Below are 139,354 nucleotides of genomic sequence, written 5' to 3'. Positions count from 1 at the left end.
GCGCTATGCAATGGGTGAACAGGACATAACAAGTAATATATAACATAATTTGATTTACAGAAACAATAGTTGAGGAGGGCCCTGCTCAAAAGCGCTTACAATCTAGAGGGAGTCAAGGTGAATTACGCAAGAGGTACAAGTGCCACCCACATTATAAGTATTGCAGTAGAGGTACTAAGAAAGATGAGCTATGGAGTATTGAAGGAGGGATGTTAATGTGTAAGTTTGTAGGCGTCCTTAAAGAAGTGAGTCTTGAGGGATTTTTTGAAGGACCGAAGGCAGGGGAAAGGCAGATAAAACAGGGAGGGAATTCAATAGGATTGGGCAGCCCTTGACAAATCTTGTAAGAATGCACGAGAACTAGAAATTAGAGGAGAACACAAGCTGAGATAATTGGATGAGCAAACAGACTGTTTAGGAATTATTTAGAGATGAGCGAGGGGATGTAAGTAGGGGAACTACTATGAAGAGCTTTGAAAGCATGAGCCAGGATTTTGAAATAAATCCTGAAGAGCACAGCCAGCCAGTTAAGAGACTGACAGAGAGTAAGGAAGATAAGTCTGGCAGCCGAGTTCATGGTGGAGTGTAGAAGAGTTAGATGGGTAAGAGGGTTGTTTTCAATAAAAAGAAGGATGACACCCTTCCTCCTCATCACGTTTATGACTGCTCCACAGACTTATTGCTGGGCTTTTTATCACCTCACGGTAGGGTCTACACATTATCCCCAGCTGAGACTGAAGAAAATTTCTAGAAAGGTTTCATTTGCTGTTCCACATCTCCTGCGGGTGCAAAAAAGAAGTCGGTAACCACATTATCATTAAAAATACCTACCCCGTTATATATTCCGTTTGAGTTGTTTGATAGACTCGGGGGGTCACAAAATTGGATCTACGAGGATTTTATAATCTTATACGCATTTGGCAGGGGGGCGAGTGGAAGACAGCTCCTGCTCCAGTCATTATGGGTATACAGTGATGCTTTTTTGGATTTTGTAGTGGACCAGTCATCTTCTAAGAGTTAGTAAACAACTGTTTCAGAGACTACTTCCAACAGTTCATTATCATCTATCTAGACAACATCCTACCTTTGCACTGGGAATATATTAAAAAAGTATTACCTGGTTAAAAGAGAATAGACGCTACGCCAAGCTGAAAAATGCGAGTTTTAGATATCCAAATTGATCTTCCTGCAATATGCCATCAGTGCCACTGGTTTTGAGATGGACCCTCTAAAGCTCTAGGCCATAATACAATGGCCACAACCCCGTGGATTAAAACCATTACCCTGTTTTCTAGGGTTTGCTAATTATTGCAGGCGGGTAATCCGAGATTTCTCCAAGGTCGTTACTCCTCTAACTGCCCTAACCAAGAAAGGAGTTCAATGTTACAACTGGTCGGCTGAAGTCATCCTGGTCTTCGAAAAATTGAAAGGACTGTTTGCTACCACCCCAATCCTAATCCATCCTGAGACCAATCAACTCTTAATTCTTGAGGCAGATGCATCAGAGACGGCAGCGGAAGGGGGAGCCATACTTTTCCAGTGCAAATGGTTTACTACATCTTTGTGGGTTCTTCTGAAAATAAATTCTACTCTCCATCTTTTGGCAGAGCTTGCCCTACAGGCATCCACTCAAACCTCATTGTTCTTTTGCATTTTATGCTTTTCACCCCACATCATTTCCATCTGGAACTTGCGAGTCCAGGATTTCTGAACTCAATGATCAAATCCGTCACCTCGAGTCTATGTCACTTCAATATATCTATATATCACCGAAGGTTAACTCCTTAACTCCTTGAAGCTGGCACCATGATACATTCTATTCACAGACAGTAATTAATCCCATTACTTATGAACTGAACTTACTAGTAACCTTCGGTTTTCTCGTACTTTCCACGTATAACTCCTCAAACAGTTGGCCTATAATTGCTTCTCCCAAGTTCCTGCCTGTCCTGGTCTTGTGACAGTTGATTCCACTAAAGAATATGAGATTCAGACTATAATAGACTCTAGAATTGTTAAGAATTGTCCAGTATCTAGCACACTGAACTGGTTATGGTCCTGATGGGAGGTCCTAGGTATCTAAAGAATCCTTCCTCAGATCCCGTCTGTTTGACTAACTACCGCCCTATCTCTCTGCTTCCTTTTATCTCTAAGCTGCTTGAACGGATTGTGTACAACCGCCTCATTAACTTCCTCTCCTCTAATTCCCTCCTTGACCCTCTACAGTCTGGTTTCAAACCCCTTCACTCTACTGAAACAGCTCTAACAAAAGTCTCCAATGACTTGCTCTCTGCCAAAGCAAAAGGTCACTTCTCTATTCTAATTCTACTGGATCTCTCTGCTGCTTTCGATACTGTTGATCACCACCTTCTTCTACACTCACTTGCTTCTATAGGCATTCGAGATACAGCTCTCTCCTGGATCTCCTCATATCTGTCTAACCGTTCCTTCTCTGTCAACTTCTCTGGCAAGACATCATCACCCCTTCCACTTTCGGTTGGTGTCCCCCAAGGTTCAGTCCTTGGCCCTCTGCTGTTCTCTCTTTATACTTCCTCTCTTGGCAAACTAATCAACTCATTTGGCCTCCAGTATCACCTATATGCAGATGATACCCAAATCTACCTGTCTTCTCCTGATCTCTCTCCATCTCTCCTGTCCCGTATTACCAATTGCTTGTCTGCTATTTCTTCATGGATGTCACAACACTACCTGAAACTTAATCTTTTTAAAACTGAACTCATTATCTTCCCTCCCTCCATCTCCACTCCACTACCTGAATTCTCTATCACCATTAACAACACGACTATCTCTCCTACTAACCAGGCCCGATGCCTTGGGGTCATCCTTGACTCAAACCTCTCCTTCATCCCTCACATTCAGTCCCTCGCCAAATCCTGCAGCTTGCACCTAAAAAACATCTCTCGTATCCATTCCTCACCCAAGAATCCACAAAAACCCTCGTTCATTCCCTTATCATTTCCCGTCTTGCAACACTCTTCTGGTTGGCACTCCACTGTCTCGACTCTCTCCTTTACAGTCTATCCTAAATGCCGCTGCTAGGCTCATCTTCCTTGCACGTCGCTCCTCTTCTGCTTCCCCCCTCTGTGAAACCCTCCACTGGCTCCCAAGTACCTTTAGAATTAAATTTAAGATCCTGGTACTGACATATAAGGCCATCCATAATACTGCTCCTCCGTACATTTCTGACCTCATTAACAAATACTCTCCTACTCGATCCCTACGTTCCTCCCATGGGCTAAGGCTCTCCTCCTCACTCATCACCTCTTCCTTTTCCCGTCTACAAGATTTCACTCGAGCTGCCCCATATCTCTGGAATCTACTCCCAAGGAACCTTCAGCATTCTCCCTCCCTCCCAACTTTCAAGAAACATCTAAAAACCCACTTCTTCAGAGAAGCATACCATCTTAGCTGCTAGAACTTCCTTGTCATCGATACAACCCCCACAATACCTCTCATCCTTTCTCTATGCCTTATGTTTGTCACCCCAGTTCCCTCTAGATTGTAAGCTTGCGAGCAGGGCTCTCTCCACCAAATGTATCGGTTTGTCTTAGTCTGTCAATTCTTGTCTTGTCATATCCCTTGAATTTATGTATTGTATTAAGCGCTGCGTAAACTGTTGGCGCTATATAAATAAAGGATAATAATAATAATAATAATCTGCTTCTGATATTCATGCCCCCCGCTTCATCCAACAGTTCAATTCTCATTGCCCAGATAAACCTGGTGGTTCCCTCTTTTGCCGCTTGGGCAATGCTCAAGGGGGGCTACTATAACGACTTACCTGCCTAAGCATCCCACCATGGTGGCAGGACCTGCTCTAGAGCCGACATTCTCTGTTGACAGACCTTCAGAAGTGACAGGTGCTCACAGCAGGGCCATAACCTTGCAGCTTCTGTAGCCGTACAACAGGCTGTGCCTTCATCTAAGGGGGAGTGTCAGGACTCGGGTAAGCATGTTAGGTAAGGAGCCCAGTTGCAGAGCATACCAGGGGCATAGTGACGACTTGGAAGGCACAGACAGGCAAATAGGAAAACACCAAAGTTCAATATTATTATGATATTTATTTGAATAAGCTGGCAAGACAGGTAGGTATAAAACAGGACTGGTCAACACAACTCAGTAGGGAACAGACACAAAGGCAGATGTACACATCACCCTGGCCCACAAGTTGGGCACACAGGATGCTGAAGCCCAACTAGTAGGAGCCCTCTCTCGCTGAAGCCGGACTAGAAGACCTCGGACAGGGTGCGTGGCTGGAAGCACCCGGACAGGGCACACAACAGGAACATGGCTGGAAGCCCACAGGTAGGGACAGGGAGCCCCCAGGTAGAGCAGGTGTGGTCAGGCAAGCCGGGTCAGAACCAGAAGATCACAGGAACGAGTTGAATCCAACAAAAAACTGCTAGCAGTAGCACAGCCCCAGAACTCAGCAGTAGGCGGTATACACTGCAATTAAAAGATCCTGAATGGTAGAATCCACAGGTGTTTAAGGGGGAGGGTTGAAACCAGGTAAGCAGATGAGGCTCCTCAGGTCATTAACATACAAGGTACTTTGTTCTGACAGGTGGCTTCTAGAGGCTACAACAGACAAAACACTCAAATAAATACAGAGTCCAGGATGGCAGCCTGGATTCCCCTAGAGGGAGCACATGGTCAAATGAGCAGGCCGCACATTTATGACCTCAGATGACCTTGCCTGACCTAAATTGCCTCGTTCTCAGCCCTGGCAGCCTATATTAGCACAAGACCTTCAGTATTCAACCGTCCTTGCTTGGCGTAATATTCTAATATTGTCCTTGTGCTATTTTGGATGATTTTCCTGTTGTGGCCCAGCTTGTCTTGACTCTACTTGCTTCCTGATTTGGCTTGTTGAAAGTGTTCTTCAGCTATGTTTCACCTTGCCTGCCACTTGCCTTATCTCCAGGACCTCATTTATGTGTCCTGGTATATTCTGCTTCGAAGGACTCTCTCTTGCAGTACTGTTACAGATCCTATAATAGGGCCTTGAGCATAAGGGTAGGGGAAGTGTTACTAGAGAAGTAGACCGTGAAGGTGTGACCAGAAAGGTAGGATGTGAACCAGGAGAGAGTGGTGTCATGGATACCAAGATCATGAAGACTATTTAGGAGAAGAGGGTGGTCCACAGTGTCAAAAGCAGCAAAAATATCTAGTAGGATTAGCAGTGAGGAGGTCATTAGTGACTTTAGTGATGGCAGTCTTAGGAGAATGTTGAAAGCATCATATCCCACTTCCAAGGTATAGATTGAACCTCAGTATGGTAACTTAAAATAAAAGAGAGCAAAACTAACCCCCCAAAAATTCTTTAAGTACATAAATTCTAAAAAAACAAAAAATGAAAACATAGGTTCATTAAAAACAGAGAGGGGAGTGTTGGTTAAGGAGGACCAGGTAAAAGCATATATTAAGGAGGAACCTATGGCAATGGATATACATAGGACTACTGAAATAATTTTTCAGTCAAACTGTGATTGGATGGCTCAGGACAAGGTGCTGCAGCAACTAAAGAAAGTTAATATTAACAAAGCTCCGGGGCCTGACAGTATTCACCCTGTAATAAAAATATAGGGCCAACACAAACTTCATATAAATGGAAAACACAAATATATGTATATATGCGCAGGGGCGTAACTAGAAGCCTCAGGGCCCCGATGCGAGAATCTGTTAAGGGCCCCCCCCAAACCCAATATACCCTCCTCTCACACCATCTACCCCCTCTCCCCGCCTTCTCAGGCTATCTACCCTATCCCTACCCCCTTCTATCTACATTTTTTTTTTTGTTTTATTTCCTTTTATTTGCCAACCTGATCCCCCCCCCCGCAGTTATGCACATCTGCCCCAGGCTTGCCACTCTGCCCCCTGATATGCCTTTTAACCCCCTATTTGCCTCTCTGCCTCCAGAAATGCCTTATACCCCTATACGCCACTCTGGTTAAAATGCATATAATGGGACAGAGTGGCATATAAGGGGGTATAAGGCATTTCTGGAGGCAGAGTGGCATATAGGGGGTTAAAAGGCATTTATAGAGACAGAGTGGTATATAGGGGGTTAAAAGGCATTTATAGCAGCAGAGTGGTATATAGGGGTTAAAAGGCATTTCTGGAAACAGAGTGGCATAAAGGGGGTTAAAAGGAATATCATGGGGCACTCTGCCTCCGGAAAAGCCTTATGCCCCCCTATATGCCACTCTGTCTCCCCGATATGCTTTATACCCTCCTATATGCCACTCTGGTGCGAGGAGGCGGAGCTTTCACCCTTCACGCTGCTCCCATCACTATGCGGCCATCAGATTGCTGATGCCGCCGGCCGGAGCTACTTTAACACTTTTTTTTTAATGTAATATGGCAAGCTGGATCGGTTTGCCATATAAAGTAAAAAAAAAAAGTATTAAAGCAGAACCGGCCGGCGGCATCAGCACGCATCGGCCGTTTAGATTACGTTCCCAGCAATCTGATGGCCGCATAGTGATGGGAGCAGCGTGAGGGGTGAGAGGTCCGTGCGAGGGGGCGGAGCTTTCACCCTTCACGCTGCTCCCATCACTAGGCGGCCATCGCACACGGCTGCTGGGTGCTGATACCGCCGGTCGGCGCTGCTTTAATACATTTTTAAAATTTAATATGGCAAGCCGGACCAGCTTGCCATATTAAATTAAAAAAACAAGTATAGTAGCGCCGGCCGGCCGCATCAGCACCCAGCGGCCGCTTAGATTAGATTTCAGGCAGCCTGGGGGTAATTGTCCCCCTGCCCAGCCCGCCCCTGGCGCCGGAGGCGGCTTCAAATCCCGCTCTGCCGGCCGAATCCACGGGCCCACCGGGAAATTTCCCGGTATCCCGGTGGGCCAGTCCGGCCCTGCTTGGGCCCCCTTGAGTGGCAGAACTCCAGGGCCCGGTCGCAGTCGCGACCCCTGCGACCCCGGTAGTTCCGCCACTGTATATGCGTCAAAATAGGCAGAGTCACTTAGATGCAAACAAAGGTAAAACATTTAATACGAACAAAAATAGAAGAAAAATATAAAAAGTAGATAACAAAAATAATACAAAATAAGTCTTACAAAACCTTGGAGAGGAATTTAGTTCATGACATCTGTCCTATGCATTCCTGAGGATGGAAGGAGGGAGTTTTCAGGACGTGAAGAGTGCGTGGATGGCAAGTAAATCTTCCCTCAACCTCTTCTCCCATGCCTCTTCATGTCTTACAAATGCCTAGCTTATATGCGGTTTGGATAATGATTTCAGTCTATTGGTCTTCACCTAATTGGGTGTTCAAACATGCTTACTAAGGTCTTTACACGTCTAAACCCTATTTTAGGTGGTCACTGTAAGCATACTGTAATGCCCTTTTACAGTTACAATTATACTATGCATTAACAAGTTACTATCCTATCTATAGAATGCCTGTTCAGCAAATCCTTCATTCCATATTTAAGGTCAAGGAAACCCTGAAGCCTATTAATATATCTTAATGATCATTTATTTATGACCAATGGTTACATATCTTTGACTATTGCCTATACCAATAATTACATATGGTCCTTTTATATTACTGGGGTTAGAAGAGATGTTAAATGTGTTAGAATCTTTTACACACCCACGAGTACTTAAGGAGCTGAATCAGGAAATAAGTGAACCTCTGTTTCTAATCTTTCGGGATTCTTTTCATTCAGGAATTGTACCAGAGGATTGGAGGAAGGCAGATGTGGTTCCTATATTCAAAAAGGGTTCAAACTCTGTACCCAGAAATTATAGACCTGTGAGCTTAACCCCTTCAATCCCAGGGGTTTTTGGTACCTCAAAGCCCAGAGCAATTTTGCCATTTTTGGGGTATGTCGGTTTAGCAATTATTCTCCTTTCCTGTGAATAGTGTACCCATGTAAACTATATATTGTTTTTTCAAGGAGAGATAGAGCTTTTGTTTGATACCATAGTTGGATGATTAGCTGAAAATTTAGAATGAGAAATTTAGTAAAAACTAGCGAAGATTAGAAAAAAAAACTAATTTTTTTTACATTTTCCCTCTGAATCCTCACAAAATTAGGTAAAGTGATGGAAAATCCCCTCCAAGTTTATCAATTCAGGTGTCCTGATTTCAGAAATACCTAATTTATATAGATTTTCCAGACTTTCCCAGCACCAGGGAGCATACTATAAAGGTGTACAATTTTGTATACTTTTTATGCCTATGGCTTAACGGGTTTGGGGGTTGTGAACGGGGACAGGAGGGTTATACTGGCTAGATGTTATGCTAGGGCAATGGGAAGTAAGTTTTTTAATATTTTTTTTATTATCTTTTTTTATATATTTTGTTTAATTTTTTTTATTTTCATTTTTTTACATTTTTTTTGTATTTTTTATATATTTTTTTAACACAGAAATGGTTAGAGGTCCTCTTAGGGACCTCCTGAACATGCCAGTGATGTCACAATGACATCGCAGCTCACATTATAATTTTTGTTAGTATTGTTTATATTATTATTTTAATGATTTATTTAATATTATTTTTTTAATGAATTAACTTTTTTTTTTTCCAGCTTTTCTCTTTCAGGATGGGACGGGGAGTAAGAGACATGGTTTCTCACTCCCCTCCCCGCGATCCCCCTGCACCGATCACACTGTGATCTCTATGCAGGTCCTCACAGACCTGCATAGAGATCGCAGCGTCTCTGTGCCTCATCGGAGGGCAGGATATCCCCGCAGGGGTATCCTGTCCTCCGATGACCTTCCGGGATACGTCAGCAGTGACGCAACCCGGAAAGGAATGCCCGATCGTGCGTTTGAAACTGCGCGATCAGGCAGTTTACAGTGTAACAGCTTACCGGCTTTCATGCCAGAAGCTGTTACAGGAGATCGGACAGCAGAAAGCCGGCAATGCCGGCTTCTGCTGTCAGTGGGGAGTCCAGGCTGTCAAACAACAGCCTGGTCTCCCGTGCAGCGGCAGGGATGTGTCCCTGACGCTGCACGAAGGGCTGGACGTACCGGGACGTCCATAGGGGTTTCTTAATAGGCGTTTTTTGGACGTCCCGGTACGTCTATAGGGGAATGAAGGGGTTAACTTCTGTGGTTGGGAAAGTATTTGAAGGGCTGTTTAGGGATAATATTCAAGAATTCATTGGGAAGAACAGTATTATTAGCATAAATCAGCATGGTTTTATGAAACATAGGTCCTGTCAAACTAATTTAATTGCATTCTATGAAAAAGTAAGTAGAAGTGTAGATCAGGGTGTTGCAGTGGATTTAATCTACTTGGATTTTGCCAAGGCGTTTAACACGGTTCCACGCAATAGGTTAGTATTCAAACTGAAGGAAATTGGTCTAAATGCAAATTCTTGTTCTTGGGTAGAACATTGGCTTAGAGATAGAGTACAGAGAGTTGTTATAAATGGTAAATGTTCAAGCTGGTCAAAAGTGGTAAGTGATGTCCCTCAGGGTTCTGTTCTGGGACCAATTTTATTCAACATATTTATAAATGATCTTGCAATAGGCATTGAAAGTCATGTTTCTGTGTTTGCAGATGACACTACACTAGGTAAAGTAATACAGGGCGAGCGGGATATTACAGTGCTGCAGAGGGATCTAGATAGACTGGGGGAATGGGCACACAAATGGCAGATGAAATTCAATGTAGATAAATGTAAAGTTCTGCACTTCGGGGTACGGAACGCACAAGCAACCTACACCCTGAATTAGGGGTAATGACAAATGAGAAGGATTTGGGAATTGTTATAGACAACAAACTAGGCAACAATGTGCAATGTTAGTCTGCGGTTGCTAAGGCCAGTAAGGTATTGTCGTGTATAAAAAGGGGCATCAAGTCGCAGGATAAAAATATAATTTTGCCTCTGTATAAATCAATGGTAAGGGCGCACCTTGAATATGCTGTGCAATTTTGGGCACCTATTCTAAAGAAGGATATCATAGCACTAGAAAGGGTGCAGAGGAGGTCTACAAAATGAATAAAAGGAATATAACTATAGTTATGAAGAAAGGTTAACAAATTTAAATCTGTTTAGTTTAGAAAAACGGCACCTCAGAGGGGATATGATAGCATTATATAAATATATTCGGGGCCAATACAAACCATTGTGTGGAAATCTGTTCATAAACAGGACTATGCATAGGACACGTGGTCACGCGTTTAGACTGGAAGAAAGGAGATTTAGTCTAAGGCAGAGGAAAGGGTTTTTCACAGTAAGGACAATAAGGATGTGGAATTCTCTGCCTGCAGAGGTAGTTTTATCAGAGTCTGTACAGACGTTTAAACAGCAACTGGATGGATACTTGGAAAAACATAATATTCGGGGATATAATCTTTAATTATGGGGAAACAGCTTATTGATCGAAAGAGAAATCTGACTGCCATTTTGGGGTCAAGACGGATTTTTTTTCCCTGGTTAGTGCAAAATTGCAAAGAGCGAAACTGGGTTGTTTTTTTGTTTTGCCTTCTTTTGGATCAACAGCAACAAATTAACAGATATAGGAAAGGCTGAACTTGATGGACGCATGTCTTTTTTCAGCCTATATAACCATGTAACTATGTAACTAGGTAAAGTAGCCAGTATAACCTATGAGGTGCAGACAGGATGAGAAGTCGCAAACTTTTTTTAGTTATGGGGATCCACATTGACAAGCCAGGGATTATTAGGAAACAATAAAACAATAAAACTGGTGAGGATTATGTTTTTCTCTTTTCTGACACTTATGTGAAAGGTGATCAGGACTGCATGAGAGAAAGTGAACACTTTACCAGTGTTAGTGGGGGATAACCTGTTGGCAATAGTGAGGAGGTTGGTACTGGCAGAGAGAAGGTGGTTAATTTCTGCTAGGGGGCACCAATATATTCTGGTTGTTATGGACTAACTTGTTACCTGGAAGCAGTACCGCTACATATTATGTCCGCAAAGTCCATAATCATACCTGAGAACCCTCCAGTTTTGCCCTGAGACTCCAGGATTAGTACTGCTTCTTCATATCACCACCAGAAAACTCCAGGACATCAGTGGAAAGACCCACTAACATCAGCAGGATCTACCTGCCCTCATCTCGCAAAAGGGGCTCCAGGTAGCAAGAGCCATAAGGTTCCCAGTTAAGTCCATAACAAAAGAGCTAATGATGTTGTTTAGTAAGGTGGGTATTCTTAATAAAATGCTAACAGATCAAGGAACAACGTTAATGTCCAGAGCTTATTAGGACCTCAGTATAACATGCTCAGATTGATGATTTAGTGGAGCAATTTAATAAAACACTCAAGAGTATGCTACAAAAGGTGATAGACACTGATAGCAAAAACAGGGACTTTTAGTTACTGTAGCTAATGTTCGTCATCAGACAAGTTCAACAAGCCTCCACAGGTTTCTTACCATATTAATTATTATACGGACGACATCCTTGTGGATTGTTAGACATCATTAAATACACATGGTAGCAGGGCCGGCCCGACAATGGAGCCAAGTGGGGCAACCGCTCCAGGCGGCACTTTTGAAGGGGCGGCACTTTGCCGTCCCAAGCCCTTTTTTTAAAAAAAAAAGCGAAAGAGAGAAAGGGGTGGTTGTAGAAAGCACCTTTAAATCCCGGGATATATAACCTTCACCCGTCTGGCTTTCCTTTAACTACTACAGATTCCTCGTCGTATGAAACTCCACTTACACCAGTGGCTTAAAACAATGGGTTTATTAAAATAACAAATACATATATGTGAGTATATAGAGAAGCGTCTGAAATACAAGGCTCTATGACTAACTATACTATGCTAATGACTCTATGTGTGCATGTAAGGATGGGGTGTCCCTGTCACCTTGATGTTATCCTTCCTTCTTTCTTTCTGGTTCTCTCTCTTGTCTTTGTTGCTCACACAACACCTTTATAGCCACTATGCCCAAACAGTCCCAGCCAATCATCTTCTTAGTTTGTGTCCACTCAGCCTTAGGAAGGCACAATCTTGTACCTGCACCAGCTGCCTGTAGAGACCGCTCTTGTCCAGGAAGTTAGATTGCCCCCACAGTGAAGTTGATGGTCCTCAGGGCAAATTCAGGGTGGGTTGATATTGTCTCCCGCAATCCTTTTGTTGTAGGAGAAACACGTGCTTGTCTCCAGCCCAGATACTATCTCCGGCAGTCCTTTTGTTGTAGGAGATTGTAGATTGTATCTCCTGTTTATTGTTCCCACCTGGTAGAGAGATAGCCCTTTGATGTATTGTGAGTTCCTGGACATTTGGGTTTCGCCACTAGTGTAATTCCTTGAAACTGGTTTACTCAAGAGGAATCCCATTGTGTTGGGATCCAGCTGTTGTCCTTGGAGATTAATAGTTGACTTATATTTATTACAGTGGTTTTCGCTTTTTTTTATTTTAAAAAAGCGAAAGAGAGAACGGAGTGATTTTCGCTTACCAAGCTGTCAGTACCCGCTCGGCGCCCCTCTCTCTCTCCTCTGCGGCGAGTCTCCCGATTCGGTCTCGGTGCCGGCTTGTAATGCTGAGTGCCGGAAGATTTCCGGCGCTCAGCATTACAAGCCGGCACCGAGACCGAACAGGGAGAGTCGCCGCAGGACTGCTGAAAGGTAAGTACAAGGGGGGGGGACGGAGGGAGAGGAAGGGTAGATAATGGGGGGGGTGGCAGGGACGGAGGGAGAGGAAGGGTAGATAAGGGGGGGGGCGGCATTTTAAAATTCGCCCCAGGCGGCATTTTGCCTTGGGCCGGCCCTGCATGGTAGTAGGAAACCACACCTCATCCTAGTGTGACTGAGCAGACATCACAAAAGCAGGATCAGATGGCAGCGGTCAAGCCTATAGCCAGACATAATTTGCAGAAAGATCAGGAAGCACAGAAAAACTGCTATAATCATAATGCTAGGATCAGAGAATTCCAACCTCGGGATAGTGATGGTTCCTATAGTGGAGAACAAGTTCAATGCAACTTGACATGGCCCTTACGACATCATTAAAAAGGTGGGTGATGTTAACTATAAAGTAAGCCAACTGAGAAGAAGAAAATCTGAGCAGTTTTATCATATCAACTTGTCAACATAATGAATGGAACAGTCCTATTGTGCTGGTTCCAAAATTTGATTGCTACAGAATCTTCTAGTGCCATTTTCACAAGTGCATTTCAAAATTTGACACGTATCTGATGCCTAATGTTTATGTGTTAATAGACAGACTTAATGAAAGGATACTGGCAGATCCTCCTCACCAAACTGGCAAAGGAAAATAGAGCTTTTAAAAGGGATCAATCATGTGTTTCAGTATACCATATTATCATTTGGGTTAAATGGGGCCCCTGGCATGTTCCAGAGGATGATGGAAGAGACTCTAAAACCCCATGTCTGTATCATTGCAGCATTCATAGATAATGTTATCCATAGTACAGGTTGGGAATCCTGTCACTCTAAAGTCCAAGCAGTACCTAAATTATTTGAAGTATTTGCTTGATTATAAGATGACCCCCTAAAATTTCAATATTAATTTAGGGGGAAAAAAGGAAAAATTCATATAAGACTATCGTATAGGAAAAAAGGATTACTAGTAAATAATTCACATGTAAACTATTTTTTCATATTAAAAAAAAAAATGCATTTCTTGTTTTTATTTCCTTTTATTTGCCAACCTGCCCCCCCCCAGTTATGCACATCTGCCCCCAGGGTTGCCCCCCCCCAGACTTACAAATGCATCCCCAGACTTGCCCCCCCCCATGCTCCAGACTCCCTGGTGTTGCGTGGGGGCAGCCGGTGGACGCCTGCATGATGCCCATAGACAGAGCCGGCCTTAGGCGTTGTGGCGCCCTGTGCGGACTACTCCTCTGGCGCCCCCCCCCTCTGCCCCTTCAAACTACTCCCCCTCTCTACCCCTTCAAACTACCTCTGCCCCTTCAAACTACACCCCCCCTGTCCCTTCAAACTACACCCCCCCTCTGTCCCTTCAAACTACACCCCCCCGCCACTTCAAACTACACCCCCCCTTCAAACTACTCCCCCCCCCCTTTCCCCCTTCAAACTACCCCCCCCCACTTACCTTGTTGCCGGAGTCCTGCGGTGAGAGCGGGAGGCATCCGTCTTCTCGCTCTGCCGGCATTTCATGTTGAGCGCCGGCACAGTGACGGAGTCACGGAGAGTAAGGGGCGCCGAGCGGTTGCTGAGAACTTCACGAGCAACCGCTCGGAGCCCCTGACCAGGACTTGGATTAAAGCATCGTTTTTTTCTTTAAAACTTTATTTAACATGAATGATGTTAAATAAAGTTTAAAAAAAAAAAAACGATGCTTTAATCTAAGTCCCGGTCAGGCGCCCCTGCAACCATGGCGCCCTGTGCGGTCGCACAGGTCGCACACCCCTAAGGCCGGCCCTGCCCATAGACAACCTCTGTTGCTTGCCGGGGCTTCTATGACGGAGCAGCAAAAGGTCATGTAATGCTGGCACTCCCTCATAAAAGCCCCGGTGGAAGTGCCAGGCAGCAGCGGAGGTTGTCTGTGTCTAGGGCTGAAACAACTAATCGATAAAATCGATAATAATAGATAATGAAAATCGTTGTCAACGATTTTCATTATCTATTAATCAAATCGATTTTTATCGATTATAAAAAGAGTTTTTTTTCAGAGCAAATGCTCTGAAAAACTCCTCTCCTTTATATAATCCGACCTCAAACAGAGATCGGATTATAACACTAGAGTCCAGATCCCCCGCAACGCTGCAGGGGACCTGGATTCCCCTCACTGTCGGCCGGTCTCTCACTTCCGTCTCTCCCCCCCCATACACCCCTCTGACTCCTCCCCCCTCCCATACATCACTCTGCCTCTCTCCCGACTCCGTTACTGACAAGCACTTTCACTGCAGCTTCATAGAAGCCTCAGCGTAAGTGAAGGGCAGTAACGGAGGCTGTCTGTGCGCATCGTGCAGACCCCCACCGGCTGACAGAGAATCATCCTCTCTGTCAGCCGGTGGGGGTCTGCATCGCACAGACAGCCTCCGTTACTGCCCTTCACTTACGCTGAGGCTTCTATGAAGCTGCAGTGAAAGTGCCTGTCAGCAACGGACCCGGGTAGAGAGGCAGACCGGTTTATGGGAGGGGGGGGAGTCAGAGGGGTTTATGGGAGCCACCCTCCCATACACCACTCTGGCTCCTCCCCCTCCCATACGCCACTCTGCCTCTCTACCCGGCTCCCTGGTGTCTTGTGAACCTCCGTTGCTGACAGGAGGCAGAGTGGAGTATGGGAGGTGGGAGGAGGCAGAGTGGAGTATGGGAGGTGGGAGGAGGCAAAGTGGTGTATGGGAGGGGGAGGAGGCAAAGTGATGTAAGGGAGGGGTGTATGGGTGAGTTATAGAGGTGTATGGGGGGTATTATGAATTTCAGGGCATATAGGGGGTATAAGGCATATCGATAGTAGGCATATCAGGGGGGCATAAAACATATCTGGGGTAAAAGGTATATCAGGGGGCTCAGTTGCATATCACTGGCATATAAGGAGTATAAGGCATATCAGGGGGCACAGTGGCATATCAGGGGGCACAGTGGAATCTGGCATATAAGAGGTAGAAGGCAGATATGGGGGCAGAGTGGCAAGCTGGGGGCCAGATGTGCATAACCGGGGGCAGTTTGGTAAATAAAAGAAAATTTTAACAAACTGAGAAAAAAGCCTTATTAAATATGAAAAATAGTTAACATATGAATTAATATTTACTAATAACTTTGTATTAAGACCTAGTTTGAGAAACACTGTGTTTGGGTTCTTGAATAGAGAGAGGCCATTGCAATAAAGAGATGAAAGTGTAAATTGTACGTTTTTTATTACATTATTTTAAATTGAAAAAGAAATTGCATTTTTTTATCCGATTAATCGAAAAAATAATCGGCCAACTAATCGATTATTAAAATAATCGTTAGTTGCAGCCCTATCTGTGTCCATCACGCAGACGTCCACCGGATGCCAGAGAAGAGGATCATGGTCCCGTGCAGCGCTGCGGGGGATCTGGATCTTAGTCTTATAGTCAGACCTCGAATGTAAGATGAGGGGTATTTTTCAAAGCATTTGCTCTGAAGAAAACTTGTCTTATACTCTAGCAAATACGGTAATTGTATTCATTCTGCTGGTTTAACCGCCAATAGCGCCTAGTCTATTCGATTGGGAAAGGGTTGGTTCAACTGCAGTTAGCAACAGTGGAAGCTGTAAAAAAAAAAAAAAAAAAAAAAACTGGCCAGGACCATTCACAAAGAAACAAGTGAGGGCAATTCTAGGATTAACTGGGTAGTATAGAAAATGTACTCCCAATTTTGCAACAAGTTATGACCTTTTAACCCCTTGTGGGCAACCTTTTTGTTTTATCTTTTTATCATTTGTGACTGAGGCGGTTTTAACATTTTTATGGTCTTTGTGTTTAGTAATTTTCTTCTTTCTCATTTAGTGCACCCACACATGATAAATTAATTTCTTTTCAGGACAAGGGATTTCTTTTGACACCATTATTTCATCATTCCATCTAATTTACTGTCAGGCCCCTGGGGTCCCCTTACTCCTACTGCTCTATCCAGTCAGTTGCAGGTAGGCCGCACCCCGGCCTCACATAGAAGTCACACAAAGGCTGGGGTAGGCCGCATCCTCAACCTAGATTACCTTAAATCCAGGTTGCGTAAATGTGCTGCAGCTGCAGGGGTTGTGCAATCAGCCCAATGAGCATTCCCATTAGTGAATAGTCTAAGAAAGACATACCAGGCTAAAGGAATCAAGTCAAAGGTGTATGTTTTATGCAATGAAATGCATGTTTGGATTATGATAGTTCATCTATCTAAAGCAATTGTTCTCTATCAGTATTTTAATATTTATAGCAATGTGCTTGAGGTTTGTAAGGCATAGTTTGTACATCTTTAGTTGGGAAAACAAGGTGATGTGGATTAGCTGCACAGCAGATTTTGCTCTAGTGCCATCATATCTTACTAGCACTGCAACTGGCACAGAGGCAGATACAGAGACGCTCAAGTATACACAAGTCTTTGTATAGGTAGTGATTTATTTTAGACTTTCTTAGCTTGTAGATAAATGTTTTACAATTTAATACTATGAGATGGCAGTATTGTAGGAATGGTAAAAAAAAACCCCCAAAAAACACAACAGGTTGGATAGGATTGTTCAAGCTGGGTCCAGCCTTAAATTTATTTTTTGGAATCGAAACTTTTTACTGTAGCTTTTACAGATTAAGTGCATGTCATTTGTAACTGGGTATAAACAGAAATCTGTCTAATAATTACACCATAAATGCAACATGGCATTAAAGCGTAAAATAGGAACATTTTATATTGGAAAAGCACAATGTATTCATGGTAAAGGCACCAAAAACAGTAGGTTCTAGCAGTTTTAAACAAACTGAAAACGAAGAGAGGGAAGGCCTAGCATCATATATAATTCATGTCCAATGTCAATGTACTCGTTCAAAAACAGTATAAATGCTTAACAACGTACAACTGAATGGTATATTCAGTGTAAGCTATTGAATATGTATAGTAGCGACAAGGGGGGCTTTTGGCAATATCTGGTGTTTTACACCACACTTGTTACAACCAGACTTTATGCAAATTGCAAAAAGAAAAATACTTACTGATAATTCCGTTTAATCAATGGTGGCACAAATACTATATTTCTGTACAGATGTAATGTCCGTTACAACTTTAAAATGGATATAGGATAAGCTAATTATCATAGTTATACAGTTGTGTCATTGGCAGTCAGGAAGAAATGGTGTTTGCAACGATGCAGTTGTGAGTGAAGATTAGCATCTGGGGCTTAATAATTTAAGCATTCCACATCAAGACTACATGGACGACCAGTAGATAACACATTCCAATAGTAGTGGAGACTATCATCATCGGGAACCCCAACCTAGCATCAAAACATAAAAGAGAAACACATTGATAAGCATTCCAATTATTCATATAACATCAACAGTGATAAAATAACACAAACCAAGTGGTCTCTGATTCATCTGATGTCGTTATGGAATCAGAATATATCAGTAAGAAACGCCTATTGCTCAGATGAATATATGCTGGCTTCGACCAATATAAAGGGTCACACCTCACGCAGGGATGCGGGAGACACAAGTAGCATTGCTTTCAGGTTGACATATATCATCTTCCTCAATTATACGGTTGACCTAGATGATGCTAAAATGATCTGCTATGCACCTGGCTGCCAAACAAATCTATATAACGGTTGCTTGCTCTCAGCCCCATTATGTATAAATTTACACAACTTTCTGCCTATTTCCGCATAGTTTCAAGATTAACCAATAAATGCAATCTACGTAATTTTTTTTATTTCAAGTATTTCTTTTATTAAGATTTTTTAAACAGGGTAAGGGGTAAAAGAAGAAAAATAAGGGAGGGGGGCATGCCATAATTCATTGATCCACATTTTTCAGCAGCCATACAAATACCTATTATTAAACAAGCAGTTGTGTCTAATATTTTAGCATGAGAAAGGAAAAAAAAAAAAAAAAAAGAAAGATGAAGCCGGGGGAGTTATAATTACTATAGGTATGCTTAGACATTATTTAGTTTTGAGATCCAGTCCTCATAAATTACTACTCTTCTGTAGTGGGTCTGACTAACCCATCCTAGCCCTTTTTCCATTTGTAGTTGGTATAGTAGTTGTTTCTTCAATTGCGACCATTGAAAAAAATGGTTGTGTTTCCAAAACCTGGCAATCAAAATTTTGGCTGCCGATAAAGAGTGTATTGAGAATTTTATTATCAATAGAAAGGGTAGATGAAGAAGGGCAATATCAGGAGACTTATTTATCTTACATACTGCCAATTTTATGAAAAGATCAAATACCATGTCCCATAGCTGGCTAACCACGCTACATGACCACCATATATGTATGTAATCACCTTTTTCCCTGTTGCATCTTCAACATATCTCTGATGCTCCAGGGAAAATTAAGCATAACTTAGTCGGAATCCAATACCAGTAATTTAGAACTTTAAAATAGGTTTCTCTAAATGAAATGGAATGTATATTATTGTGGGTTAAAGATATTGCATTTTGCCAATTTTTTTTGTAATCTGTGTTCGTGTCACTTTAGACCATTTAGAGATGGTGTTAGAGTAGTCTGCTCCATCTATCTTTTCTATTATCTCATGTATCTTTGTAAAAATTTTCTTGGATTCTTTTCGATTAAGAATGTGGCCTAATTTTGAATGAATGTTTGCATCAGCGCTATAAAGTGCATAATTTTTTTATCCTTAAATAGGAAAAAACTTCTGTAGATGGTAGAGGGAATTGGTCGGCTAATTGATCATATGGTTTTATAGAATTATTGATCAAAATATCCTTAAGGTTTTCAATGCCCGACCTTTTCCATTTCAACAGAGATATATCTAATAAATTGAGTTCTATAATATCAAGCTGCACTGTATCTAGAATTTTATCTTTAAGCCCCAATTTTTTCTTGATTTTAAACCATTCTTTTATGGTGTCTTTAATTATAATGTTATTTATTGTGTGGGTCTTTATCTTAAACTTTGATTGAAATTCCCACACACAGAATGATAGATTCCTAATACCAGAGAGATGTTGTTCAATCTTAAACCATGGTTGGCTCGTATTAGATTCTAATTGTAAGTTGTATATATGAATTATCATACATGCCTCGTATGCGCACACAATCCTAGGATAACTCAAACCCCCTTTATTCATTTTTTGTGATAGAAGTTTAATTCCCAGTCTTGATTTTGTACCGTTGTTAATAAATCCATTAAAAGAGGTTTGTATCATACTCAGCCATCGAGCTGGCATTTTTAAGGGAAGATGTCTAAAGATATACGTCCATTTGGGTAAAATATAAGAAATACATTTATTCTACCAACCCATGATAATATATTATTTTACCAATTTTTCAACAAATAGTTGGTCTCTTGAAGACAGGAAAGAAAATTTCTTTCCATCATATCCTGTGCTTTCGCTGTTATTTTGAGACCAAGATAAGTAAACTCTTGTACTACGCCTTTGAGTTTAAATTCATGTAGTATTGTTTGCTTAGTTTGAGCAAGAGTGTTTAGGAAAAGAATTTCTGATTTTCCTATATTAAGTTTATAATTGGAAATTTCTGCATATTTATTCATATTTATCATTAGTTCTCTAACCCCTTAAGGACCGGGCTCATTTTTCGTTTTGTACCCTGTGGGACCGAGGCTGTTTTGACACTTTTGTGGTGCTTGTGTTCAGCTGTAATTTTCTCCTCACCCATTTAGTGTACCCACATAAGTTATATATTGTTTTTTTCAGGACAAGATGGGCTTTCTTCAGGTACCATTATTTTGATCGTATCATCTTATTTACTATAAAAAAAATAAAATTTATTTGAAAAATCTTTTACTCACCTAAAAAAGCAAGTAAAACAACTAGCTAAATAGATTCTACTACTTGTCCTGAGTTTAGAAATACCCAATGTTTTTATGTTTTTTGTAAGTTATAGGGCAATAAGTACAAGCAGCGTTTTATGATTTCCAAATATTTTTTAACAAATCTGGTCAGTCTGCCTCCATCTCCTCTTTGGAATACCTTTGAAGCCGGTTAACTCAATTTAACCCCGTCAAACCATATATTTTTGAAAACTAGACACCCCAGGGTATTCCAAATGCTGTTATTTTAACCCTTTCCATGCACCAATTATAGAACTACACTTTGTCAAACTTTGTAATAGTAATTTTTTTTATTTTTTTCACACAAATTGTACTTTAGTTATAGATATACAGGTTCTGGTATATGTCACTGTCAAACAACACCCCAATTTGTGTTCAGGAACATCTCCTGAGTGCAGTGATACCCGACATGCATGGGTTTGTCGGGTTGTTTGAGATTTAAAATGCCACATTTGGGAAGTGCGCTTTTTTTCTCCATTTTGGTCAGTCTGTACCTATGCCCTATCTTTGAGCTCGGCCACTCCAATTTACCCCATCAGCCATTTTTTTTTATATATTAGACACCCCTTGGGTATTTGAAGTGCTTTTATTTTAACTCTTTGTTGAGATTTTTGAGAAATTTTAGCACTTGCTCAAAATAAACTATTTTTTTATTTTATTAAATTTTTTTTTTTTTACACATTTTGCTGGTACTGGATGGTTCATCAAGTGACATCACTGCATAATTATTTTTAAATGTTAGCACATTTTTTTTCCATTTTTTTTTTGAATATTTTACTAATCACATAGTGATTAGAAAGCTGGGCTCCATTGACTTGTATGGTTGAATGCAGTACCTGTATTCAACCTGCAAGTGGAGCCAGAGTTCTCTAGAGGGTCAGGAGACCGTCTACCGAACTCTTTCTTCTTTATTGTTTTTTTTTTCCCGGGCCGCCGCCATCTTGCTGATGGCGAAGATCACCGGCAGCTGCGGCTGTGACCGCTCTCCGGAGCGGTCACAGCCCATCCAAAGGTAAGTGTTTGGTGTCGCTGGATGCCTCCTGATCGAGGCATTCCAGCGACACCATTTAAGTTTAGGAGGCGATCGTTGACATCGAGGCATTACAGTAACGCCGTTTAAGCGAAGAAAGTGATCGTTGATCACTTTCTAAGCTTATTTAATTTGACGGTTCAGGACCGTCAAAGGTCATTTAGTGACCTTCTTGTCATGACGGTCCTGAACCGGCAAAGGTCGCGAAGGGGTTAATAGACTTTAGTGGATTTTCCATTCTAAGGAGATCATCTGCATATAAACAGATTTTTAATTCTTCTTGTCCTAACGTAGTGCCTTTAATTTTTTCATTCATCCTTATTATAATTGCCAGAATCTCCATGGTTAGTATATACAACATTGGGGAGAGTGGACACCCCTGTCGTGTTCCATTATTAATATGGAACCATTCGGATTTGATATCATGTGCTACAATCCTAGCCGTAGGTTTTGAGTATAAAGCCTTTATTGATGATAGGAAATTGCCCCCCATTCCATATGACTGCAGGGTCTGGAACATAATGTTCCAATTAATACGGTCAAACTTTTTCTGCGTCTAGCACTAATAAACAATATTTTCTCAACATTGGCGAGATCTATAATATCGATTATGTGTCTAACATTGTTAAAGGCGAGTCTATTAGGAACAAATCCTATGTAATCAGGATGTATTAATGAAGCAATCACTTGCTTCAGTCTCTCTGCTAGAATTCCTGCGAATAATTTCATATCTTTATTGATAAGCGATATCGGCCTGTAATTAATTATCTCTTCTGGTGTTTTATTTTGTTTTAGTATGGGTATGATATTGGCTCTTAACAATTCTTCTGGGGCTTGGCCTTTATCCATTAAATAAAGCAGTTAAATATGTAACAATTTCACAGTTGAATTTTTTATAGAAAAGGCCACTAAATCCATCCGGACCTGGACTTTTGCCGTTTTTAATCTTATATATGATCTTTAACACTTCTGATTCTTCTATAGGTTTGTTTAATTGAGACGATTGGACCTTATTCAGTTTAGGTATGGGCAAAGTTTTTAAATATTTTATAATTTCCTCTAGTTGGGTTTTATTATTTATATTATATAAGGAAGCATAATATCGATTGAATGCCAATCCTATACTTTCTGGAGAAGTGCATATTCTGTTTTCAATGATTTTATAAATACGATTTTTAGCTTGTTTTTTCTTGAGCCTATTGGTTAGCGATTTATCCACTTTATTATTCTTAAAGTACCACTGTTTTAACTTTTCTAGATTTTTACTAATCTTATTAAATTCCAAATCTCTTATTTTTCTTTTTAATTGCTGAATCTTAGTGGATCTAAATTTGGTTGGAGATATTTTATTCAGTTTAATGAGGTCACATAGATTTATATATAGAGTACACACCATAGTCTCTTTTCGAGAATTTCTCCCCTTTTTAGGATTTTATCCATATTAGCATCAGGAATTAGATTGAAATCTCTCGCCATAACTAAGGTTCCACAGATATATCTTTCTGCTTTTTTGAAAAGGTTTTCTATAAATCTCATTGAGCCAGTATTGGGGGCATATAAATTAATTAAAAGTATATAATTGGTCCTCTATTTTACATACAATTATCACATATCTAGCTTCTACATCAATATCCTGAAATAGAATTTCACATTTTATGTCAGTAGAGATAATTACAGCAACACCTCTCTTTTTTTTATCTTGTAAGGAGGAAACAATTATATGTGATATATTTTTGCTTTTTAAGGGAACATTACGAGAATTAGACTAATGCATTTCTTGTAGGAAACATACATCGATTTTTTTCTTTTTTTATTAATTTCAGTAATGGTCTTTTTTGAGGACTGTTCAGCCCTTGAGCATTTAACGAGATAAAACGTACCATATTTTTCGTTTTAAGGATTTAAACCCCCGGCTAAAGGGAAGTGGGCAGTAAAGAAAAAAAGAAAAAGGAGAATAAACAAAAAGTAATAAAAAGGGAAGAGGACAGGATATGTCCTATTTCCCAGGCCAACCCCTATAGGAATTTGGTTGGCATTATACGATCCTTCCCCTCTACCTGGATCGAAATGACTGTACCTCATATTGTGTGCTACCACTGTATGAGGTTAACATTGTGCGAGGCCCCCATTGAGGAGTTTGTGGGCTTTATTTATAATTATTATGACCAAGGGGGGGGGGGGAACAAAACAAAAAAAAAAAAGTGTGTTTAATACGCATAATGAATGCTAATTTACAATCAATCATTAGATAAATGATTAGATAAAGCATTTAGACAAGGGATATTAAGGTGCATAGAATAAGATACCTCTAAAAGATTTTCAAGTGCTTCTTATTATAAAAGTACATAAAGTGCATAAAGTATAATTCATTTGTTCAATCATCTAGATTATGTGCACTACCTATTAAGAATCTTAATAAATTTCAATAAATTCATTTAATTATTTAAAAGGTAGAAATAAATTAATAAATAAGTAGCAGCTTTCAGCAGGGGTCTAAAAATGAAAAGGAAGAGAAAAAAAAAAGGGAAAAAAAGTGCTTTTGCGTGCGTGTTGCTTTAATCCAATTTATTAATCTTGATCATTAATTATTAAAGTGCAAATTCAAAATATTTAAAGTGCATAAAGTGTTCTTAAATACTTTAAGTGCTATTTTTATTAGTGCATTAATTCAGCTTATTCTTTTCCAAAAATTATTAGAGTGCACTGTATTGTCTCAATCATTAACTGTAATAAAAATACCTAAAGTGCATATAGTGTAATTTCATTATTGCCAATGCTAAAGAAAAAAAAACAAAAAAAAAAAAAAAACCTTAAGTACATGTTACATTGGCTCTCCATAATTGTTAAGGTGAAATATATGATCTCATTCATTAACTATGGTTAACATACCTAAAGTGCATACAATGTAATTACATTTTTACCAATAATTATTAAATCAATTCTTAAAACAATATTAGCAAAAACGAGAAAAAATTAAAAAAAATAAAAAAATCTTTAAGTGCATATTACATTGGCACGTCATAATTAGTAAAGTGCATTTTATGATCTCAATCGTTAACTGTGATAAGAATGCTAAGGTGCATGCAGTATAATTTCATTTTTACCAATAATTATTAAATCAATTCTTTAAAAAACAAAACAAAACATTTTTGGTCAGTTATTTCTATTTGTAGTTTCCCACCAGTTTTGATCTTTTTTTATCGAGTCCAAAGGAATTACTTGGTTATCATAATATACTAATAAATTTGAAGCCAGATCCCATTTGTATTTAATTTGTTTTTCACGTAAGAATTTAGTAAAATCTTTATAATGCGAACGTGTCTGACGTGTTTTCCTGGATAAATCTTGCAGAAAGATTAGATGTTTAAATCTAGCATCTTCTGAAGTATATGATCTTGATGCCTGATATACTTGTCGTGTTTGAAACGTGGAGAATCGAAGCATTACATCTTTAGGAGTTTCTGAAGAGATTTGAGGAGGTTTCATGATTCTGTATGCTCTTTTTATAAGTGTCTCTTCTTGGGGTTTGTCAATACCCATGTCTTGCAGAAGGGACGTGAGTAGTGGGATAAGATCTGATGGCTTAGATTGTTCTGGAAGCCCCCTGATTCTGATGTTTTTACGGCGAATAGAGTCTTCCATATAAGTAATTTGTTCATCCAACTTTGCTATTTTTTCCTCTGCCATTATTACATTTATCTGTTGTCACTTTTAGGTCAAATTCTATTTTATCCACTTAGGTTTCTACCAGACACACACGTTCACCAATGGAAGCAATCTTTTTAGATATTTCTTCATAATAATTTTGTAATTCTTGTTTTATCATCAGTAATTGATGATCTGCGCATGATTGGATGCGCTGTTGCATTTTCGATTGTGAGAATGAGTCGTCCAGTTTTTAGAGGTTTTGGGGAACCTTTCTTGTGAAATGGTTTCAGCATAATCTTCTGAATCTTCTAGTATAGAGGTGATCGTAGCCGAAATCGAGTCGTCAGCATTTGCATGTGAGTGTTGTTTATTATGTATAGTTGGTGAAAATATTGATGCAGTTTTTCTTTCTTTTTTTGCTTCAATGTTCTTTTCTTTCCTTTTTTCATCAGTATTCCTTCTTTGAGCATGTTTAACTCCCTTCTCTTTCAGGATTCTTTCCTTTTATTGCTGGGAGGTTTTTTTTTTTTTTTGTTTGTTTGTTTTTTCTTTCCTTTTCCCTTTTCTTTCTTCCCTTCTCTCCTTTTTCCTTTCTTTCCTTCTTCCCCCTTTCCTTCTCTCTTCCTCTCTTTTCTGCAGATTTGTTAATTTCTTAATAAATCTGTCGAATCTTTACCAGTTTCTTTGTTGTTTAGATCTCTCACTCCACAAGCACCCCCTTCCTCTTTATGTTCCTCTATTGTGTTTATAAATCATAGAAATAAATTGATTTAATTAGATCTACGTAATTTAACGCCCCTTTTTCCGGTACTATATAACCTATAGTATAAACATAATAAAGCAGAGTGATTTTGGACCTGACCCAGAGCGTGTCGCGTGCCTTATTTCTCTCTCTGTGCACGTACATTTGTATTCTAATAATTTGGAGCAGTTCAACAATTGAAGAAAGGCTTTATTGGAAAGCATCCAAAACAGTTGGCGCCCAACGTGGGGCTCGAGGAAGCCGTACCCGCCGGAGGTCCGTCCCGGGGAGAGTTCACGCCATGAGCTGACAATTGGACCCTGGGACTGCAGCCCAGTTACAAGGTAAGATCGTTTATTATCTACCTTGTGTGTCGCTTGTTACTCACGTGTTTATTCGGAGGAGGGAACCCAGGTGGTTGACGCACTCTCAAAAGGCAATAAAAGAACCCCATGTAAACATACTGAAGTAATCACTTGTTGAACTGTGGTGCCTCCCTTTTCTGGCAAGCACACTGTAGTGGGAAGGAATCGGTAAAGTGTTGCAAGTCTACACCGGATCAACCCAGTTGCTCTGATCCCCAGACGGTGCCGTAAGACTAACACTAATTTGGACAGCCCAGTCGCCTGTCCCCAGTACACAATATTACTGCAGTGTGTGTGTGTACCTAGTATCAGAAGGTTTCGGACGGTTGCGGACAAGGTCAAGAAAAAGTTACGAAATGGGGAACGATAATAGCGTTCCGAGCGGGTGTTGTACGCCCTCCCAACTTGTTGCCGACAGACGAGGGAAAAAGTACATTAAACAGTTACCCAAGTTAGAAAAACGATACGAAATACCAAAAGGAGGAACTTTATCAATTTGTATTTGGCAAAACCTCCTAAACGACAAGGCAGGAAAATTAGAAGATGACGAATTGAAAACTACTGTTAAAATCTGGCTAGATTGTAGCAAAGAATTCAAATTCAGGCCAGTTAGTCTAACATCTGTAGTGGGGAAATTAATGGAAACAATGTTAAAGGAAAGGATTGTGGAACATTTGAAGTCACATGGGTTTCAAGATCAAAAACAACATGGGTTTTCCTCAGGAAGATCACGCCAAACAAATCTTATTGATTTCTTTTATTGGGTGACTAAAGTAATTGATCGCGGTGGTGCAGTAGACATTGCGTATTTGGATTTCAGTAAGGCCTTTGACACTGTCCCACATAGAAGACTTATAAATAAACTGCAATCTCTGGGTTTAGATCCCAATGTTGTTGAATGGATTAAGGAGTGGCTGAGTGACAGACAACAGAGGGTTGTAGTCAATGGCGTATATTCAGAACAAGGTCTTGTTACCAGTGGGATACCTCAGGGATCTGTACTTGGACCCATTCTCTTTAATATTTTTATTAGTGATACTGCAGATGGTCTTGTTGGAAAGGTATGTTTATTTGCCGACGATACAAAAATTTGCAACAGGGTTGATGTTCCTGGAGGAAGAAGCCAAATGGCAAACGATCTAGGTAAACTGGAAAAATGGTCAGAGCTGTGGCAATTGGCATTTAATGTAGATAAATGCAAAGTAATGCACCTGGGGCATAAAAACCCAAGGGCAGAGTATAGAATATTTGATACTGTCCTAACCTCAACATGTGAGGAAAGGGATTTAGGGGTAATTATTTCTGAGGATTTAAAAGGTAGGCAGACAATGCAGTAGAGCAGCAGAATGCTTGGTTGTATAGCAAGAGGTATTAGCAGTAGAAAGAGGGAAGTGCTCATGCCGTTGTACAGATCACTGGTGAGACCTCACTTGGAGTATTGTGTACAGTACTGGAGACCGTATCTCCAGAAGGATATAGAAATGTTGGAGAAAGTGCAGAGAAGGGCTACTAAAATGGTTTATGGATTACAAGATAAACCTTACCAGGACAGGTTAAAGGATCTTAACCTATATAGCCTGGAAAAAAGACGTGACAGGGGGGATATGATAGAAACATTTAAATACTTAAAGGGAATCAACAAGGTAAAGGAAGATAGTTTATTTAAAAGGAGAAATACTACCACAACAAGAGGACACAACCATAAACTAGAGGGGCAAAGGTTTAATGGTAACATCAGAAAATATTACTTTACGGAAAGGGTAGTGTCACACCAACTTGGGTAGTGCATACATGGACTTGCTACTTGGTAGAGATGGTATGGCCAATTTCAGTATGAGAGGGGTTAATTTGATTGTACAGTCATGTGGTGCCAAAAGGTCTTGTGAGATAAATGTGTCCTTTGAAGCTCGGACTCCAACCGGGGCCTTCTACAGGGTGTTAGGTCCTGCAGTGGAGCTGCCGTTTTGTCTAGGTTCAAATGTAGACGACCATATGCCTGTTTCCCCCTCATAATACTGGATTCTTTGATATGCTAAGTGACCACTAGCAGTCAGGAAAACCATCTCATATCCAGGTCATATCCAACACATATCAATAATAACTCATATATTCATTATCATACCTCCTTGTGTGCATACCTAGAACGGGGAAAGCGCAGCCTACAAAAAGAGTACAAACATGACAGCGCAACGTAAACGGTTTGGAAGGAATTGTGAAGTCTATGATGGTCAGTCATATGTAGCAAGTGTGACATATCTATGGACTTCACAATTTACAAGAAATTCATAAGCGCATAGATTATTACTGTGGCGAGCACAGGAGGGACGATAAAATGAAAATAAGTTATTTGGACTGATATGTTTCCACCACACAAGGGGGAGGTCACTTATGGTACCCCTTCCCCTCCGCTTATACCACCTCTGGGCCGGCTTGGAAACTCGAGATGAACTGGGAAAGAGTATAAAGTTAGTGAAAGAAGATTGGTCAGTGTGCTTACTAGGGGCCAAGATCTAATTTTGAGTAAGTCGCCATCTTTCCTTGCCGGAGCCCTACGGACAGAAAAACTGTTACTTGACCATTCAGTGAGTAGTTAGGTTTTCTGTAATTTTCTCCTTTTTATTTTTATCTGTTCGTGTAAATCTGTTTATCATCTTTTTTGTATGCACTGTGATTTTTTTATTCATAATAAATATTCCTTTATTAAGTTCTGCCTTTGTCTGGTAAAGACTTGCGTTACCTGAAGAGACTGTTTTATTGGTAATTTTAAATCACATAATTTTTGGGTTAAAATATACTGTGTGGGTTTTTATAGTCTGATTCACTTGGGGTACCAAGACACCCCAATTCTAAATTGTCTTGGTGGTGGCAGCGTTATTTTGATATTTGTTATATCATTCTAGTTAATTGCGGGTGGTATTAAGGGTGGATATTTGTATTTTTATCACTATTTCCGGTCTAGTGCAGACAGATAGTGAATTTTAACCCTTTTACCACCAGAACCAAGTCACGCGCATGCTTGGAGTAGAGTGCGTTCGTGACAGGTAGTGGACGCATGGAATAGCCTTCCAGCAGAAGTGGTAGATGTTAATACAGTAAGGTCATTTAAACAAGCATGGGATAGGCATAAGGCCAAGCTAGATATAGGATAAGGGCAAGTACTAAAGGAAAGTACTCGGAGGTTGGGCAGACTGGATTGGCCTACTGGTTCTTATCTGCCGTCACTTTCTATGTTTCCAAATCATTAGGTGGTGAAGAAATGTATGATGAAAAACACTCAAGATATCTGTGTAAAATTCCTACCTCTCCGAGTTGTTGGACAAGGGGTGGAGCTGCACAGCCTGTAACGCATTGACGCCAGGAAGTCGTCCTTGTTTTTACTGTGACGCCCCTCGCCCACTGCCTAATCCACCTACCACATTATGTCTGGTACAGGCACCGGCACCATCTTGTGACGTGCCTCACCAACCGCCTACCACGCTATATCCGGTACAGAGGCCGGCGCCATCTTTATTAACTGACAACGCCCTAGATCCAGGCCTACCTTACCTCTTCCTCCGTATACCTGTGTCATTGTACCCAGTAGTTAATCTGGACGGTACATTTGTGTTACCTGCCCCAACTGCTGCACCCAAACATACGGTTCCAACTATGATGATGGGAGATAGTGGCGAAACGGGAGAACAGGACGCAGCTACTAGCTCCGACATGGCCCTGACCCAATACCATGCTGACAAAGGTATCCTACTCCGGGGAGGAAAAACACTGGAAAGCCCTAAAACTGCTATTCCCACCCACTCCTCCGGTTAAAGCTACTTCCAAGACCCATAACACCAAAACCCATAAAACTAGACGCAGGAATCCCCCAGTCCTTACCACAGTGGAGGTGGACAAGTGTAGTAATCACTCAGGCGACACGAATTCCGATGAGGAGGACTCCGAGAGCGTATACCCGTCTGAGTCCGGTCAGCCCGCTTCCTCTCCAGACCCTCATTATTCAAGGCAATCTAGCCCCGAACAACCTTCAAGTACGTCTGCCTCTCAACCGCACCTATCCATGGGAAGTACTAATCCCAATAACCCTTTTTCTCCACAATTTGCTGAAATTATGTCTGCAGCTATAGTACAGGCCACCTGGCTAGCCGCCACTGAAAATTCTTCACCCCGAGATGGCCTTTCCTCTACGGAGCCACGCTCCAAATACGTAGCATTCAACCCGCCACAATTATACACTATTGTTAAAAATCTCCCTGAGCCCGATACATACTCAATGCCATTCTATAGGAAAATCTCACAAGCCTGGACAACCTATGGATGTACTTGGTCTGATCTTGTTAGTATTGTCCAAGCCAAAACCGGAGATTATTCAGGCCTTATTCTAGATCATATACGGGACCCATCTTTTCCACCCTGTGATTCCCGATCTACTGAGTCTGGTCAGCTGTTTATCAAACAACTAGAGATTTGGGCCAAAGACAGACTATCCGAGCAAACAGTATCCTTACAAGATATAACACAAGAGAACGGGGAGTCAGTGGAAAAATTTGCCCACAGAGTCAAGCAACATTTTCGTGATCTAGGCTTCTCTTTCCAAGAAATAGCACACATTCGTATGTTAGGTCGTGCCTTTGTAGACGGCCTATGCCCTGATCTTAAAGTACTCACCACCTGTCAACCCGAATGGAAATTGATGGACCTTGAAGTTCTTATACAGGTTGCCAAAGGACTAGAATTGGGAAATCGTAAACAAAAGTCCGCCATTGTGGCAGTGATGACCGGGGCTGATGTCACTAACGACTCCGCTGACGGACAGCGGCAGCCTCGTAAATGTTATGGATGTGGAAAAGTCGGACACATAAAAAGGGTGTGTCGTAGTCGCCATCAGTGGGCCGCTAACCAAGCACAGAACAAGAACCAAAGCACCCCTCCTCCTCCACCTCCTCAGCAATAGGAAATAGGCAAGCAAGTCGAGGAGGGGGACTCCATTTGCATGGCCGTCTCCACCCCTCCTTCCGGCCCTTCCCCTAAGATCACTCTCGATGTAGCCGGAAAACCTTGCTTATTTCTTGTTGACACTGGCGCTGCCCGTAGCGTACTTTGTGAGACGGATGCACAACCATCTTGGCTATCTGATATACAACTCCCCTGCAGCGGGTTGGAAGGCGTAGTTCAACACAATCCACTTACCCGCCCACTGCCTGTCACTAGCTCTTCTATACATTTGCCTTCGTCTACTCTGGCTCAATTTGTCGTCAGCCCTACTTGCCCGTTCAATCTCCTAGGAGCGGATTTTCTCAGCAAAATCCAAGCTAATATTACCTTCACAGACAATGGAACGGTCACGCTCAATACTGCCCTTGCTCCTGAAGAAACCTGTATGCTTATGGCAGTAATACATGACCCACCTCAAGATGATCCTCCCGACTCTCTGAACAGATTGCTTGACAATCTTCCATCTACCTTGTGGGCCACCGGACCTATGGACATTGGATGACTCGACGTCCAACCAGTACAAGTTGTGCTTAAGGATCCTAACGTCCTCCCTTACAAGGCCCAATATCCTTTATCCGTGGCCCAACAAGATGCGATATCTACTCAAGTAGCAGCATTACTGGAATCAGGTGCAATTGTACCAACCACTTCTCCTTGCAACACTCCGCTGTATCCAGTAAAAAAGAAACAGATTAAAGGCCAACCTCCAGTGTACAGGATGGTACAAGATCTACGCGCCATCAACGAAGCTACGGTTCTTGACACCCCTATTGTACCAAATCCACACACCCTTCTGTCCAGTATTCCGCCCACGGCCTCCTGATTCACTGTGATTGACCTGGCAAATGCCTTTTCCATCCCACTGCATCCTTTGTGTCAATATCTTTTTGCATTCACACACGCTGGTCGACAATATACCTGGACTGTAATGCCTCAAGGAGCTCAAAAACAGCCTATCCAGTTTCAGCAAAGCTATGTCCTCCGTGCTTTCCTCATGGCAAGACGCTCACCCGGAAGTTGAACTCCTGCAGTACGTGGACGATCTGCTCCTCTGTACTCCAGACCCATCCACGTGTCAAGAAACCACCCTTGATTTTCTCTATTTCTTAGCCTCTGCTGGCTGTAAAGTCTCCAAAGCCAAACTACAGTTAAAAGGCTATCCAAGAATTGACCCCACCGGAAACTCCACATCAGTCGCAAACTTTTCTGGGTCTTATCTCATACTGTCGCCCATGGATTCCTGATGCTTCGGTTCTAATGCAACCTCTATATGACTGTATTCCTCGAGAACTTCCAGCTATTTTTTGTCTCACTAAGGAAGCACTAGACTCCTATACCTTCCAACAAACGATTGCCTTATCTCCAGCTTTGGGAATACCGAACTATTCCCTTCCTTTCTGTCTTTATGTTATGGAACGGCAGGGACATGCCACAGGAGTCCTCACCCAGATGCATGGCGGCCGACATCGTCCTCTATGATTCTACTCTAAACGTCTAGATCCTGTTGCTCGTGCTGCACCCTCTTGTGTAAGAGCTATTCATGCTGCCAGTTGTCTTCTAGACGTCACTTCGGATATTGTTCTTGGACACCCCTTGACGATTCTAGCTCCACATGATATCTCAGCTATTTTGCAACAGACCCAACCTAGACATCTTACTGCTCAACGTCATCTTCGACTTCAAGGGAGCCTTCTTCTGCCTGACAATGTCACCATTCAACGATGCAATGTCCTTAATCCTGCTGCCCTCCTTCGGTTTCCAAGGGGGGGAGTATACTGATATTCCACCTACGGATTTTATTGATCTATCCAGAGAAGAGGATCTTCAAGAACAACTGTTGTGGCACACACAGTCATCAAATATCGATTTTCCAGAAGTGTCAGCAGAAGACGACCCGCATGATTGTCTGGCCATGATGCAAGCGGAAGTCGGTTCGCCTCCGAATACACAAGATACCCCACTCTCGAATCCTGAATGGACCCTATTTGTGGACGGCTCCAGATATGCTGATGACAAGGGTCGCTTTCACAAGGGAATGGCGGTCACGACTGACACCACGATATTATGTGCTAAAGCTTTACGACCGGATCAGTCGGCGCAGGAGGCTGAATTGGCTGCCCTCACTGAGGCCTGAATTATGGCTAAAGACTCGACCGCAAATATTTACACGGATTCCAGATACGCTTTCGGAGTTGTACATGATTTTGGAGTCATCTGGAAAGCGCAAGACTATATCACCGCTGCAGGAACTCCAATCAAGAATGGAAAAGCAGTTGAAGCTCTGATGACTGCGGCCCTACTCCCGAAATAAGTTGCAGTGATCAAAATCAAGGCACATTTAAGGGCTGATACTATGGAAGCCAGAGGAAATGTCCTAGCAGACTGTGCAGCCAAGCAAGCAGTCCTTAACGAAGATCTGGTCCCTCTAATGACGGTGACCAAGGAAGCACTGATGGAATTAAACTAGGATATCCTAATTCAGTTACAACAACAAGCTTCGGCCAAAGAACATGACCAAGGGATACAAGAAGGAGCATCTAAAGATGAACGGGGAGCCTGGGACAGAGGCCAATATTTTTGTCTACCCCGGACACTATATCCTTTAGTCACATCGTTAGCTCACGGACCTACACACCAGTCTAAAAATATTATGAAAGAAATCGACAAAATCTGGATCGCACCAGGAATCACTTCGATACTGGCACGAACCACCGGATCCTGTTTAATCTGTGCCCAGTGCAATACCGGAAGGGCGGAACCAACTCCGTCTAAATGTTTACCGAAAGCTCAATATCCTTCCCAACGGATTCAAATTGACCATATTCAAATGCCAATGATTCAGACGTTTCAATATGTACTAGTAGTGGTAGACGTGTTTTCTGGATGGCCAGAAGCCTACCCAATACGAAATCAAACTGCACCCACTACCGCAAAGAAACTTATCCAAGAACTAATTTGCCGCTTCGGGGTCCCTGAGGTCATAGAAAGTGACCAAGGACCTGCATTTACTGCAAATATCACTCAAGAAGTATGGAAGGCTATAGGTTCACATCTCGCCTTCCACACTCCCTACAGACCCCAGAGTAGTGGGAAAGTGGAGAGACTAAACGGCGTACTCAAATCAAAAATGCTGAAAATGACTCGAGAGACTGGTCTAAATTGGGTACAATGTCTACCCATCGTGCTTTGCTATTAGACACACGCCAAAAGCGTCACATAAGCTCACTCCACATGAAATACTTTTCGGAAGTAGTCCCAGGGGCTGGGACAGTACTTCCCACAACAGTTGCAAATGAACTATGAAACAATGGCAAAATATGTTATTGCTTTGGCTACTCAGTTGTCCAATATACATGCCCAAGTTTTCTCTTCTATTCCAGATCCCAACACCCTCGAAGGTACTTATTCCCTATTGCCTGGGGAGTGGGTGGTCGTGAAGAAACATGTCTGATCCACCTTGGAACCGCGATTCGAGGGCCCCTATCAAGTGCTGCTAACAACTCCTACCTCAGTAAAAGTTGAAGGAAAGCCCACGTGGATACACGCGTCGCACTGCAAGAGAGTCAAAGGATACGATCCTCCAACAATTGACTCCTAAAATGCATATCCTTTGCAAGGGGGTGGGCATCCCATTGCTATTGATTACATTGCAGTACAAGTGGGGAAAAATGATTATAGAAAAAGGGCACACTGGTTCTAAAGCTCAAGCTAACAGTCACAAGGGGGGGCGAGTAGCCATTACAAGAGACACTCGACAAGCTGGTCCCCCTACCTGGTATAATTCCAGTAGCACTTTAGTAGCCACATTCTCGTTTCAACATTGCCATATTATAGGCTGTGTGTCTAAACGTTACACCAGATATTTACTGGAAAAGAAACCCAGGATGGGGTCAGTACCTATAATTACGACCCCGGGTACTGTAACCCTGAATATGGAGACCACAAATGTATTGGGTGTATATGCTATGTCGGAGGGCAATGGGGGAACGACTGCGGATATTGGGGCTCAGTTATAACCAACTCAGGTACTGAATGGGGATATAAACCCCCGGAGGCCTTAGCCCTTCAGGATCAGTATGGTAAATCCCTACTTACACGAATGTCCCTTTTGTCCACCGGAACAGGTAGCAATCAACAGTATACTCTTACTATAGAAAATCCACGGCCAACCGATGCCTGAAAATATATTTTCGGAGTTTATAAAACGGGCCAGCAGACCAACAAAGCCAGGGCCCCATTCTATCTTAAAGATATGTATAACAATTCAGAATGGAAAGAGCCTCAAAACCAGTGGTTCCACCAAATCCTCTGGCCCATCCATCCGACGCATGGTAGCTATTGCAAACCCCACTTATGATGATACCGTGGCCATAGAAACTGGATATAACGATCATAATCTATGGCTTGAATGGATGAGGTATTCTGCCATCAAGCACAATAAATCCAATTGCTACTTGTGCGGCAGGGCCCGTCCACATCATACAATTACCATATCAGTCGCTGTTATGTCTATTGAGTCTTTACACCAATACCAGTAGCAAATTTACCGAATGTGAAAAATGGAAATTTAAATATCCCCTATTAATAAAGACTCCTAAGTTTAGTGAAGGGATCACTATATATCCCGTTAATTACACTTGTATCTCAAACACCAGGGGAACCGGTAAATTTTTTGGTAATTTCTCGGACGGCAGCTGTACCGAATACAGTAATCTGACCGGCTCCCACACGCAAAATCAAGTATATTCCCAGGGAGATATCTATTGGCTATGTGGGGATATAAAATTGCGTACCAGGTTAGAAGGTAGTTGGACTGGCGAAGCTTCGACCCCCATGTATATATAGATGCGATAGGAGTCCCTAGGGGGGTCCCGGATGAGTACAAAGCCCGAAATCAAGTGGCCGCCGGTTTCGAATCTATTTGGCCAATTATTACTGTAAATAAAAATGTTAACTGGATTAACTATATCTATTATAATCAGCAGAGATTTGTAAACTATACCAGAGATGCGCTCCAAGGACTTTCGGATCAATTAGAAGCCGCAACGCAGATGACTTTTCAGAATCGTATGTCCTTAGATATGATTCTAGCAGAAAAAGGCGGAGTCTGCCAAATAATTGGAGAAACTTGTTGAACTTTTATTCCAGATAATACCGGCCCCGACGGAAGTGACCATGGCTATTAAAAAGTTACATTCTCTAGGAGACTAATTAAAGCGCAACTCTGGAATCGATCATCCATGGGCCGAATGGTTTGGATGGCTCAAACGATGGAAACAAGCCCTGGTCCAACTGGGAATAATTTTACTGATTATTGTTGCTTTTATGTGTAGTTCCTTGCCTTTGACGTCTATGCGACAAAATGGTTGCTGTAGGCGAGACTACCCCATTAATGCTTATGTACGATGATGGTGCACCAAGCCTTGTACCTTCTTATGAAACGCCGTTCAATTCGATAGTTCCCCCTAACAATAATTCCCGCCTTGTTTAGGGACATATAGATCCGAGGGACATATCCAAGACCTGAAACCAGGATTTTATCCAATAGGGATAATTTGTCGCCACTGCAGGTGAAGAGGATGCGGGACCATGTCCGGTAGGATCTGTCAGGATTAGGGATAGTCAAACCATCATATATTCAAGGGGGCACTGTTATGGAATCAGAATATATCAGCAAGAAACGCTAATTGCTCAGATGAATATATGCTGGCTTCGACCAATATAAAGGGTCACACCTCACACAGGGATGCGGGAGACACAAGTAGCATTGCTTTCAGATTGACATATATCAACTTCCTCAATTATTATACGGTTGACCTAGATGATGCTAAAATGATCTGCTATGCACCTGGCTGCCAAACAAATCTATATAACAGTTGCTTACTCTCAGCCCCATTATGTATAAATTTACACAACTTTCTGCCTATTTCCGCATAGTTTCAAGATTAACCAATTAATGCAATCTACGTAATTTAACGCCACTTTTTTCGGTACTATATAACCTATAGTATAAACATAATAAAGCAGATCCATGCACGTACATTTGTATTCTAATAATTTGGAGCAGTTCAACAATTGAAGAAAGGCTTTATTGGAAAGCATCCAAAACAATGTGAGATAACCAATGAGTTAGCCTTATACAATCCTGAAATATATTTGTAAACTGTAATTAAGAGACACCAAATCACAAAAAAATAATTTGCAATAATCATATTTATAAACCTATAAAATAAGCGTCATTCTCCAAAATAGAATTTTTATATTCAATACATACATCAAGGTCATCAATAAGTAGGTGGCAGAGAACGTTTTAACTACAGTGATTTAGTGCAGCACCGCACAATAGGTTAATTTCATATACATACCTGGGAACTTCTGGGCTCTGGCTACCCGGAGCCCGGACTGCCCGCTGACGTCGGAAATGGGAGGGGAGCGGGGCATGTCAAGAACCTGGATCGAACCCGGAGAGTTCCCAGGTATGTTCATATTATTCTAATCAGTTTCCTTGTGATATTTAGGGAAACATTTTGTACACATCACCACTGTGATGCAGCTCCTGAAAGATTTGCACAAAAAGCAGGCAGGTCTGACAGCTCTACAAAATTACACACACACACACATTAATTACAAAAGAATAGTGAAGGCCTTCTAAAGGTTGGCACAATCAGAAAGGCAACCATTTTTAACCTACATTATAATATCTATGACATTGGTGGGATTCAATACCTACTGCTCACTGTGTTTGCTCCACTTCCATTGCATTCCCATCACAATTTCTCTCCAATTACCATGTTCAGAATCCTCTTGTTCCTCCTTTCTCTTTGCTCTATTGTTTGTAAAACCATCATCTCTCTCCAGCCACCAGCAACTCCACACTATGTCTGTATTGCACCATCATTACTCTCTTCTCCCCTTCTTTCATCCCAAGCACTTATCAACTTCACCTCCTCCCTTTCCCCCACCTCCCCTCACCCCCAGAAATCTCTCCACTCACACAAGTCCTATTCCCACCTCCTCTCACGCTCTCTTCTACTTCTTCTAGCTGCTGGGGATACCTCCCCAAACCCTGGGCCTGCTTTGGTGCTCTCTTCCTCATCCTCTCCCAGTCAACATTCCAGAAACCTCAATAATCTTGTCCACATACCCTGCTGCTCTTCCTACCCCCCCATTTACCTTTGCACTCTGGAATGCACGTTCTGTCTGTAACAAGCTAACAGCCCTACATGACCACTTTGTCTCTAGTTCCTTATACCTTCTCGCTCTAACAAAAGAGGTTAGCCAGGTTTCAAACACTGCTTCTCCTGCTGCTCTCTCCTATGGTGGCCTACACCTCACTCACACTCCCAGACCTGATGACAAGAAGGGTGGAGGGGTAGGCTTCCTACTCTCCCCTACTTGTACTTTTCAACCTATTCCCTCTGCCCCATCACTCTTTCTCCTCATTTGAAGTCCATGCTATCAGACTATTTCATCCCATCTCCATACGCATAGCTGTTATATACTGCCCCCCCCCCGGCCCGGCTAACCTCTTTTTTGATCACTTCTCCTCATGGTTTCCTCTACTCTGAAGTTCCTTCTGTTGTCCTTGTGGATTTCAACACCCCACTGAGTCCCACGGCTTCAAAATTGCTTTCTATTACCACCTCTTTTGATCTCCAACAACATATTAACTCCACTACTCATGATGATGGTAACAACCTGGACCTTATTTTTTCTAGCATGTGCTCGCTCACTAACCTTTCTAATTCCCCCCTTCCCCCTCTCTGACCACCACTTCCTTTCCTGCTCTCTAATCTTGCCTCATCGTTGCTCCCTTGCACCCCAACCCCGCCTAACCAGAGACCTTAGCTCTATTAACCTTCAGAACTTCTCAATCAATTTACTCCCTCTACTCTCTCCAATCTCAAACATGTCCCTGTCCTAACAACCCTAGCTCTGTCTATAGCTCCACTCTCACATCTGCGCTTGAGCATGTACCACCAGTTCCTACTCGCTCCTCACGACGTTCACGTTTCCAACCCTGGCACACGACTGCAACCCGACACCTACGACGATGTTCCAGCACTGCTGAACGCAGTTGGCGAAAGAGTCATATTATGTCTGACTTTCTGCACTATAAATTAATGCTACGTTCCTACTACTCTGCTCTCAACCTTGCTAAAGAAACCTACTTCACCTCCCTCATCTCCTCCCTGTCTTACAACCCTAAACGACTAATACTTTCAATCCCCTGCTTAGACCTATCCCTACTGCCCCTTCCACTAACCTTAATGCATCTGACTTTGCCACATTCTTCAATAATACAATTTAAACTATGAGAGATGACATATCTGCACAGTAACCTCCCTGCCCTCTCCCTCCTTGACTATGCGCCCCCCTACCCACTGACCTCTTCTCCCCTCACTATATTAACTAATTTCTCTGCTGTCACTGAAGAGGACGTACATGCTCTTCTTCTTTCCTCTTGTCCAACCACATGCCCCCTTGACCCCATCCCTTCCCATCTCACCCAGTCTCTTTCATCTACCCTTGTCCTTGCTCTAACTCATATCTTCAACCTCTCCCTCACTACTGGATCTGTCCCATTGTCCTTCAAGCATGCTACCATTACTCCTATCTTGAAAAAGCCCTCCCTCGACCCGACTGATCTCTCCAATTACCGTCCCATCTCTCTGCTTCCTTTCACATCCAAGCTTCTTGAAATAATTGTTTATATACAATTAAGTTTCTAGACTCCAACTTCCTGCTTGACCCTCTTCAATCTGGTTTTCGCCCTCCACACTCTACTGATACCTCCCTTACCAAAGTTACTAATGCCTTACTCACTGCTAAATCCAAGGGCCACTACTCCATGCTAATCCTACTGGACCTTTCTGCTGCTTTTGACACCCTCTTCTCCTTCAAATGCTTCATGATCTTGGCCTCCGTGATACTGCTCTCTCATGGCTCACTTCCTACCTCTCTGATCGTACCTTCAGCGTCTCTGTCTCTGTAACACTTCCCCTCCCTCTCTGTTGGGTACCCCAAGGCTCAGTTTTAGGACCCCTTCTGTTCTCTCTTTACACTTCCTCCCTTGACAAACTGATGCTGCTGCCAGACTTATCTTCCTCTCACATCGCTTTACGAACATCTCTCACCTCTGTCAGTCTCTTCACTGGCTGCCTGTGCGCTTCAGGATTCATTTCAAAATCTTCACTCCCACTTTCAAAGCCCTTCACAGCGGTTCACCTCCCTACAGCTCCTCACTCATCTCTAAATACACTCCTAACCGGTCTCTCCACTCATCCAATGATCTCATTCTATCCTCTCCTCTGATTTCTAGCTCTCATGCCCACTTACAAGATTTCTCAAGGGCTGCCCCTATCCTCTGGAATGCTCTCCCGCAGCCTATCCGTCTTTCTCCGTGCCTTTATTCCTTAAAAAAATCCCTCAAGACCCACTTCTTTAAGGATGCTTACAACATAGCACATTAATACCCTCCCACATACACTCACCGGCCACTTTATTAGGTACACCTGTTCAATTGCTTAACACAAATAGCTAATCAGCCAATCACATTGCAGCAACTCAATGCATTTAGGCATGTAGACGTGGTCAAGACAACTTGCTGAAGTTAAAACCGAGCATCAGAATGGGGAAGAAAAAGGATTTAAGTGACTTTGAACGTGGCATGGTTATTGGTGCCAAACGGGCTGGTCTGAGTATTTCAGAAACTGCTGATCTACTGGAATTTTCATGCACAACTATCTCTAGGGTTTACAGAGAACGGTCCAAAAAATAGAAAATATCCAGTAAGCGGCAGTTGTGTGGACGAAAAAATGCCTTGTAGGTCAGAGGAGAATGGGCAGACTGGTTTGAGATGACAGAAAGGCAACAGTGACTCAAATAACCACTTGTTACAACCAAGGTATGCAGAACACCATCTCTGAACGCACAACACGTCAAACCTTAAAGCAGATGTGCTAACGCAGTAGAAGACCAAACCTGGTGCCACTCCTGTCAAGAACAGGAAACTGAGGCTACAATTCACACAGGCTCATCGAAATTGTACAATGGAAGACAGGAAGAACGTTGCCTGGTCTAATGAGTCTACATACACACATATGCATATACACATACATACACACACACTGGAAATAAAAAGTCTACACACTGTTAAAACGCGAGGTTCTTGTGATGTTAAAGAATGAGACAGATAAACCATGTCAGATATACAGCTCCTGGTATATGTTACTGTCAAACACCCCTGCATGTGTTCAGTAACATCTCCTGAGTGCAGAGATACCACCCATACATAGGTTTGTCTGGTTGGTTAGGGTCTTAAAGGCCACATTTGGAAGTGGTGGATTTTTTGGGGAGGAATTTTGACATCTGGTCAGCGTGTGCCCATGTCCATATCTGTGACATCTCCTGATACCACCCATGCATAGGTTTGCTGTGTTTATTTGGGGGAGAAAAGGCCACATTTGGAACATGAGTAATTCAGTTTTTCAAATTGGAATTTTGACATCCTGTCATACTGCCCCATGCCCTATTTGGACATCTTTACCATTGCCCAATTAAATCTCATAAAACCATATATTTTTGAAAACCCAATGGGTATTGCTAATGCTGGTATTTTAACTCTTTCCATGTTATTTTTAGTAATAATACAGCACCAATTTTGGGACTTGTAAAAAAATAGTTTTATATATAGCATGTTTTGGACAACACGATTACGCTTAGAAAGCAATTGCTGATCATTTCCTAAGCTCTGTTTTATCCAACTGCCGCCGCCATTTTCATTATTCAGTTCAGTTGAAGTCATTTTTTTTTTTACTCCTTCGCCGTCAGGAGATAAAAGGTCCATACGAGCGACTCTATTGGTCACTCGTACAGATCTTTAGCTACTGTAGCAGGTGGTCTCCCCAGGTGGAGTTTCGCTGTCAGGAGTTACATGTCTATACGAGCAACTCTATTGGTCGCCGGCAGGGAACTCCTCGCGGACTACCAGTAAAGTCGCTCGCATGGACCTTTATCTCCTGGAACCTCCCCAGGCCGAGTTTCGGTGCCAGGATTTTAAAAGTCTGTACGAGCGACTCTATTGGTCACCGGCAGGGGGCTTGTCTGACCTCAACCAATGAAGAGCAGCTGCAACTTCTCTAGCGTACTTAGATATATTTATATACCTAAAAGGATTTAACAAAGGAGGGTAAATGTTAGGTGGTAGATAAATAGAACAACCTCCTAGTAAGGTGGTAGAGGTTAATACAATAAGGAAATTTAAACATGCATGGTATAGGCATATCTAACAAATTACCAGGGGCCAATTAATGTGAGACAGGAGGAAAAATAGCCATGGGTAAGTTCTTATTGTCCATTAAAGTCTAGGTGTCTATTCTTTCTGCCTTTTATGTATCTGTAAGACAGTTTGCCTTTTTTGTTTATATATGGAATTTAAATTATTCAATGCAGAAACAGAACACCCTTTAATCAACCACAAATCTATATATTAAGTTTTAACTCCAGAATAAAGGCAGGGACATGAAACTCAGTTTTACTTTGGCAGCGTACATTAAAAAAGGAATGAATACAGCTGAACTAAGTGGAGCAATTCAGATAGATGCTCTGCTTACTGAACACCAAGGGAGACGTTATACTGGCAAAAGGCAACAGAGTATAACCTGTCTGTTCAATCATTACATTGCAGCTTGCATTGTTACAAATTCTTGAGAACCTTGCTCACGATTTCTTATCAAAAAAGCACACAGCTGAAACCATGCAAATTCATAGCTTGTGTTGAGTGATACCATATCCTACTTATGGGTTAGTGCACAAAACGATCACAGTGTACACCTTAGCAAACACAGCTGAGAGCAAATAATTTACTTCCCAACTTTGCTTGCCACATTCAAAATGAAAATATAAAATGGTCTTAACCTTTTTATTTCATGCGGTAGTGGGAAGTAGTTCCCCACACACATACGTGACTTAGAAGGCAGAGGTTACGGTTGCTGTTGTGTTGCATTCCTATTTCCTCAATTACAATGCATCCCTTACATTTCTACATGTAGTTCAATTTAGAAATGTAATTCTTAATGTATATCATTAAGATGATACTCTTCCTACAGCATGTTTACTTACAGTAATGTTATATTTGTCCATTAAATTCCAGAGTACATCCACTTGTGGTTTCTCTTGTTTTAGCCCTTTGGTATAATTAAACACATTTGTACTCCCACTTCCGATGTTGCCCTTTACAAGCAAATGTGTTGGCACAGCACCATATTATCTTGAACTGCAAACTCAAACTAATGCGTTCACTGCTGCCATTTTAGATTACACAAGTTCTGTACTTTTTCCAGTTAATAAATGTTCAGAGAAAATGAAATTAACCAGTATGAAGTTTGCAGAAGTTACATAGTTAAGCCCTTTAAAGTTGAAATTTGACTTCGTTAAACTTTTTATTTTAAAGCCACACAACAATTTTTAGGACTACAAAAAGAAACATGTTAATGTACTAGTCCTGGTTTAGAACTACCTAGTACCCGATATGTCTACGATCATTGGCACTTTTTTAGGTAGGCAACAGGAAGTGCACTACACTACTTGTAAACTGTCATTTCAAATGCAGTGAGGTTATAGTGTTAATAGCACTCACATTTCTTAAATGCGGATAACGTAGGCTATTTTACAAGGGTCCTCCTGACACTTCATGCAGCAACTAGCTTCTTCTAAATGCATTTCGCAAAAAAAAAAATAAAAGATATCCTTTGGAATTTTGCTTAGGATTTTTATCAGGATATATGCTGCTTTTTTTTCTATATTTTTGGTTTGACGGGCAGTTTTACTATTTTACTGAGATGGGTATCTGGAGCTTTTTTGCAGAATGGCAGTTGGATCAAGAAGCCATTTCCCCATACTTAAAACTTATAATCCTGAATATTATGTTTTTGCAAGTATTCATCCAGTTGCTGATTAAACGTCTGTACAGACTCTGATAAAACTACCTCTGCAGGCAGAGAATTCCACATGCTTATTGTCCTTACTGTAAAAAACCCTGTCATTTGCTTTAGACCAAATCTCCTTTCCTCCAGTCTAAATGCGTGACCACGTGTCCTATGCATAGTCCGGTTTACAAATAGATTTCCAGACAATGGTTTGCAGGGGAGGGCTGGCAGCCTAAGGCCTGGGGGGCAAGTCTAGTCAAGTGGCTGCGAGCGACAACTGAAAGCGACTGTCATGCGGCAGTCACTCCGGCGCCTAATGAAATTAAAGCGGCCGGCGTGCACGCACCGCGCCGCCCAATGGCCGTGCCTCAGCTCTTCATCCCACCCCTTTTAAGACGTGAACGAAGAGCTGAGGCACAGCCATTGGGCCTCACTGCCGCACGGGCGTACCTAGAGTATTTGGCACCTGTGGCAGATCCTGTATGTGGCACACCCCACACACACACACACACACACACACACACACACACACACACTTTAAAACTACATAGTTTCTATGGTTAGGCAAACATTGACAGGGGTACAGCATAATTGTTATTATATAGTGAGGCACAGCATAACTGTTATCATTATATACTTAGAGATTACGCTGTACCACCGTCAATGTGTGCCTATACATTGAGCCAGACACTGACAATACTGCAGTACAACCCCTATCACTATATACTAAGCCAAACATTGATGTGGTGTAGGCCTACCACTTCAGTGACTCGCTTAGTATATACCGTATTTGCACCGGCAACTCTGATCCCCGACAGCCGGGGAATGTCTGCGCGATGCACGCAGACAACCCCCGCTGCTAGCCACGCCTCCTTCCGGCTGCAGCGTGAGTCTACACGCTGCCCCAGCTACATGACAGGAGACTCAGAAGTACCGGTAAGTGGGGCGGGGGGAGTGTTAAATGGGGGGCATAAGGCATTTCTGGAGGCAGGGTGCTCTGAAATGCCTTTTAACCCCTTCGAGACAAAGGCTGATTTTACTTTTTGTACCCTTTGTGACAATGGCCTTTTTAACATTTCTGCGCTGCTTGTGTTTAGCTGTAATTTTCTTCTTTCCCGTTTACTGAACCCACACACATTAGATATTGTTTTTTTTCAGGACAAGAAGGGCTTTCTTTAGATGACATTGTTTTGATTGTATCATATTATTTACTATTAAAAAAATTATAAAATATGGTGAAAAATTTAGAAAAAAATGACTGTTTCTAACTTTTAGTTGAAAAATCTTTTACTCATCTATAAAAGGTAATGAAAAAACCTGCTAAATAGATTCTACTATTTGTCCTGAGTTTAGAAATACCCAATGTTTTTATGTTTTTTTGCTTTTTTCTACCCATTATGGGGCAATAAGTACAGGTAGCGTTTTGCTATTTCAAAGCCATTTTTTCCAAATCTGGTAATTCTTCCCCCCATGTGCCATTTCGGGTATCTTTGAACCCGGCCAATGCAATTTACCCCATCAAGTCATATATTTTTGAAAACTAGACAGCCCAGGGTATTCCAAATGCTAGTATTTTAACTCTTTCCATGCACCATATCTACCACCAGTCTTTGTCAAACTTTATGGTAGTCATTTTTTTGCATTTGTTTTGTCATACACATTTTACTTCAGGTATGAATTAAAATGTTCTAGTTTATGTCACTATCACAAAACACCCCAATATGTGTTCAGCAACATCTCCTGAGCGCAGCGATACCCCACATGAATGATTTTGCCTGGCTGTTTGGGGGCAAAAGGGCCACATTTGGGGCATGCGCATTTTTCAATGTTGAACTTTGGCATTTGGGGATCCACTGCCCATGCCCTATTTGGTACATCTTTGAGCCGAGCCATTTCAGTGTGCCCAATAAACCCATATATTTTTGAAAACTAGACACCACAGGGTATTTTAAATGCTGGTATTTTAACTCTTTGCATGCACACATTTTACCACCAGCATTTTTTCAAAGTTTGCAGTAATATTTTTGTGTGTGTATTTTTCCCACACACACCTACTTTATGTATGAATTTACAGCTCCTGGTATATGCCGCTGTCACACGACACCCCATAATGTGTTCAGCAACATCTCCTGAGTGCAGTGATACCCCACATGCATGGGTGTGTCATTTTTTGGGGGAACTAAAAGGCCACATTTGGTACGTGTGCATTTTTCTAATTGGAAATTAGATGTGTGGCCATCCTTCCCCCCGTGTTAATTGGGACGTTGTTGAACCTGGCCCATTCAATTTACCCCATCAAATCATACATTTTTTAAAAGTAGACACCCCACGGGCATTTAATATGCCAGTATTTTAACTCTTTCCATGCGAGAATTGTTTTAAGCTAATATGCTAATTTTAGGACTTGCTCACAAAAATATATTTTTTATATATATATATTTTTTTTTTATAATTTTTTTTTAAAAAAAATTTAACATTTTTTTTCAACTTGGAGGTTCCCCTGATAGTGACATCAGTGGGAAATGATTTTTACATTTTACTGTTTTTTACTATTTTTTTCTAATTATTATTAATTTTTTTATTTTTTAATTTATTTTTACTAATCACACTGTGATTAGAAAGCTGGGCTCCATTGACTTGCATGGTGAATGCAGTACCTGTATTCAACCTGCAAGTGGAGCCAAAGTTCTCTAGATGGTCTGGACCATCTAGCGAACTTTTAAAATTTGTGGTTCCTGTTACAGGACGGCGGCCATCTTCCTTGATGGCGAAGATTGCCGGCAGCTGCGGCTGTGACCGCTCTCCGGAGCGGTCACAGCCCATCAAAAGGTTAGTGTTTGGTGTCGCTGGATGCCTCCTGATCGAGGCATTCCAGCGACACCATTTAAGTTTAGGAGGCGATCGTCGATCGCCTCCTAAACGCTTTTAAAATGGGCGTCCGCCGCCATACAAAGTATGGCGGATGTTGACGCCCCGTGGAGGGGCCAGAGATGGCCCCTTCGTGCCGATCGCGGCGTTGCTGAATGCCTTGAGGTCGAGGCATTCAGCAACGCTTTTTGGGTGCAGAAAGCGATAGTAGATCGCTTTCTGCACCCGTTTAAAGACGTGCCGGTCCTGGCACGTCAATTGTCGTAAAGCACATGTTTTTCCGTGCCGTGCCAGGACCGGCAATTGTCATTAAGGGGTTAACCCACTTAATGCCACTCTGCCTCCTGAAATGCCTTAAACCTCCCTATATGCCATTCTTCCCCATAATATGCCTTTTAACCCTCTAAGTGCCAGAGTGGCATATAGGATTAAAAGGCATATCATGGGGCACAGTGGCATATAGGGTTAAAAGGCATATCATGGGGCACAGTGGCATATAGGGGGTATAAGGCATTTCAGGGGCAGATGTGCATAACTGGGGGGCAGGTTGGAAAATAGAAGGAAATAAAACCAAAATATTTTTCTCAATCATAGCTTTTATTAAAAAAATAGTTTAAATGAATTAACATTTACTGGTAAAACTTTTTTCCTATAGGGTCGTCTTATATTCAGGCTTTTTCTTTTTTTCCTAAATTACTATTAAGATTTGGGGGGTCGTCTTATAATCAGGGTCGTCTTATAATCGAGCAAATACGGTAGTAGGGAAGCACCAAAATGAAAATTTTGGACCGAAACTGAAAATTCAGCATTCACTTGGCCAAAACTGAAAAGAAAAAAAACCAAAAAACTTTAAAATACTTTATTAAAAGCAACACACCAAATTAGACAAATATATATATATATATATATATATATTATATCTATATATATATATCTCTATCTATATCTATCTAACAGCAATCACAATTCTATCATGTCCAGGTTCTAGCATGTGCTGGCTGACTTAGCATGATAGGAGTGTGATTGCCATTTGCAGTTATAATTATTTTATTAATACTGTTATTTTTCTGTCCAATTTTGGTGTGTAAATTTACTTTAAATTGCCCCCGTCCCCCGTCCCAGCCTGCCCCTGACGACGGCCGCATTCAATCCCGCTCGCAGCCGCTTAGTTTTGAATTTATATAAAATCCCGTCTGAGGCGCCGTTGTTGTAAACTAAACAGATTTAAATGTGTTACGTTTTTTTGTGTTTTTCTTTTAGAACTAGTGTTCCATTCCTTTTATGAATTGTGTAGCCCACATCTGCACTTTTTCTAGTGCTATAATATCCTTCTTTAGAATATGTGCCCAAAATTGCACAGCATATTCAAGGTGTGATCTTACCATTGATTTATAAAGAGGCAAAATTACTGTATTTGCTTGGTTATAAGATGACACCCTAAAATCTGAATATTAATTTAGGGGGGGAAAAAAAAGCCTGAATATAAGGACTACCTTATAGGAAAACAAGTTTTACTAGTAAATATAATATAGCAAACAAAAACAACGTTCTACCAAACAGGGACGAAAACTTGACAAAGGCCCTGTTTGGCCGAAACGTTGCTTTTGTTTGCTTTCTCTTAATAAAGTATCCTAAAGATTGGAAGCTGTTTGGAGTGCTGGGATTCCTTTTCTTTGTTTGTGCCCCCAGTTATGCACATCTGCCCCCAGGCTTGCCACTCTGCCTCCAGAAATGCCTTATACCCCTATATGCCACTCTGGCGTATAGGAGGTTAAAAGGCATATCACAGGACAGAGTGGCATATAGGGTGTTAAAAAGGCATTTCTGGAGGCAGAGTGTCACCGGTGCTCTGTCATAGAAGCCCCGACAGAAGCGCCAGAAGAAGCGGGGGTTGTCTGCGTCCATCAAGCGGACGTTCGCCGGCTGCCAGAGAAGAGAATTCCCCGCAGCGCTCAAACCAAAACACTCAAAATACAAGGCTGCACTACGCTTGGTACACATATAAATGAGTATGGTTTGACGTAGCCATCAGTCACTAAATCCCTGTTTATCTTATAGAAAAGTAATGACAGGTTTCTTAAGGTTATATATAAGATACTGTCTTGAATGTTATTTTCCTACATAGGGGTTAGGTGTATGATGTTTTTCTAAAAATATTATTCTGTGTTCTAAATTTGCTACTATTACAAAGCAATTTCTTTGCTCTCACTAATGGAATGCCATTCAAAAATCAGTTAAAAGGTTGAATGATTCTCATGATTAATATATTACACTCATTTCATATATGGAATAAGCTGAATTGTTCGAGAGCAAGCAAAAAAAAAGACCCAGTAGGAGATCACATTAATCCTTCCCACAAGCAGGATTGACAAGACCTACTAAAAGCATTGCTTCGTATGCATTATTGGTCTCTGTTTACAAAAGGAAAAAAATTGAACATCCTACTGTGAACAATTTTGTTAAAAGTATGTTCCACAAAAATCCAAGGACGGAAACAAATCCGTGTTCTAAGGTAACTGAATAGCTATGTTTTAAAAGGCATACATTAAAACAACCTGGTTTAGGCATAAATCATGCTGATGGCATTCAAATTATAACCTGGAACATTTTTGTGAACTTTGATTGATACAGAAGGAAACCTAAACATGATGGGATATTCTATGACAAAAGACACCCTAAGAAATCAACTACCATAAAAAAGGGATAATAAGAAATATCACTTAAGAGATGAATAATTATGCAGATCCAAAGTACACACACACTGCTTTATTTTACACCATTACACAGGCTTGTTGTACAGAAGTACAAAATGTATTTTTTTTTCTCTTTTTTGTAAGAAAAGCCCCACCTTTAAAGATAGTGTGATTAGGATTTCAATACTAGATAGCGATATGCACAGCAAGTATCTGAAAATATATTTTACCTGAAAAATTCCATAAAGGAAAATCCATATCCATGTTGTTCTGCAATCCCAGCACATACAACATTAGCTGATGCCCCAATCAAAGTTCCATTTCCTGTGAAAGAATAATTTATATATCATTAATAGATAAATTGACAATTTTTGTATAAGTGCCATTGGAGTTTCATTTAAGATTTCCATCCAATCCAATTTTTTATAATCCAATAATCACAGTTTCTGTGTCCTACTTCTAGGGGTCATATCTTTGTATATCTGGTATGGTTTGTTCTTTGTAGTCGTAAACAGAACATGTTTGATATAAACATCACTTTTGCTATTTACCCTATTTCTCTTCGGTGGGACTGAAACATCAAGTTTTCTAGGATCATGCGTTAATATAACACAGTTTGGAAAAACAGTTTCCACTTTTATTTTTTAATATATAAAGATTTGGAGGAATGTGCCCACTGGGCTAGAGAGTCCTACACTACACATAGGTCCTCAAACATTGGCAACAAAGGAAAAGTTCAGTGATCTCAATCAATAATGGTTACATTTTACAGATATTAACACACATCAAGTGTAACAGCCTATTTCGGAAAGCTGTAAAAAACAAAATAATTATGTGTGTGTGTGTGTATATGTATATATATATATATATATATATATATATATATATATATATATATATATATATACACACATACACACACACACTTCAGAGTATTCCCTTTACACACAAAATATCTTTCTTTCAGACAAAACTTGCAAAACTTGGCAGCTGCTTATCTGTATGAAATTGAAATGTGCTATACTATTTTAGACAAGAGGCATTATTATTCTTGATAAGGATGAGGAATAAGTTACTAAGTATCAGTTGTTTCAGGAGGAGGAGGGACCAGAAAGATGGAGGAAAGTAGTTTTTCTATGCAAACATCTCAATCGCAAATCACAAGACTATAGAACAAGATTTTTGGATTAGCAAATAAAATGGACACCAATAGCCAGAGTTCAGATTTCTTGTTCCTTTCAAATCATGCAAACTGAAAAACAGATGTAAACCTCATCTGCCGTATTTAATATGGTCACCCAGAATATGACAGGTCCTGAATGTTGGAGCAGTAAGTTGGTGTTTACGTTAAAAGCGTAAATGGCAAAGAAAACTTCAGCGCTCGGTGTAAGATGATTAAAGTCTTTATCCAAGCAGATGTTTTATTATATGTGTACATATATTTTATAAATGGTTTGCAGCCTAATATACTCTTCATGGTATTCAGTGCTGACTTGAAAGATTTTCCAAGTAATACATTACAATCTATCTGCAATGTCAAACCAGAAGAATTGTTTTACTTTCCATACATTATACATGAAAATGCAATCAGCTTTATAAACAATGCATGTCGTTATACAAGAAAAACTGAAAATCTTAGGAAAGCAAAATATGCCCATTTGAACTTGATTACAATCATTCCTCTGAATTCATAAATATCTTGACATTTACTTCATTGAATCAAAATTGTTTTGCATTGTTTTAGCAGTGATTAGCAGTATTAAAAAGGTTAATCTTGACATCAAACCTACAAAATCAGTTTCTTCTCCCAAAACTATCTTAAAAACAAAAGTTACACTGAAAGCAAAGACACTCATTAAATAGCTACATGGGATATGTAGTTCAGAATCTGGACTTATGCCTCATTTTACGAATTTCTTAGTTTAGGTATCTCCATAACATTACAGGTTGATCAACTCATTTCCTATATCCATTCCGGATAATAAAAGCTTAATCCGTGTGCACCACAGTACAGAACTGATTTTTGGCATAGCCAAAATATATTAAACAAAAAGACATAAAAACTAAAGGGATAATATATTTGTTTACATTAGTGTGTCAGTCACATTATAATTACAGTATTCAAAGAGTAATCCCTTCTACTGAGGCATATTTCCTGCAGAATTTTTTTTTAATATGTTTTGTTGTTAGAATTATGACTCTGTCTCCAAGAATGAATATGACAGCTGATGATGGGATGTTATGACAGAAGCCAATGCAAAATTTTACTTAAAAATAGTACAAATAACCCATTTTGAGTAATTTGGTATAACAAATTTGAATACATGTATTAATTCTATATTAAACACAAATATGCCATTTTGTACCTGTACACTATGCGATGGAATAAAAAAAACACTTGCATCTCTACATGATTTAAATATTCCAGAACACTTAATCTCATGTCCAGAGCAAAATTTACATTGCAGTTATCACACTAAGACCACTGGTTCTTCTATGTTTAAAATAAAAAAGAAAATGGAGAATGAGGAGAAAATAGGTGGGAACATTTAGCTCCTAAGTGTTGTGCTATTGAGTACCTGCAGAATTAACGTGGTTTTATTTGTACATTTTTTGGTGGTCCATGGTGATCCCAGAGTAATTTTCATGTGACGCCATGCGTAATGATCACACTCCAGATAAACTGTATGCATTACATCATTTTATTTTATATAGTTTTATCCATTAACAATAGCAATGAACTGATATACAATGAACTGATATACACACAAATATATTTTATATCTTACCTCCAAAACAAGCTCCAATTGCCAGAGCAAAGATAAGCGGCTTCACTGGAAGATCAACACCAGCATCTTGACTTAAGTTTATTAGTACTGGAATCTAAAATAAAAAAATAATTTGATTAATATTACTGAAATGAAGGGAAGCAAAAAATTAGGATGTTGGACACAGAAAAGCACATTGACACAGGAAAACGGATTTTAGCACACACATTGAAAAAATATCTTATTTTTAGTATAGGAGAGAGAGAGAGAAAGTGTTTTTAAGCGGACTGGCAGATATAACTGCACAAAAAAAAAAAGAAAACTAATGTATTTGTATGCAACACTTGATGGTGCCCCATAACATACATTTTAGAATGAAAAATAAATATTTAATATTTTTCGTTCCAAAAAAACAGAAATTAATGGAAAAAACTGTGCAAATGTTAAATAATTTCTAGTACAATATATTTTAAATTTTTATTGACATATGTATAGCTTTCAAAAATGCCGACATGTCTAATTAGCCCAACTTTTTATCAGTTAAAAAAACAACAGTCCTTGTCTAGGTACCCCAAAGAATAAATGTATTCAAAGTAATGTTTTGATGAAATGTATAAATATATATAAAATATTATATATTAAGAGTAAAATAAATATACTTTGAGATCCTTGCAATTAACTTTCAAACTGATGACTAAATAAAAAAAATGGTAAACTTAAAATACAACACGAACAACCTTTATCCATTTAGAAAATAAGCCAGATTGTGTTGGGCAGTTTGATACCCCCTGGCTAAATATTTCCAGCATCTAATTTAAGTTGCCAGTTTTATTTTTTTTTTTCCTGTCCTGCCTATTTCTGTAGTGTGGATGGGAGTTTTGATAAGTAAAACATTGGTCTACAGAAAAAATGCCAAGGACAGAAGATAATGAACTGTATATTTACGATGATTCATTATCCAAGCTTCAACAACATTGCACAGATATTTATATTTTATTTTACCCAAATAAGAAATACAGTAAGTTGAAATGTTACAGGCAAGCCATTTTTACAACCCAGTTGACTTCATCTCAACTATTCAGAACACAAAAGTATATGCAAGGACACAATTTAAGCTAAGTACACTACACATTTCGTTATCAGTAATATCTACAAATCAGTAAGTTCATATTTTCCTGCACATAGTATATATGATTGTAGTTCAAAACTGCATTGTCGTAAATACAGCTTTGCAGTACATACGGAGGATGGGCTAATTAAGGATAAACTATTAACACAGGTGCTTAGGAGTGTTGTGTAATTCACAATTAAAAAAAAAAAAACTTTTCTGCCTCATTAATCTCCTCTCCAGCTGTCCCTGCTAAAACTAGGAATCATTTGGCAGTAGACTTGCAAGTATTAGTAGCAATTCCATTCTAGTAAATTGGTGCTAAAATCAGTGGAAATACCAACCACATATAGGTAGCCTAACAGTGACTAGCTGCTGCTACTCCCACTGTTTTTAAATGCAAGCTTAGCGCCCTTGACTAGAAATGGTGGGCTACTGAGCATGTGCAAGATACCGTCCTCACTACGGCCTCTAACTTAAAAGCAATCTATAACACAGAACAGTAATGTGTCAAGAGACCATCGAGGACAAGTTGACACCCCTTTGGTAAGCCACATATACATTTCATAGAGCCAAAGCCAGACACTTGTGTTAAGAGTGCGTCTAGGAGGACAGGGGAGTCAAAGATACCGGGTAAAACCTATTTGACTTTGTGGTTATGTAGGCAGCAAAAGCATTTAGAAGAAGAAAAAAGAAGAAAAAAAAAAAAAAAAAAAAGACTAGATCGCCGCTTCCTATGCTTCACTATGAAGGACTAAAAATGTACACATTTATAGTTGGTAAAAAACTAATGATGGTTTCCAGTAAAAGCTTTTAAATAGGTTTTCCTAACTTCTAAATATGGGTTGGACCTATACAAACCCATCTGCATACCATATCAAGTAAATCATACTGTAAGGGCACCCAATCAAAAATTCTTATGATTACAGGGCCAGAGTGGTGGGCAGTTCCACAAAGTGACCATTATTGGTTTGTGTTCAAATTATTATTTGTTTTATAGCACCATCATATTCTGCAGCACTGTACAATGGGTAAAACAGGACATTAGTAGTAAATAACATAATTCAACTTACAGAACATACATACAATATATATATATATATATATATATATATATATATATATATATATATATATATATATATATATATATATATATATATATATATATACACACACACACATACATACATACACACACACACACAAACATAGATACACCAAATATCAGTGAATTATTTCTCCCATGTTGCTGCCCCTGTAAACAAACTGCTTACAAGCAAATAAATGTGCTATAGTAACGGATTTTTTATGTGATTCGAGTGCAGAGGCCATATTCACTAATGAGGCAAAAATTTCACACATCATAACATGGCAGCGTTTTTACTGCCATCAATGAGCCTGACTGTTATGAGCACTTTGTTGTTGAAAAAGCACAACATGAAAGCTAGGAAGTGTCATCTTGAACCCTCCTTAGAAACATTTCAGGAAAAAGTGACCATTATTATTTAATGCACTCCTTAAATGGTTTATTTTGCTTAGATACTTTATTTGACCATTGTGGAGTATAAAATGTATAGTAAAAAATGTAGATTTACCGATCCCCCAAAATCTGATTAATTTAGGAAAAAAGAAAGCCTGAATATAAGACTACCCTATTGAATTTTTTACTGGTAAATATTAATTCACATGTAAACTTTAATCAAAACTATGAAAAATGGACTTCTCATTCTTTTATTTGCCAACCTGCCCCCCAGTTATGCACATCTGCCCCCAGATATGCCTTATACCCCCCCCAGATATGCCACTCTGCCCCCTGATATGCCTTACACTCCCCTACATGCCACTCTGCCCCCCAGATATGCCCTAGTTAATCCTTTTTCTTTGTTGCACTGCCCACAGATGGCAAGGCAAAGGGAAGGTTCACCGAATAGCCATTTAAAGGGCTTTCCAACTAAAGTCCACATCTGTAGATAATAGAGAGTCAAGGTGGCAGGGCCTTGTGAAGATAAGCAAGTGTCACGAACCGAGGACACAGGTTGTTAAGGAGCCCAGGTGAAGGGGATACGAGGGGCTCTGTCTGTACCCCACGATGCATGATGGCTTGGGGTCGGTACAGACAGGCGTCGGAAATAAACCACAGACAGGAGATGCGGATTAAGAGTTGTATTGTAGATGAACAACAATATATATGCAATGAAAGTCTCTTGGCTGAAAGCCCGCTGTATGGGGCACACTCGGCAGGAAGCCCACGGGATGGGGCACACACGGCAGGAAGCCCACGGGATGGGGCACACACGGCACTACTAGAAGCCCTCTTGCCGGGCACACGGCAGGTTGCCCACTTGCCGGGCACACGGCAGGTTGCCCACTTACAGGGTACTCGACTTGGGAGTCCACTTAGTGGGGCGCTGGCCGCAACTCAGGAACATGGCAGGTTGCCCACTTGCAGGGCACACGGCAGGTTGCCCACTTGCAGGATACTCGACTTGGGAGTCCACTTAGTGGGACGCTGGCCGCAACTCAGGAACACGGCACAGGTGCAGGCACAGGCTCGGGTGCAGGTGCAGGCACAGGCTCGGGTGCAGGCTCAGGTGCGGGCCCACTGGCAGGTAAGCCCACAGGCAGGTTCAGGCACAGGTACAGGCTGGTAGCTCGGGTACAGGAACTCAGGAACACGGCAGGTTGCCCACTTGCAGGGCACACTGCAGGTTGCCCACTTACAGGGTACTCTACTTGGGAGTGCACTTAGTGGGGCGCTGGCCGCAACTCTGGAACACGGCAGGTACTGGAACACGGCAGGTACTGGAACACGGCAGGTACTGGAACATGGCAGGTACTGGAACCAAAGCAGGAACCAAAGCAGGAACCAAAGCAGGAACCAAACAGGTAATCCTCGAACTTCAATGTCAAGGCCCAGACTGCAGGGCTGGGCAGGTTTATAAAGGCTGTCTTGATCATGAGATCAACTGCAGCTGGACCTGATAATTGGTCTGAGTGGTTCTGAATGGCAAGGGCGGCCACTAGTGGCTGGAAACGTAAAATGAATGGCACAAAGTTTAACCAAGTCCATACAACGAAGGGTGAACGTTACAGCAAGCTACTCCAGAGCTCATTTATATGGATGTGACCTGGAGTCTGCCAAGGTTATTACAAATGATGTAGTAACAAGTGCCCAAAGGCTCTTTCCCAGCAACGTAGATACATTTGGACCCTTGGAGGTTCCAGTGGATTTCTTATGTAAATCATTTGTTCTGTCCATAAATAGGACATCCTGTCCAAAATTTGGTGGTGGCCTTTGGAACAAACTCTAGAGACAGAATAAAGGAGAGCTTAAGCTAGCCTAATGCTCCACGGGCCAATAAGTATCCTCTGTGCCTCTTTTTAGGAGAGACTCCAACTCAAGTCCAATAAGTTATTTTCCACAAATGCCATGACACACATTCTGATATTTATTGTCAGCTGTCCGGGTTCTCCTCCATAAAGCCCTTTGAACTATTACTGCTAAACTTAGGTACATGCCATCATACTGAGCATCTCAACATTATAGCTCGGCAGTGGACTTCCTAAAACGATGCTAACATCTGACATTCTTGAGTACATCCATTGAAAAAAAATGGCCCAGAGCTAGAAGTCATCACTTCAGCATCAATATCTTTAAAAGTAAAACGAGCTTCTTGGCCCTCTTGCAGGGTGCACTTCACCCGACTGGACAAGAGCAGCACTCCGTCAATCAAGGAGGCGGCAGAATGATTCCATGCACCTAGAGTGTCCTTACAGCCTATTTCACTCCTAGAACAGATTGAGCAATTCATAGACATTAATGCACAACTATACTGAAACTCTGGGATCCCCGGCCAAACAAAGCACGGTCTCTTTTCTGTCCATCCATGGGCATAATGGCACACAGGAACATGGACACAGGCATTTGGGGACAGGAAAGGTATTCTATAGTATTTCTGCCCTTCCACAGTCAGGAAGAGGGGGGCTATCACATTTTTTTTTCTTTCTCTCTTTACTACAGGAGATGACTAGGAGAGTTTAAATACCTTTAAGATACATTTGCCCTCCTAAGCTAAAGTGAACCCATCCAGAAAAAAAGGTGCAAAGAGAGCAAAAAACTGCATTGATTACAGTAATTTACTGTGGTCAAAGCAGATTGGATTATATTTTAAATTTTCTTATTACTTAATCTTACTTCTAAAATAGGGCTGCCTCCCACAGCTGTGAATTAGCAAACCACAGCAATGACATGTGAAAAACACTGATCACTGTGGAACTCTTCCACTTGGATTTTTTTTTTTACATACATAATTATTACAGAGCTGGAAAAATAAATGATAAAATGACTTAAATATAGTGCACTAATTAAGTGAATTATGAATGTGCCACTATTTTGATAATGTGCTTCATTTAAACTTGAAGGAAAAAATTAAAATGAGTTATATTTGATTTGCAAAATGGTAAACTAATGAGAAAAAGGAAATGCACTGTAAAAACAGAAAAGATCAAAGTGATTTTAAATATTGCATAAAATGCTCTACAAACAAGGTAAATATGCCTTAGGAGTAATAATAAAAGGAACATTTCCAACCTAGTTGAATCATGTTCTATATCACGGAGAGAGAAAAAAAAAAACCAGAGGCATGGGATGTGATGACACATAAGCTCTTGTGACAATCAGTAACTTGTGATTCTATTGAAATATATCCAGATGTATTTACAGAATGCCTTATACAGAATGCGCAGGTCCTTACTGATTTAGAATGCTGGAGTCTATAATCGGCACACAACCACTTCAAAGAAACACGTTCTGAGTTTCTGTAAAAACCCACAGACTTACCATTGTAGCAGTGAATGGAATATTGTCAATTAAAGATGATGCCAAGGCTGATACCCATACCACTAATATAATGGCAACGGCAAGACGTTCATCAGCTGGAACTGCCTGTTATTAAAAGATTAAGGTGTAGAATTGTTTTTTAGTTCAATCATAGGTCAAGTATATATTTTCACAGCACAAGAGAAGTTAATATAATAGCAATTTAGTATATATAGATGCTATAAAAACCCAACACCAAAACTATTGCCCTGTTAAGAATTGAAATTTGAATGATAAAATAATGACTATTAAAAACTAACATAATAGCTCACCTAGAATGTTAATGGCTACAGCCATTTAAGGGGAGGGGGGACGGCAGGTTCACAGAAAAGGTGGCAAGTTATGATAAAGCCATTTGAAACCCCGAGACACGTTACAAGAAAAAATGTGGCAAAATGACATCGGCAGTGTTTAATTTTCACATCGAGACCAACTAAAGGGGTTTAATCCCACATTTTACTTACTGAAACGACCATGTATGACCATTACTGTGCTAAATGTGGTAGTATATAATTGTGAGCATGGGGCAGAAATCCTTCCAGTGGCCAAACCACAACAACAAGGAGGCAATACAATGTCTGAGTCTGCCTTTAAGTAGCTTGAGATCATAGATGCATAATTTAAGTGTGAAATGCTGCATGTTGAGTTGATGTAAAACAAGCCTGTCCACTTTATACTGAGCAAACAATGTATACTTAGACCATCTGCTACATAATTTATATTAAACATCTTTCTATCAAAGCAAAATTGCTGTAACAAAGAAATGGACCACGTTAGACTGTTTACTATTCTATTAATTGGAGGTTTGAACATGCACAGCAACAGTAACCACTGTCTTCCACTATAAACCATAATACCTAAAATAATTTAATAGAAACTGCATACATGAAATGTTTTTGGCATGAAGCTGGATAGTCCGACCGACTACCTCCACTGACTTGTGTTCCCTTAGCCTGGGACAACACACGCTTTTCCCGATTTCCCAGTCACTAGCGGAGACTCAGTTTAGGGTATAAACAAAATTGTGTTATTTTTCACATACATGGCTGATATAGCCAGTACAGCACACATTACCATAAATCAAGATATTGGGATACAAACCGCCCCCTCTATCTGCCTCCCAGAGACAATCGGGTCAGTAAAGGGATTAACAGTACAATGGGGTCACAACCTCCCCTATCTATTACTGGCCATAATCAGTTTAAACCGGGGTAAATGTCTATAGTGGAGGAACAGGGGGGGCTGACTTATACAACATATGAGTGCATCATGGGGGGGGCTGATTTATACAACAGTAGTGCAGCATGGGGTGGCGGAGAAGAGTGACATTAAACTGAAACAATGGCCGTCGCTCCCTGGTCTTTACAAAGCCAGGGCCCATAGTTTGTAGGGAGGAGGCTGGCTCTCAGGCCTCTCCAGTGGTCCCAGTGATGGCGGGTTCTGTCACAGTTTTATATACAAGCAGACATTTTAAATGCTCAAGGTAATCAAAGCCTTTGATGAATGTTTAAATTTGCCTGTTCAGCATCTTAATATACAAGAAAATATGCCCACTTTTTCAAGGCCATCACCAATTATAGAGGGTCCTCTACTACTGCATTCTACTATAAATCATCAAAACGGGCACATGCACACAGAAAAGCCCAGGGGGGACAGTTATATTAGTAGTAGCCAACACAAGATGTGATGGTTGCTTATGAAGTTAGACAAAATACATGAGTTAATTTTAACCAACATTAACAGGATTTATATTAATTTCCTACTCAATTCTTGCAACTTTAGCCATTTTTTCAATAACCAAAAATCGGGTTCCATTTACAAATATTTGTACTCATGGCTTATGCGTAGGCCAGCGCACATATTCACTTGCCATGCTCTGTATAAACTACACATTTGATAAAGTCCTCCCACCATTGATCCAAGTTTTCAAAAACTATCCCTATATAGGTACAACATATAACTAGGATCCCCTATGCAGAGGTAGCATGCAGACTATGTCAGACACCTTAGGGAGCATTATAACATTTATATAAAAAATATATATTAGTCATTATATGTGTAAAAGGAGTTAAAGTGATCTGACCTAACTAAACATTTGGCCAGTTGAATTCACATGCTCACAGAAAGGACAGGCAGAGACTTTTATTTAAATACAAATATAGCCTGCCGGAAGCCCACATCAAAGGGCAACTGTACAACTGTGAGTAGTGTATTGCATTGTCATTGAAAGCAGTAGGGCCTGTTCGTAAATAATGTGTGATAACATCTGTAAAAGAAAACTGAAGCTTTTGTTTAGTGTGAGGCTTTTGATCTTATGTTGTAAACATGATGTCATTGTCCCTATAAGAACTGTGTGTCTCCCCCAATACCTTGTTACAATCTTTACATTCTTGTTGCAGTTACTTACATCTCTGTTACATCCTTGTTACCATACATCTTCATTACCAATGTAACCATGTGTGTGTTAGCCTTTCATAGGCTTCATCACAGTATAAAACCCTCAGTTTCCTTATCAAAGAAGCATTTTCTCGTGATTATTTAAGCTACGTGGCTTTACCACTAGACAAAGGTGTGTCGGCACCTGGAATCCCTTTTCCCAAATATATCCCATTTCCGACACCATACATATCAGTAGGATTGCCAGGAATTTCATTGGTAGGCGTATAGTGACCCTATCATGTTGTGCTATTGTGTAGTTAGCAACAAAATATCTGAAAGACATACCACATAATAAAATACTTAATATTTCAGATATCCAATTTTACCTTTATAAGAAGTGCCGTCTTATCCCCAATGTACTCTATTAAGTGCAGATGTGCCAGAGCCTAAGAGAAATAAACATTACAATTAGGTTTTTTAGAAAATATATATTGCATTTAATTGAAAGAAATGTGCAATTGGATATAGCTGCAGCATCATGAGGAAAGGTTTAGTGTAATACAACAGAAACAAGAATTGTATCCCCTCCCCCTCATGTCAAGGCATAAGTCCCTAAATAAAAATTGTCTACTCTTTATAAGTATTTTATTGTGCTCTTTAATCCAGGTAGTGTGAAGTCTCTAACACAAATTACAACAAAATTGGATGTCTGGCAAATAGGGTATTACCGGTAATTTGATTTGCATACAATTTTGAGATACATCAGATAAGAAATGCTTTTGGGTTGCATCACTGTAGTATTTTGAAGTAAAAGGCGGCACAAACCTAATATTCGAGACAAAATCTAATATCTAGGGCAAAATTTCAAGTCAGTAAAACAACGAACGATATGGATTAATATTAAACGTATTGTTACAAATCTACCAAGTATAGGTGGCCGTAGAGATGCTCAAACATAAATGCAGCTATTTAAATTTTAACATATTTCTATATTTCTTAGTAGCTCAAAAAAGTATCCTATGTTTTTATTTTTAATCGATGCTGAAATGGACAAACTGTATGTAGTTTCACTATTTCCTTACTCCCTCACTTAAAATCTAAATAAATCTACAATTAAAAAAAAGGTATGAAGAGTATAATTGCACTCAGGAGCAAATTGGAACCTCTTAAAAGGCAAGGTCAGATGAATCATTCAGACCACTTCATGACTCAATACACATTTTGTTTACATGTTCTTATTCCTGCATTACGTATTCCTGTTCTCAGCTCATACAAATCAGTTTGTATGTGGGCAGATCAGTTGATGTTTTTTAAGGATACATACAAGGACAGCGATCCGTGCTAAACAACCATGTTCCCTATGTGGCTTCACAAGACATTGTTATGGATTCTCACCAATGCTATAAGATAACTAAGTTATTTCTTTTCATGCTTCAGGTTTAACTTATGAAGCTACACTTTTCAGATTCTTTCATCAGATCCTTAGATCTACAAGTTATTTTAATTAAGGTTTGTGTTTTGCATATCTGATTTTAATTATAAAACAAGTGGGATAAAATCCTAGAAACAAAACAAGCCTCTGTATTCTTCATATGTTAGCCTCAAGAAAATAATTAAAAAGTAAAATCAATTACCGGGCAACATTTCCTTTCACCGATGATTTATTGCAGCCCGGTGCAGGTTTCATAACGTTGTTTTCTGTCTCTTTTCCTATGCACACCATGTCCAACTGATTAACACAGGTCTATTGTCCTAATCTGTTATTAAGCAGAAGCTTACTGTACCCTGCCTAAGATGATCCTTAATTAAACATTCTAAGTATAAATAATATCCAGAGCAGAACTGGTGGTTAAAATTGGCCCTGATAATTTAAGGCCAGTGGCCTAAAACAAAAAAAAAAATGGGTGGCATCAAGTTAGCCAGTCTGGTGATTACTCTCTAATGTAGTGGCTCATTATTGTATTATTATGTGTAGAACATGCACCTAATCTTTCAACTTTAAGTACATGTATTTAATATGCAGTAGTGCAAGAGAAAAGCTAAAAACACAATCATTAAGGTTTCTCTCATTGCGTATGATCCATGCTTGCACAGTTTTAATGTATTGCCAGGTAAAAGGTGTTAATAAGTATACCCTCCATCCCATCCTGAGATGACCTAGATCCCCATAAATCAACTTAATTGTGAATATCAAACTACTGCCATGCCATGCTCTGTACGGTACATTTAAACACAAGAACATGATATGGAAACACAATCTATAAATATATACATGAATAATAAATACATTATGCGGCTCACAATTGCATAACTAAGTCCTGCTGGTGGAGGCTTCAGCCAGTTCAGCTCTCTGCTGCTGCAGGTGGAACACAAACCAACTCCTGCTTGTAAGGTAATACTCATGGTTGAAAAATTTGCCCTTTGATAAACACGGTTTTGACTGGCCATCTATCCAATGTGTTGCAAGAGTTTGACCAAGTGGTGTATTTAGCTTTGACTGAAAACTTCTGCAGGTCTTATTTGGCACTCTAGGATATGGTTTCAAACCAGATTTATAATGGAAACCACATCTAGCAGGCAAACAATGGAAACTTTTTGTCAAGGTTATAGGGTTGGTTTCTTTCTTTGCCATGGGTTCTAGTTTAAAGTGTGCCTGCTTAATCCTCATCTATGAAAAACAGTTTCATAAACCACTGACAAAATTGAATGAAAATGAAAGCTCAGCATGAAAAATAGAACATCTTTAACTCTGAGACCATACCTCCATTAGCACAAAAAGTGCTGCAAAAAAGAGCAAAGTTGCCCATTCCACTCTGTGCAGGATGATTTCAAAATCATGGATATCTGCCAAAACCAGTAGCCATAAAGAGCCCAAAATCGCAATCCAACCTGTGATGCATTAAGGAAAGAAAACAAGTATGATTAAACAGTTACCCTACCCTGTACTGATAACAAGGGTTACAGTGAAATCATTTATTTTGTCAACAACAGGGTGTTCCTGCTAGTATGCCACTACATTAATTTCTGTACATGCAGAAATTATTTGATATGCTATCATAATGTCACAATGCATATGGGGGATCTTTCCATGCATTAGCAAAATGGGCAACACAAAAATAGAGACTATGAAGCTATCATACTCATTAAAGTGAATATGATAGCTGGAGTATTCTGTTAACCAATGTTTGCAAATAGATGGGAGTGATCAGAACACCCTTGTATTTAACAGTTTTATTCGATCAAACGCCTCACAATGCTTACTAATGGACACATGAAGTATTCTCAGTACCAGCACCATAACTAACCTAATTAAACACACAAGCCCTGGTGCATTTTACAAACCGACCGTACATTATTTTTTGCAGAAAGTACATAATGCATATAAGTATGCTAATATGCATTATTTGTTGGTGGAGCGATATAGGACATTATATTGTCCCTACAATGAAAAACTACTAAATCCTGGGCCTTTGACAGATGAAAACAGAATAGAGCAGTTAAACAATAAAATAAAATCCATACATCTCTAATGGGAATAAAAGATTAAGCATTAGCCCAAGGGACCTTAAATGATATATGACATTGTATAGACAGGGATAGTATTTCCCAGGCATCCATGGGAAAATAAACTCGCTCAGCCTACATCCTACCGTTTTCAGTTTTATTTTTGTCCTACTTTACAGCTTTAAATCTTTAATATAAATCTAATTTAAATATTTATGGTTTTCATACCCTTCTCCCTCATTGAGGGAGCTTAGATTCTTAATAGCAGCCTTAAAAAAAAAAAAAAAAAAAAAAAAAAATAATTGCTATTAGCACAAGACCCACTAGATAACCAGAGACATAAGTATGTTATTACTCAGCAAAAAGATTAAAAAGGTCCATGAGAACAAGACCTAATTAAAAAGAATTGTAACAATTTTGATTATCTTCAAGACCTGGCAGGCCTCAACGAACTGTTTTTATTATGGTGCGATTACTTTGATTACAGTCAGACAATGACCCTTTTCAATATTTACACCACAGAGATTAGCCTGTGTGCCACCTCTGGCATTCGTTCATGTGTCTCTGATCATTGTTTTTCTGTCATGCTTTTTCCTGTTGCAGTGTGATTTAACACAAGTAGGGCAAATGAAATTATTATACATTGTACATATATAAGTATGGAATTTGGATAATTTTGTAACAGAGGTAAAGTTCAGATAGTTTGCCGTGTTAAAGGGCACTAGACTAAAATACATCAGTTCACTAATTCAAATTACTTGGGGTACCTATTTAAATGTGGCAGGGCTGTACAAAAATATAAAAGAGTAAGAGTTAACTATTCATAATGTATTCTTTTAGTAAGAATATAATTTTAAAATTGGCTTAAAGGTGTGTCCAATCATATTTAAATTGCAAAAGCACATTCCAGCAAATCCAAATTTCTAAAAGAAAAAGCCAGCATAAAACATCTGCATATCCACTATGATTTAACTTTTGGGAAAATACAACAAAGGGATTAGAGGGAAAAAGGAATAGAGGAGACAGGAGTAAAGGGGGGGGGGGGCACATCTAAAGCTGTAGCTTAACCCAGGCCACCTCAGCATGTTGGACTGGAAGAGAATTACTTTCAGTCATCTGAAGGTAAAAATCAAGTATTCTTATGGTGAAAAGTTGACCAAGTAGTGGAGAGCACCCTGTCCTGTTGATCGGATAGAAGATAGAGAATGCAGTGTAGTTGCCAAGAGGTCAAGGAAGGCTATCAAGAAAAAGTGGTTGGATTTCAAGAGAGTGGTGAAGATCTTGCAAGTCAGAGAACCACTATTGGAGGACCAACAAGCTCCACCAACTAAATGGCTAGGAGTAAATGCTGAGGAGGCAGCAGAGCTCACAAAGTCACCATTGATACCAAAATCTGCCACAGGTATAGTACACTGCCATCATCCACACCATGCAACGATATTCATAGGCAACAGCACATTGACTAATCACACAATACATACCTTGACCTCTCCACCCACTTCAACTCCAGCCACTTATGCCAAGATCACCACCAGCAGTCTTGGCGAAATTTGCTTATGTCTCACAACCTCCATCTGCCAGTCGTGCCACTGCTTCCCACCAACTCTTGACACATCCACCCCAGGAATTAGATTTATTATTTTTCCCACCCTCGATGCCCCCCCCACATCAATTATTCTCTTACAGCACCTTTGTCAGATGTTTCAGAGGGGTTTATTAAATAAATGACAGACCTCAGTGAGCTTGATTTGCCCAGTGTAATGTATAGTTCAATCAATAAGATTGAGTCGCCTTCCCTTTAAATTAAGCATTAAAGAGGGTAATCTCAGCCCTTTTAAGATTACATTAATATGACAGGCTTACCTAGGTCCAGGTGGATGGCTGGGACAAATGAATTGAGAAAGAACATAAAAATGACAAATCCCAAAACAGTCAAGCATTTGATAAGCAGAATCTTGTCTGTTATTCCATGCTGCAAAAAGACAAATGTTTCAGTGATGATCACAATATCATTGAGGTTTTTTTACTAGAACTACAGAACTGTAAACTTTAGATCTGTCATGCATATGTTGGATTGTGAAAACAAATATTTAAGAAGTCAGCAAAACATCAGTGTTCCCATTTTTGGATGAAAACCCAAAGTCCATGTAAGTCCATGTAATCTTCACCCTTATGTCTGAACAAAGGAGCCCTCATGAATGTCCCCTTAAATATTAGTTTTCAAGAATATTTCTTTCAGTGATACAGGAATTTATTGCATTCAAATAACCATTCTTAATGATTTTTTTATTAGTCTCGTATATATTCATGACAAACCCTTTTCTGAAGTTCCTGAATGTTGGTTTCCCAGTTTTTATCTTCTTGTGATATTTGCCTAAGTGAAAAGATACATTTAAGAAACCATGTGACAGTGAACTGAAAAAGTAAACACATAATATAACCTATATGTTTCAGACATTTTTACACATACACTGCAATGGCATGCAGATTTTACCTTGTGGATTAGATTGAATATTATACATTCTAGGGAAAACAAATTTCAAAAGCACCTGTTCATATACAGCATATTAATCCAGGGGAAACATTTAGGCTCTTTGTGACCTGGGTAAACCATTGTCAACTCATACCTATAAAAAAAATATTTTTGTCATGGCTGGCCTCAACAATGCCCCTCCCCAGGTTACGGTCTAAGGCAATGAGAGTATCTTAAAACTGAACTTCTAAGGAGGTAAGTTAGCGAGAGACAAGCCCTTTTACATTGACTGTGAAATAATAGCTCCAAAGAGCTCCTCTTGGAAGGGATGCGTTTACTATACTAATAGAACAGTCACTTATTTTAGTATGCATTATATGGGGTCTACAAGGTTCTTCCCACAGGATGTTACTGGTATTGTGACATCATCATGCATGGTTAAGTTGGTCGGCTGAAAACGTTTTAAGTCTAAATTCTTCAAATAATGAATTAACCAGACGCTGCTGGTAATCATTCCACACGATGTCTCCCTACCCACGCACTTTTTTTTGTAAATCCAACTGTTGTTGCAGAATCTGTGGTGCTTAAAATTTCATCCAATGCTTACACAATACTACACAAAATTAAACCTCCCATCATCATGATATCTACGTGATGACATAGCATTCAAAGATGTTAACAATACCTACTAAGTAAAATTTTTTTTAACCTTTGTTATTACTCAATACCTCTGAAATGTCCTAAGCTTCTTTCTCAGTAAGCTCTCCAGTGTCAAAACCTTTTGCATTAAGAGACATTTAACTGCAGTCTCTTCACGGCTTGCAGGATTAATCCTTTGCGCAGTCAACCTCCAAACATGAATTTCATGTTTCATTTCTATAATTGTAGAGAAAATGCATTAATAAAACTACTTTGATAGGTACATAGATAAAACAGCTTACAGTATAAAAAAGTGGGTGTAAAGTTATTAAATCTAGATGGTTAAAAAAATAATATAGGGTACTTTATTTGGCAAGACAAATGGAGATTTTTACTTTTAAAATATGCTGCTATTTTAACCAACTGCCATTTTGTTTTCTAGGGTGTGATCCAAATGTAAGCTTAAGGGGGGGCTTAAAGTGATACATAAACTTGTTCCGCATTGTTCATGTGGAATTTGAACATTATGAAAGTATATTGAAATCTCTGAATGAAACATTGAGAGGTACCTATTCAATGGTTCATACATTAGTTTACTTTAAAAAAAACACCAACCCTATCACAGAGACAGATGAAGAGCCAGGGCCTCAAAAAATTTGGCTATGTATATGCCAACTATTTAGGGGACTACCAATAACCAAAGTCAATTGGGTTTAATAATAGCACCACCTAGTTCCACTTTTGTGGAATACTGTAAATATGTTTATCGTTAACATTCAAATATACACTAATCTTGTTATATCTTTCTTAATGTAATAGGTGCATCTTTGAGTTCAAAGACCATAATTATTCAGCTTCAAATAAAAAGTCATGTCTCCATGTGCCTGCATATAAATGTACAAGTCTACATTACACAAGCATAAAATAGGATAATTCAAACTTTTTAAAAATTTCCAATTTTAGCATTTTAGTACTAAACATTTTAAATCTGACTGGTTATAAATAGAAGAGGTTAAGTTTCTGAATGTAAAAAAGAAAAATAATCCAGAAAATCAGCAACGAAATGTTACAGATGCAATTTGCTTTTTTCTTATTACTGATACAGCAGAGGTTTTGATTGCTAATCAGAACTCTAGTTGCAAATGTTTTTGTTGATTGAAGCTGATTGTAGTTGCTTTCAAACAATTTGTACCAATGATCTACACCTGTACTCCTTTGATCCCACTGTTTCAAGTTTATTGAAAAATTTAGCACCTTAGTAGAAAGTTTTAAGCATGTTTCAAGAAGTCTTTGTAAAGTTTATTTCGGTCTATGAGGGATATGATTCCTAATGCAAGGTATGCATAGAAATCAGTGGAATGGGTTCACTTAATGGACCATTCAACCATTCAAAACAATTTTCCAAATTTTACATTACAATTAGTTTTTATATAAAAAACTAAATGGCAGTAACCATCGGAAATGGTGTACCTGGGGAGCTTAGTCTACAAATATCCAGACTACTATTTGTGATCTTCAATAATTCTTTATGATGCCCAAAAGTTTTAGCCATACCAAAAGGCATTAAGATCTCAGCCAGATAACAGACCTTTGACATCTTTGTTATATTTAGGAAAACATTTTAACAATATATTTAGCAGGTATCTGCATGGCTTTTAGGAAGAACTGATCATGTCAGACTAACTAACCTCCAAAATGATCAGGGTGTAGATAAGACATTTAATATGGTTCTACATTAGTTGCTTAGCAGATAACGTCATGGCTTAACACCTTCAGTACTAAAGGTTTTTAGCATCCTAAATACCATATTTTTTGCTGTTTTTACCATATGTTGGCTTAATCAATATTACCCTTTTCTGTGTTTGTAGCACCCAAACATTTGTTTCAGAAAAGTGCTTTTTTTTTTTTAGAAACATTATACTGAGGATCTCTTCTACACAGTAGGTGCCACTGCTAAACAGTATTCCAATGCTCTCCAAAATTCCCCAATTACAGTAATATCACACATACATAGTTTCCTATTTTCTAGAAGTCCACATCATATTACCACATAGTGGCTTAAAAGGGTTGGGGGTAATGAAGGATATTTTTTATTTGTAGTGGTAGGGTCTTTTTTTGCACGTTCTCTGTGCAAAATGGATAGACATATCACAATGACATATCAGTGATACCACAATGACATCACTGTACAGTAATTTATTTTTTATGTTTATTATTTCTTGGAAGAGGGAAAACTTTGTTCCTACCTCTGATCTCCCCTGTATTGCTGGATTTCCAGCAGGGTATCTCCTTCAAATACCTTCTGCTCGGGTCAACATTTACACTTACTGGAAGGTAATGCCCAATAACGCATTTGGCCATTTCTGTTATAACTGTGTACCAGTGGTCATGCGGTCACATGACCACTTTTTTATATTTTGTCCAAAATGCATAACTCTGGTATGTATTGAATATCATCTGCCATTTTGCAAAGTACTGGTACTTTGCATTGTCTGCCTTGACAATGTATACTTAATTTTCTGACACTGATAGTTCTGATGGATTAACATATAATCAAAACTTACCAACAATTTCACTGGGCTCTTTGTTATAGAGTTTTTTGTTCCAATACAGAATCCTGAGAAAAGGAAAGGATACCAGCAGAACCAGACATATTCCAAAGAACATATGCCCTGTAAAACCTGCAAAGTCCAGTCCCTGGGCAAAAAACAAAAGTTATTACTCGTATAATATATATATTTTTTTTTATACACACACACACACACACAGGTCTAGTTTGAGATGACTATATGCCTGCCATCTACATGAACTAAGTAGGTTTCCTTTTAGCTGCAAACACCTAGAACTATATATCTGAAGCATCAAAATTACATGCCTAAAAAGGGGAGCCCTAAGTAGTCTTGAAAGCTTGCAATCTAATGTAATTTAGATTTGCCAATAAACTTATCTTTACCAGTTTTGCAATTATATTTGTCATCCATGTGAACTAGAACTAAATACTTTTTTTATATAGCTGCAAACACTTAAAACTGCATTAAAACGTAGTGTTGGACAAAATTGAATGCATGCTAAATATCATACCATTATCGTAGATTGTCAATTTAGTTAAAACTACTTTTTGCTCATTTTGCTAATTAGGCCAGTTTATAAGCATCATTAGTGTTGATGTGACTTGAATTACGCTATGAACTTTATTTGATTACGTCAAACACATTTTGCCAAATAATTCAAGCTAATCCCTTTATTCATGTCATTCTTATAAAAGCACTCTATTTTTGTGGCTTTTAGGTACATTTATTATAATTTTCCTGCACTACAATATTTGAATAATTTCCCACAAATAGCAAGTTCACTAATAGCAATGCACAAACATTCCTTAACTCTTTACATATATTCCACTATACTGCAATGGAAACACAGCAAATCACACTAGTGACAGGCGTCCTAGAGAAGTGTACTATGTGTAGCTATTATAGGAGCGGACTATATATTTGGAATTTGTTAAAAGTACAGAGAATGCAATAACTATAGGACCAGAAGTAAATTCATCCCCTATAGTGTGAGTAATCATCTTACATCACATAAGATACACACTGCCAGTGAGCAGTAGCTCACATTAGCTTTCACGTGGTGTAAGGAGACCCCCGCCCCTACACACAGGTCTGCATAGAAAATGGTCAAGCCAAAACTCAAGAAGGGGCAATCTGCTGTAGTGTGTTATCAAGGTACATTTCTTCTTTTTTTGTGTTCTATTAAATAACTCCCCCTCATTAACAAAGCTACCAACTGTGCTCATTAAGACCTCAAAAACATACATACCACTTTTCTCAGCTCCTGATTGGAGACAATGATCACATTGGGTGGATCCCCAACAGCTGTAGCAGCCCCTCCGATGTTGGTGAATATTACCTCAGCAATCAGTACATGCCTTGGATCAAGATTCAGCACTTCACATAATCTACATTTAGAAAGCCGGGAAAAATAACAAAGAGACTAGTGAGAAAGAAGGAAAACAGATTTACCGGTATATTGCAATAATGGAAACTGGCTTTAATTTGTATGCACCGATATGCCTTATAAATGTGGTTGCCAAGGATTCAAGAGTAATCTGCCTGATTTCGGGCTTATTAAACCCATTTTTCTTAACCGTACTGTATGTTAAAACTGTTATAGTAAGGAAAAATTTACTTCATGAGAGTAATTACAAATCCCTACGGCACCTTTTTTTAACTACCAAAACATTGGGTAAAAGATCATCAAATCCCACAGTTAAGAAAAACAGTCTAGATAGCTCTCATTTTTGTTGATTAGCACGCAAGTTCGGTTTTGCCATTTAAGGTTATTATTGACTATTATGGACTTTCACATTAACAAATCTTAGGCTAACAAAACAATTATGGAGGAAAGCAAAACGTTGCATGAGCTGAATATTTACGTTGCTGCCAAGTATTGATCCTTACGGCAATTATAATGTATACATTGTAACTATTCCAATGCTCCACAGACTTATTTACACACAGAAATACAGAAGAAATAATCAGTTCTAATGATAGCTAAATGGAAGTAAATAAAAACGGGTTTCTTGGAAAACAAAGAAGTTTTTCTTACTTTCTTCTCTATTTAAGCATACAATACGACTTTAGTAATTTCACAGTACCATAGTTGATACATAGAAATTAGATGCATTAGGAAATTTACTGACCAAGGCAGGGTCTTCAATATCATGTGTTTAGGGGTTTACAGGGAGCCCCACCTATTCCTGTATATTTTTTCCTTATCCCACATCTGAAGATTAAGCCTCACCAACTTAGATCACTAGGGGTTCCAGTGGTTGTCATTCTTGTTTAGATGATCGGATAGAGAGCCAGGCAACAATGTCAAAAACAACCCAAAGGAAGGTGAAGTTAAAAAAGTAAATATCTACATGTCCCCAAATTACATATTTAGCACACGTACAGTAAAACATGCATAATTATACAAAACATGAATTAGTGGTCCAAATGAGTTTGACTTGAGACGATATCAAGGAGGCTGCTTGTTATGATGCAGGAAGGCTACAGTTAGGGGGGTGCCACAACAGCACACATGGGCATGCTGCACCTGGGCCAGTTTAAAATTGTTCAGAAAGGGCCAATCCAATCCATCAATTTTGGTGAGGCAGGAACATAGCAGGTTAAATACAAGGCTGCAAAAAGCCAGAGGCAAAGTTACAGTTGAGGTAAGGGGCTGAGTGAGGGAGTGAGTGTATATGCACACAAATGTGCACATAATGGAACCAGTCTTTGGTCCTGCCACCCTATTCAAATGGATTAGATTTGGCAAGCAATTTTATGTACAGTTACAATCAACTTATTGGCATTTAAGCAAAACTACCATGCTCCCACTGTTAAACAGCAATTCATTTTAACTCGATCATAGGAGTTTTAGTACAAAGAGCCGAGGGTAGCCAAATTCAAGCATGAAATGCTCAAAATAAAAAAAACTCTTTAGCCAGACAGTGTGCCTGTGTATAAAGTCAATACATAGCATTAAAGTAGAAAGAACTGTATGAATCTTGACATTCTGCAACAGAGAAAACAAATTGCCTTGGGTCTGCGAGCAGAGGCTGCTTTCATATAATAAATGGTCTGATTCAGTTACGTAGGAGGCTGAGATATTACCCTGTTAAGCACAGTCTGATATAAAAAAGGCAGACCAGCAGCACCAGTACCCTCGTACAAAACAGGTATTGAACATTGAGGGGGTTAATGTTGTAGTTTCGCTCTCATGGAGCAATCGGGCAGTAGGGAAAGTTGTGGCAGGTCTCCATACTTGTGTGGGAACCCAAGCAACAAACAGCCCCCTTCCCCAAAGCTGCCTATGGGAGTGTTGAGCCTGTAGAATCACTTGTGTAGGAGCGGTCAAAGGCTCGGGGGGGCATTATTTTTTGATTACGTCACAGAACCAATGCGCTCACTTGGGCATGATGAACCTGGTACGTCACTGGACATGAAGGGGTTACTAAACCTTGGTACAAAGAGACAAATAGAAAATAAACACTGGGTAATAATAAAAACACAGATATCAATAAGCAACATAGACCTCTATAGCCTACATATGGGTTCTCCTCTTTCCATAAACAAGCCAATAAGGAGAGGATTTTGAAGGTCAATAGGAGACAGGGCATACCAGAAATTAAAGGGGCTGCCCCAAGAGAACTTCCAAGAGCAATCGCATACCAGGAGCCTCTGGCTTACAATCCAATCATAGAAACACAGGACTTCACAGTAGATAAGAACCAGTCTACTCCATCTTGTCTGCCCATATTTTCCTGCTGTAAAACCCTCAAACCTTACTGTCCTTGGTCTTATCTTACATTTACATATAACCTTTTGAAGCATGTTAAAATTCCCCTATCGTATTAAACTCCACTAATTCTGCTATAAAGCAGTTTCACATAGCTCCTACTTCATAAACAAAGTATCTAGAAGATGATTATACCGATTGCACAAAAAAGGCACAAAATAACAGAAATGTAATAAAGTAATAATGCTGTAAACAGTACCTTATCGTGACTGGAGTGAAAAGTAACATTGTTGTGACATTATCCAAGAACGCAGAAAGAATGGCAGCTATGAGACATAGAATTATTATCATGGGCCACACTCTTCCCCTAGACAGTTGATAGGCCTAATTAAAAATAAAATTGGATACATTTTATTTACTGTGCCTTACATTTAACCACGTTCTCAAAACTTCTTGTATTGAATAAGTGTACATACATTTTATATTGCAGCATTTAACAACAGTTATTTTACCAATGATGACGAAAATAAATGGGACCTATTTACTAAGGCAGAGTTGAAAGGGGTCTATTCCTTGACTTCACTATACATAATAAAGCTTCTGCTGCAGGAAGAGCTTGGTTGTCCATGTATAATATATATAGTTAAATCAAAGTCTCTTCACACATTGAATAATGCATTATACAGGGCTAGTTCAGCCCTTCTTGCTGAAAAACATTGGTAGTGTTGGCCCGAATAGTTAAATGAGCGCTGAAAACACAACTCCCTTGTGTCCAACTCCAATTATCAATGGCAAAAAAAAAAAAACTTGCATATACTCGCATGCCTCAGATTTAAAGGTATGCAAATGTGTTCAAGTTGGAAAAAAAACAAAAAACAGATCACTTGCAAATTCACAAAAAACAGGGGTTCACAGGACCCATTACTAGCCAAGAGGGGGCTGATGGTTGTCTCCTCTCTTAAGTCACCCTGTGCATGGTAGGGTGGGGATTATTAAATAACCCTAGTGGGGTATATGTCCTTTCTACACCACTTTTCCTCTTTCCCTTGCTAATGGGGGTCTAATAATGTTAAAAGAAAACAGCCCTATGGGATGCACAGACCTGACTGACCACTCTTCTTCTGTAACTAGATCCAAAAAGCTATGGACTCCTAGATGCTTTTGGCAATGTGAACTTAACCAGCATTACAGAGATAATGAAATTCAAAAACATAGTAGAGGGTATATATACATATTTTGGGAAATATTCTCAAACTGCATTTCTTAATCCCTTAAGGACAATGGGTGGTCCCTAAACCCATTGAAAACAATGCATTTTGAGCCCGTACATGTACGGGCTTTGTCATTAAGGGGTTAAAACAATTTAAACCCACCTGTTTAGAATAGGTTCAAGAAAACAAAACAGAAATTGATTTTTAGCCAAGAAAATATCTTACCTTTACTGCACAGTAATCAAAGAACCCAGTTTCTGAAAACACTGCAACCAAAATCATCTGAAACATGAAAACATAATATTATAAAAAGACATTTTGTTAAGTTAAGCATTGTGGGAAGTACACTCCAAATGTTCTGCTGAAATAATTCCAACAATCCCTAGCCACAAGGAACTTTTCCCATACCAGAGATTCAGGTTGCTTTACAGAGCAGCAAAACGCCAAAAAAATCCCTTGTAACTGTATACATTATCACACATAGCTGGAAATTAAATTTGCAAACATGATTACTGCAACATCATATACCTAGTGAAGGAAAAAAATCAAGCATAAGAAAGTCTCTGTTTGCCCCGGGGGTTTAGCTTCAGCAATAATAAATGTTATCTAAAATATTTAATTAGGAAATGCATTGACTGGGTCAGGAGTCATCATTTACTTGGAATAACCTAAACCCAGAGATGATGGAATTTAAAGATACATAAGCAGATTTTCTTGTACGTCCTACACCCTAAAATGTATTGTCTTAACTATCATGGCCACCATATTTTGTAATTTGCTATTAATAAGCCAGATTTAATTCAAAAGAGGAAATTCTAGTTTGTCTCTTTCCACCTGTATCTAGCAGCTTTATAAAAAGGTATTTACCCCCAAACCTCACTCTACTACATTAACAGAGACCAGTCTTGTTCCTATTTTACATAACTGATATTTTATATATACACAAGCCTGTCATTTTACAGCCCTGCAGAATATAAAAAATAAACACCAACCCAGACATTACACTACACCGGCGGAATCAGATTCCATAAAGACCATCAATCAACATTACAGGGCTTATCAAAACTGTTTTATTCCTATAGTCTATCATACACAAAATTAAGTTTAGCTACACCATTAATCATAATTAATTCCCATCCACCAGTATCATAAAATATCACACTATATGGACATATTAAAATGGTACATTTGCAGTTTAATATGCAAGGATTATGTTTTTTTCAATATAATATTACTCTGTCATGTTTAAGAAATGGTCAGACATCCATTGCCCAGGTTTTAAAAGTTTTCTATGTTTTAAACTAGGTACTTGGTGCTTGAATGCAGTAAATAGTGCATTAATCATGCAACACACATTCTCAGTTCCATACTAATGCAATCAGAATTAAAAGAAAAGCATTCCTCATGCTGTTCTATTATGAATTTGTTAATTGTGTATTACAAGCTGTTTTTCCCCAAGCAAAATTAGCAGTTCACAGGTATTGGCAAAGTGTGTCACAATTAAATGCATTATTTAATTAAACATCTAATCCACATGGTAAAGATTAGTTGTAAGAGAATTTGAAAATTTAAAAATATTTCCAAAGAATATACCCTTCATTTTAAGATGACATGGCACTTTTATAGGATACCACCTTTGGTACAAGTTGGTTCATGAAATTGCTCCCCTGCTAGATCTGCCCCAGTCCACTGTAAGTGCTATTACTGTGAAATAGAAGCATCTAAGAGTAGCAGCTCTGACACAAAGCAGTAGACGCATGGAATCTACATTAAATGGGTTTTCATGATCAAGCATCTGCACACAAGCCAAGCAATGTTAAGATTTGGCTGGAGCGGTGTGATGCATACTGCCATTGGACTTTAGAGCGATGAATCACACTTCACTGTGTGGAAGTATGATGGACTAAATTGGGTTTGGCAGATATCCGGAGAACACTACCTACCGGATTGCATACTGCTTACTGTAAAGTTTGGATGAGAAGGGATAATGGTCTGAGCTGTTTTTCAGGTTGGCTACAGTATACAAAGACATTCTAGACAATTGTAAGCTTCCAACTTCATGGCACCACTTTGGGGAAGACCCTTTCTTGTTTTAGCATGATTCTGCCCCTGTGCATTATGCAAGGTCCATAAGGACATGGTTTGACAGATTTGGTGTGGAGATAAGGCAAGTAGTTCTCCAATTGGTTGCCATCCCCCAGGAGAGGCAATCTTATCATAAGCCACCTTATCTCCACCCCAAGGGTGTGCAATAATCTATCCTGAAAGAAAATGTTTTTTTTATCTTGTCATTGTTCTACTATGTATAAAAGGCCCAGTTTTGCCCCCAATAAAGGGCTGTAAAATGCTTGATAAGCTACTTTAAGTACTAGTATTTGTCCACTTTGTTGGGTGAAAAGCAGATACGTCCCTGCAAAGGACCTATATTGCTTTCTACTCCTGAAGATTGAGTTCTGCTGTTTGGGAGCTCTGTAGGACCATTCATGAAGGGCCAGAGAAGGATCTAAACATGAAAGACAGGGATCCCAGCTAAAGATCACTGGTTCCTATGACATTACAATTGGTAAATTATAGGTATAAGAATAAAAACTTCAATGCTTACCATTCCAAACAAAAGTGCCAGTGTTTCGTAATCAATCCACTCCACCACTTTCACTAAGCTTGGTCTCTGCAAACAGAATAGTATGTTGAGCCAGTTAGTTAACCCATATACACAATTAGCCATACAAAACACACTCATTTGCTAATCAGCTATTAAAATGTGCCATTAATGATTTTAATTAGAAATTGTAATTTGTTTATGGAGATCAAGCTTTTATTTTGATAATTGCATATTAAGCGTCTCATTCATACAACTGAACAACTCAGTTTCCCAGTTCATATTCATCTTCTCCTATCTTGAACATCACCATGCATTTAAAGAATTCAGTTGATATGCGATTACAAAATTTGAGTGATATAAATCACAAGCTTTCCATTAAAAAAAAAAAATAAGATTCAAGGTATTTCACTGTGGTTGAATCCTAAGTTACAGCTTAAATGACCATTTTACCATCAGTAAAGGCTCTACTTAACATGTGTTATGTGGACAAATGACAAACTCAATCTATCTGCATGTAGTGTTGAACCATAAGCTTAAAAGCAAAGCCATTTTATTTTTTGTTATGTAAATAAATACATTTTGAAGAAACGCAAATCAATTTATATGAATGCCGCTCATCCACATTAGTATATTGAATGGTGGTACATAACCAACCTTATATGAAATGAGCAGAACATTCCCATCTTATCTTCTAGGTTATTTCTACAGATGACTTCTAGAAAACTATGTTTACTCCAGAACCATTTGCAATGCAATAATCATATACAGGCACTAAATAACTAAACTACATTACAACAAAATGTAATTTAATTAAAAAATCTCTAGTGTTTATAAAATCCTATTTGCAGTTTAATATAGAAAGTTTAATGGAAAATCAGAACCTAACAACTGCAATTGTCTTAGTTTGTAGGAAAGTTTCTACATGTCAGTATAAAAAAAACAGATTTTGTAACCATAGCTTGCAAGATTTTTAAAATACATAGATTTTAAGGTCATTTCTCTAACAGCTCTCTGTTTAAGGCCAATTCTGTAAGATGTTTCTGTTTAACACAGACAGCTATACATTATACAGAAATATGTAATTGAATACCATGTTTCTTTTAGTACACCTAAAGCATTAACACACAGGTTTGCTTTAATATATCTTACATCACCAACTACAGCCAGAGCGGCTAGTGCTGCCAAGGATCCCAACATGGCTGCCAGGGTTCTGTGGACAATCTAAGCAAGGAAGGGAAAAATAGGTATTGAAAACATACAATAATCTTACCACTTGAGTCTATAGTATTACACAGTTTCACAGTTAATACAACGACTAAGGAAAAAATATTCACATAAGGTTAAGTAACCAAAAAAATGTGTTACCAGAATTCCTATAATTTCATGGCTGGTGTCTATCTTTGCAATTTTACGCAACTTCCTTGTCCCAGCTATAATTGAACTCTGCACTGAAAGCCATCACTTATGAGATCTTTATTTTTATTAAAATACTCTGATATAAGCCAGGGCATTTTATGCAATCTATCTTGTATTTTCTATGATCCCTCAATGAATATTTCATTGGAATCCTTCAGCCCAAAGTAGAAAATATAAAATTTCCTCTTGTGTTTTAGCAAACTGTGCATAATCCAATGCTACAAAAAAATATATTACCATTGTGAAAGATCATCTATACGGCAAATACCAAAAATGTTGTTGGGCACTAAGGTAGATAGCAGAATTTTTTTTGTTTGCTCTTTTTCTGTTTTTTTAATTAGACATTAATCAGATAAACTACAATGTGACCTTTGTGGTAATAAAACATTTTCTTCGCATTTAGTATAGGTGATGCACCCCTCCCAGCTTTTCAAGTATATACCGTATTTGCGCGATTATAAGACAAGGTTTTTTCAAAGCAAATGCTCTGAAAAATAACCATTGTCTTATATTAGAGGTCGTCTTCTAATTATACCTCCGCTGAAGACGGCTAAAGACAACCTACGCTGCTGGCGGCACCTCTGCCGAGGCTTCTATGATGTTGCAATGCTAAGTGGGAGAGGACAATGGAGGTCTTACCTCCATCAATTTTAAAGCTAAAATCTACAATATATCCCAATATCACACCATATATTCCGTATTGGTAGATAATCCTTAAAGTAACTGGTCGGAGAGGAAAATACCTTTAAGTGCCAACAAAACAAAAACACTCTTGGTGACAAATTTAAGTAAGAAGCTCCACCGAGAATACTACAGTAAATTGTACAATTACAATACTTCCCCTTAAAGCACAGACTGAAATGAAATAGAACATCACACAGTAGTAGACTTTTCATGGAATGAAAGTATAGAATCTACAGCTGTAATAAGCAATGAACAGTCTGATATATTTTGTACTCTAAAAGCCAGACAGTGTTATTTCTAAGTTCTAATTGTTTAGTTCTATCCCTGTACACATTGTGCTCACAGGAGTAAGCAATTAAGAATTGACGCCACAGGGCAATTTAGCACTAAATATGAAACACGATTATCTACATTATACTAAGCATCTCCACTGGGAAGAAGAAAAAAAAAGTGAGCAATAGCAATTTCCCTTTTGTCAGGATGTTACACCATATTTTACTTATGGAGATGGAGCTTATACTTTATTTCTGTTAAATGGATTGTGACACAAGATTAAAATTGCAAGAGTAAGAGTCTTTAATTTGCTACATTAAAGTAGAAGAAAATCTTTGGAAGTATATACTAACTACTTCCAAAATAAAGCAACACCAGAACACTTAAGAAAATTTAGTAACGCATAATATAAACCCAGAAGTGCTATCCAGCTGAAGTAGTAGAGCGACATAATTTGGGCACATGTGAGATCGCTACGAACAAAAGAGACTACCGTTTCTTTGACTCCTATAGTCTCCCTATTCTTCTACTTGCAACAAACAAAGATATAGTCACACTTTTTTTCACCATGAACCTGTATTGCTTCAAGTTGCCATAATTTCCATCATCTGATGTATTCGATATCATGTCCTTTCTTAAAGACAAACCATCATGGAAAAAAAAACAAAAAACATTTTGAATATTAAACTCGGTGCTCAGTAATGTAGTTCAGTATGAAATAAAAAGTAGGTTTTATTTCATTTGTTCCTTTATATGCAGACCTTGAGGCAGCCAATGTGACATTTTGGCAGATATTCCTTGTTCAGACACCATGAAATGCGAATGAAATTCTGCTTCCATAATGAAGTCAATACAGATACAAAACTGTCTTGTATTATGTGAACATTTATTTAAAAAAAATAAAAAATTTGAAGATTTGTTTTCACAACTATGACAAAATCTAAATAAAAACAAATAATAAACAGAACTGATAAAAAGATGCTTGGAAAATAATGTATAAAGTTCTAATTGATTACCTCAAATATGATTAGAACATATACTCCGGCTAGGATGACTGCAGCAATGGTTACTTGCGTTTCGATACTTGCGCTCAGGTACTGGTGTGCTAAAGTCAGTGGAACTAGCTGTGTGTCTTGCAGAAATGCTTGAATATTTACTGTAATAGTATCACTAGAAGAGGAAAATACAAAGCAGAATTTACCAATCATAATGAAAAAAACATGACTTGTCAAAATACTCATTAGAATGTTGATTGCAAATTAACTTTTTTAAAAAAAATATTTTTCTTTAAAGTGAAAACCTAAGAAATTAAATTTAAATTCCCATGTCACAACCAGGTTTGTTTCCATGATTACTTTACAATTAGAGATACTTGTCATTACACTTATGATGTACAGCTGCTGCCCACACAACAGCAGTACAAAAGTTTACATATAACCCAATACAGTTTTTATTTGTAGAAAAGCCATTAGAGGGTGGCGTCTAGCTGTAGGGGTAGACTCTAATCCAACACAAAGTATTGTTTTATAGAATACAGCCTACTTTATAGAAAGCCTACTTTTAAACCAAATAGTCTAATAATGTAAAATCATGCCAATTACATTAACCCTTTTGTTTTTGTGAACCACGTATGTAAAGTGGGGGCGAGTGTGGCTTGTAGTTTCAAGGCAGCAAATGGGCTTTCGGTTCTCCATCGTCCCCTTGAAAGATGCCATATTCACCGACAGGTAACAGAGTTGTCAAATAATAATGCACTATTTATAGTGTCTCATAACATGCGAATAAGACCCTTAAGCCACTAAACTCTCATGGGAACGAGAAAACATTTTGCTGATATAAATTATTTCAATCATGTGTAATAAACTTGTTAGATTGGAAGCGCCACAAAAAACCCCTCTTAAAATTATGTTTTAGAATTTCCTGGTTTGTGCCCTTGAGCACTACACTCTCCCCAAAGTGAAATATTTGTCATCATGCATGTGACTGGCAGAACATTTCCCATATGTTTAGTTTTAGAATTATTCATAATTTGTGCCAAACACAGAAATGATTGCCTTCCATGTTCTTAAAGCTTACCATTGGGAAAAAAAAGTATTAATAAACAAATTCTAGGTTTGAAGAACTACCTTAAGGCTAGGTTTCCACTTGGGTTTTTGTCCTGCGTTTTTTTTCTTGATGAAAAACGCCAAGAAAACTGCCACTGCATTTTTCTGCGTTTTGGCGTTTTTTTCTGGCGTTTTAGCCTTTCTGTGGAAATTGCTTTTTTTGACCTTAGGCAGTTTTTCCAGCCTTTACAAGTTAGAAGTTTCACCCAGCTAAAAGGGATTCGGATAAATGGCAAGTATCTGCCCCCTGATGTCATTTACTTGGTAGAGTTCTACTTAAACGCCCCGGCGGACCCTTTTGTCACTTTTCTGTGGTTTGTAAGGCATGCTTTATTCCGAATGTCTGCTCCTCTAGGAAGATTGGCCCCAAATGATGGTGCAAATTGTTTGCTGTTGCTTTTGGCACGGAGGGTCCAGTCGGTTTGTTTGTTCCAAATGGTGTAGAATTCAATATGAACTTTGTTTTGTGTGAAACTGTTTGTTTCCAGCCTATTTCTCGTAGGACACACAGATACTGGGTCCATCCTCTGCATTGTAACTGTGGAAAAAACGCCATAAAAAACGCCAAGGCAATAAACCCACATGGCTTTTTCATGGCGTTTTTTCTCTCCCATAGACTTCTATTGGAGAAAAACGCCAAGATTTCCTTGCAAAAAACGCCAGAGTATCAACATGCTGCGATTTTGAAAAACTGCCACAGAGCCCAAAAAAGCAGAAAAACGCCAAAGAGGACTGAAAAAACGCCAAACAAAAAAACGCCAAGTGGATATGGCATTCTGCGATTTCCTATTGAAGAACAGCTAACATCTGGCTGCTGCGTTTTTTCACTAAAAAAACGCCAGGTGGCGCTATTGGCGTTTTTATGGGCGTTTTTAGCTAAAAAAAACCAAGTGGAAACCTAGCCTAACCCTGTGATTTATGAAGATAAGCCCACATACTAGATTCCCTGGGGAGTTCAATAGATGCATAATATTATTAACCTGTTCAGTATTTCAAATGTCCTTTGCCTTGCAACATGTTCTATTCTTTTTGAACTCAACGCAATAGTCCAGTTGTATATAACCTAGAAGAAACAGGAGGACACAAATTAAGTTCTATTGTGAGGCACACCTTCTGTAAGATTTTGGCACAATGACTTAATATAGCAAGTTCTTCCATGTTTTTGTTCAGATGTTTGAATAATTGTTGTTCACCCATTTACTGTTAGCAAAAAACCTTTTCCTGGTATGTTTTATAGAACCGGTTAGAGAGAACCAGAAAGCGTTATATATGGTCTGGAAAAATCTGTGAAACCACTTTAGACTTGACATTTGCAAAACACTTTCCCATTTCCTGGCATGCTATGCAGCCATAAAATAGTGGCATTTAAAGCAACTATTGATAGGCTGTCATCGAAGCTTTAAAAAGATCATCAGAGGTTTGTCAAGACTGATGCTTGGTAGATTTTATAACATAGCTGCCCTTCTATTGGCTGGGACTGTAAAAGAAAACACTTTATTTTTATTTATTTTTTTAAAACAGATATTTTTAAATGTGCCGTCTTTCTGTAAATTTTTAACATACCATATGTAGTTTATCTGCATTGTTTTAGCAGCTTTAAAACAGAGTTAGACATATCAATATGCGAGAAAATATTTAACCGTTATATAGGTTAGCTAAACTTAAGGTTTGGAGGCTCACAAATTGTGATCCTGCTCAATGACAACCACAAAAGGGAAATAGTTTGGTACACTTGCTTAGGCAATTAGATATAAACATTTTCCATAAACATCCAAAGTCACTAAGCAAGGATTATTAACCACTAGGCCAAAGAAATGCTCTTCTACAATCCCTGCCTTCAAAATTAGGTCTATTTAACTAAAGGGAGCATTGTCAGATGAGTTAACATTCAATCTCTTTCACTTCTCATGAAGGTCAAACCCCAGTGAGTTCCTGCTGTAGGAACAGTTTGGTTGGCAGTATACAATACATAGCTAAACTAGTGTCATTAAGTCTCCATGCTTAATGGACTACGTATTATGCAGGGCCAGCGCAGGTCTAACATTTTATATTGTTTACAAAAATCTAGTTTAAAAATAGACCTTGAACACTCAAACTACCATGGTTTGGTAGTAACAAACTTAACTGCAAATTAGATACCTCTTTGTGTAGCATTTAGGGGGTTTGGGTACCTGAGAAGGGCGTCTCCTCCTAGAAACTGGATCTTCAGTTTGAGAAATCTGTATGAGGACATATTCCTCATTTCTTCGATCAATTAGATCACCTGCAAATGGTCCATCAACTTCCAGCTTTAAGAGGGCAGAGTTGTGAAAGTCTGTAAGATTTACAGCTTTAAGAAATGTATTAAGGACATAATAAAAGATTTAGTCGGCCCTTTATTCAATTTTAGAAGTGGTAATACCCACACAAAAAAAAAAATTTCAGACAGATTTAGGTTGATATTTTGAGTTTGTTTCTCTTTAAATCTTCTTTCATACTCGCTTGATTTTCAGGTATTCAAAGAAACTGTTATACAACAGAGATTCTCTGCCAGGAAACCATTCATCTCCCTTGTACAGATATCCTACAGCTCTATTGACTCCAATTTGTACTAAAAACTAGATTATACCTGCTTGTTTCTTATTCAGAGCCTTACTTGAAAATAGTCAATAAATGCATTCTGAATATAAAAAACAGAAGAGAAAGACTTTATGAATTATATATTATTAGAACAATCATCTCACCTAGAGATATGCTATTAACATTTTCATTCTGCAATCTTTCACCAGGATTACTGTAGTTTTTCAAAACGTTTCTTTTGAATGTTGAAAGGGCAAAATTATATGGACCTAAAATGAACTATAAAACCCAGTAACAAGACTGATTAAAATTTAACTATATGTTCATGAACCCAATAATGACTACAGATGAAATTGGTAGAGTAAGAGTGCAGATCGCAGATGTGTTTAGGGTTTTTTTTTGGGGGGGGGGTTAAGGTTTGACATTCTTTTTTACACAGATTAGTTATGAATACACAGGCTGTATAACCCCTTGTAGTTAACATCAGGAGCAGGGTTTTTTGCCCCCTGATCCCTCACCAGCATTGCAATTGTGTTGGCAACAAACAGTACAAAGCAGGCAGTGTATGTGATCATATTACTTCACTAAGTACTATACCGAACATAAATGACTTCCTCATATCGCACAAACCATCAAAAGACCAATTAGACGTTTATACATTAGCCCACCCAATACACTTAAGCCTATCCCACCTTACTCAAATTCACAAATAACCATGAGTAGGTAATGAAATCATATACAAAGCATCAGGAATGCCCCAATCACTAGAAGCACTTTCAAATACAAGTGCCCTTAATTTGCCTTTTGAAATGTTGGGTAACTCTGAAGTGAATTTTAGCATGTATGCATAAAAGATAAAAATGAAATAATTTATATTATAAATCTATAGATCTCTAAAGATTGATGTAAGCTGCTAGCAAAGTGGCTACTGCCAAGGTAGGTAGTCAAATTAAGTGAATGTCCAGGAGTCCTTAAAAACCACAGTATAGGCCAACAATTAATTTTACCACAAGACAGGAGGCTTCGTATTTTGCATTATCCTTCTTTACTGAAACCTCCAGCAGCAAAGGAGTTAACAACAATAATAACAACAACCAATCAGAAAGAACAGGACCCTATAACAGTCCAGGCGTCCATCAACTCCTCCTCTTTCTTTGCTGCTTGACCTCCAGGTGAGCACCTTCCAATTATAAATCATAACCTTTACTATTATGTATCTGGTCTATTTTCATTCTATTGATTTGGTTTTGTAGTTTTCTCTGATTTTATACCATTGGTGTTTGTTTCATTCACCCCTACTCGTCACTGTCTTTTTTTTTTTTTTCAGCTCTCCCTTTGGCCTTTGGCCTTGTTAGGCCTTAGGCCTTGTTAGGCCTGTGGCCTTTGGCCTTGTTAGGCCTGTATTTTTCTCCATTATCTCTTACCTTATTGTTGTTTTTGCTCCACGCGGGTCCCTTCTGGCGCTGTCTGGCTGCCCTTTTTCCTTTTTCTCCTGCTCGCACCCGCCCCCCCCCCGCGTCACTGCGTGCCGCGGGTCCGGCGGCTATCCTTTCCCTTCCACGGCGCCACGCGTCTGCTCGCCTCTGAGGCTGACCGCGTGTGCGCCTGTTTTCGCGGGGTGGGTCAGCGGCGGTTCGCCGCGCGTCTCGTTTGTCTCGCGTCCGCGGCGGTTTTCTTTGACAACCGGCCGCGTACGCGTCTCCTTATCTCGGCGTGGTGCAGTTCACCGGCCGGGGAGTACCTTGGATGTGTGTGTGGCGCGTGGGGAATTCTTCCCCTCTGCACCACGTGTCTCTGGCCGGTCTTATCGTTTTGCTGGCTCCTCTGTGGTACATTGCAGCAGGTTATATTAATAAATAATTAAATCTATATGTGAAAAAAAAATAAAAATTAAAATTAAAAAGACAGGTGCATTTTATGGGGGTGAACCCCTCCTTATTGATATGCCAACTGCCTTTCTGGGTTCTGTATACACCATGCATAGGTGTTTATGTTCTGCACTGGCCCCACTCTGAACCCTGGGTGAACCCCTTACTTATATTGAGGGCATTCCCCTCTACTTTGAGATTGAGGGTACCCCCCTCTACCCTGATTGTGCCCTTTCTAGGGCCCCTTGGTTGGTGGTTACTGAGGGTGTTCCCTCTCCACCTTTATTGTATCGTACCTGTCTGGGTCTCGGGGGCGAAACCCCCTGCGGATTTTGTGTTCTGTTGGGCCTGGGTGAACCCCTCTCTTTTCAATAAACATCCGCTCATTTCTATCCATTTGTGTTTTTCAGAAACACAGTACTGGCAGTATGGCTGACGAATGTGAAACACCTCTTCCTGCGGCCCTACAGGCCTGGCTCCGTTCGGCTATCGCAGCTGCTATTCCTACTGCTTTGGCAGAGACCCAACAAGCCCGCCCGACACTGACCGTGTCGTCTCTACCTGGGGCTGAGGATTCGGAGGCTGGTAGCTCTCCTCCCCTGACTGAGCGGGAGAACCCTCGCAAGCGCCCCTGGGGCGATGCCCCCTCGACATCGGGCAAAGGCAAAGCCCCTCTCAAGAGACACTGTGTCGCCCTTCCCCCTGCGGGGTCTGATCCCGACGCTTCTCCATCCAGGGAGCTGGTCGAAGAATACGAGGTTTTGGATGAGTATCGTGCTGGTTCTTCTGGCTCGCCACCTCCCACCGACTTCAGGCGAGATGTGACACCCGATTTCCCCAAGCCTACATCCTCGGGGCCCGACCAGCCCTTTGAGGTCATGGATGCCCTCGGCTTCCCACTTTTTGATCCTCGGGCTCTCCGCCACCCACGATCAGCGGAGTGGACACCGTCCGCCCACATCGCGGAATTCATGAAATTTTGGCTGCGACACCCCCTGGACAAGGAGGTTCGTCAGCGGTTGCGGTCTGAGTGCCCTAGACCTACCCTGCCTGCCAAGGTTTCGAATATGCCAGAATTCGATCAATCATTTGTTACCTTCCTTTCTGGCACAGGAAGAGACCCCCGGAAGGGTATTGAATTGGGGCTGCGAGCAGCGCAGGATAAACTTCTGGACGCTACCGGGCCGCTAGCTCAGGTGTTCCAGATGGCCGACGAGGCCCTAACTGAAGGCTCTCCTTTGGACGCCCACCTGGTTCGGGAATGGATCCAGAGGGCGTTTTGTCTCCTGGGCAATGCCAACTGCGCCATCTCGGCGGAACGGCGCAAGGCCGCCCTCTTCAAATTAGACGCGAAGCTGGCCGATCTCGCCCCAAAGGAACTGGGCCCTGATGCCAATGGCCTCCTCTTCGGAGAGAAGTTCATAAAGAGCTTAAGCCAGCATGTCAACGTCTTCACTTCCCTTAACAAAGCGCAAACATCCATGAAACGTGTCTTTCGCTCCGGGGAGCGTTTTTCCTCCAGGGCTGGCCGGCAGAGGGGTCGTGCCGCCAGCAGAGTCGCCTTCGGCTCCAGACCCCGTTTTCCCCACGCCTCGACGACCTACAGGGCCCAAGACCGCGCCCCGTTCGGCCGTGGCTACGCTAGGGGCAGAGGCTCCTCCACCTTCCGAGGGAAGACGCCTGCGGGTAAGAGTTTGTCCTCTCCTTCCCCTTATTCCGGTTGCGGGTCGGTTGGCTCATTTCACCCTTGCCTGGTCCACCCTCACCTCCGACCCCTGGGTCCTCGAGACCGTGTCGGGTTTTCGTCTAGAGTTTGTTTCCCCTCCGTGTCAGGTTTCCCCTCCCTTTTCCCCCCACCTAGCGCGCAGCTCCCGGGCCCTGGTAGATTCCGAGTTGTCCTCTCTCCTCGTGAAGGGCGCCATCGAGCGGGCCCCCGGCCCTCCCTGTTTCCTAAGCAACATCTTCCTCGTGCGCAAGAAATCGGGAGATTTCCGCCCTGTGATCAACCTCCGCTCCCTGAACGCGCTAGTGGTTTATCGCCACTTCAAAATGGAAGGTATCCACCTTCTGAGGGATCTCCTCCGCGAGAACGACTGGTTCACGCGGCTGGATTTGAAGGACGCCTATTTGACGGTTCCAGTCCGTCCGGGGGATCGGAGATATCTCCAATTTCGTTGGCAAGGGGGTCTGTGGCAGTTCACGTGCCTCCCGTTCGGTCTCAGCTCCGCGCCCTGGTGCTTCACGAAGCTGCTGAAGCCAGTGTTAGAGTATCTTCGCGCTCGCGGCGTGCGGTGCATCGTCTATTTGGACGATGTGCTCCTCATGGCCTCCGACAGGGACTCCCTGATCCGGGACACGGTCTTAGCGGTCCGCTTGTTCCAGGACCTCGGCTTTATCATCAACGAGGCAAAGTCGGTCCTAGTCCCTACCCAGTCGATTCAGTTCCTGGGTTTCACCGTGGACTCGGTGTCGGCGGTACTCCGGTTACCTCGGGACAAGGTTTTGGCCATCAAGAAGGAGATTCGGAGACTGCTCCGATCTTCGATGGTTTCCCTCAGGGCTCTCGCTCGCGTTATAGGTCTTCTCTCGGCCTCTATTCAGGCCATTTTTCCCGGACCCCTCCACTATCGGGCTCTCCAGCGTTTGAAGACTCGTCATCTTCGCGCGGCGGGCTCTTACGACCATTTCGTCCCTTTGTCCGACGAAGCGCGTTTGGAACTTCGTTGGTGGCTCTCGCACATGGACGCCTGGAACGGTCGGGCCATCTTCGGCTCGGTTCCGGATTTCGTCCTGGAGTCGGACGCCAGCCTACTTGGCTGGGGCGCAGCGTGCGGGGAGACGGCGACGGGGGGTCTCTGGTCCGACGAGGAGCGTGGACTCCACATTAACTGTTTGGAACTAATTGCGGGTTCCTTCGCCGTCCGCAGTTTTACCAAACATGTTACCCACTGCTCCCTTGTCCTGCGCATGGACAACGTGTCCGCGGTACGGTATATCAACCGGTTAGGGGGTGCGAGGTCGAAGCTCCTTACGGAGCTCACCAAGGACCTCTACCAGTACTGTCTGGACAATCACCTGTCCATTCGGGCGGAGTATCTGCCCGGAAAGGAGAATCTGGTGGCGGATTGGTTCTCGCGCCACTGGAGGGACGCCAGCGACTGGCGCCTTCTTCGGGAGGTGTTTCTGGCTCTGGATCGGTCGCGGGGTCCTTTTCATCTGGACCTCTTCGCGTCCAGGCTGAATCGCCAGACCGATGCCTTTTTCAGCTGGTTGCCGGATCCGCTCTCTCAGGCGGCGGATGCCTTTCTGCAGGTCTGGCCCCGTCGGGGCGCCTACGCGTTCCCGCCGTTTTCTATGATCCTGCGCACTCTCCACTGCCTCGGCAGACAGGGGGCTACGGTTCTGGTGGTCACTCCCTTGTGGAGGACGCAACCGTGGTTCCCGCTGCTGTTGGAGTTGTCTTGCGCCGATCCCCTTCTCCTTCCCGCCTCTCCGGATCTGCTTCTGGACCCGGAGGGGAACTCCCATCCTCTCATTCTCCAGGATCACCTGTCGTTGGTGGCCTGGCTGGTTTCCGGGGATCCTGGGATGTGTCGGGACTATCGTCGGGGGCTAGAGACCTTCTCTGGGGTTCTTGGGCCCCGGGAACGCGTAAGTCCTATCTGCAGGCCTGGAATGTATGGTGTCGCTGGTGTGTGGAACACGATTGCGATCCCACTACGGCCCCTATTGTTGCCGTGTTGAATTTCTTCGCGCACCTTTATTCCCTGGGTAAGTCATATCGGACTATTAATTTGTTCCGATCGGCTATCTCCGCCGCCCATGTCCCTGTGGCGGGCCTGGGTGTCGGCAAGGACCCGTCGGTGTGCCGTCTCCTCCGCGGGATTCGGCTTGCGCGTCCCCCTGTGGCTCGGTACTCTTCTTTCTGGGACGTCTCGCGGGTCCTAGATTTCATCGAGGCTTGGCCGGATAATGTCCGCCTTTCCTTTCGTCAGCTTTCTGCCAAGACTGCTTTGTTGTTGTGTTTGGTGTCATTTCGGCGGGTGGCTGACGTTCTGGCGTTCGATGTTGACTCCTTTTCCTTTTCTCCTGTTGGGGTGTCGGTCTCAGTCTCTCGGAGGACTAAATCTCAGTCGGTTTCTGTTTCCTACCCTTATTTCCCGAATAGGCCCAGACTCTGCGTAGCGCAGTGTGTTCAAGCTTACCTTGCGGCCTCTCGTCAGTTTCGTGTTTCTTCTTCGGGTCCCCTCTTCATTTCTTATGTGCGTCCGTTTCGGCCGGTCTCCTCCCCCACGTTGGCCAGATGGATCCGTTGGATCCTTGGCCTGGCTGGCATTGAGGCTTCGTTTGGGGCTCACTCGGTGCGGGGCGCCGCCGCGTCGGCGGCCTTGTCCCTTGGGAGCTCCCTCTCTGATGTCTTGTCCGCAGCTGACTGGTCGCGCGAGTCTACGTTTCGCACTTTTTATTTTCGTCCTCTGCCGCATGCCTCCTGTGCGCTGTTGCGGCGTTAAAATTGCAAAATACGAAGCCTCCTGTCTTGTGGTAAAATTAGGGATTAATCTAGCCTTGGTGCTGTATTAATCTAAATTTTATGAAAGACAGGAGGCGAGTATTTTCCCTCCCTTTCGTTTCCCTCCCTGTGTCTTGGGGGGTCCTGGTGGGTGCCGATTTGCTGTACCTTTTTTCATGCTGTTTCTTCCAGGTGACTATTTCGTTCGCCCGGTATTGTCATGTTATCTCTGTTTTTTCAGGTCGCTCTGTTGCCCTGTGAGTGGTTCCGATTTCCATTTCCTGGTTGCCTATGGATTTTCTGCCTGTTCTGAGGCTGCTGTTCCTGCCTTCGGTTCGTGTCGTTTGGTACACCTGTTCGGCGCCACTGCAAAGAAAGAGGAGGAGTTGATGGACGCCTGGACTGTTATAGGGTCCTGTTCTTTCTGATTGGTTGTTGTTATTATTGTTGTTAACTCCTTTGCTGCTGGAGGTTTCAGTAAAGAAGGATAATGCAAAATACTCGCCTCCTGTCTTTCATAAAATTTAGATTAATACAGCACCAAGGCTAGATTAATCCCTAATTATGGACTAATTTAGTCTCAAACATCTAAAGTAACTGAATCAATTATAAAATGTTAGTGATGCCAATAAAAATAATAATATAACAAAAAGCACATATAAATAGACTTCAAGGATTAACCAAGGAAATTGCGCTGCATGGCGTCAAAAAAACGAAACCTAATTAGCCCTAGCTACATACAGGGATTTAGCAAGAAGAAAGGCTGTTAACAGTGTCACAAAAAACATGCATCGGTATTAATGAATAGAAATTAAAAACAAAACACTTTGTTAAAGTAGGCCTCAAGCATATAATATTTATTATGAACAAAATATATATTTTCAGGAAGTACCGGTAATGTATTTCATATAACTTTTTCACTGCACATATTTAACCTATTAAGGACTAGGTTGTTTTTTGTATTCTGTACCATTCGTGACAGAGGCTGTTTTAATGCTTTTGTGGTATGGCGTTTGTAATTTTCTTCTTGGTCGGCTTCAAGATCTCCCAAATAGGATGTGGAAGCAAGATGACCAGATGTCAAAATTCCTAGTTGAAAAACTGACTAGCACATGTCTCAAATGTGACCTTTCTGCCCCCAACCAACCCGACAAACCTATGCATGGGTATTATGACTGTACTCAGGAGATGTTGATGAACACATACTGTAGCATTTTGTGGCAGTGGCATATACTATAAGCTGTAAATTCATATCTGAAATACAGTGTGTGTGAGAATAAAAAATACCAAACTTTGATAAACACTGTACTTCAGCTCCTGGTATATGTCACTTCCAAACATCTCAATATGTGTTCAGAAATAGTGATACCACTAACCCACTGATTGCATTTTTACATCTGGTCATCCTGACCCTATGTCGTTTGTTAAATTTTCCACCATCAAATTATATATTTTTTTTTTTATTATGATTATTTTTATTTATTTATTTTTTAAACTGGACACCCCAGGATATTTCAAGTGGTGGTATTAACACTTTCCATGATAGATTTTTTGGGAAGATACAGCACGAACTTTTAGTTTCTTGCAACTGGATGGTTCCCCTTATAGTACCATAGGCAGGATGCTTCTTACTATGGCATATGTGATCACTCTCAGGAGCGATCAAGTGGGGCCCCTAATTTGTATGTGTTGCTGAATGCCTCAATATCGACAATGCTGACTTCGTTTAGGATGGCTTCCTAAGCTCTTTTTAAGCAGTTGGCCACCACCACATTGAATAAGGCAAATTTGACCACCCCCGAGAGAGATAGCTACTTTTTTGGTGTTGCCGAATGCCTCTGTGTAGACAATGTTGGAGCGAAGAAAGCAATTATTGATCGCTTTTTACACTTATTTAACCCCATCGCATGCAAGGCACATCATTGGTCCTTAAGGGGTTAAATATATTACTCACAGTAGTACCAAACCTAGGATTTATATAAAAATGTTTGAAAATTGTAAATCCAGTGAAGGGATAAACTGGTGTAAAATTTGGTTTCTGCAACACATTACCATTGACTAGTTAAAAGCAAAGTCTTAGATGTTTAATATAGAAAAATGTCTGGACTATATATAACTAGGATGGAGATTAAACCTGGAAAAGTTAAATCCGATACTGTAATTCTGTAATACTTCCAAAGTCTCGAATATTTTCCAAGTTCTTTGAGGATGTAAATTATAAACAGACTTTTTGGTATAAACCGTAGAGATTTATCATATGCATAGATTTTATTTATAGAGTACCTGCAGATTCAGTAGTAGTATAACAGAGAGAGAGTAAATACCATTAACATGACAACTATTGTCATAAAATAGTGTTGCACAGGATTTTTTACAGTAACACTGTGAGCTAAGCAGCCAGCTGCCTGGCAATACATCTAAATTAGGGGTTATTAAGTATGTAAAAGTGCTAAAACTGTATCTGTCAATTTTCCCAAATCCTATGTTTTACACTCCATTCAATGAAAGCATCGTAATGGCAGTTCCTGGTCGTCCTACGGCAGCACAGTATGGGTTAAATTCCGTTCCCAGGAACAAGGCAGAAGAGTCAAATTCGCATAATTAATGAGCAATTTAAGGCCCCAAGAACAGACATACACAGAGTTCTATTTTCTTCTCAAGGTCTACCTGGAAAGAACAACAGTGTTATCTATTGACTGATTAACCCTCTACAGGTGTGTAGTTTTTCCCACCTATTTGGGTTATCTACGTTGCCCCATATGCTCCCTTTTGCGTGCAGTTCTACCGCCGGGAGTGATATTTAGGGGCGTTTATATTCCGTTTTGCTTATCCAGCCGCTGCTGGCAGACTCTATCCGGGTGTGCAGTTCTACCACCCAGAGTCCTAGCCATCAGGATAGCTCTCACCCAGCTTCCTGCACTCTAGAGGGGAGCAGTGCAACATACAGTTTATAGCAGGTGTTGGACATCTTCCTACTCAGCAATCTGCTCCCTGCAGCATGACGCGGCTTGGTTCTGGAGGCGGGAGGTTTTTTTTTTTAAAAAGCTCCTACCTCTGCATTCAGCGTCCCAGCACATCGCCAGGCAGTGAGTAATCCCTGCTTGGATAATCAGAGCATCTTTTCCTGCAGGAATGTAATTCAACACAGACTGGCTGCATATGTGTTTCTATTACAGGCTATGATACTTTGTGTGTATATCTTGCTTCCCTGCAGGGGGATCTACGGCAGTATCTGTCTCTGCAGTTTGCTCAGCATTTGTTTTCCTTACATATGCATGTCTATGGATATCTTGCCTTTCTTTGCAGATTTATGGGCAATAATATATGATATTTGATGGTGTCTTTCCTTCTTGATAGATGTCTCATCTTCATCACGACTAGGAAGACTGGGCATAGACTTTGTTTGTCTTGTAATCAACCTCTACCAGAGAATTATGAGGAGGACGTCTGTGAATCATGTGCCACACCTGCACAAACAGACGGCTTTCAATCAGAAGCCACAAATTATTTTCAAGAGAAAATGTCTCAAATCATAGGCGATATGCTACCACCCGCTAAGAAGAAAAGAATTACAAATAATTCTCTTTCTTCCTCCGACATAGCCGCCAGTTTGGATTCTTCAGATGGGTCTGATTCAGATATTCCTGAAGATTATTTTCTGCTTCGGTTAAGGGTAAATCGCCCAAGGAAGGCTTGTACTATTTTCCAGTCTCAGATAAGTTTTTTCCTTCTCATCCATTGGTCGATGTGGTTTAAAGCTGACTGGGACAAGCCAGATAAAAGGCTCGATGTGGGCCATCGGTTTAAATCTTTATATAAACTAGATCCGGAGACGACAGAAGCCTGGTACGCTCCTCCAAAGATTGACCTATCTATGGCTAAACTGGCTAATAAGTCAGTTTTTCCTTCAGAAGAATCTTCTATGCTGTCCAATCCCATGGACAAAAAAGCAGATGCTCTGGTGAAAAAAAATCATGCTCGGCAGCTACTGCAGTAGCTAAAACTGCAATGGCAACATTACCTGTGGCAAGATCATTGAGAATCTGGTTAAGCCAGCTGTCTAAGGATTTGCAAGATAATATACCCAGAGAGGAAATTCTTCAAAAAATTCCCATCATGAAGACTGCAGCTGAATTCATGTGTGATGCCCCTCTAGATATGTTACACTTTTCTTCTAAGAACATGGCCGTTATCAACTCCATAAGAAGAACCTTATGGATAAAAAATTGGACCGGAGATATTTCTTCAAAAAATAATTTCTGTTCGTTGCCATTTTCTCCTGAGTCGCTTTTTGGGCCAAAGCTTAAAGAAATGTTGAAAGAGCTGAACGAAGATAAGGGAGCACATTTTCCTCGTCCTCCTAGGAAGGACAACTACAAATTCAAACAAAGGTTCCGAGGTTCTCCTAAGATCAGAAGTAACCCTCAGAAAGCAAAGTGGTTCAAGAACTTCAGACAAAAGACATATAATCCTCAAGCTTCCGCTTCAAAAAGGAAACCACCACAAAAGAAATCTGATTTATGACGCCAGATTATTACCTGTCCAGGTTGGGGGTCGATTAAAATTTTTTTACAGGAATGGCACAGAACCACTCAAGACAGGTGGGTTCGCTCAATAATTCGGAACGGCTACTCCATCGAGTTGAAGGAAATGCCAAAAGACAAGTTCATCCTGGACTATACGAACGATCCCCAATTACTTCCATTAGTACAGGAATTCCTTCACAAGGGCGCCTTGGAGTGGGTCCCCCAGGATCAAAACACACACGGGGGTTTTCTCAAGAATATTTACAGTCCCAAAATCAAATCAACGATGGAGATTGGTGATCAATCTTACATATCTGAACAAATGCATAGATGTGAAGCACTTCAAGATGGAGAATATAAGGTCTGTGTTTCCCATGCTCAGTCTAGGAGATTGGATGGCTACGTTAGATCTTACAGATGCACAGTTGCCAAATCCGACAGGAAGTATTTGAGAGTAGCCATTCTGGTCGATCAACGAATCTGGTTTCTCCAGTTCACGTGTCTTCCATTTGGGATTTCAACGGCACCCAGAGTGTTCACGAAAATCATTATTGTACTGTCAGCAGCACTCCGATTGCAGGGGATATACATCGTTCCCTATTTAGACGATTGGTGGATCAAAGCAGAATCAGAAGCTCTGTTAACAGCATGTACAGACAACCATCCAATTCCTTCAAAGACACGGTTTTCTCATAAATTAAAAAAAACCAAAAAAAAACACAACTCACCCCTACACAGTCGATTCAATTCCTCGGGTTCATGATAAATTCCTGAAAGATGAATATTTCTCTCTCCTCTGACAGAATCACGAAACTCAAGAAAGAGATCAACAACCTAATTCAATCTCCAAATGTGTCCTTGCGTCAAGCCATGAGAACCCTGGGTTGCCTGTCCTCAACTATAGATGCAGTGCCCTGGGCGAAAGTCCATTTGAGACCTCTTCAAAATTGCATTCTGAACAAGTGGAACAGGGATCCTCAGTCATTGGATCATTTCCTCCATATACCGACACAAGTCTGTCAAGATCTAAAGTGGTGGCTAGAACCAGGACATCTAGCAACAGGAAGATCACTACTACACGTAAAAAAAGTGGTAGTAACAACCGATGCTTCACAAACAGGTTGGGGTCCCCACGTCTATCAAAAATGGCTACAAGGTTCCTGGTCCTCAACAGAAAGATGGTTATCGTCAAACGTAAGAGAACTAAGAGCTGTCGGACTAGCTCTTTTCTCAATTGAAATCTTTTCTGATTGGGAAAGAAGTGAGCTCAGACAACCTCCCTACGGTATTTTATCTCAACAAGCAAGGAGGGACAAAGTCTCCAATGTAGAGGAAAGAATGCAAGTTGATTTTCAACTGGGCGGAAGCCAATCTCCAGAGTCTCTCGGCTGTTCATATCAAAGGCACCTTAAACATAAAAGCAGACACCCTCAGCCGTCATGTCATACACCCAGCAGAGTGATCACTGAACACCAAGATTTTTCAAACAGATAATAATGAAGTTCGGTCACCCAGAAATAGAAATTTTTGCTTCCAGAGACAACAGGAAGCTGAACCTATTCTGTTCCCTCAATAAGGATCATTGTCCATTTCACCTCGATGGTCTGGCCATAAGTTGGGATAAGAAATTTGTTTACGCATTTCCTCCACCAGCACTGATCCAAAGGACCTTGGAGAAGGTGAAAAGGGAGAAACCGAAAGCCATCTTAATTCTCCCTTATTGGCCAAACGGGCATGGTTCACTTTGGCAACACAGCTAGCCAACAACAATGTCTGGATTCTTCCCAAAATTCCAGACCTCCTCAAACAGAGGAATGCTGCATCAAAATCTTCAGGCCCTAAACTTAGCGGCATGGAAAGTGTCCTAGAATCGCTAAGACAAGAAGGTCTTCCAGATAATGTGCTACTCACTCTGGATAATGCAAATAGACCAAATACAAAAAATCATTTAACAGAATCTGGGAGATGTTTCGAGCTTCATATCCAGATAAGGAAGTCAATCTTCAGATGATTCTTCGTTTCCTGCAAGCCGGCCTTGAAAAAGGGTTAAAAGCTTCTACTTTATGTGTTCAGTTTGCTGCAATTAACCATTTTCTGATGGGGAAATTCACAGGTCACCCGGTAATAAAGAAATTCCTCAAAGGTGTGAAGAATATTACACCTGCAGTATCTAGACCCATACCATCATGGGATTTTCCTACAGTCCTCAAACATATTTCCCTACCACCGTTTGAACCAATCCAGGATATTGACATAAAATTCTTATCGTGGAAAACGGCCTTTTTGGTCGCCATTGCCTCCACCAGACGGATCAGTGAGATACAATCTCTCTCCAGTAAAGAACCATATCTGAGGGATGTGGGAACCGCTCTATGCTTGAGAACCCTACCTGATTTCATTCCCAAAATAAACAAACAGATAATCTCAACCAAGAAATCATTCTTCCATCTCTTCCATTATCAGATAATTCTGAAGAACCCTCTCCGTTGGACATTAGAGTAGTCTTACGTTATCTAGACAGGTCTCAAGCTTTTACAAAATCTAAGAATCTCTTCCTTCAATTTGTTGGAAGAAACATGGGTCAAAAGGCCGCAAAAGCAACCATATCCAATTGGATTAAAAATGCTATAATAGTCTCATTATCACAGGAAGGCATGGAGCCCCCGCAGGATTTGAAAGCACACTCCACGAGAGCTACATCCGCTTCATGGGCCGAAGCAGGCCAAGTGCCTTTGCAGGAGATCTGTAGAGCTGGAACATGGAAATCTCCATCTACTTTTGCTAAACACTACCGTTTGGATTTGTCTCAGAGCTCAGCCTTAGGCAAAAAAGTGTTTAAAAAGGCGAGAGATTACCAATGACCCTCCCTTTAAGTTCTGCTACTTAGATCCCATACTGTGGTGACGTAGGACGACCAGGAATGTACGAAATTTTCCTTGCTTACCTCGGAAATTTCAGTTCCTGTAGTCCATAGGCAGCACAGGGATCCCACCCAATAAATTTTTCTTTGCTGCATACAAACTCAGTGTATGTCTGTTCTTAGGGCCTTAAATAGATTGCTCATTAATTATGCTAATTTGACTCTTCTGCCTTGTTCCTGGGAACGGAACTTAAACCATACTGTGCTGCCTATGGACTACAGGAACTGAAATTGAGGGTCAGCTGCATGTATGGCTGTGGCTAGCCCTATTGGTTTTTAAAGCGATGATGTGGACAAAGTAGGTGGACCCTGGAAGGGGAGGGGCTCTGACAAGTCATTCCCCTGCCTGGTGATTGAAGATCGTAACTGGAGTCCATGGGAACCAATGCTTCACTGCAGATTCCTGGTGAAACCCAGCTATGGCAATTCAATAAAAGATTAACTATTTAACATGTTGGTCCAATAAAACATGCAACAAAACACAGAGTTCATGCAAAATAAATTTCAATAATCATTTTACATAGATGTAAGGCTGGGGTGTTTCTTTAAGTGGAAGGAGAGGCTAGGCTGTCCATTCATAAGCACACACCAATAGATTGTGTGTAGGGACTTTTAGGCTATTTACATTTTTAACATGGCATAAAAGTATAGATTGAGTAGCTGCTGTGGTACAGACACCATCCATCACAGTACACATTCCGTTATTGTTGTATATGTACTATGGTGTGGACAGTCATCCCAGGTAAAGAGCTTAAAGCGCTGTCAGGTATGGTCATATGATCTATGAAATCCATCGCCAATCACAAGAGTAGATTTTAATGGAAAGTTACATATCTGCTCACTGTGCATGAGCATACTCCATGAACAGAGTATACTTTTTAATTTGGAAAATATACAAGTTAACATTACCTTAAAGACTACAATAGAATTTTAATTATCACATAATGATTGAATTGCAATTTCCTACATTGTGCTATGTTGCAATAAAATTTAATATTCGGTTATAGATTTCCATTTAACAATTTACCAGGCAGCTTGTATGTTTAACACTTTTTCATTTTGTAAATAAAAAAGGCATCTGAGAAAGCAAGATTGCATAGACCACAATGAGAGCAATATAATTTCGATGAGATCCTAGAGGAACAGCTTTTGTGAACCAAGTAATTTTCTACTATAAAATTAATTCAGCAATAGGGAAATCAGACAGTTCGGAAATGAATCTCACTATGTCACACTCCTTGTAGTGCTGAAACCATTATGTATCATCTTAAATTAAACTTCATTGCACTCCATAATGATTGGATAGAACAGAAAAAAGGATACAGTAGCTTTCCAGAGACGACAGTGCCAACATCTGCCAAGGATTGTTTTTATCAGAGTAGGTGCTAAATAAAACCTGAAGCAATATAAACATAATTAGCAAATGTATGCAGAGAAGATTAATTTTCTAAAGTATTCTTCGTCTTGTAACCCAGTTGCTTCCCACACGCTGTCAAAAATTGAGCAAACTCAACAGATTCTAAGTATGGATGGTAGGAATTCACCGCTTTATTCATTTCCTCTAAAGTATGCATACTTTGTCAAATTTTAAACGGCTTTCAGAACAGAAGTAATATCTCTGTACTGGAAGATTCCCATAACATGCTCTAGGGTTCAGACAATGACAAAACGCGGGCACAACATTAAAAGAGTTCCACCATTAGCTGCCAAAAGACTCAATTACTTAGTAAAACCAATCATTGATCCTCATCTTTGTTAAAGTATATAAAACACTAAAGAGCCATTATATTAAATAACTGCCCCATTTCTAGTTATTTCATGTGTCAAGGGTTGATTAGGAAGATTTGTTAATCATTATATTACCAAGTCAGGGAAAAAGGGTGTTAAGATCATTATTTTCAGCAGAGCAGAAAATTTGATTAAGCATATCATTTTCAAAAATTAGTTTGTGTACAAGTTATGAAAGAATACCACACAATTATGTAGCCATCTCTTATAGTATAGAAATCAATGTCTCCCTGTGTTACTTACTACCCCCTCAAACTAATAGATTGTAAGCTCACAAGATCAGGGCTTCCTTCTAGTTATTTAGTTATTTTAAATTGTTAAATGTTGTTACTGTTCTCTACTGTAACTGTGCTATGTAATCTGCTGGTGCTATATAAGTGTAATGTAATATATTACACCTATACATACCATTAAAAAATATGTCAGTAGGGGCCTGTTGCATCTGCCCCTTGTTTTAGAGTCCAAGATTTGGGGCACTGTTGGAAATCTTTTAAACTATTTTTTTAATAGCTACTCGAACCATCCTCTTAACAGTGCATTGAGACAATATAGACATACATCCTCTTCCAGTTTAATTCATTTAATAACATTTCCAGTTGACTGGTAATTCATAATTATCGCCCTGATGGTGGAAATGGGCATTTGCAATGCTTTTGCCATTTTATTATAGCCACTTCCCATTTTGTGAAGCTCAACAACACACTGTGCTGAATGAAGGAATGTGTCCTATGCGTTGCCTAGTATTTATACCCCTGTGATACAGGTAGTCATGGTTGAATAAGTTCCTGTACTTAGTCACTCAGGTTTAATAAATAAAAAAAAAAAAAAAAAAAAAAATGTAAAAAAGATCAATTGGAATATATTTCAAGTAAATATAAATGCATAGGGGTGCCAATAATATATTTCACAATTTATTTATATACATATATACACACACACATAATCTGAGTGTGTTTCCCGACCATGATGTACACTATTTTTACAGACAATTTCTCATTGATCATTAAAAAGAAAGCATTCAATAAGGCTTCATAAAAATGACTACCATGCATTTAAGAGGTAAGTCAGTCAAAAGGCTGCAATCTGGCCAGTGAAAACACCAGCCACAATGTAAACTAGTTTTGCTTACGCAAACATAAGAATTAAGGCCCTTCATTACAGTGATTAACATGTGAGTCACAGCTCCTAACAGGTCATCTCAATAAGCCTTATTAAATGGGCCTGTTGCCATAAGTAAGCCCGACCAGCTTTCTAAATAAGTGCAGAATAGGCTTTCATAAAAAATGCTCAGCATCCAAGCAACATGTTGAAATGCAGCAAGATTAAATAAAAATCAGCGAACAAATTAAATGTCAGCAGGAATTTTAAACCCTAAGTTTAACCAAACCACCTGTATCGCATAGTCAACATAGCCAAACATTATACTCACTGAGCAGGCAACTACAATAATAAAGAGCCCTGCAATTTTCATGTTCTTTAAGCAGCATCTAGAAAACAGAAATCTCAATATTATTAAACATGGTAAATCAGTGGAACCACACATGCGTAGGTTTGGAGGGTACATAAGATTTACTGGTGAAGAGGTGCGATGTACTTATGGGGAGGCCTACCATGCTAAAGTGGTCCTCCACAGGGAGACTTCATCTTGCAAAGCGGGCATGGTTATATAGGTCTGCACAGACCTTTACTGTATAAATGGGCCAGATTCAATGGAGATCACTGATCTTTACAATTGGCTCACTTGTAAGAGAAAAATGCTGCCCTCTAACATTTCAGAACAGCCCGGAGGTAGAGGAATGGACCTAGGGGTAGCATGACTGAGGGAACACCAAGCAGCCCTCCCTACGTTTTGGGGATGTACTTCGTAGCAAGAAATACACCTACAATGTCTGGTGTAGATGAGCTGCTACAGGCCTTGGCTGGAGGTTCCAGGGACAGCTCGCCGAGTGAGAAGATTGCTAGCATTCTGGCGGAGGCCCCTGAGACTACTGACCCAGTGTTTGGGGCTGGTGGAGAGAAGTCTGGGAGAAAGAGTAGCTCAGACCAGAGATGGCTAGCAGCAGGCAGACTTGGCAATCTGAGGAGGAGGCCTGGGCCTTCCGGAAGCCTAGAAAGAGGAGGAATCTGCAGGATCTGGTCTAGCGACCAGGTCATGGCAGTCAGAGTTAGAGCAGGTCCATCAGTCATGGAGATCCGGTACGGGTGAAACCTTCTGAGATAGGCAGACGAGGCAGTTCTCCCAGGTTCGTTTTGTGGCCAAGGTCCACGTCCGCAAGGTTGGAGGAAGGAGGCTTGTAGACTGCAGTGACATGGCATGTGGGAAGAAAATTTCAAGAGCATGTGCACTGATGCTATGGAGGTAGAGTTTGGATGCATCACCCCCTTCCTGAGGCAAGGTGAGCATCCCTCCCCCTTATTTACTCCTTTTTAACAGGCTTTGGGAAATTATAAAGGCATTAGGTTGGAGGGTTTCCCCAGGTGTGGGACAATAAAGGGCAACTGAGGCACCCCAAACTGTGCCACCTGCAGTGAAAGGGGCAGATCCTGGTGTAGGGTAGGTGAGCTCAGTGGCAGTTCAGGTGGGGCAAGATACTTTGGGTCAGCCATGGCGCAGGGCATGGGATCCTGGGAGCTGAGGGCACCACAGGTAAGCAAGCTGGAAGTAACAGTCTGGCTCACAAATACCACCCAAATAAAGCTTTATGTTTCTCTAATGGACTCTCGAATACAGTTAGAGATGAGCTTGTAGCCTGGGACCTCCCCAGAGATTTGAAGGAACTTGACATTCCTAATGACCCCCGAATTCCTGAGACCATCCTTCAGAGAGCGCCTGCAGAGCCTCCCTCACCTCCTGGTCTCGATACCTCGGGTAATCTGGAGCTCACACAGCTTGATTTGACCGGTCTTTCGGTTGAAGAGAGCCTTTAGGAGTATGGAGCAGGGCACCGGCTGGGAACTTGCTCCACACATCAGGAAAACACCTGCACCTATGGTCCCATGGGGGACAGGCCTTAGGTAGCGTGTCGGGGACCCCGGCTTTCCATAAGAATAAACCTCTAGCCTCGTGGGCTTCTTTTGAGGCAAGATTTCCATCATCATTACTGAGGCACTCTGACTCTGGGGCAGTGGGCCTCTTTATCGACAGTACCTTCGCCGACAAGCACTTTATTCCATTGCAGCTTCTTATCGCTCCACTTGCCATTGAGGCGATTGATGGCAGGCTCTCATCACAAAATCATACAACTCCAGGTGATCCACTCTCCTCATTATCCTTTAGTCCTGGATTATCTACGTTTGCTCAAACACAATCCCACATTTGAATGGCCGAGGTCATGGCATTGTCACCCAACTGTTCCAAGACATGCCTAAAGAAATTGGTGAAGATGCTAACCACTTCTTCAAAGAGTACCAAGAACTTTGAGATGTATTCGATAAGGGCCGGGCTGGTGAGCTCCCACCTCACCGCCCTTACTATTGCACAATTGAGCAGCAGCCAGGTGCCATACCTCCTCAAGGTCGAGTCTATCATCTATCTATTGCAGAGGAGGAGTATATTGCAGATGCGCTGGCCCAGGGGTTCATCCTTAAGTCCTCCTCCCCTGCCAAGGCCAAATTCTTCTTCGTGAAGAAAAAGAGTGGAAAACAGACCCTGTTGATTACAGGAGGCTCAACCGTATAAGTTAAAAACTATTTGATTGCATGAAAGAGTCCAAGGTGTTTACCGAGCTTGATTTGCAAGGGCATATCATTTGGTAAGGATAAAGGAAGGCCACAAATGGAAAACTGTTTTTAAACACCAGGAGTGGGCATAACGAATATCTCGTTATGGCAGTCTGTCTCTGCAATGCTCCCTCTGTTTTCCAGGAATTCATAAATGATGTCCTCCGGCACATGGTCCTACAATGCATGGCGGTATACCTAGACAACATTTTGATACATTCCATTTCCTTAGAAAGCCATCACGCAGATGTTGCCCTAGTCCTGCAAAGGTTACAAGAAAATGATCTTTTTTATCGCAAACAGGTCACCCGCTTGAGGTACACGATTTCAGAGGTCGGTTTCACTATGGACCCTGAAAGACTCTCTGCAGTTCTCGAGTGGCCACGACCTGTAGGTCTCCGCTCCCTTCAACACTTCCTCAGGTTTGCCAACTACTACAGGAAATTCATATGCAATTTTTCCTCTATTGTAAAACCCCTTACTGACACAACCAAAAAGGACGGTAATGCCTCTCAGTGACTTGAGTCATTAAAAGGCTGCTTTTGCTGCAGCTCCTATTTTGGCTTACTCGAAACCCAAGCTTCCATTCATGCTTGAGGTCAATAAGGCTCACTCTCAAAGAATGGCGGCAGTTGCTCAAAGGAACTTCTGTGCCAATCCTCATCCGCACGTAACACAAAAACCTCACTTACCTGTCAGTGGCCCCGATCCTGCTTTAATTATGTGGTCTCGTATCTGCCGGGGACCAAAAACATCCAGGCTGATGCTTGAAGGCTGAGGAGAGCCCTCCTAGTCTGATTGTTCCCCCAGACCGAGTACTGTCCTATACATACCAGCATAACTTCTTTCTACCTATAATAAGTCAGCAGGGCATCCCAGGAAGAACCAACTTCTCTGTTCTGTTTCCCATCTATTATGAGGCAAGGACTTTGTCCATCTGCGCACAGACTAACCCCCCCCCCAATCACCTTCCAGTGGACCTTCTCCAGCTTATACCAAATGGTGAGAGGCCATGGTCACACCTTGCCATGGACTTCATAGTCTATCTTCCACAGTCCAACAGTTCTCTAAGATGATCCACTGCATAACATAAAAAAACAAAAAAAAAACAAAAACGTCCATCCGCTAAAGAGTTGGCTACAGTCTTTATAAAAGCAGGTCTATTGGCTACATAGGATTCCTAAAATCAATTTCCGACGACCAGGGTAGCCAGTTTGTCTCGAGATTCTAGAAGGCCTTCTGTGCGCAACTTTGTATCCAACTCTCCTTCTCCTTTGCCTACCACCAGCCATTGAATGGGGCTGCAGAAAATATGAATCAGGCCTTGGAGAAATTCCTGCGGTGCTACATCTCAGATCATCAAAACAACTAGTCAGATCTGCTACCATGGGCGGAATTTGTTCATAAAAGTGCAGTCTGTCTCCACCCAGCTCTTCCCTTTTATGATTCCTGATACTTTCACTTCCCAGGGGATTCTGGTGCTGAAGGATCATCTCCAGCAGATCCATTCCACATGAATGCAGGTCCAAGAGGCACTGCAATGCTCACAACGTCCTGAGGAGTTCCGGGCCAATCATAAACGCCTACCTGCACCCTCCTACCAGGTCTGGGAGAGGGTCTGGTCGTCCTCCAGAAATCTCCCACTCTGGGTGCCCTCCCAAAAACCGGCTCCCTGTTGTGTGAGGCCTTCCCGTATCCTCCAACAGGTGAACCCTGTGGCCTATGCTCTGGACCTTCCTCCCAATACGAGCATCCATAATGTATTCCATGTCTCGCTGTTGAAACCCCTGGTTTGTAATAGTTTCACTACTGCCGCTCGTCAACCCCATCTGGTGTCTTGACAACCATGATGACTGAGATCCGCTCCATAGTTGACTGGTTCTGTGGGTAGTTTCAATATTTGGCCCATTGTAGGGGGTACGGAGAAATTTTGGGTACCTCCCTCAGATGTCCATGCTCCCGCCCTCCACATTTCTCCCTGCAAAACCAGCCCAGCAAGGGGGGGGTTGTTAATAAGAGAGTAATGTCATGATTTCACTGCCACACTTGAGATTTCTCTGGTATTGTGAGCTTTCTGCCTTTCACTTGCTCTGGCCTATATAAGCCTGCAGGATTCCTTTGTGGGGTCCCCATGGGGTTATTCCTGCATGGTTTACATTTCAGATGTAGGGCTGGATATCTGGTTACCTAATGTCCAGACTGTATTGTAGAGAGCAGTTGAGGTGTTGGGGGCCAGTGAGATGCAAGGCGGTTGCATTCTCTGGCCAAAGCGGTTGGCTATCCTGGCATGGTGCAAGTATTAGCTACCTATAGGTGACTTGTGGGTTATGTGCAGGACACTCCTTGGGCTGGTGCCCTCGTGACTCTGGCTGGTTGGTATGGGCTGCCATGCACGTGACAGCAGGGATACAATTTGAACGTCTATGCCACCCTTGTTGATTTAGTGATGATTAAAGTGGTTATGTTTCAGTTTGGTGGATTCAGTTTGTAAGATGGTTGGCTTGATGGCCAGTTTATGGTAAATATATGGGAAATTTGTTATTTAATATACAACTTATGGTAACAAAACAAAAAAAAATAAGTGACATTGATTGCCAAAATCCAAGTCCTGTATGGATGACCTACCATTAATTAAAAGAACATTTAGCATAAGACTTTTACGGCAAGCACCCCAATTTTACCAAAATACAATTTTTCATTAATGGGAATTCAAGATATACATAACTTAATAGTAAGGTCCACAATGTACCCTGGCTTCCTTCATTAAAAAAAAAAAAAAAAAAAAAAAAGTTAATCCAGCTGTCACATAGCTGAGAATCACGTTTAAATTAACACTTTGTTCTGTGTGTGTGCGCAAATGCATAGATTTATCAATCACAATTCACTCAATGCATTTGTTCTTTCTGCCCCCCAACTCCTATGCAGAAGTACACCTACACAGGAATGGATTGCAAGCCAGCTGTAATCGTGGGTCGCACAAGAGCTCCAGTGGGTCTAACAAGACAAAAACTTCCATGCACAAAATGCAATCTGTGAAGGTGTAACATCTTCACCAGCAAGAAACCAGAAAGTCTACAGGTGTTGCTTTAACTTAAGTCCAAGGTTTCAATCAGGGAGTAGGTTCCCAGTCTGCCCAAGTGTACTTGGTATAAGCTATAATCAAAATGTGATGAATGTTTTAGTAACAGGACACCAAGAAACACCAGCATTCACGTATGTGTTCGTGTGCTGCATATTTGAAGACAAAGATGGATTTTTGTACTACACACATAAATCTAGCTTTACGTTTGCATTGCTGGGCAAAAAAGATTTTGATTAAAATCTTTAGCGGGTAGTTTGTTTTTTTTGTCACAGATGCATATTAGACTACTTGACAAATACTTTAATGTCCCATACAGAGCCAAGGATGATTACATTAGACAGCCCTTTAGTTAGTTTTCCCTTAACAATTTATACCTTAATCTCAAAACACTAAATGATACCACCTCAGTCTGGAAGAGTTAAATTTCTCTTGGAGATTGTCCAGGAGTTCATTCTTCTCAGATGAGGCAGACCTGGATAGGCTTCCAACTTCACTACCAAGTCTACATCTTTGTTCAAATTCAGAAGAGCTGTTCTCCCAAGAATCTTCTCCAATTATGAAATCTGGTCTATCAAAGGTCATGCATTGTGGCCTACAGGAAGAGAAAAAAAAAAAAAAATATGAAAAGACTTCCACGACCGAAAAACAGAATTTGATTGCAGACAAGAACCTTTCGTCCCACCTATTCAGACTGTAATAACTCAAGCCTTAATCAGACCTTTGTTTTGCTTTATGCATATCCCAGACATGTTTAAATTCCCCCACTCTACAACTTCTGTTGGGAGGCTGTTCCATTTATCTATCACCCTTACAGTAAAGAAAAGTAGACATTTTCAAAGTCCACCCCTTCCTGTTCCCCTTAACGCATAGGGTGGCCATGTGTTTCAGTGTCTGGGACAGTCCTGGGAGCTTAGGCACTGACATGACCCATGGAATTCTGGGCTAAACCAAGAACACTGATACCAGAACAGGTAAGGGGGGGGTTCATAAAAGAACCATGATAATAGGTCCTGGTCTTACTAGGACTAGTCATACTACTTATTATGCACACATACATGAAGGAGGGCATTCACAATGTCATTCTTTTGGAAAATGCAAGCACAGCACAGTGGGTGGTTGCATTAATATTATAGGCATATATACATGTTAGTTATTTTAGAGGCATCAGTGTAATAGACCCTTCTTTGCCCTATGTATTCTGAGCCTCGGGTGGAAGAAAAAAAAAAAAAAAAAAAAAAAAAAAAAAAAAGTGTCGCCATTGATTCTGCAAAACTAGATTTTAACTAAAATCTGGGCACATCTCCCTGCATTATAATGTAACACCACAAATACACAAATCTTACCTTGTGTTTTTGGAGGAGAATGTTAGCAAAGGAGTCTTCTCTGTAAAAGTGTAGTCTTTCATTGGGTTGAACAGCTGCTTAGCCACGCTAAGGGGATATCTATAACACACAGAAGAAGCCATAAATACACTATGCACTTTTAAAAAAATTATATTTTGAAAATTTGAAGCAAAGATTCAGATAACAAAAGGTACATTTCGCAAAGCACACAACTTAAGTGTCTCTGAATGATTGTATTATTGGTCATTCAAAATTAAAGATAAGCCTGGCAAAATGTAGTTATTGATGTGGTTGTTTATTTCAAGATTTAAAGTTAAAAAAAATTGTTAATGTTTAAACTGTTTAATATACTGTACCAATATTGCAGAAACAATCCTAAAACACTGAAGACAGAAGCCTCGCGCCCCCACCCCAGGACGTCTGAAGGTAAGTGAACTACAAAAGGGGAGGTAGATAGTGAGAAAAACAGAATTTGATTGCAGACAAGAACCTTTCGTCCCACCTATTCTGTCCATTTTTCAGACTGTAATAACTCAAGCCTTAATCAGACCTTTGTTTTGCTTTATGCATATCCCAGACATGTTTAAATTCCCCCACTCTACAACTTCTGTTGGGAGGCTGTTCCATTTATCTATCACCCTTACAGTAAAGAAAAGTAGACATTTTCAAAGTCCACCCCTTCCTGTTCCCCTTAACGCATAGGGTGGCCATGTGTTTCAGTGTCTGGGACAGTCCTGGGAGCTTAGGCACTGACATGACCCATGGAATTCTGGGCTAAACCAATGTTTAAACTGTTTAATATACTGCACCAATATTGCAGAAACAATCCTAAAACACTGAAGACAGAAGCCTCGCGCCCCCACCCCAGGACGTCTGAAGGTAAGTGAACTACAAAAGGGGAGGTAGATAGTGAGAAAAGGGGGTAGATAGTGAGAAAAGAGGTTAAATAAGAATATTGAAATAAAGTCAGTCAAAATGAGAGAGAATCAACAAATTAATTTGTGTATGAATTGTGTAAATGAGTTACAGCATGGAAGAATTGTGTGAATGAGTTTGTGAGAATGCATTAATAAATGTGTAACTACATTGTTTGAAAGAGTGAGAGAATTAATGATTGTGTGAATTAGTGAGTGACTGTGAAAGTGTCTGTATTATAGATGTAATAGATTTTTGGAAAGGCAAAGATAGCACAGGCAGGGTGTTTATGAGATAAAAAGGTGTCACAGGTAGCATATTTATGGGACAAAGATGGCACAGGGTGTGCTGTATGGGGACAAAGATTGCAAATCCTATGTGTGTTATCTGCATGCTGGTCAGGTTCTATGTGGGCAGTGTGGATGCCAGGGCTGGCTTTAGGGTGTGCAATCTGTGATCTATGCATGTAATTTAGGGAGTTTTATCTATGCCTTTAATGCAGAGATTTTGTGTGAATTCCCATTGATCTATACCTGCAAAGCTGGTCTTTTTGTGTTATTTTGTTGATCTATATCTGCTATGCAATGTTCCCATACATTATGTATACCTGCAAATACAGGACTTGTTTGTCTTAGTTTATGTTTTCTGGGTTTTTTTTGAGGGGGTAGGTAGGAGGTTAGTTCCAGTGTAAACCAAAAAAACAAAGCCATTCGCTCCTCTTTGAAATTATTGCCCGCACACCAAGGGGCTTGAAGGTTTTACTTTGGCACATCACTACCAAAAGGTTGCCTAACCCCTGGTATACAGTAATGCAGGCAGGCCTGGAGGCTGCAATTGCCTTTTCAGTTAGTCAAAAAAAAAAAAGTTGGTAACTTTCCCTGCCCAATGGCAATCCCAATGTGCAGCTTGTCTACCAAAGCATTTCTTCTGGCTGGTTGATTAAGACTGAACAGTTTTATTTATTAACGCAGGAATAACATAAGATGTGTTTGTCTAGTAGGCTTAGCTATGATAAATGTAACTGTATACGTGAACTTCTTGCATTCTTGAACTTGTTTTCAACAAACATTTGGTGGTCATTCATCTTACTAACTTCCAAATTAATATACAGAATGAAAATAAAAGTATAAGAAAGAAAAGAAAAACGCTAAACACTTTCAAAAATCGTATTTCTGAGGTGCAGAGGAATACTACATAATTTGCATAGGTTAAAACTATAAAATAACCACCAGACATCCATAGTACAGACAAGGATGGGGGGTGGACACAAGTCATAAATCATTGTTAGGTGCCAGGGAACTCAGTTGTGTACTGGTGATTGCATGAGAAATGCCAGCAAAGAAATAGTTTGAAGCGCTATAAAATGCAAGAAAATATTTAGCGAATTTGACAGAAACCCTAGCATTGCATCATGATCAGTGAATCTGTAGCAGAATGACAATTCCCTTTTCAATCTGCTACACCCATTTCAATTGTGGTTGCCTTGGCAAATCCCTTTTCTCATTAAGATAGGAAATTGTTTGACAGACTGAAATATCTGGGGGGAGGGGGCAGTATTGCTTTTAAAAATATGAAAGATCCCTATGAATATTTAACATTTCCAGAACTACCTGAATAGAAATATGCATCTGATCAGGGTAGACCCAATAGATTCCAGGTCAATCTTTGGGCCTTTAACTCAGACTATACCCAGTGTTCCTCATGCAAATTGAGCCTAAAAAAGGTATTAATACTCAGGGGAGGGTTGGCAGCTTCTGGTATCAGCCCCTTGCCTCCCTCCCAGTAATTCACATACATACTAGCCAACATTTACACATGCTCAAGCTTACACATATACATTTGGGCTAACACACACACATTCATGTATCCATAACCCCCCCCCCCCTTTTAACTCACCCACAGCTTTTTTTTAGAATTTTAAATTTAAAAGGGGGGGCTTTCGAGGTGACCTGTCAGCATTTCTCAAGTTTAAGCAGGGTTAACACAAGGGCTAGGATCGTTCAGCCAGAGATTTAATAAAATGCAGTTACAGAAGTCACTGCATAAGCAAGCAGGACAACCTATACAGGCACAGCAAGCATGGCTGCACAGCGCCAACACCAGTATCTTCCTTGCTCACTCACAAACTCCAGTCCTCAAAATAAACATATTCATACCTGGGAACTCAGCAGGTTAGGCCCAGAGAACTCCAGCAAAAGTGCTGCTTCTCTGGTTCAACACCCCAATCCTACAGGTCGTGGTAGCCTGACATGCCCCACTCCCCATTTAAATGGGGAGGGGGGTTCCCAGGATGTCAGTGGGACCACTCACCAAATGGCAGTGAGCAGCCCACAAGCTCCCAGGTATGAATATGCTTCTCTGGGAAAACACCGAATTCTACCAAGCACAGCACACTAGTCTTTACCGACAGTGCCTGCAAATGGTGGTATCCGTTATAAAGCATTTCCTCTCCCAGATGTGTCGATACCATTATATTAACTCATTCCCAACTAGTAAACTTTTTCAATAAATACAATCAGTTTTGAATTAATAAAAGCAAAATGGTCACAGAAATTAGGCAGTTATTACTTTCAGAGTGACCCACATATCACTACAGTCAGCATAACAGCATAATGCAAGTATTTTCCGTTTCAGGAGAGAGACACACACACATAGGGATCTTTAAAGGGGAATGCTCAACATTTTATTAGTATCTAATAAAAAAAAAAAAAAATTAAAAATTATATATATATATATATATATATATATATATATATATATATATATATATATATATATATATATATTTCAGGCCGTTCTATATTAGCCATTTATAATGTGATTTTGTATTTATCTATAAAAACATGCCCACTGTACTACACAGCCTTTAAAACAAAGCCTAGGACAGAGGGGCAGAAGCTGGCTCATCACTCATGGACACCTGTTTTGTCCTTTATGGGACTCATCACCACGAGGTTGTGATACTAGCTTACTGCTTGAGGCCTGAAGCCAACTTAGAGAAAAAGAAACCATTCAGAACACTTGCATTGAGCAGTTTGTGAAAGCAGATTTCTACACCTCCACATAAAGCTCTACAATATTTAATGCCCACATCAGCTATGATCTATTTTCCATCTACTTTCCACTTATGTACAACAATGTTAATTGGATTATATAAAAATAGCCCAGGGCCTAGACAATGGCATTGTCTAGGGATACAAACACCAATACTTAATGATGAACATAAAAATCAGTGCCGCATTCTTCATTCGTTAATATCGTTAAGGACAAAGTTAATTTTATAGATCTGTTAAGCCTTTAAACTATGGGGCTACTTGATACTAGCTAATAAACAGGTCTATGTGTGAAACCGGTTGTAAAAGATATACTATAACCGTATTCTTTTCCTGAAAACCATTTATTTTGGACTCTATGGAAATGTATTGGTTTATCATTCAGAATGTGTAGTGGGTATGGTGGTGATCTTTATAACTATACAATCACAATAAAAAAAAAAGCCTTTATGCAACAGTTTTCACAATTGTATTGTTAAGAAATACGGACTGCCAAAAAGGAAGCAAGATATCATAATACCTGTAATATTAGTTCAACATTTATACTGCAAACCAAACCAGCTTAATTAACGCAGGGTATAAAATATTGATGTCAACAAGACATATAGATCTGTGCCACTGGCAGATAATGGATAAAAAGTAAAAAGATCTGAGCTTGCATGTTCACCAAATTAGATACAGTATAACCTACAGCATCCTGGCGAAACGATTCAGAGGTTAAGTTTCAAAGTTCTTGCACAGCAGCTTTAGAGGCTCATTGTCATTGGAGTAGAATACATTTCAAAATACATTAAATGCACGAGGTTTGGCTAAGAACTTTACAAAATAGCATTGCATGGAATAGTGACAATGATCCTTCAGCATATTATAACCGATGTACAAATTGCTCTCAAAGGTTTAAGACTCTTCTCATTCTTGGCACCAGCTGAAACGGATTCAAGATGAATAATTCATGTTTCACCTCAAAATGTATTATCTACTACTTGTTCATAAAAATATTTTATGTGATTGGCGTAACATATCGGTTCTTCTTGTGTAGTTTTATCAGTAATTTTAAAAAAAAATTAAAAAAAATCTTAAATATAGAAATCACAGCGGAGTTAGTCAACAATTTAGTTTTAATCAGGACAAGACTGGGGATTAAAACTGCCCCTGGCACTCTAATGCCAGCAGATCATACGTGGATACACGTGACCATGTGCAAGACTCATGTATCATGCCTTAATGTACACTCACTGGCCCCTTTATTGGTAGAATTTGCTAGTACCGGGTTGGACCACATTTTGCCTTCAGAATTGCCTTCATTCTTTGTGGCATACATTCTACGAGGTGCTGGAAACATTCCTCAGAGATTTGGGTCCATATGGACATGAAGACATCACGCAGTTGCCGCAGATTTGTTGGCTGCACATCCATGATGCGAGTCTCCTGTTCCACCACATCCCAAAAGTGCTCTATTGGATTGAGATCTGGTGACTGGAGGCTATTTGAGCACAGTGAACTCATTGTCATGTTCAAAAAACTAGTTTGAGATGATGTGAGCTTTGTGACATGGTGCATTATTCTGCTGAAATTTGTCAACAGAAGATGGGGATATTGTGGTCATAAAGGGATGGACATGGCCAGCAACAATACTCCATTGGCTGTTACATATTAAACAATGCTCAATTGGTACTAAGGGGACCAAAGTGTGCCAAGAAAGTGTACCCCACACCAATACACCACCAGCCTGAACTGTTGATACAAGGTTGGATGGATCCATGCTTTCATTTTTACACCAAATGTCACAGCTGGAATCGAGACCATGCAACGTTCTTCAATTTTGGTGAGCTTGTGGGAATTGTAGCCTCGGTTTCCTGTTCTTAGTTGACATGAGTGGCACCAGTGTGGTCTTCTGCTGCTGTAGCCCATCTGCTTCAAGGTTCAACATGTTGTGCGCTCAGAGATGGTATTCTGTATACCTTGGTTGTAACCTGGGCCGGACTGGTCCACCAGGATACCGGGAAATTTCCCGGTGGGCCGGTCGGCCAGCAGAACAACCTTCAAAAGCAGCCGCTGAGCGGATGTGCATAACAGGGGGGGGGGGGGGCAGGTTGGGAAATAAAAACAAAACAAAAATTTCTCAATCACAGCTTTTATTTATTAAATATGAAATAGTTTACATGATGTGAGCTGAGATCATGTAACCACACAGTCTTAAGGTTTGAAATACCACATAAGGCTGAATTCTTTTTAGAAATTGTAGTCCTTTTATTAAAAAGGTCTTTAAACAAACATAAATAAAACAAACAAAAAGAAAAACCTTGCTCTCTGAGCACTTACTGACAAACAACAACTAACTATTGTTGGACGGCTTACCCGCTACCAACAAAAACATTTAGTACAGACCTTTTTGCTTTAGGAACTGTTCAGCAGATTTGTTAGGAGAAAATGAAGTCTCACTCACCGCTTGTATGTTTCTCACCTGAATAACTCACAGGGCTCCTTTTTGTAGCAGCCCCCTGTTGCTCATTGGTAACAGGTGAGTAACAATCTGAGAGAACCAGAACTCCTGGACTGGCTTCATCACCTGCTGCAAGTAAACTGTGGAGTGGAGCACTGGCCCTCCCTTCTCTCCAAATGCTCCACCCCAGGGACCCAAACATAACTACAACATTACCATTATTTTGTTGGTAACAAGCCATTCTCCCTGGGGTTATCAAATACATTGCACTGCAGTATTTTCTGAGAAATATATATGTTATCCACCACCATGCCCGGTTCACTGTCACAATGAATTAATAAAGAAATAAAAGTAATCACCGTTTTGTTCCACTGAATAAAATAGAACTTTCTCATCTAAAAATGTTTGCAGTAGCAAATGTTTTGATTCCATTATGTCTAATGTATTTAATTTAGTAGGGCCGTTTAACACTTTTCCTTTCTGGCATTTTAATACAAATAATGTGATAAAAGAATGTTTTATTCACAATCCGGCCCCGGTTATAACAAGTGATTATTTGATTTACTGTTGCCTTTCTTTCATCTCGAACCAATCTACTTATTCTCCTCTGACCTCAACAAGGCATTTCCATCCACACACTGGATATTTTCTCTTTTTTCGGACCATTTTCTGTAAACCCTAGAGATGGTTGTGCATGGAAATCCCAGCAGTTTCTGAAATACTCAGCCAGTCTGGCACCAACAACCATGCCACATTCAAAGTCACTTAAATCCCCTTTCTTCCCCATTCTGAAGCTTGGTTTGAACTTCAGCAAGTTGATGCTGTGTGATTGGCTGATTAGCTATTTGAGTTAAGCAATTGAACAGGTGTACCTAATAAAGTGGCCAGTGAGTGTATATCCAGCTGGTAGACACACACACACACACACACACACACACACACACACACAGGATCTGCCACACGAGCAGCTAAAAAAGTTGCATTGTAGGCACCATTTGCCCAAATAGCTGTTCATTTCCTTTCATGATTAACAGTGGTTATTTGGCCAGGGTAAAGCACACTCATTCTCTACTTTCTGGGGTCACAATTACCAAATATACCTTTGTGCAAAAGTCTACAAGTTACAGTTTCTCTTATTCATTTTGTATGACCTCTAATGTACGGTATAAGGCTCTTTCAGGGGAACCAACCCCTACAGACAAAGCAGATGATCTTAAACAGAGAAAGAAATGCACCACAATAAGGGCTGTAAATATCTGGAACGCACTGCCTATGAGTGTGGTGACAGCAAGTACTGCTTTAGCTTTTAAGAATAGATTTGATTATTTTTAATTAAGGAAGGTGTTTAAAAAAAATAAAAAAGCAGAACACGAAACTAAATATTTTTATATTTTAAAGGAAATAATCAATCTGGGGACCAAAACCTTTTCGTCATGCTCACAAATCTGGTGTACTTACCTTTCTGTAAATTATGTTTTATCGACATAAAACTGACTGATCAGGATTTAACAGCTGTTTATCTTATAAAAGATCAAGGCAGACACAAGAGTTTATATTCTGACAGCAAGAGGGGTGTTGGTATTGACATTCAAGGTGTCTAAAGGGTGACATTTGTAAGCGGAACAGACTAATTCTGAACATGAGAACACAAACCAAACTTGCCATCTTTAAATAAAACTATAACTTCATGTAGCATTGAACACATACAGGGGCCAAAATCAGTTGTCTTACCTTCCCTTTACAGGTGTGGGATTGAAATCCTGCCCAAGGGCAACACAACACTCTTGCGCTGTTCCATTCTGGTAAGATTTCTCCCGCTCAGGCTTAGCGTCACCAGCTCTGCAAAAACTGTCTAAGAGTATCAATTCATTGAAGTCGCTGCTCAGAACTTCATTGGTAACAAGTCCATTTAATCCAGTATGCTGCGGGACCGAAGATTGGGTTCTCTCTACGTCTAGTTTGCGTACAAGCGGCACATCGTTATGGTTTTCAAGGTACATTTTACTATTTGTCAGCAATCTTTGCAACTGTAAATAAAGAGTTTTTGTACATCAGTATGATATGAATTAAGTTAAAAGTATTAGTCTACATAAATGTTTATTCTGTTGAACAAATGCTAAACTGTAACAAAAGTATAGTATAACTTTAACTACATTACAATGGCTTCCAATTTTCAGGTGGCATACTCTGAGATCAGAAATTACCTGTACACCCCTTTTAAGAATTAGTGGAACACCCACTCTCAATCAGTGACAAAAATGCACACTTTCCTCGCCTATTAAAACACACAATACTTTTGTGAACATATTAAGACAAGAGAACAAGACAGCTGCATGGAGTACTGTAAATCTTATTGATACGTAGTCCCTTGGTATTTCACTGACCCCCCCAGGCAGCTGATCGTAGATGTGGCTGTAATAACAGGTAACCATTGTCTGTGCTGCGTAAGATAGTTTATTAGAGATCTGTTTTATTTTATATGCACATCTTCTCTACTGGACGGTTAAATAACCATGACATACATACTTCTGCTTCCACAGCCAATTTTACAGAATCTGTTTTCCCAGATGTTTCACACACAATGGGTTTTCTGGGAAATTTGGATAAATGTATTGCTTTAATATTTTCTAAATAAGAAGCACTTCCTATTTATTCTTTAGCACACGCGAAGACCAAAGGATATAGTTGATTATATTAAGAAACTACGCCACCAACTTTTCAAACCTATTGTGGCCATAACGTCAGTACAATTTAGGATGTATATAGGTGTATAAAAATAAAACACGTACAAAAATTTTTTTTGGGAGTAAAACATATGTATACACAAGGCATCTCTACATTAGAAAGGCATTTAAAGGCTGGTGGTCCAAGACTAACATTCCGAGAAAGCATTTCTGTTTTAAACACCTTCTCCGTTGTACCTAATTTTACTTAAGGAAACAAACAAATTAGAGTTTTCATTGGAGAACTATGTTTATACGTTAAGCGTACACAACAAATAGCATCGCATTTGCAACACAAAACCAAATAACATACCAAAGCTATAATGTGTCACAAAAACATGAACAAGTGACCCACAAGTTTGACTTTTTAATTAGGCTTCCATAATGCAAGAAAGCAGCCAATCTAATAACGAGGTGGAGTAACACCAGACAAATGGTGGAGGACGGAGTGTATTATAACTGCACAAGCTCAAATGGCCATCTGAGAAATACTAACATGAAACAGTACATCCAACCAGTTCACACGTAACCGGGCATTTAAAGAGAGACAAAAACACAAAAAGGAGCCACTACTCACTTTAACATGTGTTTTGTCACCTGTGGCCATTCACTGATGCATAGGAATAATTACTAAACCCTAGCCAGGTGGACCAGTTTTTAAGGCTCTAGCATCCATTTCTGTATAGATTGTAAAGGTTTTACCTCTTAATGAATGTGTAATGGCTACAATTTTATGGTATATCCAGAGCATGCAGTAGTATAATACAAAATGCCCCTCCGCAATAAGCTGTGCAAAAGCCTCCTCCTTATTACAAATGGCTGTGTCATGAAACATAAAAGGAAAAAGAAAAACAGAAGCTAATAAACATTTTCCATGTGCCAACATTTCAAATGTCCTCACAAAGGAACATTAGGGAAAGAAATTGTATTTTCAGTAAAGATCCATTATGCAACATAGAAGGGCCAACTCTAACAATGTTCTCCTGCAGGAAGAGGTGAGCGGACACTGCACAATGTTGACTCAGTAATCATTATCAATTCAACTATCCAGTATACAGGGCCAACCAGTATACTGGATATAATGAAGTTGAATACTGCACACCACTGGAATGTTAGGTAAGTGCTTCATATTTCCAATGCAGTGGTCTTTTAGTGCAACAGTGTTCATTGGCTGAAAACAAATTTCAGAGTTGCAAGAAACCTGTTAGTCTCCCATACAAAGCAGGGGTGGATTAAGGCAGGTGGAGTCATTGGCCCTCCTCTAAAATAAGTAGCTATACGCAAATATAACTGCCAACACATTCATATATCGCTGCTTTATTTTCTCATGCCCTAAGTACAACTACTTGTTTGCTTAATGGCACATCTACAAGCCTCCAGCCCTGCCTACTGCTTGTCAGAGTGGTGCTTCCCATACCCAGGTGCCCCATAGTACAATTAACCATTCTTTGACTTAAACATTATAAAAATGCTTTCTTACCTCCTCTAATTCTATAGTTTCCATGTTCTCCACTGCTGAAAAAGCTGTAATCTGCCTAGACAAAAAACTTGCAGGCTGAATCCCAGCAAAGTTCACCTGGAAAAGCACTTGGCTAAGACCTCTCAATTACAAAAACCAACAAATAGTTTTAACTTTTTTTACAGAGAGAAAGAATGTGCATCATATCACATAAATATTTCAGACCCACAGTCAACACTAGACTGTGCCAAACCATCATTGTAGTACAATCGTATTCTTCTCCACCCAGCCTTTTGTAGCATTTTATCACCTGACCTCAACTAATTTCACTAATAGAACTCAAAAGTCATGTGACTATGTTTTAAAGGAGATAGCACAGGGAAATAGTAACTGCATCTTTTTTCTGTGGAATCTGTGATAGGGTAAGTAGCTGGATCATTTAACTGCTGCCCTGTATAATGCATGTTGCCCTCAGTTAAGGGAACTGTTCGGTCTGACATACATTTGAATATTGCTATCCTACTACATTTAATTGCTATCCTACTACATTTTTACTGACAAGATCTGATAATGTGGACAACTGGATATGATACGTTCCTTTTATAACCAAGCTCCTTTGTTTAAAAAATGACTAAAATAAAAAAACTTGGACAAATTTGGATGTTTGAGTCTGGGGAGGGCTAAGAGACTATGTTTTGAACATTTGGGGCCACTGCATTTGTTAATACACCACATAATGCCATCGGCATGTTGAGAGTTATAAAACTACAGAAAGCATTTACATCCTGACTAGATCCTTTTTATGTCTTTTATTAACTCCTTTGGGTATATGTGTGCACCAAATCGGCAATTCAACACATTTTTCTTTTTTATTGAAGACCAAGGTTTTGGTGCTTCCTGATCCAACGAAGAAGTGGTTGACCAAAAACATGCTTGAGAAGAGCCATTGTGGAAGCTTGTTCCCAAGATTTTCTGAAGTGACGCTCTCCAAATAGATATGCCACACCTTCCTTCACTGCTCAGCCAAAACCTACAGGGAGGCCAGATCTTCTTGGTCCCCTTTAAGAGTGCTGTTAAGTTCGAGCAGAGACAAGGGGTCAAAAAGCACCACTTCCTCCCCCACCAAAAGCTACCTGACTCAGCTTGCCTCTGGGCTGAATAATGACAGCCCTCCCCTGTTTATTCACATGTGGTGGCACCCATATTCTTTTATATAAGTGATGAAAAAGGACTGTAGCAAAGCATGAGGCAGCCATGGGACCTGAGGAGTTAATCAAGCTGCCTCCGCACATTCTTGCAGAGTACCTAATTACCAGAGAGGGCTACCCATCTTGTAGCCAGGTACTAGTAGAAGGAAGATGGCAACAACGGCCATGGATAGAGTGGTCACCCTGATTCCCTGATTACACTGGTGGGAGACGTGGGATCTAGTGCTTCCTCATAGACTATCCATACCACCACCTGGGATCCAGATAGAAGCAGGATGGCAGTTAATCAGAGATCAGTACAGTATTTGCCTTGGAGAGTGAGGAATCGCTTTTTGGTCTAAATCATTCTCCACAAAATGTTAACATGGTTGCTAATTTTGCCATTAAGGAAATGTCGTTAGGGATAGGCCTTTTGAAAAACCCATACTTGTGTGTGGCGCCAGTACTGTCGTTGTCCGGAGAGTGAGGTCTTTGCTATTTCTTTTTGGACCAAATGCTGGACTTGAAACCGTAATTTGGGTTATGGCTGATCGAGAACCCATACCTGCATGTGTTGGAATGAGTGAATATGACAGGGAACAGATACCTGAGACCCAGAAGCTGCTTCATACTCAAGTATATTTTGTCAATAAACCACAAGTTCCAGGACATGTAGAAGGCCATGGGCGCAGGGTGGAAAAGCCTCTTGCACATAGACCGTGTTTCATGAATAAGGGTCCAGAGGGAGATCCTGGTCTTAGTAATGCTTATACTACGACCTGCTGGCCCTTGCATGAGCACGAACAAGGGACTACTCTCACTAAACTCAAACGTTTGTTAATGAGTGTCCAAATAGAGGGCAGGTTGCCATGTCAGTCCTTACGCAGTGAAAAGCGAAGTTACCTGGCAAGGCAACTCTGTTTGCAAATGTACTGGAAAGGGGGGATGATGTACCAAAGGATGAGGCAGCCACAGAACCTAAAGTGTTAATCAAGCTGTCTGTACACATTCCTGCAGAGTATCTAATTAAAAGTTAGAGGGCTAGTGGCCACTCTGCATAATGAACCCTCACTGGTCCCTTTCCTAGTAGATCTATTAGTACCACTGGTTCATTTTTGTCATATATTCTCTAGTTTGTCATTGAGTTTTATAGTTGGTCCCACTGATTCTCCATAATTACACCAAGCATGATATATGCTCTTTTTTTATCATTATGATTTAACTAAAAAAATAGCCCTGGGTGTGGAGATGTGCTGGTATCACAGTGGGTAACCCTTAGCGCATGGTCAAAGACGCACATTTTAAATATATTTCATGCTGCAGTTATTACATAGATAATAATTGCAAAAACTTGACACATCCTGAAATAACTATGTAGCTATTATAGGAAATGTAACATAAAATGTAATACAGAATAAATAAGTAAGCACTTAGCAGCTTCTAAAAAGATGAACAGGATTTATTTTTATTACAGGTTAAAATGTATTACGATGCGTAGAACGTGTTTCACAATTACTAGTAGTTTAATAAGGCATTTTATGTCTGGCAAATGCCAACCATTTTTTTGGTCCATGCCAATTTACCGTTAATAAAAAAAAAAGCTATTTGGTAGAAATAGGCAGGCTGACATTGTCCCTTGTTGAAGGGTTTATTAGCAGCCCACCATTCTGCTTCTAATGAATATACTAAAGCATCTTGTTCTAACTGCCAAAGAAGCGAAAAATTACATTTCATACAAAATTCATTTAAATGATAAGATGATTATATTAAAACATTATGGCCTTGTTCTAAAAAGTGCTGAATTGATTAAAATCCTTTTTTTCCCAGGCCAGATAATGAATGTATGATTGAAAAAAAAAAACATTTTTATTCTTCTGTACCAAAAATGGAATATAAAAAAAGAAAATTACATGTTTTGATTTTGCTTCTCAGCTTCCTATAAAAGAAACTAGATTCTATCAATTAAATGTAAAAATAATTTTTCTTCAATAACATTTCACTGTCGCCTCAAATGAAAGCACACAACCTAATGGTCTGAAATCCCTGTGTGCACTTGATGCTATGGTAAACATATCTATGTGGGTGTTCAGTATTTTTGACATTAGATCCACCTTCCACTACATTATGCCTTTTTATCACTAAGCAAGGCCAATCTTCCATATCTTTTAACCTTAGATGGGCAATCACTATATGCCTTCATACTTTTACTAGAGGCCATAGTTCAACACCATCAGACAAGTGGAAGAAATGGAAGCAAGACTCGGTATCAAAGTTATTCCGCTCTTATGCTCTTTAAGTATGTACCATGAGTGTTATTCCTCATGATGAGTTTAAGCACTCCCGCTAAATGTATTGTAAAAGTGTACAAGAGTAGTGGACAAGGTTAAAATGAACACGTTTAACAGGCAGAATGTGTTCAATCTTTTTTGACCCACATTTGGAGATATTGGGATCTCGGATAAACCTCTATAGTAAAGAAACCTTAGCAGATATGACCGTTTATGTTTCAGTTACTATGGTCACAACCTATCAGTGCCTGCTTTTGTGTTTTGTGTTCCTAGCAAAAATTATTGAGACAAAATCTGAACTGACTGAATAATAATTTCTGGGGTAGGTTTGGACACTCAACAGTATTAAAATGTTAAATTCAACACCTCAGGTAGAACAGCACATTTAAATATGGTGCATCTTAAAAGTAATAACTTCGATAATAGTACTGACCAGATTCAGATTGAACGCAATGGAAAAATATAGTAAACTATCCAAATTTAGGGCCCGGCATCAACATATTTCCAATAAACATGTTTGACAGGAGCAGCTTAATGAGTATTGATTTTAAATTGTGAAGTCAGTATTGTCAGAAAAAATAGAAATCTATTGTCAATAAAATGCCTGAGACTGCAGCAAAATTATATTCCCACACATAATTTAGTCAATTGAGGGTTCAAACAGTGAAGAGTAGATCTACATTGTAAAGACTTCATACGGCTACTGCCAAGTTGTCCACCATGATTAGATCTTGTAAAATAATGAGGTAATTAACTTTAAGACTTGTTATATTCATTATTGTCATGTAGTTTTTATTGTTTGTTTTAAAACTGATAGTATCATAATTTACTAGTACTAATGCAAATTTTAAAAAGAAATGAGTACTGTAATATAAAAAATACCTTTTTATTAGGCTAACATTCCACTACTAGTACTAATGCAAAATAAATGAGATTTTATATAATGAGAATAAAACGGCAAACATGAGAGATGAATGTGTCATCCTAATAAAAACAAGGGAACAACTTGGTGATAACCCTGTTGGTAAAATTAGAGGGACACTCTAGTGCCCCAGGCAGCGACCTAAGATTATTTGTAAGTACCGCAATTACTTTATTATAAGAAGACCCCCAAACTTTGGATCTAAATAAAAGAAAAAGCCTGAATAAAAGGCAACCATATTGGAAAACAAATCAAAACCACTGTTTTTGGTTTTGTTGCTTTACATTACATTACATTTATTTATAAAGCGCCTGCAGATTCCGCAGCGCTGTTACAGTCAGAAGATCAATTTAGAAACACATACAATAACACACACAATAACAAACTGGTGCAAAGGAGAAGAGAGCCCTGCGCTTGCGAGTTTATAATCTAATCCGTGGTTTAGGGGGAAGTGAGACAATAGGAGAGGACTGCTTGGATGGGGATGAATTGATCTGGTTCCGATGATGTGTTGGAGCTGTTGATTGTTCAGATGGCTTGATTATGATGATGGTTGGGAGTAATGGGAAGATTGTACGCTTCCCTGAACAGGTGGGTTTTCAGAGAGGTTTTGAAAGTTGAATACGAGGCAGAAAGTCTGAGGGAACGGGGAAGGGAATTCCACAGGAGGGGTGCGGCGCGGGTGAAGTAGTGAATACGGGAGTGGGAAGAGGTAACAGTAGGAGATAGCCGTAGGTCGTGAGAGGAGCAAAGGGGTCGGGTAGGGGTGTATTTGGATAGGAGGATAGAGATGTAAAGTGGTGCAGAATTGTTGAGGGCTCTATAGGTCAGGGTTAGAAGTTTTAATTTGATTCTGGAGGGTATAGTTTGCCAATGAAGTGATTGGCATAGTGGGGAAGCGGATGAGGAACGGCAGCAGAGAAAAATTAATCTGGCTGCAGTGTTGAGGATGGATTGAAGCGGTGAAAGGCGGGAGAGACCAGTTAGTAGGGATTTGCAATAATCCAGGCGGGATATCACACATTTACTCTCTCACACTCTCAATCCCTCTCAATCTCTCTATCACACTCTCTTTCAATGTCTCCCTAGATTCTTTGTGACCGCTTCCATCTCCCCATCTTCTTTTCCACAGCCCGGTAAATCACTCCACCACCATAACGTTCTTCATATAATCATACAGTGGAGTATCAGAAGGCCAGCAGATCATAGGAGAGAGAGAGAGGTAAAGTTTTATCTGTAATGTAGGTTGAGATGTATACACATCCGATGTATGTTAGCAACTTTCATTAGCATAAGAAAATTATTCTATTAATTAGAAAATATGTAATCTTTTTCTTTAAATGTGTAAAGTTTCAATTTGTTCGTCCAGAGATTAACTTCCTTGGTCACGTTTTCTATTGCTTAAAGGGAAACATTGAAATAGATCATCTCTGACGTAAATCATTTTGGGCAGAAATCCTGGCAGGCCTCACTCCTCAGTTGACAAGTCAGATGAAAGCTTCCAGCATTTACAGTTTAAATTCCTATTCATTTATTACTTACAAAACACACTTGAGTCATAGGATGTAGCCTGCAGTAGTCCAGTGTCTGTTTAAGCTATGGCCCATTTACAATCTCTATTGTAATAGCCTCCAGTAAAATTCTGGTAGTTCATCACATGGATTAACTGAAAACCTGCTGCTCCAAGTATGACAGAGGCACATTGCTCAATCATGACAAAAAAATCATGTTTATAGCAGGTTCTCATTACAATGTCAAACATCTATATTCTTACTTTCAGCTCTGATAGATGTGTTAATTTTTTAGTTATATTTTATACTTGTGACTTTGAAGTCCTATACACAGATGGAGATGCTAATAACAAGGGAAGTTTCAGGTTATGTAGATTGAGAGTCTGTTTACTGATTTCTAATACTTATTCAGGCACCGTCAGGGTTGGGCCAGAGATCTAGAAATAGAAAAATGTTATGTTGTTATGTTATGCTATGTTATGTACAGACACAGGCAAATCAGGACTGTTTCTTTAGTTTGCTTCAGTAACAACACGCACAAGATAACATATAAACACAAGAGATGCTAACGCAACAGAACAAATGCCCAATTTCACTATGCTGCCATGTACTGGAAAAGAGACTGCATAACACCCCAATACATAACACTCCACAGAACACATTTCCACTGATCTAGAATCCAGTGGCGGTGTACTCCACAATTCTTCCGCTTGTGTGCAACTGTTTAGCCATGGAGACCCATTTAATGAAGCGTCTGATGGACAGTGCTCATGTTGATTCCAGAAGCAGTTTGGAACTCTGTAGTGAGTAATACTGCAGAGGATAGGCAATTTTATGTGCTATTTGCTTCAGTACATGTCAGCCCCATGGTTTATTGCAGGGGCGTCCAACGTGCGGCCCGCGGGTCAAATGCAGCCTGCCGGACTTCGAGGTGCGAACCGCATGAGCAGTGCCGGACTGGCCAACCAGGAAACCGCAAAATTTCCCGGTGGGCCGGCAGACCAAATTCAAAGCGGCCGTCCGGCTGCGAAGTTCAAAGCAGCCATCGTGCGGCTCTAAGACCGCTTCCGCCGGATGCTTTAACTTCATTACCACTTTAAACACGTGATGTTCGAGGGGGCGGGCTCACACAAGATGTTCCTCGTGGCAAGGAGAGGGTCATCACATCGAGGAGAGCAGGAAAAAATAAAAAAGCTAAAATGTAAGTATTACCAATGGACATGATATAAGTGTCATTTCTGCTAGCTTTTGCTACTGTGGCTGCTTGTGCATGATAGGAGTGTTATTACTATATTAAATATATATTATTACTAACAGCAATCACACTCCAATCATGCCCAGGCAGCCAGTACATGCTGGATCCTGGGAATCATAGAAGTGTGATTCCTGTTATTAATCAACCTCCTATCATGCCAAGTCAGCCAGTACATGCTGGAATCTGGGTATGCCTGGCATGATAGGAGTGTGATTGCTGTTAGTAATCATATATATTTAATATAGCAATGAGACTCCTATCATACACAAGCAGCCAATACATGCACATGATCTACAACCTCCCTGTGCCCAGCCCCCCCCACTTACACATCTATCACATGCAAATTCATTTATCACAAACATTAATTCCCTCATTCACGTATACTCATTCATACACTCTCCCCCCACCCTTACCTGAACTGCAGATCTTCCAGTGTCTCTTGCAGACTTAAGCAGGGGCGCTGTCTCCCTCTGCGTTGCTCGCAGTCTGTTTGAACTTCTCTTGACCTGCCCAGGGGAACAGGAACGGAGTCACGTGAGGTGGCGCTCATTCAGGTGACTCCGCTGGGACGGAGCAAGAGACGCTGCTGAGCAACACAGAGGGAACCGGCAGGGCCACTGCGGATGATTACTTTCGGTGGGTTTTTTTTTTTACACATCGATGCCGAGGAGTTAAGATTCTGTCTATTTTATTTATTTCCAAAAAAGGCCACCAAAATCCTCAGCACCAGGCCCATGATGCTCTTAATCTGGCCGTGCCCCCTGTGTGTCAACCAGCTTAAATCCAGCTTGTACCCACAGTGTGCTCCAGCCTTGTTCAGTTTGTCCACTGCTTTTTTCATTATTGCCAAATTAACCCTGTGTTAATATGCATTATAAAGCTAAAAGGCCATATTTTCCCTCAGTGAAAAATGAGTGCTGCCCACGCACACATACATTTCTGATGAAGTGACCCACTGCAGAAAAAATTTGGACACCCCTGATCTATACCATCCTTGGCCATTAAAGAACACTTTTTTGACGGATGCATAGATTCTCTTCAGTCATCAGGAAGTTAATAATAGAGATAGTACACCTAGCTGGGCACCCCCATTTGTCATTAACAATCCTAGTGCCATGTCCAATTCCCCCATGTTTAATTAAAAACCTCCACTTGTACTATGCATATCTACCCTCCACTTGTACTATGCCAACTACAATTTTGAACCCCTGACATTTCCTACGAAGCAGCACTCTATCAGGGATAAGTAAAAATAAATTTCTGTAGTATAGTGAGGCTGCCAAGCTTATATTGCTGCATGCTACCATGGTAACTGTGGTAATGTAGTTAATAAAAATAGAGGCAAGCATGAAAGAAAAAGTCCCATGAAGGAATTAATGACTATGATGTCACAGGTGTCCTTGACTGAAAAAAGAACTTCTGCTCATAGGAGAAAAATAATGGGGAAACAAATATTTTTTTTTCTTTTAACATTATCATGAGATACGGTATGAGTACGTATGAGTAGCTTCACTTCTCCTGACAAAAATAATATATAGGTGTTCTTAACTCAAGCGTAAGCTGCTTATAAGGCTGTCTCCTAAATGTCTTAGCCTCCCTGTGGGAAAAACAGTGTTTCCTGACCCCTGGCACTCAAAAGTTTAAAGAAAGCCCTTACCCACCATCCTTATAGCCCTTTGTTTTTAATTCAAAAAGGACCCCCCTTCATTACCATTGTGCTCACATATTTGATAAAAAAATGTCCTCTCCCTGTTGCATCATGTCCATTTATATCTAATGAAAATACTTCAATATTTATTTAAATAATAATTTAAATACATTTGCAGGATAAAAAAAATATTGCAAGATAAAATATTGCAAGGATTTGCAGGATAAAAAAATAGCAGAAAAAGACTAAGGGATCATAATATGCATAGCTTGGAGGGAAAACATAGAGAGGAAAGCTGTAATAGAAACATTTAAATACTTAAAGATATTTAACAAAGTACAGAATTAATGCTTATCTGAAAGATGGAGAAAAGTTACAACAAGAGGTCATAGTCTAAAACTAGAGAGCCAGAGGCTTAGATGTAATGTAAGGAAGTGGTACAATGTAAGGAAAGTGGTAGATAAATGGAACAGACTCCCAGCAGAAGCTGTGGAGGCTAATACGATTAGGGGTTTTAGCATGCATGGGACAGGCATAAAGCTGTCCTGACCATGACACCGGACGAGGGGCTTACCTAGAGCATTTTCCACCTGGGGCTGATCCTGTATGTGGCTCCCCCACACTTTTAACTGCGTGATTACTATTATGATTTCATGATCCAGACAGTGGTGCAGCATAACTACTATCACTATATACTGAAGCAGACATTGACAGCAGTACAGCATAACTACTATTATTATATACTGAGGCACACATTGACAGTGGTACAGCATAACTGATAGCATTATATGCTGAGACTATGGTGACCACATTAGCCATGTTTTCCAGGACGCATATCAATTTTACATATTGCCAACCAGACAAGATAAAGTGCTCCCATGCAGTATGGATGATGTATAACTGACTAATTGGTTCCCTTCTATTAATCTATGCATCCCACATACTGCAGGGCAGCACTTTACCTGTGTTGGTCATCAATATGAAAAGTTTATACATGTCCTGGAAAGCTTGGCTGATATGGTCACCATAACTGAGACAGACATTGACGGAGGTATACAGTGATACGAGTTATGCTGTACCACCTTTAACTAGAATGTAAGCTCGCAATAGCAGGGCCCATTCTCATTTTGTGTTGGTTTGTTATGTATACAAAAAACAAAATACTGTCTGCGCTTCTCACCCTAATAAAGTTGGCAACAAATATATAAACATAATATAAATGAGAGGTTTTGGTTATATGAATTGGCCAAAGCATAATTAAGCTCACCCGCCACGTCAAGGCACACTCTCAATAGGGTGAGAACCTACTCTCACCTCCTACATAGTGGGCACACAAAGCAGTTTATACTGCTGCCAAAACCAAATTAATGTGTTGGGGGAGGTGCAATTAAACCTCCTCCCATTTAACCCCTGGACAGCAAGCTGCAACCAGACTAATGAGGAGCCAACAACCTCAAAACTTGGTTTGTTATGTGATTATTAATTTTACTGACTGATTGTAACAACAAAACGGAATCTGCTGACACTATATTAATAATAATGCCTGGCTCATTATATAGTAATGGGAGTTATGATCTACTTTATAGCATAATTCCAATCACTACATACTGAGCAAGGCACCTACGGTAGTACAGCATAACTCCCAACACTATACACTGAACAAGACATTGACAATGGTACAGCATAACTCCCATCACTCTCACACAATTACTAATGCTTTCTTACGCTCTCTTCCTCCTAATGTCTTCCTACCTTTCCTCACATTCACTTTTCCTCCTGCACCTCCTCCTCCTCTTTGTTCTTCCTCTTGGCTCTTCTTATTCTGTTTCCTTCCTTGCAGTGGGCGCAGCTTCAGTGTTGTGCGCCGGGATTTGACATCAGATCCCAACTCACAGCATCAGTTGCCGGTGCGCATCGATTAACAGACCTCTATTTCTCTTGATTGATTTTAAGCCGGTAAGAGGGAAGAGATCTTTGATCTCCCCAACCGAGCCTGCTCCTCTAGCGGCGGACATTATATAGACTGTGGCACCCCCCTGATGAGTGACACCCGGGGCGGACTGCCCACCCCTAGGTATGCCACTGGGCTAGACGAACAACTGATTGGGGTTTGAGTCCTTACATCAGGAGAAATTAGCTTAATGACTCTTATCTGCCTTCAAATTCCATGTAATGTACAATTACTGAAAGATCATAAAGTGTAATTAAAGTAAAACTGATTGAGAAAACATGGTTGAAATGTCTTGTATTGTCTTTAAAAATGACAATACCTCATTTAAGTCATTCACAAATTATAATTTCACAGTGATAAGTTTATAGACCATACCATAGAAAAAGGATTTAATGGTTACAAACTGTAGTGTGCTTGGCATCTTATTACAAAACAATGCATGAAATTACAATTTACAGGCTTTATTGAACCCATGTACCCAAGTAACTATCCTTGTAGATAGGATTATTTCTGCATGTTATCGGCATCATTTTAAGATTGACATTCCTTTATTTTGTTTGTTTTGGAATGTTAAATTATCAAGGACCATCCGACATGAAACAATATTAAATATTTAAAAATGCATAAGACTTCTAATGGCCAAAAGGTAATTTGTGTTTAGTGCATTTATCACATTTATGCTAACACAGTGATTGTGTCTTTGTGTCTTTTTTTTCTTCTTCCATACACACCATTCAAAACTATAATTCTATTTCTGCATGTGAAAATGACCCCAGCTAGTTACATACACAAAATAAAAAACACTTAAAAATATCAGCAGCTGATGAATACATAGCTATAATCTTCAATTTTTTTATCAAGCATTTTAATTTTAAATTAATAATCTATAACATATATGACCGTTGTCAAAATTAAATGTTCGGCTGTTCTGTTTTCTGTTTTGTCAGTATAGATTCCTGTCTGAGACATCTGGAGTAATATATACCCTTAGAATGCACGATGTTCGACTTGCTATCCTGAATATGAATTCTTAATGACATATAAGCAAGGATCTTTGTAGCACAGCTGTATAGCTACAAAGTGCAATGCTGTTTAAAATGAATCTTAAATTAATGCTAGATTGAATCCATTCACGATAGACTCCACATAATTATGTTTTGATTAGCAAGAAGCTACTGTGGAACTGTAGCTCAAACAAATTATTTGTTATTTTATCATCAACAATACACAGATTTTTTTTTTGCCCTTAGATCACTTTAATGAAAGCAATTATCATCACATACTGGCAAACCAGTAACTCACATAACTACACTACATTCATCAACCCATGCGGTCATATGATTAGTCCAAATGAAACAATTTACTTCTATTCCCATAGACAAGTTGGAAGTAAGTCATTAAATTTAAAGTTTTCCAGTTCAGGAAATGTGAGCACATCCATCATGGTTAGAGCTGTACAGCAATAACCTAACCAGGAAAACTGGAGCAACCCAATCTACACACTCGTAACACAGACTTCATAATATGTTATTGGAGTTTGTTCTATTTTTAGTTGACGATATTTAGATCCAATGCTTACAATAGTGGAATGTCCCGTAGAGGTATCCCAAGGGTTGAATGTAGCGCATAAGGCCTTTTCTCTTTTTATAGGTTCTGTTGTAAAGCTTATTATAAGAATCTTAAATACATGCATTTACTCTACATTTGATTTCAGAGAGCCATTTCAGAAAGCCATTTAAAGCACTATTTAAGCATTCTACTAAAAAAATAATTCTGAGAAATTAATTTCTTTTTAATATAACTGTATGTTCACTATTAAATTAGTCTATAGAATATTTCAAATAATAAATTGACTCACCAATCTTCAAGGTGTCCCAATTTTGTGTAAGTTTAAATATATAGGCAATTCTTATCCATTTTGCCCAATATATTCTTAGATTTTTTTAAATGTTACAAAATACTCTAATTTGAGCAAGTGTTTTTTATTAAACATAGTTCATAATAAAAAAACTAAAATAATTTAAACGGGTGATTTATTCATGACCAAGATATGCAGTGCCTACATTTTATTTTCTCTTGAACAAGCGTAACTAACCCAACAAGAAATACCAGTAGGGCCAATCAAGAAAAGTATTTACTATGATAGAAATATTAGATATAACCATTCTTACTACTCCTATAGGAACATCTGAATCATAATCTTGTGGTCACATATTAGTGGGTGCAAGCCTCAGAAATAACTCAACAGAACTTAATGCTGCTGAACACAAATGTCACCACTTCAAAATCTTGAGTGAAGTTATTCTATGCCGATTTAACTTAGAGAAATATTTCTCCCTATTCATTCCTTCCAACAATTCCTTTAAATGGGGGTGTTTCCCGCCCGCTGACGTCGGTGTGCGTCCCTGGCTGCCTCCTGCCAGGAAAGGCTCCGGGTAGCCGGAGCCCATAAATTCCCAGGTATGCTCAGGAGTAGCTGTACTGGAGGAAGCTGTTCCTTCTTACAGCCCCTCTAGTACAGGTGGGGTTGAGAGTGTAAGAAAGGCTAGACAGGTTGTGGTGGTAGGGGACTCTATAATTAAAAGAGTAGGTAGGGTAATCTGCTGCTCTGATCGGCTCAACCGGACAGTTTTCTGTCTCCCGTCATGTTTCTGACAGAATGGATGGATTATTGGGAGGGGCTGGGGAAGACCCGGCTGTCATGGTCCATATTGGTACCAATGACAAAGTCAGTGGAAAATGGAAGGTCTTAAAGAATGATTTCAGGGAATTAGGAAGTAAACTAAAGAAAAGTGTAATACACCCTAATTCCCTCTAGACTGTAAACTCGTTTGAGCAGGGCCCTCCTCACCCGTTGTCTCTGTTAGTCAATTTGTTATGTTACATACTACTTGTTATGTCCTTTCTACCCATTGTACAGCGCTACGGAATTTGATGGTGCTATATAAAACAATAAATAATAATAATAAAAGGACCTCCAAGATAGTATTCTCAGAAATATTATCTGTGCCGCGCACAACAGTAGAAAGGCAGCGGGAGATTAAGGAGGTTAATGTGTGGCTAAAGTCATGGTGTAGGAAGGTGGGTTTTGGCTTTTTAGAGCACTGGGCTTATTTTGCGCTTGGGTACAATCTTTATAGCCGTGATGGATTGCACCTAAACGGGAGAGGGTCTGCTGTGCTGGGGGACAGGATGGCTAGAAGGTTGGAGGGGATTTTAAACTAATGGTAGAAGGGGGGACACATAAATCTAGAAAATGGAGATAGTACAGAAAGGAGAGGGGCTTTAGATCAGAACAAGGGGGTGGAGATGGGGGAAGGGGCAAGATCAGAACAGAGTAGGTATGCAATAATAAAATTCACATAAAATACAAGAGACTCATGATATTAAATGTATGCTTACTAATGCAAGTAGACTAAATAACAAAATGGGGGAACTAGAGGCAATAGCATACACTAAGCAATATGATATAATAGGCATAACAGAAACATGGTGGAATGAGATGCATGACTGTGCAGTTAACTTAAATGGTTACACATTATTTAGGAAGGATAGAAAAAGCAGGGAGGGAGGTGGAGTATGCTTGTATCTTAACAATGAGCTAAAGTCTAATATTAAGCAAGTAGAATATGACGAGGAAAAGGTGGAAGCTTTATGGGTAGATATCAGCTTGGGACAAAAAAAGGACATCGACTACTGGTTGGAATATGTTATAAACCACCTAATGTTAATACTGATGAGGAAGAACAGATGTTAGAGCAAATTGAGAAAGCTGCATATCTGGGTAACACGTTAATTATTGGAAATTTTAATTACCCGGACATAAACTGGGACAGAGGGACTAGTAGTTCTGCAAAGGGGATTCAGGTTTGTGAACCTGTTAAATGACACCTTTATGTCACAACTGGTACAAGCACCAACTAGAAAGGATTCTTGACTGGATCATGTTATAACAAGCAATGTTGATCTATTGTCAAACATTCAAATGGGGGAGCACTTGGGTAATAGTGATCACAAACAAAAAAGAAATTGCACATGGGGGATACTAAAACATATAATTTTTAAATGGCCAATTTCAATAAGATAAGCTTTACAACATATTAACTGGCATAAACTCTTTAGTGAAAAAACACTAAGGAAAAATGGAATATCTTCAAACAAATATTAGAAAAGTATACTTCTCAGTATGCACCATTGGGTAATAAATATAAAAGAAAAAGATTGAAACCAATGTAGCTTAGTGGGTAAGTAAACCAAGAAATTAAAAATAAGAAAATGGCTTTTAAAGTATTTAAATCAGACAAATTAGAGGCATCCTATATACAGGGGCGGCTGGGCCAGGGGGGCAATTGCCCCCCAGGCCGCCCTGAATCCGGGCCGGGCGGCCGGCAGATGACCATTCATGGCAGCCGCAAAGTTAAAAACTAAGCGGCTGCCGCCATGCCGGTAGCATACCTGGTGGGGGGCGGTCCGCCTGGAGTGCCGCTCACTGAGGGGTGCCGGCACGCTTCCGAAAACGATGCGCGTGGCAACTGTGGCTGTGCGTCAGGACTTGATGTCCAATCCCGGCGCACAACACTGAAGCCACGCCCACCGTCTTCCGCACACCGGAAGGACAGGACACAGAAGAGGGAGAAGAAGAGGAAGAATGAAGAGGAGGAGGAAAAGTGACAGTGTCAGTGGAAAGGTAGGAAAATATTAGTAAGTGTGTGAGTGATGGGTGTTATGCTGTAGTTTATGATGAATGTTTGTGAATGAGGGTTTCAGATTGCATGGAAGTGTGGGGGGATAGCATGGCATAGGGAGGCTGTCTAGGCATGATAGGAGTGTGATTGCTGTTATCAATTTTTTTTTTTTTTCGTCCAATAATTCAATAACAGTATTAATAGATATATATGGTTGCAAACAGCAATCACACGCCTATCCTTATGCTAAGTCAGCCAGTACATGCTAGAACCTGGGCATGATAGGATTGTGATTGCTGTTAATTATATGTGTATATATATATATATATGTATATATGTGTATATATATATATATATATATATTAATATTTTTATTGATTTTTTTTTGTCTAATTTTGGTGTGTTACTTTTAATAAAGTATTTTAAATGGGGTTTTTTTTCGGATTTGGCCAAATGAATGCTGAATTTTCAGTTTAGGTCCAGAATTTTCATTTCGGTGCATCCCTACTATATACTAAGCGAGTCACTGAAGTGGTAGGCCTACACCACATCAATGTTTGGCTTAGTATATAGTGATATGGGTTGTACTGCAGTATTGTCAGTGTCTGGCTCAATGTATAGGCACACATTGACAGTGGTACAGCGTAATCCCTAAGTATATAATGATAACAGTTATGCTGTACCCCTGTCAATGTTTGCCTAACCATAGAAACTATGCAGTTTTAAAGTGTGTGTGTGTGGGTGCCACATACAGGATCTGCCACAGGTGTCAAATACTCTAGGTACGCCCCTGCATCATGCAGCAGTCAGACCCAATGGCCATTACTCAGCTCTTCGACCCACGTCTTAAAAGGGGTGGGATAAAGAGCTGAGGCACGGCTATTGGGCGGCGCGGTGCGTGCACGCCAGGCGCTTTAATTTCATTAGGCGCCGGTGGAGTGACTGCTATCAATGTCGCTCACAACCGCTTTGGTGGCGCAATGGGCCACTTGACTAGACTTGCCCCCCAGGCCTTAGGCTGCCAGCCCTCCCCTGCCTATATAAGATATAAGGAAGCCAATAATGGATGCAAAAAGGCGATTAGATGAGCTAAACTAGAAAATGAGAGCAAAACCAACCCCAAAAAATTCATGAATCCTAAAAAAACTATGAAAACAGAGATGGGTGTGTTAGTTAACGAGGACCAGGAAAAAGCAGAAACCTTAAATACCGATTAAATACTTGATTATAAAACAAGGTTTTTATCAGAGCAGCGAGCTTAACTTCTGTGGCTGGGAAAGTATTTGAAGGGTTATTAAGGGATAATATTCAGGAATTCATTGGGAAGAACAGTGTTATTAGCAAAAATCAGCATGGTTTTATGAAACATAGGTCAAGGCCCCTGGGAATCAGCGTAGCTAAATGGACAGGGAGCATGTATGTGTGTGGGTTAGTGCATGCTCAGGGCATGTCCGTGTTTTGATTGGGGTATGTTAATTGAGGGGTGGGAGACCCTAGGTGATATAAGGTGCCCTCTGGGTGACCCCGGTCATTGTCCTTTTTTACAGACACGGCCAACAGTCTTACCTGCTTCCCACCCTCCCTCCCTATTTCTTGTGTACTAACTTTCTTTCTTTTGTCACAGCTGGCGGTTTGTGTGTCCTTGCCGGTCTGGTTTTGGTAAGTGATGGAGTTTGGATGCTGGTGTAATGGAAGGCTCAATCCTCCCCTAACTTCTGGTGTTTTATTGGACGTGCCCACCGAGCTTGTTGGACGGCTGGTGGTTAGCATTGGTGGTGGGACAGCGAAAGGTAACTGTCAATTTTGTTTGGACGAGGGGGGAGGTGAGTACCTTTGGTCTGGATTGTGCAGTGTGAGAGGCCGGCAAGGACGGGGTTAATTCGGTTCCTGTGTTGGTTATGTTTTGAATATGTTACGGTAATGTGTTATGTATATTTGTATATTTGTATTTATTATTTATCGGTTATTGTATATTATTCTTATTGGTTTATGGTGTTTTGGGCCAACACAGTGTTTTATGGTTTTATAATAAAATTGTGCTGTGGCCTGCTTTATCCAATTTCGGTCTCCGTGTCGTTATTTGGTGGGTTAAACTGGGATTGGGTTTACAATGCACGATACACACTACCTACATACATGTCAAACTAACCTAATTGCATTCTACGAAGAAGTTAGTAGAAGTGTAGATCAAGGTGTTGCAGTGGATGTAATCTACTTGGATTTTGCCAAGGTGTTTCACACGGTTCCACACAATAGGTTATTATTCAAACTGAAAGAAATTGGTTTAGATGCAAATCCTAAATTTGTGATGATCTCAAAAAAAATTGCACACAATCCCAGGGTGAAGCAGGCATAGGCTATTGTACACATTGAAGGGTAACAGCTATGCCGATCTTAGTTGAGATGAGCAAATATACTTAAGTAAGATTCTGTATTATAATGTAAACCCAATTGCTGATGCGATACTGTTTTTGTTATAATGATTGTAACGGTGCAACCAAACAGTATGTTTAATGAGGAAGTATATTGAAATTGTTAGTTTTAAGTTTGGCAAACAACCTAGCTGTCTTACAAAAATGCTCCCATTTCGTAACATTTTTATCTTGTGTACTCTTTTATCGTTTGGAGTTTTGTGTCAAATTTGCATTTGTTTAAAATCTCTTGCTGTGAATTCATTATTCTCGTTATCCCTTATGTCGTCAACTTTGGAAACCAGAATAAAGTTACCTTGCCTGTAATTGTAAGTAAAGAACAATCAACACAAAAATATTTTATTTAAATGCATGTGTCTATATCCACAAACAGATGGCTCTTGGGTCTCCAAACTAACAACTAACTCCCTAATTATAGTAAAACAAATATTCTCGTATATGTTATATAAATGATTATTAAATGAAGCAGCCATCATCATAAATCTTTTATGTTGTAGTTAGTTCCCATGCGTTAGAAGGTAGTAAAATAGAACCTTTTTAATAGTTTTTCATAATATTTTACTTTCAAAATAATACATTCAACCAAATATTTTAAATCATGTCACAACATAGCAGGATCAATATTATAAAGTATTCTTTGATATTTACAAAAACTGTAGCAAAATAGCTCGTTACATGCTAAAGTTAAAACAGAGAATCTGAAATCTCCGATTTTAAGGAAGAGTTTTTATGTTCATGCAGTATTGGCAGATGTCCCAGTTTCAAGGCATAGATAAATTATCCATGAAGCAACTTAGGACAAATATTTGAGCTGTAGAGATGTTAGAGGTATTGCCATAAGCATCTGCACTATACAGTGCCCTCCATTAATATTGGCACCCTTGGTAAATATAAACACAAAAGGCTATGAAAAAATTTATTTATCTTTAACCTTTTGATCTTTCCTTCAAACAATACGCAAACATACTCTGCTCTCATGGATATCAAACAATTGCAAAAACAACACAGGTTTATTAAAAATAAATGTAAACATATGTGTGGCACAATTATTGGTACCTCTGTGAATTCATATGAGTAAAATATATTTGAAGCATATTCCCTTGGATATTTTACATTTTTTAATACATCTGAGTGACTAGGAACAGGAACTTCTTCAACCATGACTTCCTGTTCCACAGGGGTATGAATATTAGGTAACACATAGGCCCATGTCCCTTTCATCACAATGAGTAAAACCAAGGAATATAGCTGTAAAGAAAATAGCGAAAGCATTGAAAATGCCAATTTCTAGTCAACTGGAAATGTTCTGAATCAACCTGGAAGAGGACATGAGTCTATATTGTCTTAACACAGTGTGAAGAGGATTGTTTTAGTGGCCAAAAAATCTCCAAGGATCACAGCTGAAGACACTAGTTGCGTCTTGGGGTCAGAAAGTCTCCAAAACTAGTATCCCATGTCACCTATATGACAACAAGTTGTTTAGAAGGGTTTCAAGAAAAAAAGCCTCTCATCCAAAATCAAACTCAACCGTCTTCAGTTTTCCAGAAACTACCGGAACTTCAAATGGGATCGGATTCTATGCTCAGATGAAACAAATATAGAGCTTTTTGGGAATAAACACCAGAGGTGGATTTGGCACACACAGAGAGGTAGCCATATAGAAAAGTACCTCATGCCCACGGTTAAATATTGTGGAGGCTCTTTAATATCTTGGGGCTATTTTTCTGCCAGAGGACCTGGACATTTTGTTAGGATGCATGGCATCATAGCCTCTATCAAATATCAACAGATATAAAATAAATACCTGAGTGCCTCAGCCAGACAGCTTAAGGCAGGGCAGTGATCCAAAACATACATTAAATTCAACACAAAAATGGTTTTACTGACCCTAAAATCAAGGTCCTACCATGACCATCCCAGTCCCCTGACTTGAACCCCATAGAAAACCTGTTGGGTGAACTGAGGAGTACAGTCTACCAGCGTCGACCTTGAAATTTAAAGGATCTGTATAAAGGAATAGTCTCAGATCCCTTGCTGTGTATTCTCTACCATCAAACATTGGGAAAGAGCTGTTATCTTGGCAAAGGGAGGTAACACAAAGTATTGACTAAAAGGGTGCCAATTATTGAGCCACACATATACCGCATTTGCATAATTATAAGATGAGGGTTTTTTTCAGAAAAATCCGAAAAATACCCCTCGTCTTATAATCGGGGTCGTCTTATAATCAGACCTCAAATAGAGGTCTGACTATGAGACTAAGATCCAGATCCCCCACAGCGCTGCAGGGGACCTGGATCCTCCTGTCTTATGCCCCCCCAGAAAACTTACCGGTGCTTCTGGCTCCTTGGTGTGTAGTCAGGGCAGCGGGTAGACGTCTACGCAATTCGCGTAGGCAGCTTCCGCTGCAGCCGGAAGGAGGTGTGGTTAGCAGCAGGGGTTGTCTGCGTCCATCGCGCAGACCTTCCCCGGCTGTCAGAGAGGAGAGTTCCCCGGACCGGTGCAGGGAATTCTCTCCGACAGCCGGAGGGTGTATGC

At 40.2% G+C, this 139,354-nt stretch overlaps 1 protein-coding gene across 1 annotated transcript; it reads right to left on the bottom strand.

The window, feature by feature from the left end:
• Positions 1–17,802: 17,802 nt before the first annotated feature.
• On the bottom strand, positions 17,803–107,583 carry LOC149289181 (P protein-like). Its single transcript, XM_089490851.1, has 21 exons — positions 107,405–107,583; positions 101,629–101,686; positions 99,735–99,807; positions 84,200–84,357; positions 83,009–83,091; positions 80,940–81,093; positions 78,700–78,771; positions 77,551–77,616; positions 75,174–75,230; positions 73,997–74,121; positions 71,272–71,410; positions 70,017–70,149; positions 67,542–67,689; positions 66,657–66,714; positions 66,204–66,312; positions 63,598–63,725; positions 61,223–61,282; positions 58,419–58,523; positions 52,489–52,582; positions 49,930–50,023; positions 17,803–17,890 (listed from the first exon to the last, which is right to left on the bottom strand). Exons 1-21 carry the CDS (start codon positions 107,581–107,583, stop codon positions 17,803–17,805), a joined length of 2,181 nt encoding a protein of 726 aa, XP_089346977.1.
• Between the last annotated feature and the right edge of the window lie 31,771 nt (positions 107,584–139,354).

The sequence above is a fragment of the Sceloporus occidentalis genome, unplaced genomic scaffold (assembly GCF_023333645.1).
Source record: "Sceloporus occidentalis isolate IW3139 unplaced genomic scaffold, rSceOcc1.0.p SCAF_47, whole genome shotgun sequence".
Classification (NCBI taxonomy): Eukaryota; Metazoa; Chordata; class Lepidosauria; order Squamata; family Phrynosomatidae; genus Sceloporus; species Sceloporus occidentalis.
The sequence above is the reverse complement of the archived record's forward strand: the minus strand, read 5'-3'. Positions and strand labels throughout refer to the sequence as shown.

Excerpts from the sequence above, each read along its gene's own strand:
- LOC149289181 (XM_089490851.1), bottom strand. The coding sequence starts at position 107,583 with ATGACCTTTGATAGACCAGATTTCATAATTGGAGAAGATTCTTGGGAG. Across the intron at positions 78,772-80,939 it reads ATGTTCTAATCATATTTGAG|ATTGTCCACAGAACCCTGGC; the intron begins GTAATCAATTAG and ends TTCCTTGCTTAG. Across the intron at positions 75,231-77,550 it reads TGGCACTTTTGTTTGGAATG|ATGATTTTGGTTGCAGTGTT; the intron begins GTAAGCATTGAA and ends TTCATGTTTCAG.